The 144,179-nt window shown below is 42.0% G+C and overlaps 1 protein-coding gene across 1 annotated transcript; it reads left to right on the top strand.

Moving 5' to 3' along the window:
* Positions 1 to 46,996: 46,996 nt before the first annotated feature.
* MTPN (myotrophin) lies at positions 46,997 to 107,222 on the top strand. Its single transcript, XM_065402285.1, has 4 exons — positions 46,997 to 47,328; positions 76,535 to 76,648; positions 77,743 to 77,826; positions 103,824 to 107,222. The coding sequence occupies exons 1-4, from the start codon at positions 47,257 to 47,259 to the stop codon at positions 103,908 to 103,910; spliced, it is 357 nt and encodes a 118-aa protein (XP_065258357.1). The 5' UTR covers positions 46,997 to 47,256; the 3' UTR covers positions 103,911 to 107,222.
* The last annotated feature ends 36,957 nt before the right edge of the window (positions 107,223 to 144,179 follow it).

The raw sequence follows: 144,179 nt of genomic DNA on the forward strand, positions 1-144,179 counted from the left end.
CATCTTATCTCTTTTCATCCTCCCAACAGAGTTTAACATGTTGACAGCCTGAATGACTTATATCCCATACAAATAATAATGTCTGGGGGATGTGGAGGAAAGCACAAAGACATTGGCATGGGGATGGAGAATGGGGTACCCTGATATGGGGGGATATGGAAGGGCACACAGAACCCCTGGCAAGGGGAAATTGGGGGACCCTGGTATGTGGGAGGGGGCACACAGAATCCCTAGCATGGAGGGAAAGGGGGACTAGGGCAGACAGAGCCCCTGACATGTGGGGCAAGAGAGGACCCTGCTATGGGGGAAATGGGAACACACAGAATGCCTGGCAGGGGAAGTTTGGGGGACCCTGGTATGAGGGGAAGGCGGGGCATACAGAGCCCCTGACGGGACAACATGCGACTAGGGTTGCATACAGAGCTGCTGGCAAGGGGAGGAAGAAAAGAATGGGGGCGCACAGAGCCCCTGCCATAAGGAGAAGAGGGAATGGAGGGCATGGGGGAGGGGGAGTGGGCATGGGGATACACACACAGCTGCTGGCATGTGGGGAGAATGGGGAACTCTGGTATGGGAGGGGAGACTGTGGGATACCCAGAAACCCTGGCAGGGGGGAATTAGTCCCTGAAATAGAGGGGGATGGGAGGGTGGTACAAAGGGAGCTTGTGGGGTGGAATGGAGGAATGCAAGGAGCCCTTGGTGTGTGCAATGTGCTTGACGTAACTAGAGCAGCTATGAAGTAGGCAACCCCCACATCCTAGGTCACTCCATAGCATGGCTGTGAACATTACAGCCTCAGCTGACTTTTTTTTTCTTCTGAGAACTGATTGTGTATTCACTTCGGTCTGTTCCTGCTCTGATCAAAGTCAATAGCAAAAGTTCCACTGACTTCAATGAGAGCAGGATCAAGCCCCATAACCTTTTTTTTCAGGACATCAACCATGTCTTTCCCACTGTAAATATATCTTACATGCTGCCATCTGTTTGGGCTACTCAGACACTTAGCAGATACAATTAACCTCCTACAATTATATCAGCTTTTTTTTAAAAAAAATCTTATCCTTATGGGTGAAATTTGAAATTAATATAGTCCATGATCAGAGATGTTTAAAGCATGTTAGAGCCATCAATAGACTGTCTAAATGTAGCTCTAAAGAGAGTGAAGACCAATTGGAAAGTTCCCTGCTGAGCAGCAAATCAGTTCAATCTGCATTCCTATTCAGTGGATACTGCAGAAGCAGAAATTTCACAATAGGCTGCACTGCAGTCAGCCATCCTTATCAATATTTCTCTTCTCCTTTTCAAAAATGTTCCTTACCCTTGTGTGCACTTTTTCATTAAGAAATGATATAGTTTTTTTTTTTTAATTTTCTTCATACATGGTGATTTATTTCTTCATACAAATGTCATTTTTATTCTTTTATGATCATATTATTGCATTGCCAAGATGAAAAAAAAAAAACCTGTAGGAACTAGTTCATTTTTCAAATTTGCCATCAGTTTCCAGTCTCTGGCTATATAGCTAGGATGTTCTGCATAGAAAAAACTTTGCCACTCACCCCTGTGCCACCTACTGGCACAAAACTAAACAATAAGCAAAACAAGCATTTTGTAAAGGGTAAATGGTTTTTGTAAAGGGAAATCATGCCTCACCAATGTGCTAGAATTATTTGAGGGGATCAACAAGCATGTGGACAAGGGGGATCCAGTGGATATAGTGTATTTAGATTTTCAGAAAGCCTTTGACAAGGTGCCTCACCAAAGGCTCTTAAGCAAAGTAAGCTGTCATGGGATAAGAGGAAAGGTCCTCTCATGGATTGGTAACTGATTAAAGATAGGAAACAAAGGGTAGGAATAAATGGCCAGTTTTCAGAATGGATAAAGGTAAATAGTGGTATCCCCCACGGGTTTGTACTGGGACCAGTCCTATTCAATATATTCATAAATGATCTGAAAAAAGGGGTAAACAGTGAGGTGGCAAAATTTGCAGACGATACAAAACTACTCAAGATAGTTAAGTCCCAGGCACACTGTGAAGAGCTACAAAAGGATCTCTCAAAACTGGGTGGCTACGCAACAAAATGGCAGATTAAATTCAATGTTGATAAATGCAAAGTAATGCACATTGAAAAACATCATCCCAACTATCCATATAAAATGATAAGGTCTAAATTAGCTGTTTCCACTCAAGAAAGGGATCTTGGAGTCATTGTGGATTGTTCTCTGAAAACATCCACTCAATGTGCAGCGGCAGTCAAAAAACCTAACAGAATGTTGGGAATCATTAAGAAAGGGATAGATAATAAGGCAGAAAATATCATATTGCCTCTATATAAATCCATGGTATGCCCACATTTTGAATACTGTGTGCAGATGTGGTGGCCCCATCTCAAAAAAGATATATTGGAATTAGAAAGGTCCAGAAAAGGGCAACAAAAATGATTAGGGGTATGGAACAGCTTCCATATGAGAAGAGATTAATAAAACTGGGACTTTTCATCTTGGAAAAGAGACGACTAAGGGAGGATATGATTGAGGTCTATAAAATCATGACTGGTGTGAAGAAAGTAAATAAGGAAGTGTTATTTACTCCTTCTGATAACACAAGAACTAAGGGGCACCCAATGAAATTAATAGGCAGCAGGTTTAAAATAAACAAAAGGAAGTATTTCTTCACACAATGCACAGTCAACCTGTGGAACTCTTTGCTAGAGGATGTTGTGAAGGCCAAGACTATAACAGGGTTCAAAAAAAGAACTAGATAAGTTCATGGAGGATAAGTCCATCAATGCCTATTAGCCAGGATGGGCAGGGATGGTGTCCCTAGCCCCTGTTTGCCACAAGCTGGGAATAAGCGACAGGGAATGGATCACATGTTCTTATGTCGTCTTTTCATACCTAACTTTATTTAACCCTAATTCTCCCTCTTCCAGATGTCTCCTAGTTCAGCCTCCATACACTGCTGCATGACACAAATATCACGAGAATGTTGTGTGTTGGTAGTAACATAATCCTTTCTCAATTTAATCTCACTCGTTGTACAATGTAGGCCAATTCCTAAGAGGTTCTGTGCATCACCAGCTTCCATTGAAGCCACAAGGAGTTGAAGGTATTCACCGGCTTTTGGGATTTGGCATTAGCTGGAGTTGGCTGCTAGGCGATCCCCACCAAACAACATCCAGTACTACAATATTTGTGCCTCCCTCTGTGCTGGGGAAAGACTCCGGCAATTGGCGCGCTAAGATTTCATCCCATTTTATAAATGTTTTGCTGCAATTTTTCATTTAGACTACCGTTAATATTTTTTCTTCTTCTCTCTCAATTTTTCAAATCTTCCTCTGAAAACATGTAATGATATTTAAATTGAAATCCCTAGCTACAATGGATTTGGTTGATTAGAAATGGAGTCTTCATGATGCAGTACCTTAATCTTCTTTGAAAACAGCACCTGGGGCTCCCTGCAGCTGTAAAATTACAAAAACAAAGGTGGGGGAGGTAAGCATATTGAAGAGAATTATTTTATAGTTCAGCATGTGGTGTTTAAACAGGAGTGTATGAATATATAATTTAAATAAATTAGGGCTTGAATACTTTTTCTTTCTTTTTTAGCTTCTACCTTTGCTATGTAATTTCGATTGGTGTTTTGTTGTTGTTGTTTTAGTTATTTTGAAGGCACCTGGGTCTCGGTCTTCTCCCACTTAGACCAGTGTAAACCAGAGCAACTCTACTACAATCTATTTAGTTACATTTGTTTAAAACAGGTGGGAAATCAGAGATAGACCTCTACAATATGAAAACCTGACCAGCTGATTCTCCAGACTGCACTATGGCTTCCTTTCCACTCTTTGCCTGTCCTTTCTTTTTAGATTATAAGCCCTTCCAGGCAAGGACAGTCTTTCACTATGTGTTTGTATATTCCCTGGCACAATGGGGCCCTGATCTCATTTACTGCCTGTAGCCATTGCTGTAGTATAAATAACAGAGATAACAATAAATAATAACATGATAATGCCTGCAAGCTGTGGTGGGAGACATCGGCCATTCCCCTTTCCTGAATCTTTTAAGTTTTCATCAAGAACCTGTCGTAGCATTTGGTTTGAACTATGGTAAGGAAAAAAGGAGAATGAAATCAAACTAACTCCCTCCTAATTAAAAAGAACAGGAGTACTTGTGGCACCTTAGAGACTAACAAATTTATTAGTCTCTAAGGTGCCACAAGTACTCCTGTTCTTTTTGCGGATACAGACTAACATGGCTGCTACTCTGAAATCCCTCCTAATTGTCATCCATGTACAACATAACCAATGCCCACTCTTTAAACCTGGAATTCTCTCTCTCTCTCTCTCTCTCTCTCTCTCTTTATCTGACACGAGAATGATGAGTGATTTTAAGTCTACATTTTCAATCCAGCCCCTCTTTTCAGCCACAATCCTGCAAACTCTGCTGCATGCACAGACTCATATATGCCTGTGAGAAGTCCCACTGAGTTCAATAGGGCCCTTTGCAGACTTTCAAGATGAGAGGGATCTAGTTGCTTGACTATCAACATAGTAGCAGCTGCTGGTCAGAGGGAACCACCATGGGAATCAGAAAATTCTAAACATTCCATGACAAGTCCCCTCAATGCTTTGGCAAGAGAGAAAGACACCAAAAATACAGCAGCCAGCATAAGAGAGAACTTGGGTGCTATCCACACAAAAGATGTCCAAACACATGCTTCCTATGCACATCCTATTCATGGCTCTTGGGCTGTGTGGTCTAGCATTTAGAGCTCATGGACTAGAGTCAGACCTTCTGACCTCTAGTCTCAGTTCTGGTGGGGATTATGGTCTAGTGGTGAGAGAGGTGGGACTGGCAGTCAGGACTCGTGGGTTTAGCTCTTGCATCACAATCACTCTGGACTCATGATTCTAACTGGCACAGCTGTAACCATTAGAAAACACTTTCCCATGGATTCAAGAATAAGGTGTCTGTAAGCAGTCTCTGTAATTCAGGGGTTTCCAAACAATGGCACATTACCACTGGAGGTACGTGAGCTTAATGGTCCATCAATTCACTTCACAACAGTTTTTTAAAGAAATTGGTATGTGACTCAATTAAGTTGGGAACCGCTGCTCTCCAGTTATTTGAGGAATCTGGGCAGAACGAGGTCTGTGATCCTTCCCAGCATGTCCTTCCTTTCTCAAAACCAATCCTCTCTATCCTTTGGCTATGTTTCTTTCCCCATTTCCTACACTCCTCTGCCCAGTTGAAATAAGAATAGGCACAGTTTAGCTGTTGTAGGAAGGAACAAAGCACTCTCTTCTTCAAAGTGTTTCATTCCCTGTGAGACACTTTGAATATGTTCTTTTCAGACATCCCCTGCAGAGTGCTCAGGTTACCAAAGGGAGGCATTTGTTTACTTTCCTTTTAAAAAAACAACAGTTCCATTGGCCATTGGAGAGCAGAATTCGGCCTCTTTTGGTCCAGAACACGTGTTTGTTCTCTAAAAAGTCAATGAAAAGAAACCCAAGGCAAGGACTACACTGAAATAGTATCTTGTTTCTTCATTTTTACTCTCCAGGACATAGACATCAAGCTGAGACTTGGGCAAATGCATGAGGGAACACTCTCTATGCAGGGATCCTATTGGGTGCAGACAGAGTGAATGCTCTTGGGCAATCTCGAGCTTTGTGGATGCAAACCAAAGAGGGGCAGTGCAAACAAGCTGTTACTCACTAATAAAACTATCATAAAAAATGATAATGACTAAAAACTAATGGCAGTTTTATTTATAAAATGCTCCTGCTCTCTACCTCAGCCCTCACACCCCACCAAGGCACTTGAGGTAAAACAATTTAAAATACATTAAAACAAACAAACAAACAAAAAACACTTCTGAGTACTTGGGGCTAGATTGTGGCATTTAGCCACAGCCCATAATAAGGGCGGGTGCCCATGTACTATAATGAAGGGAACTAAAGAGAAAGGGACAGGTTACAGGAGGGACCTAGTCTGGTGGAGCCAGGGGCTGAGGAATGTAAGCCAGGGTGCAGTCAAGACTGAGCTTCAGCACATCTAATAGCTCTCTTGCTAACAACTCTGCCTGCTTGCCGGATCCCTGAATGAAGCACCCCAGGGCAGCTTTGGAACTTTGGAAGCATTCCGAAAGCCCACCGGCTGGGCTGCACAGGGGAAAGAGCATTCTGCAACATCCCTTTAAGGGGTGCATCATACTCCACTCTACCCCAATGCCTCTGGTCAGCTCTGCTGGTTGATCAATGCACGAGGGGACAAAGCCATAGCCCGGCCTACTCCCTGTCCCTCCCCAACCCCTTTTGGGTAGGTTGTTCCCAGTAGTAACAACCCCTGCACTCCCCTGAACAGAGAGACTGCAATTCTGTCAACTCCGATATGGGCCGCACACAGAACTTCTACCTCATTCCTTCCCCATTGCTTCAAGGCTACAGAACACTACATTCTGCCCCTTTAATAAAAGTCAGTCAAAATCGGAAGAGGCTGTCCAAAATGAATGAGGGGAGAGGGGACTTAAAAGAGGAAAAAGTAATAAGGAAGCCAATAGTGATCCAACTAAAAAATTAGAGCTCTGAGATATAAACATTTAAAGATGATTTTTAAAAGTGGGGAAGAGATATAACGTCAAGAATTTCAATGAGGTCCAGTTCAGCCTGGCAAGGCCCACCACTGCAATGGCTACCAAATTAAGGACCTGAGTCAGGAAAGCACATAGTTCAAGTTAAGCATGTGCTTAACTGCTTTACTGAACCTGGGCCTAAGACTGGTGGTGGATTTCTTAAACAGGACAGCTTTTCACTGTAAAAAAATAGGTGTGTTTTTACTGGAGATAGCTAACCCAATGTAAAATCCTGGGGAAGACAAGGCAAAGTAGTTTTTCCCTCAGCGTAGCTAATTGAAGTAAAGCTCAGGTGCAGCATATAGGTTTGACCTCAACCACCTGCATCAATGTACAAACTACTTTTGCCTTGTCTCTATGAGGATATTATAGTGAGATAGACATCTTGAGTTAGTGAACTTGATATAAAAATACACCCATTTTGCAAAGAAGACATAGCTTTAGTGTGATCTCTGAGTGAAGGATGAAGTTTGGAGGGAACAGGAACACTATGGAGAATAGGAGAGGGGTGTTCTTGAACGTGTGTGTGTGTGTGTAGGAAGAAGATAGTCAAGATTAAACAAGGAAGAAATCAATTAATCTCTAAAATGCTTTGCGCATTTTCTTTTCCTGTTCTAAGCAAAAATGTAATAGACTTGGGAGGGCTGACAGACCCTCGTTAATCTATAAAGTATATAGCATTCGGCCAAAGAGTCATAAATGCAACAAGATCTCTTCCAAAGCTTCGAAAGAGGGAAGAAGAAGAAGAAGAACCTATGGTAGAATGTTCACACAAGGCTCCATTATTATTTAAAAGTGGAAATAACTCAGGTTCTAGTTTCTTGCACCTTTTAATTTTCATAGGGACATTTTAAACTTGCTAATAGTGGAAAATCAGGATTTTCAAATGGGAGTGAAGCGGAAGTAATACTTCCAATGAACAGAGCTTTTCTTTTTTTTATTGTTAATATCAGATGTTACTGGGGCATGAAGTTTACTGCTACAAGATTATTGCTTTGAAAGTAAAGAAGGGAATATCTGGACCTCCTAACTGAAAACCTTTTAGAACTTCTTGGGTTCTAGAATTTAGTCTTATAGAACTTGCAAGTACAGGACGTGCTCTGTGGCTGAATCAAGATGCTGTAGTAAATGAGGCTGTTGTCTGTAGGACCCCTGCATTGTTTGTTGCAGAAGTTAGAAAATGTGTAGTGAATTAGACAGGGTATTGCAGAAAAAGAAAATCAGATCTTGTGCTTAAGGCAATTGAATGCAACCCTGGAGAACTGGATTCTACCCATGTCTCTACAATTGAATTTCTATGTGATGCTGGGCAAGTCACTTAAACCAAACTTTTCACAGGTGACCAATGTGTGGTTCCTCATTTTCTGGGTGCCTGATTTGAGATCCTGGGGTCTGATTTGCAAAAATGCTGAACATTCATAATTGCAACTAAAGTCAATGGGAGCTGTGCTTTGAACATCTACAGTGCTATAAAATGTGTAATACTCCGAGAAATCAGGCCCTAATGTCTCAAATTTGGCAACCAAAATTAGCTGACAATTTTGGTTTCCAGTGTCTCCATTACACATCTACAAAATGAAAATAATAATAAAACTTCACTTGGATGCTGTGAAGATAAAATCATTAATATTTGTAAAGAACTAATATATTATTATGAGAGCACCATAATAATGTCCATAAGGAAATTAATAATTCTGTATTGCACGGTTTGGATGGTATGTGGTATATATTGAATGGGGTCACACACTGAATGAGGAGCATAACAATAAATAGTGAATAGCTACCCATTCACTGGGTCTTGTGGGATAAATAGCATGTGAGTATGTAATTAAAGACCGTATAATATTGCAGATATGCAAAGGGGCCAAATTAAGATTGCACAGGCAACTTTAATTCTACTGTTCCCTAACTTTTGAGTGCTTGACTTTGTAACCTTAATGTACTTTGAATGTCCATAAGGACATATATATATATATATATATATATACACACAGAGAGACTAAGAGACTATAAATTGCTAGATTATGATATTTAATTTTATTATTAATGCAGCTGGAATAATCTCTCTTCAAAAACTATTAATTCTTGTCTATTTTCTCTTATAGTTCTCTTTCAAGAGAAATGACAGTGCAGAAAAGCCAGTTTAAGCTTAGCTACTGTTGTCCCCTGTAATAGAAGGCTTGTTAATTAGCAAACTGGGGATTTCACTATTAAAATTTCAATAATTGTCAGTTCCCACTGAAGGTAAGTAAATAAATCTCCTTTTTGAAAGTAGCTTAGGGTGACGATTGTTCATCTTTATGTAAAGTAGTGATAGTAGATAATGTTTTCATCCCTCAGCTCATAGGTATTACATGACCTGAAAATCAGACATTATGAAGTAGTTTGCTACTGTACTTAAAAAGTCTCCGTTAGTGTGTATTCTTGTAGCCTGTGAGCAAAACAGAGGCAAGTGACTGGAGTCATTGTCATTCATTATTTATTAAGTGCTTAGATGTGAATAGCACTGAACATACAGTTTCAAAGATAAAATCTTTCTTGTGTGGGGATCTATAGGGCTAGTAGGTCCCTGAGCAACTGCCGCATCCATGACGCCCCCGAACAGCTCCGACAGAGCAACAATTGATGGGTTGTGAGCCTTGTGGTACCAAGCACCACTGGATGTCCCGCCCGCAGGGGCGCTGACTGCTGGAGCCGACTATGTTCCCTCATTGGCACACTATTTAAGTGTTATACCAATAGAATAAAAACCAGCAGGATCTTATTAAGAGGGATAAGGCAAAGATGCCACATTTATTGTAAATATACTGATAAAGCAAAAGATAAAAGTAAACAATGTTGTTTGACTACTTATTTCTTATACACACACACACACACATATATAGAGAGAGGTTCATTCACACAATCATTCATTCAAGTTCTGTATAGGTGTTATAGTTACCAGCCTAGAAGTTGCTCATGCCAAGTTACTGGCCAGGTATCTTGGTCATGGGGATGGAGCCGAGTCTGTGTCAGATGTACCTGATGCTCCTGGAGGTTGGCAGCAGAACCAGAGACTCAAAGTCCTCAGTCTTGAGAGTCCATTCTTATAGGATTTAATTCCTATGTTAGTTTATGGGAGCTGTTTCATCCTGCTGTTGCTGACTCAATCAGCAGATGGCACATTCCTGTCCAAAGTGGCACATTCCTGGTGGCTCCCTCCACACTGTCCAAAGTTTGTGTTTCTCATCCTTCCAGGTGATGGGGTGGATCCCAGTTTACCCTCAGGGGGTTGTCTGGTGGTCCTACTCGACACATTCTTTGGCCGATGGATACTCCCTTTCTAGGCTGGCACCTCCCTAACCATTCATGTATATCAAGCATTCATCAGCATACATTCCATATTTTAACCATATTTTAATTTACTGTTTCCACCACTTTCAGGGTGTGTGCTAATTCATTTGAGATTCCCGGCCCTTTAATCACAGAGGGTGGGGGTCTGTCCTAGGAGCCGTTGAATGAAGTGAAAGTCACTTAAGGGCTTATAGTGTTTGTTTACATTGTATCAATTACTTCAAGAACAAAGTCAATTAACTTGTTTGTAAGTTTTACATAGTAACAAAGTATCTTTCACAGGATAGATATAATTAATGGTTTCTACAGACAGTAGCTTACAAGTTTTAACAGAAGACCCAAGAGATTTTTGTACTTGGTGAAACTGTTGGATTTTAAAGTGTGGGGGACAAATTATGAGGGGGTCACTGTCACTTGGGGGAATCACTGTTAGTACCTTCTTTAATATCCCTACATAATGCCTTGGAGAAACACCCAGAGGCTGTCTGTGCAACAAGGTAGATTCCTGGCCCACTGCTGAGACAGACTCTGTATTGTTCCTGTTTCCTCATGTGGGGAATAGAGCAGGGTGGCCTTCTTTCCAATAACCAAGATCCTGGGCCTGAAGACCCTGAAACATCTCCCCTAGAAATCTGCCATACTGAGGACTTTCGTGGGTAATGGGGTAGGCCTAAAAGCCTGAACCAAACTGCTCAAATCAGTTTGTGAGGCTATGCCCAGTCAAAAGCAGCAACAGAGGAGGGAATGGGAGAATAACCCCCCCCCCCCCCGCAGTAGTACTAATGAAATATGTTCATAACTGATGAAATATGATAACCGCAAGCTACGGAAATAACGTAAGAAGCTACGGAAATAACGTAAGATGCTTGTGATTTGTAAATTGTTTTGCAGAGAGTTAATCATCCTTGCTGCTATAACTATTTGCAATTTTCCATAGTCCAGCTATCTGCAAACTAGCCCCCCCTTAAGCCTTTGCTGAAATCCCCCGGAAAATGACATCGTTCAAGTCTTAAGAAATGTACCCAAGCTAGGGCCGAGCACCACCCCTGCGGAAACCAGCAAGCACCCTTCTACCCAAACAAACACCCACTCCTCGGAAATTAAGTCAGAGGGTAGGAAGGGGGGTGAGAAGATTGACCCCAACCCCTGCTTCCTAGCTCGTGATCAGCTCGTGATCACCCCAAACCCAGCCTGTGATTTGCCCCCGAGCTCGTGTTCACCCCATGCCCAGCTTATAATTGGTCCCCAATTTCTTAACTCATGACGTATTGTTTGTACCCTGCTTGTGGTTTAATGGAATAAAAGCAGCCTGTGAGCTGTTGCTAGGGGTGTTGGTCTCCGGACTACACCCCAGTGCACTGGTTTGTATGTCAATAAACTGGCCTCAGGCATGAGTCTTTGAACTAAAATGACTGCGTGGGGGTCTTTGACCACGACAATTACCTTGTTCCAGTTCTGTCTCAGCCTCGCTCCTGCCTCTGACCCAGCCCTACTCTTGCTTTCCCTGGCTCCAGACTGGATAACCCGGTTCTGACCCTCAGCGTTGATTCCTGGCTCTGACTCTGGTTTGACCCTGGGCTCTGGCCTCCAGCTTGACTCTGGTTCTGAGCATTGGTTCCATTTTGCAGCTCCTGGCTCCTGCTCTGACAACTAGGTATGACCAATCACACCCTGATTCATGGCCCTGGAGAACTGATAATTATAGGATTTGCTCTAACTCCTGTTAAAGTCAATGGAAAGACCTCCATGGATGTTGGTTCAGGGTATAGGGCCATATTTTGCTTTTGGACCTGTACATACTACTCTCATGAAATAGGAAGGCAGGATTTGTCCCTAAATCCTGTGCAGGTACAGTGCAATACAACAACAGCAGCATCAGTTAGTAAAAACATTTAGAGCAGGAGCTTAACAATAGAAGCACAGTACAACAATGTGATGGAAAGGTGCGGAGGTGATTGTCTTTGAGTGACTGGTTAGATGGTACACAAAATAGAACTGGAATCATAGTGATGAGGCATGATGGGATGTGTCATCTGTGTGCTGTTTCATGGGGGATGTGCTTGTAATGGCTGCTAAGCTGCATTATACTGTTCAGCCAGTAGGTAGCACTGTGTGTAAAATACCTTATTTAAGCAAACTTCAGCCACACCTGGCAGAGCATTAAAGGATCTGATGATGAACACGTCTGGTGTGTATAAGAAACTCTGTGACCAGTCCATATCTGATACAGGAGCATAACATGGTGTCAGGAGTAAACTAAGAAGGAAAACAAAAGGAAAGCAGCAACAAAGATTGCAGACAGAAGGACCAACAGCAAAGTTTGCAGGCTATCATCAACACGCCACTCTTCAATGCCCCAGAGAACTTGAGCTTTGACAAACCTTCAGAATGGACAGACTGGAAACAATATTTTGCAAGATTTTGCATTGCTACCAAGCTGCACAAAGAAACTGGAAATATACAGGTATCGTCTTTAATTCATGCTATGGGGAACCAAGTAGACCATATCTTTAAATCCTTTGACTTTGCTGGAGACAGTCCCAAAGATGGCTATGAAAGGCTCTGTCTGATGCATATTTTATACCTCGGAGAAATGTGGTGTATGAAAAAGCAGCTTTCACCCAAGAATTCAAGGACCAGCAGAAAATGTTGACTGTTTTTTACAAGAAATCTGCATACACTGGCTGACAATTGTGATTTTGGGAATACAAAATATGAAAATATCAGAGACAGGCTGGTAATTGGGTTAACAGTTAGAACCTTTCACAGCAACTACAACTGAAGAGAAATTTAACACTAGCCACAGCTATCCAAATAGCGAAGCAGTCAGAATTAGTCAAACAGAACAGAAGGCAGAAGCAACTTGAAAACCTGAAACTAGCTTAGAAACTATAAACGGACACGTCAGTGTTAACAGTCATTATCATAAAACCCCAGAGGCAAAGAGAGACAACGCGCAGGCTAAGGACAAATTCCAGCCTACATGCACAACGTATGGAAAAAAGTCATATCCCAAGAGATAATGCATGTCTAGCTAGAAGAACATGTGTAATACATGCATGAAATATGGACATTTTGCTGCTGTTTGCCACACCAAAATTGTTAGGGAGTTGACTCATATTACAGACAATCAAGAGCCATTGTTTCTGGGATATATCACTTTTGATATCACAGACCCTGCCTGGAGAGTGAAACTATTAACTTTAAAATTGACTTAGGGGCTAATGTCACAGTCATCTCAGAAGGGACTTACAATCACATTCAACCCCTCCCAGAGCTGAAGTGACCTGACATAGCTCCAGACTAGCCTTGGAGTGATTCTGAACTGCATGGGCCAGGTCACCACAGAAACAACTTACAAAGATGAAAGCTCTGCCTTCAGAGTGTATGTGATGAAAGGATCAAAGATCAACAACCTTCTCTGCCACAGCATGGCAGCCAGGATGAGCCAAGTGAGATAGGTGGAAGAACTCGATGGAATATTTGATGTTGGACTTTTGAAAGGAGACCCGGTACACATCAACTTAAGAGACAATGCTGAATCATACAGTGTACAAACAACCCTACCAGAGGGAACTTGGAAGAGACTTGCTGCAGATTTATGCAAATTCAGAGGATATCATTACTGGGTCGTAGTGGACTATTTTTCCAGGTATATGGAAATAAGTTACTTGAAAGATATAACATGTTGCAGTGTTATAAAGAAACTGAAGTGCATTTTTGTTCACTTCAGTATTCCAGAACAACTAGTGACAAACAATGGGCCACAATTCACTGCAGCAGAATTTAAGTCATTCCAAACAAAATATGATTTTGATCATATTATTAGCAGCCCACATTACCCACAAATGAATGGAGAGAGCTGTGCAGACAGCCAAGAAATTCCTACAGCAGGAAGATCCATTCCTTGCTCTTCTGAGCAGGGGCGGCTCTAGGCACCAGCAAAGCAAGCACGTGCTTGGGGCAGCCCATTTGCAGGGGCGGCAGGGATCCAGCATAGGAGCTGAGAACCAACAGGGGGCCCTGGGAGCTGTAGTTCCTTGGTTAGCTCCCTGCCTATAGAGCCAGCCCTGGAGCAGGGAAAGAACTACATTTCCTAGCATTCCCTTGGCCACTACCAACAGGAAAGAGGGGGAGGGAGTGAGGTAGCTGAGACCTCATGCTGCAGTGAATGGTGAGCTGCACTGGGAAGGGTAGGGATACCATATTTTAACATTCAAAAAATAGGACACTCCACAGGGAGGGAGGGTAGCCCCACCCTGCCCCCATCCACTCCCTCCGACTGCCCCCCACAGAAACCCCAACCCATCCAACCCCCCTGCTCCCTGTCCCCTGATCACCCCCTCCTGGGACCCCTGCACCTAACTGCCCCCCAGGATCCCACCCCCTATCTAAGCCTCCCTTCTCCTTGTCCCCAACTGCCCCCTCCTGAGACCCCCCCCAACTTCCCCCCTAGGACCCCACCCCCTACTTGTCCCCTGACAAACCCCCGGGACTCCCATGCCTATCCAACCGCTGCCTGTCCCCTGACTGCCCCCCCAACCCCTGACCCATCTAACCCCCCCTTCTCCCTGCCCGACTGCCCCCCCGAACCTCCGCCCCATCCAACCCTCCTGCCCCCTTACCGTGCCACTCAGACCAGCGTGTCTGGCTCCACGCAGCCCCAGACACACTGCTGCATACATGCTGCCGTGCTCCCTCACAGAGCCACAGCCCCCTCCCCCCCAGCACCTGCCTTCCAGATTTGAACACCTCCAAATTCAGGAGTGCTCAAGCTCAGTTTGGGCAGCTGTTACTTCATTTCTCCCAAATCAAATATACTGATCCACTGTAACTTGCTGTAGAAAAGGTAGGATAAAATTGAGCAAGAAATGCTTCCCAGTGGTTATTAGGACTGGAATTGCTATTTTCAACAGCCATTGCCTTTTTTGTTTGTTTGTTTGTTTGTTTAAAAGGAAGACAGTGATATTGCATTGGCAAATTCCCCATAGAAAGAAAGAGAGGAACAAAAGAATAATAAAGGCACCTCAACTTTTCTTCATTTATGGAGGACAGTCTTATAATATGCATCCAGATATCCTCCAGTCACACAAGCTGAAAATTGTTCCACTTTACTGCAGTTCTGTAACCATATGGGAACCAATCCTGTCTGTGTTCTGTGCACATCTAAAATTCCTGCTGAATGACCTGCCGTGGGAGCGAGTTACCAATGACTCAGGGCTGCGGCGGAAGGAGGGTGCAGGTGGGGGGGGGGAGAGAGCCCAGGGCTGGGGCGGCAGGAGGTGTGTGTGTGGGGCAATGGTGGGGGGAAATGAGGGAGCCCAGAGCTGGGGCGGCAGGGGGTGTGGGTGGGGGGGAAGAGCCCAGGGCTGGGGCAGCAGGGGGGTCCGGGGAGGAGCCCAGGGCTGGGATGGGGGGCAGCTAAAAATTTTTTTGCTTGGGGCGGCAAAAAACCTAGAGCGAGCCCTGCTTCTGAGTAACAGATCAACATAAATAGTGGCTATATAGGCCAGCACAACTCCTGATGAGAAGACAACTCAGAACTGTTTTTCCAGTTTTGGAAAAGATACTATTTCCAAAGATGCCAGACATGAAGAGAGTGGCCAAATCAGATAAAAAGGCTAAAAGAGTTCATGAACACTTTTACAACAGATTTCACTCATTTAGAGAACTGCCAGATCTCGAACCTGGTGATCATGCTCATGTCAAATTGGATGGAGAAAAGGAATGGGCAATTCCAGCTGTCATAAAGAAAAAGAACTCAGTGTCCAGATCATATGTGACTGAGACTGACCATGAAGAGTTCAACAAAAACTGTCGACATCTACAGTTTGTTCCTCAGAAAGACCAATCAACAGAGCAAACTCTACCGGTGGCAGATGCGGAACAAGAAGGAGATGCAAGGATTCCAAACTGATCACAGCCAGTTGTTGCAACTAATGGACAGCCAGATGACCAAGTTGTTGCACGTCCATGTCATGTAATTAGGAACCAGGATGATTCACAGACACTTAACAGATTGATATGTATTGAATTGTAAAGACTGTGTGAAAGAAAATATTGTAAATGGTAGGAATGTAGAACTTAAAGGGGGAGATATAATAGAATGGTAAACTGTATTTTACAGTTCAGCCACTAGGTGGCACTTTGTGTAAAATACCTTATTTAAACAAAACTCAGCCATAGGTGGCAGAGAATCAAAGGATCCTATGAGGAACACATCTGGTGCGTGTAAGCAAGCTCTGTAGCCAGTCCATATCTGATACAGGATTATGACAGGCATGGACCTTCTTCTTCACACATGCACAGCCTATTATTATTGTGGGCATCTTCCTGGCTTTCCATATTAGGCTCAATTTAGGAACAAGGAGCCCGAATCTCACTTACCCACACACACACCCCGTGCAATGAACCAGGAGGAGGCCTGTGAATCACTAAAGACACATTTAAGTTCTACTTTGAGGGTTTTAGTGGACTAAATTCACCCTATCCTCCACACAGGGTGAATTTCACCCATAGTGATATAAGTGTACACTTGTGCATAGGTGCCTTCTTCTATAACTTCACAAGCTGCTGTACACTTTTGCAAAAGAAGGTGTAATATAAACACAATGGGCCAAATCCCTGTGTGCAATCCCATTGAAAGCAGTGAAGAATTTGGCCTGATACTTGAAAATGATCTTTAACATTTTTGATGAGTGACTTAATTCTGAATTTTAGATTTCCTTTTTTTACTGTTTCATGAAAATATCACATAAGTCAGAACAGAGTGCTTTACAATTGCAAATGACAGCCTTAAGATCTTATTATGGCTCAGGGAGCATTAAAGTATTAAAATCTTTCTTAAATTGTGGTAGGACACTTTCTTCTATATTAAATATGAAACATCTAAGTTAATGCAAAATTAAGGTAGCATGGTTAAAATAACAAAAACCCAGGAAATTTGGGAACTGTTTCCACCAGCAATGTTAATTTGGCTGCATTGCAAATCCTGGGTGCAAATTTATCCCTGAAAATTGAGCCTGATCCAAAACTCATTGATTTTAAGAGAAAGACTCCCACAAAGCTTTGAATGAGGTTTATTGCATGTCCCTTTGCCTGCCTGGCAACACCTGAGGGGCATTCATCTACTACCCAGTACTTGGGTTGTTGCCCAGAGAATGCATCTTTAATCTCTGTGGGGAGCTCTATAGAAGATTTTTCAGTTAGGCTGCCTAGAATTTGTACTGAACTACTGAGTGTCCCAATTGCTCTGGTCACATTCCCTCCCTGGCCAGCAATGCCCTTGTTTGGGACTGCTCTGAAGTCAGTGGGAGCCCTTCCATTGACTGTAATGGGATTTAGATTGTATTCCTAATATGCTGCAGGCTCTTTGGCAGGCAGTTACAAACCTGGAGAGGACAACCTGTCTGTGACTGGGGCCTGTTTTTGCAGAGGCAGAAGCTGGCCCTGTGACTTTGGTTTCTTCTGTGATTTGTGGTATGCATTTCCCATCTTAAACAATAATATATTAATACATATTTAACCAAAACCCAAGAATACAAAATACTGCTTATGTGGCTCTGTAAAAGTTGCTGCTAGAACTTTTTCATTCTCTGGTATATTGTGATTGTAATTGTGCCACCTTAATATTGCAGCAACTTAGTGCTGCACATTTCATGTCTTTTTTTTTTTCCCAAAAGAGAAAAAAACAACTATGCTATGGTTAATTATTTGAACAGTGATGTAATCACAAATAGGCTTCAGTGTTCACACTGCATTGAGGAGGGCATATGTTCCCACCTTTGCCACTGCTATTACTTAGCTGAGGGCAATTTTCTGTAAAACTGGATTCAGGGGGCAGAAGCACATTTGTTTATATTATTGTTTATTTGTATTGCAATAGTGCATAGAGTAAGGCTGTGGTGGAAGGAGTATGTTGGGTGGGGTGGGGCAACAGTATGCAGTACTGCAGAGATTCAGGGAAGCGCTACGGCCTATAGGACAGCCCAGGGAGGCTGCCGTAACTTACTGTGTTTGCCTAAATTACTCCAGGAGCCACAGACAGCCCAAGTTTGGAATAATGCAAAGATGGCTGAAAGCCTCTCTTTCCCTGCACTGCAAGTTCTGCGCTGTGCTTCTAGAAAAGCAATCTCAGCCTAGGTTTCCTTAATTTATTTCTAACCAAAATGTCCTTAATTCAGTAAAGGTATTAGTTACCCTGATCAGGACCATTTTTAGTCTTCAATTCAGGCAACCACATCTATTCAGCCAAGCACTTGAGCATACACTTAAGTGTCATTGACTTTAATGGGACTTAAGCATGTGTTTAAAGTTATAACACAGGCTTTGCTAAATAGGGGCATTTGGGAGCAAGGCAATTGATTCCTTGGGGCTTGGAAAGACTCTTAAGGTACATCTACACTGCAAAAGAACCCCTGCGGCAGCAAGTCTCAGAGCCTGGGTCAACTGACTCAGGTTTGTACTACAGGGCTAAAAATAGCAGTATAGACCTTCCCACTTGGGCTGGCAAGGGAGGTGGGTCTCAGAGCCTGCGTTCCAGCCCAAGCAGGAAGGTCTACACTGCTATTTTTAGTCCCATAGCACGAGCTCGAGTCAGTTGACCAGGACGCTGAGACTCACTGCCGAGGGTGTTTTTTTGCACTGTAGACATACCCTTCAGTAGACTTATTGACTTCAGTAGAAGTTGGATCAGGCATTTAGCCTTTTAGCTGACATTTGCTTTACCCCCACTGAAAGCCACAAAAGAAACCAAATTCCCTACATTACAGCAAATCCTACATCCTTTGGACATATTTTTCTGCATCTTCAAATTATGTGCAGATAAACTGGATCCAGAAAAAGTGAATGTTCAACTCATTCTTCTTACTCTCTCTCTCTGACTCTTCTTTTTTATTATTCTTACTGTTTGATTCAATTTAGAGTAAAAAAGTATGTTTAATAATTGCAGCCACATCCATCTTCCATTACTAGATTTAAAGCTTTATTCTTTCAGTTATGTAGACAGACAGACAGACAAAGAATTTCTGGATTTCCTTTAAAATAAATTACATTTTATTAGAAATTGTCATTTTATGCATAATTATATATATATACCTGTATTATTTATATGTCTTGTACGCTGCTGAAATAATAGTCAAGTACTGTACATGTTGTCCCTGGGAATAAAAAAATAATACTGTAGCATTTGTGATGCTGAAGGGATGCTTTCCAGTTGATTAGGCCACAAAATTGATTTACCTTTAAAGATTTTTCATATTGTAGCCCTTTACCTCCAGACTCCCAAGCGTGCTTCTTTTTAAAATCAGTCTTCACTGACAAGTGTTTATGACAAAGCAATAACGAATGGGGCAAGGGTCAGACACAAAGAGTTGGTGCCGCCCATAAAGTCTGGGGAAGCTTTCCAAAGGCACAAATGGAAAGTAGGCAGCTAACTCCCATTGACTTTCTGTAGCAGTTAGACACCTATCTGCCACTTGTGATTCTGAACATCTCCTCCTACTAATTTTAAAGTACCAGACTGTAGCACGTTATAATAAATTAGGAATTCTGAACAGGTCGTCATCTTGGACTACACTGCTGGAGGCTCATCAAAGAAAAATGTCATCAGAAATGCACTCATTAACTTCGTGCATATATTGTATTCCATCGTGGTGTATAAAGTTGCAGTTTCTGCTGATTGCTAAAAAATTAGGATAACTTATCAGACAGTACAGTATTTATGCATAGGGCATGCTTTACAATTTCTATGCGAGCCATTGGGGTTTTTTAAAGAGCCACTAAAACATGCTGTTGCATTATTGAACATGGCAAATATTATAGAAATTTCCCCCAGGGTGCTGATCACCAATATCCTTGTGATCAGCAAGCAAGCAAGAAGGCTTGTATAAAAAGAGGGAGAGAGAAAACATTTCTTCATTTTTTATTATTTTTTATTCTTTTTTTAAATGACAATGAAAAGAGGGAGTGCAGCTGCAAAAACTAAATTAGAGTAACACTAAAAGTATAAATTAAATCCAGAGAACAACTGAATTCAGAGTAAACGCTGGAATTCTGTTCTTAATGCTATCATATCACACTTAGTTTCTGGGCTACCATAAAGCTCTAGAACTGGTATGATATCCTGTACACGTGCTGCAATGCTTAGGCTCAGTGGAATGAGTTAAGGATGAAATTGTAGTGGCTTTTAATCTATTTCCCTGCAGTAGTGGGTTTAAATTAAACAATTAAGGACACATTTTCAAAGCCCTGTACAAAGGGTGGACTCACCAAGGGAATTCACATGCAACTGCCAATTTGCTCTTGCAATTACATGACTTGTGTGTGCAAATACAGATGAATTCATAATGGATACATGTAAATTTTTCTGAATGAACACATTGTGCTGGGCTTTGAAAATACAATCCATATATTTGTATGTATCTATTATTATTATTACACTAGTATCTAAAGGCTCCAACTGAGATCAGGACCCTAGTGTACTCAGCACTGCACAAACACAGTCAGAGTTCTTGCTCCAGAGAGCTTATAGTATAAATAGACAAGACAGACAAAGGGTGGGAGACAGGCAAATCACCCCATTTTGCAGATGAGGAACTGAAGCAAAGAGTGATTAAGTATCTTGTCCAAGGTCACAGTGGAAATCCATGCCAGAACTGCAGGTTGAATTCAGATTTCCTGAGACCCATTCCAGTCCCTGAAGCACAACTTCATTTTTTCTCTTAACAGTAGTACCTTCATATTTAGATAGATATAAACCCAGCTGGCTAAATTAATAGGCTAGGTTAAAATCACAGCATATAGTCAGCTGCACCTAAGTACCTTAGTTATAAAATAATCTTTCTATTTTCCTTTCCCTCCCTTTGGCCTTTTCTTGTTTTCTTCAGTAATTGGCAATTTCTTCCTTTAGTACATCAGCTTCATCATTCTACCTCCAAGGATTAGCTGACAGGGAAAAATATTATAGGTACGACCACTGACTATCACTTTATACAAAAAGCTTTTAAATAGCCAGCATCTTCCCAAGTCCTTCTCAGCAGTCCCATAGATCTGTCCCTTTTCTTTTATGTTACATGTGGAGTTGAGCAAATAACACAAGAAAAAATTTCTATTGACATTTGTTCACATATTTAACCAAATTTGTGCTGGCAATGTTTGCACCCTGTTTTGTATTTGTGTTACATGAAGAATCTAGATATTCAGGTTGCTGGCACCAGCAATTGCAGAAAATGATATTCAAAGCGTGTATGTATTTAGATTCAGTATATAGAAATGCTTAGGAAGTATACCTGTCCATAAGATTTAGGCACCTATGACATAGCTTAAAAATACAGCACAAATAATACCCTAAGTGTAGCAGTACAATTAAATATAATCCACCCCCAATAAGCCAGGCAGCTGAAAATGCAAATCTTCCTACCCCTCCAACAAGTCGCCAACCTTATAATTCCCCTTCTCATTTTCAATTCCCCTTCTCATGTGGGGAAATGACAAGCTTTGCAGCGTGCCCTGACAGTCAGCAAATTCAGGCTGTTTCAGATCAAAAGCTGGACAGATTCCAAAGCTGCAGGGCCCTTACAGAGAATTCCACTGCCAGCAGCCGCCTCTCATTGATACTCTCATGTTGGAAGTAAGGACATATCCACACAGCAGCTGGGAGGATGCTTCCCAGCACGGGTAGAAAGACACGCTCTAGCTCTGCTTAAGATAGTGTGCTAAAAATAGCACTGTCGCTATGGCAGCATGGTGATGGCTTGGGCTAGCTGCCTGAGTACAATCCCACCTCATCCTGAGTATGTACTTGGGAGACTAGACCGAGCCACTGCCCATGCTGCTGTGGCCACACTGCTATTTTTAGTGCACCAGCTCCAGCAGAGCTAGCACAGGTCTGTCTGCTCAGGCTGGGAAGCACCCTCCCGCAGCTGCTTCTAGACATTGTAGCCCCATAGGATTATTTTGCTAGCTATTATATCCTACTAATCCAGCCAGCTGTAACAAATAATATGTTTCTCTTTATGAATTAATCCATTTCATATATGATTCTTATATTTTATCAGTATTAATTCCTATGAAATTAGGATGTGTTGAGACATATGATATGTGTTTCCTAATAATTATACATAGAATAAGTGTTGCTGAAATGCAAGAAGCCTACTGGCTGTATCCGGTAAGATCAGCTAAATAGCTAAAAGTATGATCAGTTAAGAGCAGTGGTGAGCTGGAGCCGGTTTGCACCGGTTCGCAAGAACCGGTTGCTAAAATTAGACGCCGGTGGAGAACCGGCTGTTAAATGGCTGGGCGGGTGGGCAAACAACTCCAGTCCGCGGGCCACATCCAGCCCGCGGGACCGTCCTGTCCCCCACCTGAGCTCCCAGGAGTCCCAGCTGAGACCTCCCCCAGCACCTCCCTCGCTTCCCCCACCCCCCATAGCCACAGCCTGCCGAGCCGCTGGCAGCTCAGCTCCCCAGACCTGCCGCTTTGAGCAGCCGCCAGCAAGGTAAGGGGGGGGGGGCTGCAAGCTCCAGGGCCGCCCGGGGGGGGGGCAAGTGGGGCAATTTGCCCCGGGCCCCACAGGGGCCCCACGAGAATCTGAGTGTAAGTGGGGGAATGGTCCCACTATTGTGGGGAACTTTCCTGGCTTCTGCACTACCCCGGTGAAGTGGGCTAGCGAAAGGATCCGAGTCCTCGCTCCCACTTCCTTTACCCAGAGGCCTCCCTGCCCTTGAGGACTCCCCTTGCACTCTCCTCTCTGGCAGAGTCCTCGTAAACCCCGACAAGGCTGGGCCCAGGATTCCTGGGGGGCTTGACCCCCAACCCTGCTGTGGTCACCTAGGTCAGGGGCTAGGGTGTCCCCACTCCGGGGTACTCTCTCTGCACTGGGCACCTCCCTGACCACTGATCATTTTATACAATTTAAAGCAAATACAAGTTGTTTAATTAACAATTACTTTTAAAAAAGAATAAGGAAAAATGGGAAAGGTTAAAGGAAAACCCATCACCCTGCTCTGTGGCAGGGATCATCACAAGCAGTGTCTCTGGAACGTCAGGACAGGTCACAGTCTGTTCCTTGTAGGTCCCAGGCCTCCTTCTCAGGCCCTGGCTGTGCTGCAGAGACGCTGCGGGTTGGACACTTGCTCTGGCGGTGGCCACACGCTCTCAGGCTCTAGGTGGCAGGACCCTTCTTCCCAGCGTCGCCCCCGCCCTGTCGGGGTTACGATCCCCCTCCAAGTCTGGCCTGCAAGGCCTCTTGGCTGAGGCGTCTCCCTGTGCTGGGCCCACTGCCAGGGTCCCCCTCACTCTCCCCAGCTGCTCACCGCACCCGGCTCCGGACTGCTCCAGCCCCAGCTCCAGCTCCAGCTCCACTCTGCCTCAGCACGGCTGCTGTTGCTGCTCTGCCTTCAGCTCCCTGGGCTGCTTCTCTGGCCCCTCTGGCTCTGGTTGCTACAGCTCTGCCCCCAGGACAGGTCTGCTCTGTGGGCTGCTTCTGTGACTCTGCTCCCAGCTCTGACCTGCTTCCTGGCTGCTTCTCTGGCCCCTCTGGCTCTGGTTGCTGCAGCTCTCCTCCCAGGGCAGGTCTGCTCTGCAGGCTGCTTCTGTGACTCTGCTCCCAGCTCTGACCTGCTTCCTGGCTGCTTCTCTGGCCCCTCTGGCTCTGTGGCTGCAGCTCTCCTCCCAGGGCAGGTCTGCTCTCTCTGGGCTGTGCCCTGGCTTTGGGGCTGCAGCTCTGCTCCCAGCAACTTAGCTCGAGCCCCTGCTCTCTCCTTAGCTCGGCCCCACTCTGTCTGACTCAAGCCATTCCAGTTCACACGGAGGACGGGACCCCCCTCGCCTCCTGATTCTCTGATTAGCCTGCCCGCCCTGTCAATCAGGCTGATCTGGAGCATTGGCCTCTCCCCATTGTTCCTGGGGACTGTCAGTCTCAGGCTCCTGATTTGCCATCGACCCTTCCCCTTTTAGTGCTGGGAGCTAGCCAACCAAAACACCCCCACTGAATGTTAGTAAGGGGGCAACAGTCCCCTTACATGAGGCTCCCCCCCGGCCCCGCCTCCGCCTTCCCCTCATCCAGCCCCCCCCCGTTCCCCGTCCCCTGACCGCCCCCCAGAACGTCTGCCCCATCCAACCCCACCCCACCCCCCCCCCGCTCCCTGTCCCCGGGACTCCCTGCCCCTTATCCAACCCCCCCAGCCCCGGCCTCTTACCATGCCGCTTACCCCGCTCAGAGCTGCGTGGTAAGGCCGGGGCGGGGCTGCGAGCTCCGGTCCAAGCAGTGGGAGCTCAGGCCCCGGTGGAGCCACTACGCCGCTGCAGCGCTGTCCAGGGCTGCTCCTGGATGCTGGGATGAGGGGGGAAGCGGGGGTAAGCGGCATGGTAAGGGGCCGGGGCGGGGGGGTTGGATAAGGGGCAGGGAGTCCCGGGGATGGGGGAGTTGGAGGAGGCAGAGGTTCTGGGGGGCGCGGTCAGGGGATGGGGAACGGGGGGGGGGGGTTGGGTAGGCGTAGGAGATCCAGGGGTCTGTCGGGGTGGTGGTGGATGGGGTCGGGGCAGTCAGGGGACAGGGAGCAGGGCGAGTTGGGTAGGGGGTGGGGTCCTGGGGGGCAGTTAGGGTGGGGGGTCTCAGGAAGGAGTGGTCAGGGGACAAGGAGCTGGGGGGTTGATGGGTTGCGGGTTCTGAGGGAGGCAGTCGGGGGCAGGACATGGGTGGGGGTCAGATGGGGGGGATAGGCTGTTTTGGGAGGCGGGTGGGGCTTGTACTCACCGGGCGGTTCCCTACCGGTCTTCGGCGGTACGTCCTTCACTTGCTCTGGCACTGAAGGACCCGCCGCCGTGCCGCCGAAGACCCGGTAGGGAACTGGTTCCTAAGATTTTGGCAGCTCATCACTGGTTAAGAGTAAGTCAGCATAAAGGCTGGCAACCTTTGGCACAGATAGAAATGCTCCCTGAACTTTGCTGAACTGAAGGGAGGAACTACACACAACACTGAACAGGTTTATCCAGCAACCGGTTAGTAACCACAGGGTACACCACAAACCTGAAAGTCGCCAAGAGAGCCTAGGTTGGCAGTTTTTGGAATGAGACAATCCTTATTAATATGTAGAGAGATAATCCACTAACCTATAGGACAGGGGTAGGCAACCTATGGCACGTGTGCCAAAGGCGGCACGCGAGCTGATTTTCAGGGTCCTGGCCACTGGCCTGGGGGGCTCTGCATTTTAATTTAATTTTAAATGACGCTTCTTAAACATTTTAAAAACCTTATTTACTTTACATACAACCATAGTTTAGTTATATATTATAGACTTATAGAAAGAGACCTTCTAAAAACGTTAAAATGTATTACTGGCACGCAAAACCTTAAATCAGAGTGAATAAATGAAGACTCGGCACACCACTTCTGAAAGGTTGCCGACCCCTGCTATAGGGGTCGGCAACCTGCTTGTGACTAATTACTAGTGCTTCAGTCAAAGCCAATGAAAATCTGAGCTCCTGCCATCAGGTGAGAACGTATGTTATGTCTCATTCACTGATCTGAGGTAACAGGCTTCTTATGACAGGTAGCAATATAACAGTAACAAAAGAATGTTGTTATCTCTTTCTTTGTAGTTTTTTTAAATTATCTTCTTACATATCCATATTACTACTTTATCTATTTTCACATACAGACCCAGATTCAGCAAAGCTAAGCATGAGCTGAAGAAAGATCTTAAAATGGAGTGCGTACTGGAGAAAGATCTTAAATTCAAGTGTGTGCTTAAGTCCTTTGCTGAATCAGGGTGACAGGCAACTTTGTTAATTGGTCTGTATTTTACCCCTAAAGGCTTTTTGTCAGACTAAGAAGAACTATCAATATTCAATAAAGCCCTTGTTGCTTTCAGTTGGCATAAGGACTGCAATAACTTTTCAGTCCACTAGAGAGTAGTCCTTTCTTCTCATGTGAAAATGTGGAGTAATATATACAAGAGGCATAGCAACTAGCCTTCAAAAAAATAATGTATGTAAATTAGAGAGATAACTATAAAACAGTATTCTCACTGCTGGACAAAGAAGTGGGAGCAGAAAGAAAGCATACATGCAGAGGAGTGCATTAGAAATGGGTGCAAGCCTGAAGTATGGATCCAGATTTTGAGCCCTTCCCTCCCACTCACCCCCCAAGTTCACACTGTGGGGAGGTTGGTTTGTTCTCATCTCTATTACACATGACTCTACTCACACAAGGAAGTTCTCTTTCAACTGATTGATTTATGATGAATAATGAATTTAGATACCATTCCCATATCCTTTCCAATCTCCTTAACAAATAGGAAGATAGTCAAAGTTGCACCGTGCTTAGAATGATACTTTTTTATTATTATTTTGACCTGCAATCAACACTTGCAGTATTTTTTCTTAAGAGGAAAATTCAAACATAAAGCTGGCAGCACAAAGCATTTGTATCTGATCCACTATAAATCTACAAAATGAACTGTGATTAATACATATAGGCATTTTAAGCAAGTGATTATACAAAGGCCATCAAAGATTCATGAATTCCAAGGGCAGAAGGAACTATTGTGGTTATCTAGTCTGACCTCCTGTATAACTTAGGACGTAGAACTTCCCTCAAAATAATTCCCACAGCAGTTCTTTTAGAAAAATATCCAATCTTGATTTAAAACTTGTCAGTGATGGAGAATCCACCATTGTCAGTAACAAGGGGAAGAAAAAGATTTCCAAGAAGCTACAGTGAAGAAGAAATTGTACAGATAAAAATTGCTATACATATTCAAATGTTAGTTGACATATTAAGATAAATGGGTGGGTCAAAGTTAGATAAAGTAATTTGAACAGCGAGTGAGCAGGACAATATTTTCTCAACGATCAGCAAGAGCACAGTGTGCCATCAGCCATAACAAAAAGTATCTAATATGTCCTCATGTATTTCTTTTTTGGACTGTTTCCTCAGATAAGTATCACTTTTTTCTGACTCCCTCAGTGTCCTGGTAGGCTGCTGGCAGGGAACAACAGTGTTTTGGTGAGTCATACTGCTCTAATACAAATAAATTGCCTGGCTTATGCTGCAGCCCATAACAATTATTATGTGGGATTCTTTAGCTTTACAATATTTTTGATTAGCTTGGAATCCTGCATACAAGTTAGTTCTCCCATTGACCCTGATCCAAAGCTTGTTGAAGTCAATGAAAAGACTCCCATGGACTCCAGTAGGCTTTTGATCAGGCTCATAGAGCTTGATCCTGCACCCACTGAAGTCAATGTTAAAGCTCCTATTGATTTCAGTAAGGCAGGTTCAAGTACTTAAAGGGCATTTGCACCATTAGTTAATTTCTCTTTCCCCTACCTATCATCGGAACTATAGATCAATTCATCTCTCATGTAAGCACATTGAAGTAAATGGTTTTACACCAAAGATTAGCTTGGTCCACAAAGTCTGGGGGGAAAAAACCTTCCAATTAAAAAATGTTATCATTAATCGAAGTTTACCAACCCATCTGCAACAGATTCTTGCATAAAGTTTGTGGGCGATACCAAGCTGGGAGGGTTTGCAAGTGCTTTGGAGGACAGTATTAAAATTCAGAATGATCTGGACAAACTGGAGAAATGGTCTAAAGTAAACAGGATGAAATTCAATAAGGACAAATGCAAAGTACTCCACTTAGGAAGGAACAATCAGTTGCACACATACAAAATGGGAAATGACTGCCTAGGAAGGAGTACTGTGGAAAGGGATCTGGTCATAGTGGACCATGAGCTAAATATGAGTCAACAGTGTAACTCTGTTGCAAAAAAAAAGTGAACATTATTCTGGGATGTATTAGCAGGACTGTTGTAAGTAAGACATGAGAAGTAATTCTTCCTCTCTACTCCGTACTGATTAGGCCTCAACTGGAGTATTGTGTCTAGTTCTTGCTGCCACACTTCAGGAAAGATGTGGAAAAATTAGAGAAAATCCAGATAAGAGCAACAAAAATGATTAAAGGTCTAGAAAACATGACCTATGAGGGAAGATTGAAAAAATTGGGTTTGTTTAGTCTAGAAAAGAGAAAACTGAGAGGGGACATGTTAATAGTTTTCAAGTACATAAAAGGTTGTTACAAGGAGGAGGGAGAAAAATTGTTTTTCTTAACCTCTGAGGTTAAGACAAGAAGCAATAGGCTTAAATTGCAGCAAGGGAGGTTGAGGTTGGACATTAGGAAAAACTTCCTAACTGTCAGGGTGGTTAAGTACTGGAATAAATTGCCTAGGAAGGTTGTGGAATCTCCATCATTGGGGATTTTTAAGAGCAGGTTAGATAAATACCTGTCAGGGATGGTCTAGACAATACTTAGTTCTGCCATGAGTGCAGGGGACTGGACTAGATGACCTCTCGAGGTCCCTTCCAGTCCTATGATTCTATGATTGAACCTATGACCCAGCTATTCATTCACCTGTCTATAGTGGGCTTGATTCACCCCTCCTGATGCATTCAGTAGCTCTACAATCTAACTAACTCAAATTTATTTAAAAAAAAATAACGAGGTGCAACATCTGTAAACAAAGGTACAAAAGAGTATGTTTATCTCTTGTCTGATACTTTTATCCTGGACTAAAATTAAGCATCATGGATCTCAGTCGAAGAGTAAACAATTTTCATCAAATGTAAAGAATACATGAGTGCACAGAGTACTAGAACTCTTGAACAATCATCTGTGGATAAAAAGGAGGAATACACACCTACACCCACCTACCTCTATACCGAGCAAGAGAGAGAAAGTTAGTATACAATGCTAAGTTGTGGAAGCTACTGTGAAAATAGATAACTTTTCAAATCCACTTATCAAAGTGGTTGCATTTTTCATTTCAAGGCAAGTGACAAGATAGTAAATATTGATTGAAGGCAGTTAACTAGTATCTATAACATTGTATTAAATCACAAAATATCTATGTGCATTGGTAGGCTTTTGACAGTTCTGGTTATTTAAAAGCTGAGCTTTTTTTTCTAGACTGAAACTTAATATCTATAATGGGGACTACCTACAGCAGTGGGTCTTAAACTTTTTTACTGGCGACCCCTTTCACATCACAAGCCTCTGAATGCGACCCCCTAATAAATTAAACACTTTTAAAAATATATTTAACACCATTATAAATGCTGGAGGCAAGCGGGGTTTGGGGTGGAGGTTGACAGCTCGCGACCCCCCCAAGTAATGACCTTGCAACCCTCTGAGGGGTGCCGACCCCCAGTTTGAGAACCCCTGACCTACAGCCTTTGGGAGATTTTTGGAAAAAAAATATAGAGATAGGCTCAAACCCAGAGACTGGGTCTGAATCCAGATCCCAATTTTGCAGCATAGGCCCGTCCATCTTTTATAAAAATGGATTCAACCTGGAACACTGGATTCAATATATCCCTTCAGCAGCCCCTGCTGTTGAGATAAATCACTCCACTCTTCATCCCCAGTCCTGAGATCCAAATAAAGAGTGTTAGTAGCCCTTTCTACCCTCCCTCAATGCAAATCTTGAGACACAAGGGTTTAAGATGGTTATGGGAAGATTAATTTACATCTAACTTTCCAATTTTGATGAATCTGGCCTCTTAATGGTAAACAGACTTATTTTTAGTTTTGATGTTATGTACAATTCTCTGTAAAATAAAAGTCTCCTTTTAAGGATGACATATCATCCATTATTCTGAATTTCCTTAATTTATATTCTTCACTGCTGGATGTTTCACCTCCTTCCAACTCCTGTACAGACACTTTAAATTCATGTGCCACTGAAATTAATGGAAAGTTAGGAGAAGAGGCTACTTTGGATAATACAGGTGATATGTGGTTGTCAAACTAGTCCATTTACACAGTTCATCTGATAGCATTTGAATAACCCTTAACATTATTTTATTATAGTTTTTAAAAATCCAGTATTAATGCATTTTCATTTAATTTCTAAGTATGTTTCATTCCTTTGACATTACAATATTACAGATAATATTTTAAATGTTCTGTCCATTTAACATCTCATTACTGATGTTTTGCCAGAGGTCACTTGTAATGTATGGTGTGAAATCTGAGTGTCTAATCTGGAAATAACAAAGATCAAAATTGTATACATAAGGGTTTTATGCAAATGCACTGTCTCTATAGATCTTGGCACCTTCTGCTACATCTGAAAGGCCCAACCAACTCCCAATCAGTAAATCATGCTTCAGCCACAGTTCACAGAGTAACCACTAATAAAGCAAAAGCAATCAGCAGGAGAAAACACAAATTTAAATCTGAAGTGGAAGAAGTATTACTCAGAGAGATGCCAGGAGAAATCCAGAGAAAGAAATGAGAATTCTTAGGGTCTGATCTTGCAGTCTTCATGCAGGCAAAACTGTGATTGATGCCATGTTAATTTTTCTGCATCATCAGTTCACCTGGATGTAAGTTGGGCATGGAGCTCTAGCAGTGATATTTTCATTCTTCCTTTTTTTCTCTTTGGAATGTTGTCAAGGCTGAATCCCCACTCTGTCACTCCGAGTCCAGAAAGTGGGGGGCCCTCAAGGATTCTAAAAATTAATACTTTCCACTTCAGGCTTGTATTAAACTCCCAAGGTTACAGCTTTTCTCTGACCTTGGCTTGGTAAACGCTGCCACCACCCAAATGCAAAAAAAAACAAAAAAACCCACAACAACCTTGGATTGAGGAAGGAACACTTGGGAATTCCTCCCTGTGGGATACCCTCAAGCCCTTTCACACACACCCTCCGGGGAAGAGCTGAGAAAGAAAACAAAGGAAATTAGCTGTTGCCACCAGCTAATCAAACAGTACATGCACAAACCTCTTAGGACACCAGAAATCCAAGCCTATTCTTAAAAAAAGGTAAATTTTATTAAAAACAAAAAAGGAAGAAAATACATCTGTAATTTAGGCTTTTGCTAGATTTTAAAAAAGCAATTCCAAAAATTAAGCACCCAAACTAGCTTTCTTGGGGGTTCAGCTTAAAGGTTACAAGCAAACAAAAGCATCAGGGGTTAGCACAGAGAAAATCCACAAGCCAAAATAAAAAATAAACCTGATTGAGTCTAACTAAACATTCCCTATCCAAATAATTTCTTCTAGGTATGGAAGATGAATTTTCATACCTGGTTCAAGCCTTACACAGCATTGCTACTCCGTGTCTCCATCTCTGGAGAACAACAGACAAAGGGAAAGTTTCTTTCTCAAATTAAAAAGTTCTAGCCTTCCCACTGGCTCTTTTGGTCAGGTGCCCACTCCTTTTCTTTACTTGTAAAGGGTTAACAAGTCCAAAGGTAAAAGCAAGCAGAAAACAGCTACCAAATTGGATTTTACAGCTAACTGGCTGGCTGGGTGTCCATCAAAGACAGCTTCACCCCTCCTCCTCCCCCCCCCCCGCCACTTCATTTATCACAAATGTGGGGTAAATGGAAGTTTGACACCAGTGTCTAATGTCCTCTCATCAATTAAGTAGGGTACCAAGTCAGCATCCTATCCTCAAAATATATCTCCACATGTTCTTCCCCTCTCCTCCACACCCAACAATTGTACAACTCCACAGAATGCTCAGTTTAAGGTTGAATCAGTGATGGGCACATGGCTAAATATTACATTATTCAGATGCTGTCCAAAAGAACACAATGTTGAGTCCATTCAGTCTAACAATGTACAGACATTTCATTGCATGCACATTGTTTGGGCTGGCAAAAGAAGCAACAGAAAGACCCCTTCATGTGAGCACCATTATATGTGCTTTGCTGACAGGGATGGATTAACCCTTTCTGTTGCCTTGAATCAAAACTGAAAATATTGCCCACTGGCCCACTCCACTAGGGGCAGCAAAGACATATAAATAAATAAAAATGCTCCCATAGTCTGTATCTTTTTGGGGTAAATAAGAAATCAATAGCAAGAAAAAAAAGTTTGTATTTGAAGAACATAATTAAACCTGCATGCAAATAAATACTACTTCAAATAATATGCTGCATTAGGACTACACACTATTAACTATTCACATGTTTTGTTTTGAACACAATGCACATTGTATCCAATATACATTTCAGTTCTTACATTAGGGTTTTTTTTCCTAGACTATAAATTAGAAAATGAATCCACAGCATCATCAACACCAAGGCTCTATTGAAAAGACCAAAAGTGAATTTAATCTATTCTAGGTCATCTCCTTCTTATTATAGATAGAGCTGGTAGCACAGCCTATAGTTAAGGTTGCCTGATACTTCCCATTATAAATCCGTTTTTCAATTGCTTGTAACTTTGCCAAGCTTTAACCATTGGTGAAACTAGTGGTTTAATCATTGGTTGCCTGGCATAGGTGCTGGAACTAGGAGTGTTGGGGGTGCTGTTGCACCCATTGGCTTGAAGTGGTTTCCATTATATACAGGGTTTACAGTTTGGTTCAATGCCTCTCAGCACCCCCACTATACAAATTGTTCCAGCACCCCTGTTACCTGGGCAACTTTAACTCAAGCATTTCTTAACTTTTGAGCATTTAACTTTGCAACCCTATCATCCTTTTAATGTAGTGGGGTTTTTTTTTACATAATTAATAATGTATAACATGTTTACTACTCCTCACGGTCAAAACTCTATACAAACATTATCTAATTAAATCTCACAACTTCCAGATTGGAGAAACTGAGCCAGAGATGTTAAGTGACTTGTTCAAGACCGCAAGAAGCATTAGGACTCAGAAATCCCAGATTCCCAGCCTCATGCTCAATCCTCTAGAACATGCCTTTCTATTAAATGTAATTCTTAAGTCAGATTTTGTTCTCTTTGTTTTCCATAGTATTCATGTGAAGCATGAATGTGTCCCTTTTATCCTTCTCTCTGATAACCACAGAATGTTTCCCCCAGCCTTGGCCCATATGCAAATTTGGCTCCATTTTGCTAAGGTCACTGTGAAGTGTTATGTGGAAGCTTCTTCTCTGCTCCAAAACTGCAGTTTATAGACAAAGTTAACACAGCCAGTATCAGAGCTGTACCATCAGTTTTACAGCATAAAAGAGCAGAATAAACCATTTAGGATCTAATTTACCTGTGCAGCACTTAGGTACTAGAGTGAGGGGCTCTATAGAAAACCTAACATAAAAAGATCTTCCTGAATCACCCATGTATTTATTATTACTAGACTATCTAAGTGCCCCACAGACATTTTATTAATTTTCCCTCATAACACACCTGGAAAGCATTAGCTCCATTTTATAGATGAGGAAACTGAGGCACTGAGCATTTACATGATTTGCCCAAAGTCACACAGGAAGGCTGCAGCGCATGCAGGAACATAATCCAGATATCCTGAGCCCCTGTTGAGTGCTTTAACCAGAAGAATATCCTTTTTCACCAACTGCAGTGCCTAGGGTACACCAGAGAAATAAAATTCTCCTGCTAAGGAAAGCTGTAATAGCAAAAAAAAAGGCATGGCTGTGAAGCTGGTCTACCTTTGTTATAACCTCAAAAACCCCAGCAGTGATTAGCAGCAGATAGAAAAATAGCATGTGCTGATATGTAATGATCTCCTGTCATATCTCACTCACAGAAAAGAACAGCTACAAACAGGGCTGGCTCCAGGCACCAGCGCAGCAAGCTGGTGCTTAGGGTGGCCCTTTGAAGGGGGAGGTGGCATGTCCGGGTCCTCGGCGGCAATTCGGTGGCCGGTCCCTCAGAGGGAAGGACCGGCCGCCAAATTACCGCCGAAGAATGAAACGGCGCGGGAGAGCAGCCGCCGAAGTGCCGCCGATCGCGGCTTTTTTTTTTTCCTCTTTGCCGCTTGGGGCGGCAAAAAAGCTGGAGCCGGCCCAGGCTACAAAAAAAGGCTCTTTTTCAGAGTGTACCCACTTGGAAGCAGTTATACCTTTGCCGACATACTGTATTCAAGATATTTGTTCTATTAATGAGGCCACCATACCAAAATGGATTCTAGATAGATGATTGCAGCAGCATCTGGAAGGTCACTGGGATTTGGTAAGGCACAAATCACTAGTACAGCAATATAAATATATGCTCCCTGGTCCTATCAGGTAACTGTAGGTCACTGTGTCTGTCCTTGTAGGATCAAAGTGTACGTCCTTCATCCACAGTTCTGTACAGCACTTGTAATTGTTAAGTATGCAGATAGTTATGAAGTACTCAAATGTAACTGCACACAATTCTCTGTTTAGGAAAGTATAATAACTAATATATTGATAACAGTAAGTTTCAGAACATATCAACTTTACACTTACAGAAATAGGATTATATCATGCAAGAATCTCACTCAGTTTATACATATATGGATTTAGAGGATGCCATTACTGCCTATAATTTCAGGTCAAAATATCGTCTCAATTATGTGCCCTACCTGCATATTAGTGGGTTATATAAAATATTTCATATAGCACTTATCCATCGATCTCAAAGCACTTTTCACAGATGAGTAAGCATTACTGTCCCCATTTACAGACGGGTGAATGGAGGCAGAGAGAAGTTAAATGATGTGCCTAAGCTCACACAGTGAGTCAGTGGCTAAAATGGAATATAAGGCAAGATCTTCCCCTATTGTAAATCAGCATAGCACCATTTATGTTAATGGAGCAACACCAATTAGGCTCAGATTGAGGATCTGGTCAAGAATCCTGACTCCTAGTCTGTTCCCTTTTCTACTATATCATATTGCCTCCCAACTGGTGGGGTCTAATCACTCATTTTAGTGCTCTCAAAAATGCATGTACCATAGTCTGTAAATGTGTAGCTCACTTGCACGTCCGGATATCCTTCAAAGTCATGTATGTTTGCAACTACATGTATATATTTTTTAAAAACCCTCATCAAATAAACCACATATGCTCACTCCCAGAACAATGTGTTTAGCATATGTTTCACATACACTTTTGGGGGTTGGAAACACATTTGACAGAATAGGAAGTGATGTTCTGCTCATGCATCTACAGATGTGGCTTCTTACAGTCTGCATAGAATAGGTTACCATGTTTGTATGAGATCCATTACATCCAGATCCCTTCTCCTCATTCAGGCCTTATGGAACCTCTTTACCTTATGATTGAACTGATCTAATGTCTTTAGCCACCTCATTTTCCTTAACTATCAGCTAGATGTTCATGAACAAGGTACCTGTCAACCATAAAAGGATACTTAATATATCACACAATGCCCCATAACAGAATCATATATAAATTTACCTATATTACCACTAGAAGTCAGACAATATAGCATGACGAGATGTAGTATCTCTAACAGGACTATATCTCCAAATACATCTAGCAAGAAAAGTATATTACAGGTGTAATACATATATAAGAAGAAAAAGGCTTCCTTTTCCCATCAAAAAACAAAATTGTATTCTTGAAACCTCATAACATTAGATACCAATATAGTGGTTAGGCAAACACAATTCTATAAAATATAAAGCCTATGTGCAGTTGAGTATGGATCTTCTTTGAAAGTATAAACGAGCACAGCAAAGGTCCCAATCCTCACAGTGCCTCAAATCTATCCAAAATTGAAAGAGTTAACCAATCACGGGTTGCCATCCCAATTGAGGTAATATTTTACTGGAATACCTTCCTTATACATTTAGCACAAGAAAACAAAACCTTCTGACTTTTTTGTCTCAATGAGAAATGCAGCCCCAACCTTGAGTATACATATGGAAGATATCAAATTCTAATAATAGGTTTGAGCATTGGTCTGCTAAACCCAGGGTTGTGAGTTCAATCCTTGAGGGGGCCATTTAGGGATATGGGGCAAAAATCTGTTGGATGATTTAATTGGGGATTGGTCCTGCTTTGATCAGGGGTTGGACTAGATGACCTCCTGAGGTCCCTTTCAACCCTGATATTCTATGATTCTAGGAAATCATGAACAGCTACTTCCCTGAAATATGTTCTTAGGTTACATACTATCATACACTGCACACAAAGTGAAAAGAAGGGAAATATATTTTTTTAAAATTTGGTACCAACTTCTTAATATGCACAGTTGCCTGTGGGCTCCTTGATCTCTGGTTCTTGAATATTGCTTAATATCTATAACTGATAACTCTGCCAAAACACAGCAGATAGATTTGTCTGCTATGAAGGTGATGTATGGTTTTATTTAAGGCAGACCATTATAAGGGTTCTCTATCCACTGTGTAATTAATCAGTTACGTTTTAACCACGTTTTAACTGTAGTGATTATTAGGCAAACCAATGTAGTACAAAGGAAATGTAGGTTTACTTACAATTACGTAAGATGTAAAATAATAAACAAAAGACCTGTGTACAAATGCTCAGTTCACATACATATATTACCAGTGATAAGACAGGCTAGTGACTTATTAATACTTGTGAACTAGCCTTCATAATGTTGTTCCTCCTTAATCGTTTCTAATATCTACAAAAGTGTAGGCCTTACATATTCCATATGGCTGCTCTAGATGTTAGAAATAGCATTAACTGTAGCAGGGGAATCACAAGACCCAACGATTCTAAATGTAAATGCTGTAGGCCTGCCCCTGCAACCTGAATAGTAGTTACTTGTATGAATAGTTTTATTATAGTCACTGTGAATAAGGATTGCAGAATTAGGCCCAGAGTTTACAGTAAAAATCTTGTTCTGAAATGCTGCAGAATACACATCTGTTCTATTCAGGTATTCTCTTATTCTTGTATTCCTTTGTAGATGTTTCACATACACTGCATTGCAGTTTTATCAAAGCCAAGTCATGTGCACAGGCAAATGTCTCTGTAATGTTAATCCTCCTTGAATTCCTCCAAGGAAACTACCAGGTAAGGCCAAATGATTGGCAGTTTCCATGGAGAGATGCAAGCAGATGTCAAGCCGTAGTGAAATGCACAGTTTGTCATTTGCCTTTGTCACCACCTCCACTGTGAAACAATGCTGAGTTTGACACTGCACAGCAGTTTCTAGTTGGAGAGTAACACCTGGTGGATAGAAAGAGAAGCAAGTATTACAAAGTTTTGCATAGGAAAATGCAAGATTAATTATTAGCCTATACAAATGCAATCTGAAATCAAATTTTAAAAGTGAACTGTGATTAATACTCCTAACAGTCAGTCTGCTGCTCTGGGCACCTGCAAAATAACAGAAGACACAACAACAAAAGAATGGATATGCAACAAGACATGCACAACAAGTGGCCAGTATGTGTCTATTTACCCTTTTATGGCATAGACATGCCACTTCTATACGCTATCCACCCAGACAGAAGTAGGTAGTTTATTTTTAAAGTAAACTCATACAGCTATAGTGACACAGTAACTTAGAATATTGATCTATGTGAGCCAAGCATGACTGACAGGAACCTTCATCATTTCATAGTAGATGAGCAGCCAGTATTGTAAATAGTCATCCTTCTAGAGGAGATCCGGATACACAACCCTCTCTATTCTCCATTGAGCCCTCAATATCTCAAGGCTCTGCTGAGAAATTTAAAAAATGGTATTAGTTAACTATTACGGGCATATTTCTAAATATTTAGAAATAGTAAGAAAAAGCAGAATATGTTAACTGTACAAATGGCTCTTTCTTGTATGGTACTGTACTTACTGCCACAAACGCTACGACCCCAGCTTGTTGGGCATCATCCATGTTGAGGCCATAAGTGATCTGACAGAACATATTGCACATTCTTTAGCCATTCTGTTGTTATTGTTGCAAGGCTCTTGACCTACTCTCATATAGAATATTAGAATGATGGACATTATTATTGTGAGAGGCTCTGCAATAGCGTTCCCAAGATATCATTTCACCAAGAGGTGTATACACTAGAGAATAATTTATTTAGCCCCAAGACTGTATAGGATAGAGCAGAGGTTCTCAAACTGTGATCCGTGGACGACCAGTGGTCTGCGAGCTCCATTCAGGTGGTCTGCGGATAGTTCCCTCTAAGGTGCGCACCTGGGCAGCCACACACAAGAGAATGAAGGGCCACTCACCTAATTAGGTGCCTGGACCCTAGAGAAGACGCACATGTAAGGTGAGGTGGTGGCCTTGGGGGGAATAGGGGGTAGGTGGGAGGGGGCAGTGGGGTGAGAAGAGGGGGTGGGGAAAATTTGGGAGGTGCAGGGCTGCGGCGGCCAGAGAAAGAGGCGACTTTCCCCAGCTCCAGGGCTGCAAATGCCGGGGAGAGATGGCCCTTCTTCCCAGTCTCAGCTCTGTGGTGGGGGAGAGAGGAAGAGACCCCCCTTCTTCCCAGCCCCAGCTCGGGGGCTGCTGCAGTGGGGGAGAGAGGGAGAGATCCCCCTCCTTCCCAGCCCCAGCTCGGGGGCTGCTGCAGTGGGGGAGAGAGGGAGAGATCCCCCTCCTTCCCAGCCCCAGCTCGGGGGCTGCTGCGGTGGGGCAGAGAGGGCACATCCGTCACATTAGAAAGGTAAGACTACTGATGTTAAAATATGAGTTGTGTGTTTTTATTTGTAGAACAAAAAAAGTTAATTATTATTACGGTTTTTTTATATAGCACTTTTAGCCAAAGCGCTTTACAATAGTTAGCTAATGGTACAAACAACATTTGGAAAGATCATTAAGTGGTCCACCAAGACCCTCAGCAATTTTCAAGTGGTCCATGAAAAAAAAAATTGAGAACCACTGGGCTACAGCATGACCATATTTGGCTAGAATGGAAGAGGCAGCCTAGCATGTGAAACAGCCCCAGAAAGATCTATGACTGGAAAGTATCACCAAATGGAGAGCAGTGCCTGTGTAATCTGCACAGCCCACGTCATGAGCACAGATGTACACCTACTCAGAAAAGCTATTCCCTTCTTCAAAAGTGTGAAAGGCAAACCCAGCCTATGCCGTGTGTATATATAGATGATGGTGAGAGCATTATAACAGCTCTGCCTCGGCTAACAGGAAGTACACAGCCAATGCATTTAATAACAAGCAGCCTAGGAGAGTGGGAAAAATAAGGAAAGGAGGAAAACATATCAAGGAAGACAAAAATAAATAGGATAGCATTTGAAGCCAGCAAAAGTTGCTGATTAAAAACTAACATCTGCTACTTAAAGTGACACTTATATTTGCAATATATTAGGATAGAAACTTTATGCTGAGAGAAATGAATGTTATAGCAACAATTTAGATTCCATGTCCTGTCCACATTCATACTACAAAGAGAGAAATATAAACAGAAAGGTTTGTAATAAAAAATTATGTAGATTCGGAGACAATAGTTGTGAAAGCACTGTATGAAAATCTGTTAGAATAGAAAAAAATTTCTAAATACTCTATCAACAGCAAAAAGACATCTATGGGTTTGGCTAAGAACTTTCTTGACTTGTATATTTTCATATATATTGGTCCTTAGACATGAATGTTCATCAACGGCAGAATACTTTCTATTTTGGAAGCTAATGCTCCTTTCGCAAACATGTTCTGACACATTTCTATAAAACTTTTTCTCCGAAGATCAGTAGTAGTAATAATAATTGATTCCCCACACCTAGATCTCAAGTATCTTGGCATATGACTGCCAGGACCTCTCATGTCACCCCTGCATTAATATTACTTTTCACTTACATTGCACCTTTCATCTGAGACTCTCAAAGCATTTTACAACAGTGGGGAAGTATCATCGTCCTCAGATTGCTAATGGGGAAACTAAGGCATGGAAAGATAAGGTTGGAGAACACTGTCTCACTCTGGCATTGTGACTGATTGTTATTATTATTATTATGTATTGATTGTTAAATGCCAACGGTGTGATCTTCAGTGTCAAAAACACAAAGGAAGATATGGTCCCTGCCTTGAGGGACTTACAGTCAAAGATCCAATCCTGTCAAAACACCTAAGTATATACGTAACATTGCTCACATAGGTAGACTGTTCAAGTAAGCAAAGTTATTCATATGCTTAAATGCGAAGCAGGATTGGGGCTTATGGGACCTAATTCTGCATGAGATTCTGCTAGTACAGATCCCCTGAACATGTGCAGCGTCCCATTGAAGTCAGGGGTGTAAGAGTCCCTGCCATCAGTTTTGGATGCAGAATCAGGGACCAAGACTGAGGTATAGTTGTGATGGGAGCTTTAACATAGAAATTTCTGAACAGTTGTGAATTTGAATTCTCACCTTTAACATTGTATGTCTATAGCTCTTTGAATGTACTGTAATAAATATATCTGTTGCCTAGTCATTCTTTTCTGGGGGGCTGAGAGGGGGCATGGGAGTGGGCAGAGGATGTTAGGCCCCTGCAGTTTTGCCATAAAATGTTCCTCATATATGACTCAGAAGTCTGTGCTTACTGGGACAATCAAAATACACAGTAGACATTCAAACTTGTAAAAGCATAGGCCAGGTGACTGTATTTGCCAGAAATGCTCACAGCTAGATCCCTTAATATAGTTTCAGAAAACTCAAAAGGCAGAAAACAATGTAAATTCCTCTGCTCATATAGGGTCAAATTCAGGGGTGACATAAATGTTGTGTGTAACACGTAAGTTAATCAGCCTGTCACACATTGAGTGCATGGAAGTGGGGGGCATCTGGCAGGAAACACAACCAGAAGCAGTATATTAGATGATATTGGAGAAAGCAAGCTTGACACTGGCTTATCTTGCACCTCTTTACACCCTTCTTTCAGTTTCTTTTTCTGCTAAAACCCACCCTTCCACTCTCCTATCATGTAAGTTACACCAACTTGCACTCACTTTTCAAAGTGCAACTTTCACCACCATTTATGCTTCCTCTGACTAAAGTGCACAAGGATGTGTCAACATTTTTCTCTTCAGCATTTTTTTCTACAAAAGGGCAGAATTTCAGCCATAATATTTTAGCATTTGGAATTCCTACTGGGCAATGTCCGTACTATAAAGTGTATTTTAGTTTTTTTTAAAACCCACATCTGGATTGTGTCTTAGGTTAGCAGTTAGATGTTGATCCATATATTGCTTTAAGTATGGTGATGGTGAAAAGACTTATTGTGAAAATATCATCTTGTTACTTTACACATGTGTATCATCTTGTTACATTCCCTATGTGTCCAAGTCTTATTTGCTTACTGGCAAAGGATTTCACCATAGTTAGAATGGCAAAGCCAACAGAGTTGTGAAAAAGAGAGCTGCATTCTATTCCAACTCATTCATTATCAGTAAAACTATGAGCTAAGTTCTTCTGATTGTTACTTTCAGCTACATTGAACAATCACACATTTTAGGATACAGACCTCCATCTCTCTCATGCAAGCCTGAGGCTACCTGATGTTTAACTTAATAACAACAACAGTGTTATAGCCAATTTAGAGAAATTATATTGGAGAATGTATTGTACTGTTACTTCCCTTTTCCATTTCAGAGAGGTAGCTCAGTGGACTAAGCCTCAGATTTTAAACACGTAGGTTTTATCTACCTTAGGCATTTGCCCTGATTCTGCCAGTCGGTAAATAATTACCAATGTAGATGCACTGGTGCAAACTCTTAGTGCACAATTTGCACTAGTTGAGCTCATCTTGGTTTTGAGCAGGGGTAAGCTTCATTGGTGCAAATCACAACTTTGTCTACACATGTGGTTTGCACTGATGCAATTACGCCAGTGCCTGGCCACTGATCACTGAAATCCGGGTAAATTCCCAATGCAGACAAGGTCTTATACATCGTGAACATGCTTGTTTAACTCGTTCCAGGGTCAAGTCATTGTGACAGGTTGGATCACAGAACCCTCCTTGGGAGCTGCCACCCAATGTGCCAAGACTACTTCTACCCCTGCCTTCCCTGCCAGTTCAGGACTCCAGCACCCTGTCTCGCTGAGCCAGACACTCCCATCTGCTCCAACAAAGACCCAGGGTCTGAATTAGTTGCCCCAAAGCTGCAGGTTTACCTGAAAGCAGCTAACAGAAGTGTTCCTGTCTCTAACACTCTGATTTATTTGGGTTTAGACCCCATTGGGAGTTGGGCATCTATTTTACCCTGTATAAAGCTTATGCAGGGTAAACTCATAAATTGTTCACCCTCTATAACACTGATAGAGAGATATGCACAGCTGTTTGCCTCCCCAGGTAGTAATACATACTCTGAGTTAATTAATAAGTAAAAAGTGATTTTATTAAATACAGAAAGTAGAATTTAAGTGGTTCCAAGTAGTAACAGACAGAACAAAGTAAGTCACCAAGCAAAATAAAATAAAACGCACAAATCTATGTCTAATCAAACTGAATACAGATAATCTCACCCTCAGAGATGCTTCAGTAAGTTTTTTCCTCAGACTGGACACCTTCCAGGCCTGGGCACAATTCTTTCCCCTGGTACAGCTCTTGTTCCAGCTCAGGTGGTAGCTAGGGGATTCCTCATGATGGCTCCTCTCCTCCCTTTGTTCTGTTCCACCCCTTTATATATCTTTTGCATAAGGCGGGAATCCTTTGTCCCTCTCTGGGTTCCCACCCCCTCTTTCTCAATGGAAAGACACCAGGTTAAAGATGGATTTCAGTTCAGGTGACATGATCACGTCACTGCAAGACTTCATTGCCCACTTGCCAGCACACATGTATACAGGAAGACTTACTGGTAAAACACAGCCATCTGGAGTCAATTGTCCTGGTTAATGGGAGTCATCAAGATTCCAAACCACCATTAATGGCCCACACTTTGCATAATTATAATAGGCCTTCAGAGTTATATTTCATATTTCTAGTTTCAGATACAAGAGTGGTACATTTATACAAATAGGATGATCATACTTAGTAGATTATAAGCTTTGTAATTATACCTTACAAGAGACCTTTTGCATGAAGCATATTCCAGTTACATTATATTCACTCATTAGCATATTTTTATAAAATCATATAGACTGCAATGTCACAGTCATCTCTTCATTTTTCCAAGATAGATAAACTCTTGAAGAATATGTAATTCCCTATATATAGTCTTTTACTGGAATTTGTAGTACAGGAATTTCCTTGGTGCAACCTTCCCCAAAAATGCAAGTCTCAAGGAATCCACTGGAAGAAAGAGCCATTCACACAGATGCTCTGTGCCACATTGGTTCCTGGGAAACCCTGTTTCCGCCAAAGACTTCATCCAGGAACGCTTATACTGGCTGCTGTGCCTGAAACTTCCCTCATCACATTGTGGTTTCCACAGCACAGAGAGGTGAGGCACAAAAGTTAATACTGCGCTGTCATTATTAATTTTAATTTGGAGCCTTGGTTCCCCAAACCTTCCATGTACAGATCCCCAACTGCTTGGAGGGGCTTCCATGAGGTGTTGGAGAAATGGAAAATTATGTCACAGAAGCAGGACTTCCTCTTCCTAGATTCCTTGGGTGAAGGCCTAAGTGATTTTAGCCCTTTCTACCTACAGAGATGGAGGGGATGATTTGAACCTGTGCTTTTGTAAACCTGAGATAGTCAAAGCAATCTATAGAGCATATTGGCATCTACAAATGATATTGATACAGAAGAGAATCCAAGGCTGCAAGAATACTTGTTTCATGAGATGATGCATAAGTCCACCATACTGACTTAGAGTTTGATCCTGCAAACCCTTACTCACGTGAGTAGTCTCATTGATCTTACTGAGACAAATTATGTGAGTATTGATACACTCAATTTGCAGAATAAGGCTCTTATTTAGTAACTGCTTCACTAAGGCCTGGTCTACAGTGGGGGGGATCGACCTAAGATACGCAACTTCAGCTACGAGAACAGTGTAGCTGAAGTCGATGTATCTTAGGTCGACTTACCTCGCATCCTCACGGCACGAGGTCAACTGCCGCCGCTCCCCCGTCGACTCCGCTTCTGCCTCTCACCGCGGTGGAGTACAGGAGTCGATGATTTATCGCGTCTACACTAGACGCGATAAATCGATCCCTGATAGATCGATCACTACCCACCGATCCGGTGCGTAGTGTAGACGTACCCTTAAGTGATAAGGTATGGGGCATTAGGCATTGCCCAGGATTACAGGCAGTGAGAAGCAGCACCAGCCCAGGGAAGCACATGGACGTATTCATTTCTATTTCAAGGAAGCAGAATAACATCCTTCTCTGCTGCAGGAGGGGAGCACAACTACTCTTATACTTCTTTATAGGGTGCAGCCCCTTACTTAGGGATTCATGGGCCAGTGCAGAGAGGGTGGAGCCATGGCCTCATCTCATCCTGGTTCCCTTTGTTGTGCCAAACACCCTTGTGGGAATAGAGTGAACAGTTCTTGACCTTTCAAATGCAATTCTGCCCTCAGAAAAGGGAGGAGAGAAGAACATTTTATACCCCCTCCTTCCCTCTCTCTATGCATATTATAGTAGGGCCAAGCAAAATTGGACCCTATGAGTTTATTTCTAAAGTGATTTAGACGAGGGGAGTGAATTTCCAAAGGATAAGAATAAATTTATTTCCAACAGCAACAAACTCTATTCAATCATGTCATCAAAGATTCATGCAGCTGAAGAAAGAATGTATGGAGACAGGAGCTATTTCCATTTTCTATGCTGCTAAATTATGGGTTCAAATTGATGGGAGAAAAAAAATCTTTGTTCTGACCATTATGAGGTGATACAATTGCTCGATGCACAACATACAGAGAATACTTCAGAGTTTCCTTTCCAGTGATTTTAATGGGAGACAAAGTGTATCAAATCCATTAGAAACGTAGCAAACTACCAAAAGAAAATAATTATGTTCCCCAGTTTTCACACCGGTCACTCCTAGAACTCCGGTAACATTTTAATAACCATACTGAATTTAGAGTGGTGTTAAGAGTTTAGTGTATTATTTCCTGAGTTGGTTTGATTTCTCTCTCTTGAGAAAAGAATTTTACATGAGATTGTATTTTGCATTTATGTTTGTTTATTACCTCTAATATAAATATTGTCTTTAATGAATTTTATGGTGCTATGGCTCGAGGTAGTATATGGTAGGTTTCTTCCTTGACCAAACAGATGTAGTTCTCCCTTGAACAAACAGGATTTTTAAAATAAAGCATGGAGGGGTACAAATAGGTACTGTGTCTCCTGCTTGTTTTTTTTTTTTTTTTTTTATTGGATAATTAAAACAGTTGGATACTCTTTGATTCTAGAAAATGTGAATAATTTATTGTGATTATTTTATTCCTTCCTACCTTTATGATTTATTTATTTGTTGAACCATATTCTTGCTCTTTTTTGACCTGATCAGCTAGTCAACGTTTCAGGGCCCTTGGGGTGTTCTGGTTGGAAGTAGAAATTGATGGAATCTGGTATTTTCTTTGATGTAGTTTTATTTACAAAGAATGTACAAAGTCCTGTCTCTGAACACAGAAGGAATCAAATAGCAGGAAACGGTTTCAGTTGCTTGTTTTTAGTACCAAAAACACCCTTTTCAGCCTGCACCCTGAACCAAAAACTGGTCACCCACCAGGGTCATCCATTGTGCTTTTAGCTGCTCCTTTAGGTAGTCTCTCTCTCTCTCTCTCTCTCTCTCTCACTTTCTCAGTTATTCTGTTCTGCCTTCCTTCCCACCCCACATACCCCCTTCTATCCAAATAATACTCAGCCAACACTCCTGGGCAGGTTCACAAACTCCTTTTGTCTTAGGTGGGAATTTTCACTCAACTCATAACAAGGTTCCACCCATCTCATGACAATATAAATAAAAAAGTTACTTAAGCTAGATACAGTATTTATATTCAACAAAAGTGAAATTCACGCCTGTGCAGAGGCCTTTGCACCACTTAAGTAACCACTGAAGCCCTCAAAAAAGGGTGTAAGTGGGACATAGCACAAGGATGAATTTAATAACATCAGAAGTAATGGGGCTGGAGGCAAAGCAGCATTAACTTCTGGCACACCACTTACCAACCTTCTTATGCCTTGCCTCAGCACCTTTCTGCTGCCTCCTCCAATCTCATGGGGGATATATGAGCATTTCCCATGCTTCTTCCACATAGTTAACCTGCTACAGTCCCTCTAATCAGTGCTCCCCAATTCTTATCTGCCTCAAGTACATACACAGACACCACCTCATACATATAAACTACTTGGTTTCAATAATCAGTTAAATTTACAAAGTGACAACTTATCACATCATTTCTGAAACACAAGCACTTATATTGTGTTCAATGGTGTAGAAGGTGGTTTCTATAATAGGTAGACATAATCCCAGGCTATAAAGAGTTTAAAATCTAGGAATCAGACTCTGTAGATCTGGTCTGTCCCCCATACTCTGTCATGGGCAGAACCCTATGCCATGTGGGTTCACTTGCAGGATCCTGCCCTAAATTTTAGACTGGAAGCAACAATTGAGGGACAAAAGAAATTAGAGGGGAACTGGACAAGGATGTAAATAAGATGTTGGTGTCACTCTGTGCACAATTTTAGGTAAGTTTTTTTAGTTTACATTTTAAATGGTTCACTGTTGTAGACTTTGTACCAAGTATCTAGGAGTCTCTTGGATGAGGTTTAGGACAGTGGCTGGTTTGAGTAGGTTTTTTGAATCTGTTTCAGATACCAGGGGAAGCATAGAAAAGAGAGAATTGGGTTTCACTTGCTACTTCTTGGATTTTATAAACTTCAGTTGTCCACAGAGTCTCTTTAGGGAAATCGGACATATAAGTCTGGGTGTTCTAGCAACAACAAAAGAGATTAGCATACTTTTCAGCCCTTCTTTATTTAAAAAAAAAAAAAACAGGAAAGGGGGTTCAAAACCCTTTCCCCTTGTAGCATGAAGCCATCCCCTGCAAACAGGGGCAAAAGCTCTTGTTCCCATTTCTGAACCTTCCTCTATTTTACCAGTCTGCAGCCATCTCCGCCCCTGCTTTTATGTCCTCCTCATTTTGCTCAGGGAACAACCTCTGTCAGCAAATGAAGACAGGGGTACAGCAGGGGCTTCAAGGGTGTGCGTGGTGGAGTTACAAGGAAGCAAGAACCTGCGCGGGGAGCCCGCGGAGTTTAAGAACCCTGATTCCAGGCACAACACTGCGATAGGCGTTCATTCAATCAGGCTCCCGAGGCGCATGCTCAGTTAGACAAGCGAGAGTTGCCCGGAGGCGCATGCGTAGTTTAGTGGCCTTTCTCTGCTGGGGTGGAGGGGGCCGGGCTCGGGCTGACCGATTGAAAACCGGAAGCGGAAACGCTGCGTGTAAAACCGCTTTTCCCTTCGGTTAGGCGGATTCCCCTCCCCCTTCACTGTTCCCGGCGTAAAGCGAGAGCTGCCGGCCCGGAACGTTGTAGTATAACCGCCCTAACTGCCGCTCGCCCGTGTCCCCTCCCCTAGGACAGCGAGAGCCGGCCAGAGAAGGATCCCTCCCCCCGACCTGAGCAGCGCTGCCCCTCTCCGTGTGGGTGCTGGGCCCTCGCCGCTCCCGCCTTCCCGTGTCTCTGTCAGGCGGCGCTATGTCTGACAAGGAGTTTATGTGGGCCCTCAAAAATGGAGACCTGGATGAGGTGAAGGACTATGTGGCCAAGGTAAGAGTCGGGCGGGGCCGTGATGGGGAGCAGCGCCCCGGCGGTGCGCTGGGGTATAGCGGTGTGTGTGTGTGCGTGTGCGAGAGAGAGAATAGGCCTCCTCTGCCCCCACGTTGCCAGGGGCCGGGCTGGGCGCTTGCAGGGGTGATAGCGCGATGGGGGGCGGGGGTACAGGCCAGGCGGTGGCGACGAGGATCGAGCGGGGCTGGGAGTTGTTTGCAGCCGGGCGCTCCGGGCCCAGAGGCCGGGAGGAGGGAGGGAGCGTCGGGCCACACGCGCGGGTGGGGAGGTGTCAGTGCCTGGGGGCTGCCCGCCCCCGTAGTGGCGGTAAGTCCTGCACAGGGAGCTGAGGGATAGCTCGGTGCTGGGCTCTCCTGACTTACTAGGACTGTCTCTACGGCCTTGGGCTGGTCCCGCTCCCGTTCTGAGTATCGGGGCCCCAACAGTACAGCGGGGGCAGTTCTGATCTACTGGGCATGGCTCTTAGATCCAGGAGAAGAGCAAAGGATTATTATGACAGGGTAATAAACATCTGTGTAGTTACTGTCAGGTCTTTCTGCCCTGAGCACTTCAGGGGATGAACTCTGCCCTCACTCCCTTGCAGCTACCATTGAGGATTGGGAATTGCACACATTGTGGGGGGAGGGAATTCTGCCTTGACAAATCTTCAAGATGCTGTGGGAGGTGGATATGCTCCCTTCCATCTTGGTAGAGATGATTCTAGCAGAAAGCAACAGAGGGTCCTGTGGCACCTTTAAGACTAACAGAAGTATTGGGAGCATAAGCTTTCGTGGGTAAGAACCTCACTTCTTCAGATGCAAGTAATGGAAATCTCCAGAGGCAGGTATAAATCAGTATGGAGATAACGAGGTTAGTTCAATCAGGGAGGGTGAGGTGCTCTGCTAGCAGTAGAGGTGTGAACACCAAGGGAGGAGAAACCGCTTCTGTAGTTGGATAGCCATTCACAGTCTTTGTTTAATCCTGATCTGATGGTGTCAAATTGAAGTTTTTTTGCTGTAAAATGGCTACCTTAACATCTGCTATTGTGTGGCCAGGGAGGTTGAAGTGTTCTCCTACAGGTTTTTGTATATTGCCATTCCTGATATCTGATATTCTAGCAGAGTTTCTCAAACTCATAGCATGGACCTGCATCTTACTGTGTGTTGCAGGCCATCTTTCCTCCTGACAGTTGCTTACCCTGAATACTTCCCTAATATTACATGTATCTTTATTGTATTACAGGCAATCACTTTTTAATTTATTTGAAAAAGGTAATTATCTTTTGCTGATTTATCTCCTCTTAACTAGAAGTAGTTAGACACTAGGTCAGTTTGATTTCTTTGTTTCTAGTAGCTTTTGTAGGCCTCCAGGTTCTTCTTTTCACTGAACATCCAGGATACCTGCAAAAGCTGTTGAAAGGAGCCAGCACTGTGTGAATAGAGAGCTCTCCATGGACCACTATTTGAACACTGTGAAGAATGTCAGATATAAGTTGATGCTACGAGATGCTTTAGCCATCTCCAACATTAGGAGCAATCTTGAAATGGAAAGTAACTAACATGGGGGGAGATCTATTTTATTTTATATTTCTGCTGCTGATTGAAAATGGTTTATTCCACCTCAATTTGAAGCCACCTTTATTTTCTGTGTTGAGTGCTTCTGATAGAGCAGACTAGCTAGTGATAGAAAGACTTAATAGATGTAATGATTCCTTCTTTCTCCCCTACCTATTAGGTGTGTCCACCAGATTGTTGTGAGGAATTATATTTTCTTCTCCTCTCTCTCCCGACACACATTCTGCCTCTTTGGTTCTCTTCCCCCTGCTTATGAAACTTCTATCTGCTGCGGCCCATTACTTTCCCACCATTAGTATAGTGTAGCCCTCAGAATCACGTAAACTTCATATTGCTGTAGCAGAGATTCCCACTCTGCATGGGAGAGTGCTTTTTACTGGCGGTGCACTCAGAATACTGAGTTCTTAGTGACTCCCCTCAGCACTTCTGAAATACTTCCAGTTGCCCTACACAAAACCATCCTTTGTTCCAGTTTGTTGTTGTTCTAATCTTAACTATGCACATTACCTCTAATGTTGCAGTCTTGTCCTTTCTTTTCATGTAAGGAGTTCAGTCTTCTGCCATGTTAATAACTGATTCGTAAATGTTTTCATTCCCTGACAGAAAACTACAAATAATCATGAAAGACAAGGGTCAGGGTGGGCTTCACCAGTGAGGTACAGAAGCAAAACCTTGTTGAGCAGCTCAGGCTCCTCTCCACTCGTAGCCCTGTAGGCATTAAAGATTCTGTACCCTGGATGTGCTGTTCTTTCACATCAGCCGCTGGGCTGGCTATTAGGTGTTCAATATATCTTAAACTACACGCTTTCATTTTCTGCTTAGAAGTGAGAAGGAGCCATGGGCCAATATTGTCATTGCTGTTGTTTAGCTGAAGTGTAGCAGCACTAGAGCACCTGTCTGCATGCTTGGAAAGACAACATTACATTGGCTTATGTAATATTTGGAAGGTTATTGGTCTAACTGTAAAGATCCGAAATTTTCATTATTTAAAATGAAAACTTAAATTCTGCAGAAATTGTGGGCTTAGGCCCTGTGTTTGCCAGTGAAAGCTTCCCATTGGCAAGTAAATTTTTCAAGCCTTCCTTAGTGTTTCCTTTATGCTTAACATTGTTATGTTCAGCAGTTGCAGACTTTTATTTTGACTCTTCTATTTTGACTGTCTCATTTTTACTAGAGATGGAGGTTTTGTGCTTTATTGTATAGGCCATTGGATAACAAGCAACAGCACATTTTTAATTTGTTGAACCCTTATTCCTTGGGTGTCTATGGCTAATCGTTTTCCTTTTCTTTTTGAAAATGAATAGTGTCTATTGGCTTCAGGTATGCCTTTGCTGGAGATTATGTGGGATGGTAAGAATTCTGTGTGATTTTCCCCCTCTTGCTTTACCCACTCAAATTCTTAAAATTCCATTGTAGGAAGGCCCCATGGAATAAGATCACTACTATTCTGTTGGGGATGGTCCTATGTGTAGTAGTGTAGACAGTGATTCTTCCTGGGCAGAAGGGAACCCAAACAGAATGGGGAAGTGGAAGGCATACATAGGGAATTAAATATGACTATTCAAAAGAAGTGAAGGGGGGGGGAGGGGTTAGCTTTGTGGCAGAGCATATACAGCCTTGTATACAGTGATGAGCTCCCAAAATCCTAAGAACCGGTTCCCTACCGGGTCCTCAGTGGCACTTCGGTGGCAGGGGGAGGTCTTCACTCGCTCCGGGTTTTCGGCGGCAGGTCCTTCACCCGGAGCAAGTGAAGGACCTGCCGCCGAAGTGCCGCTGAAGACCCGGTAGGGAACCGCACAGTGAGTACAAGCCCCACATGCCTGTCTCCCCCCCACCACGCATCCATCTGACCCCAACCCATGTCCTGCTCCCGACTGCCCCCCTCAGAACCCGCAACCCATCAACCCCCCCCTCCTTGTCCCCTGACCACCCCCACCCTAACTGCCCCCCAGTACCTCACCCCCTACCCAACTCGCCCCACTCCCTGTCCCCTGACTGCCCCAACCCCATCCACCAACACCCCGACAGATGCCCGAGACTCCCACGCCTACCCAACCCCCCCGTCCCCTGACTGCCTCCCCATAACCTCCGCTCCCTCCAACCACTCCCTACCCCTCCTCCCAGCCCTGGCTGGCCCCCTTACTGTGCTGCTGTGTAAGGATGCCGCGCAGCCGCTGGAGCTTGCAGCCCCACCCCCTTGCCCAGAGGTGAAAGTAAGCTGGTACGCCCCCATATGGCGTACCGGCAAGAGCAGGGGCTGGAGCCCCAGGCCCTTTAAATTGCCACCAGAGCCCCACTGCTGGAGCCCTGGGGTAGCGGCAGTGGGGCTCTGGGGGCTATTTAAAAAGAAGCAGCAGGAGCTGCAGACTATCGGCCCTTTAAATAGCTGCCAGAGCCCCGCTGCCACTACTCCAGGGCTCTGGGGGCTATTTAAAGGGCCGGGGCGGTAGAAGCAGGGGAGCCCTGGGCTCTTTAAATAGCCCCCAGAGCCCTGGAGTAGCGGGGGGCTCCAGGGGCTATTTAAAGAGCCGGGGCTACAGCTGCCTCTGCCCCCCTCTCCCCCCCGGTCCTTTAAATAGCCGCTGGAGCCTGCCACTTCCCCCAGGGCTCCGGCAGCTCTGCGAGGGGGGAAGCAGGGAGGGGCCGGGGGAGCCTTGGCCTCCCCAGCTGGGAGCTCAGGCGGGCCAGATAGGATGATCCCGCGGGCCAGATGTGGCCCGCGGACTGGAATTTGCCCGCCCCTTTAGGAACCGGTTCTACACCGGCTTCTAAATTTAGCAACCGGTTCTTGCGAACCGGCTCCAGCTTACCACTGCTTGTATATACTGAAGAATTTTGCAGGGCTAGGTAACTCTTACTTCCCCCTCTCTCTTGAAATAAACCTTGTGTCCACACAGAAGTACTCCTGTTGGTTTAGTAAAGAATTTAGGTAAAGTTGTTGAGTCTGTTATTCTAGGCTTAATCACTGGATGGATGGATGGAAGTACTTGTGCAAACCTTTTATAATAATCTTTTGCTCTATACTTATCAAAGCTTCTGTACTTTGATGGCTGAGATTGACATCCTTTCCAGGCTGGCCTGGAACATCACCCATGTTGTTTCCCCCCTGAAAGTGCTGCAGTTTATATCCTCATTTGGCAAACCATCTAGTTTACCAGCTGTAAGACAGATCAGCAGGTAGTTCGTGAAACTGAAACTCTCAGCCAGCAAAAGTTGGCTCACTGACTGAGAGTAGTGTAATGGGAAGGTTGGAAATGGGCAACATTTCTAGGTGGCATTCAACTGGTGGGCATGGCTGGTGGGGGATTCTTGGTTAGTGAACAAAGGAGGCTCAGTGGCTCAAGCTACTGTGGAGTGCAGCTAGTGGCTATGCTTCCTCCCCCGTGATGGGCATGGGTATAAAGAGGGCCTTGGATTGAATTAAGACAGTGCTAGTGAGGACACAAGACAAACCTAAAACAAGTTCACTGACTTGTGTGGAACACTGCTTCCACCCATTTATTACAATTGTTTGGAGCATAAACTATTAGGTCTTACAATGAGAGAGAACTTGGATCTTGATTGCTAAGGTTCTCTCAATGTGATGCAAATTAACAAAAATAAAAAAAAGTTCTAAGGCACTGGTGGCTGGATCTACTCTTCTAACTGGTATATTTAAACTTCTAAACCAGTTAGAAGAACAGTACCAGCGACTAGAACCTTGTCATACATGTTGATCCACCTGGTTTAAACCAAGTTAGATTTCTTTTTTTCAAGAGGGGCGATGGTAGGGCATGTCTACCCTGGGGAAAACAGCCAAAGTTGGCAGGTGTGAGAGTTATCTCTATTCTGCATCACTTTAGGCTATGGCTACACTGTGCACCTTACAATGTAAGTGTGTAGCCGCTCTTTATCTCTGGGAGAGAGCTTTCCCGACGACAAAATAAAACCACCCCGAACAAGGGCAGTAGCTTCATCAACAGGAGAGCAGCTCCTGCCAATGAAGTGCTGTCCACGCTGATGCTTTTCGTCCTTAAAACTTTTGTTGTTCAAGGGGGTGTCTTTTTCACACCCCTGAGCGACACAAGTTTTAATGATGAAAATGCAGTATAGACAAAGCCTTATATTGCTCTCCTTAACTTCCCTTTAGTTGATTGAAAGAATATTGTTGACAGGCTCCAGAGGGAGAATTAACACAACCCTGTCACTGTCCAACAATAAACATTGTTAAACTGGGTTTGTATACAGAGACCACAGCCTGCTTAGTACCATGGCATACACATTGTTGTATCTTTACCTATTTTTCCTTCTTTTCTAAAATCTTTTTATTAAAGCCTTTGAAATGTAAAGTATTAAATAATGCTTTCATTTTAATAACATCTTTCTTCCCTTTCTTTTATCTGGAGAGAGTTTTTTAAAAGGGGGAAGGGAAAACCTTGTTGACAGTCTCTTAAATGATGGTAACTGTCCTTTTTGGGAAAAGAAAATAAATTAGTTGGTATGAGCTGGAGCTGTTGCTGTTGAAGTCTTTTCATCCCAGTTGGTGATTATGATTCAGCTGGAGGTGATCAGGATGGTGATGTTATCTGTCTCCCTCTGGCCTGGCCTGGCCTGGTCAGGATATTTCTCAGGATCAGGTTGATGAAGGCCCGAGGTCCCCAGAAATGGTGGTGGTGTTGGCCATGATAGCGAAGCTTGTTCCAGTAGTCTCTGTCTGTTCTTCCCCTCTGCTGTTCTTTTGTATGTGACCCACAAAATCTTTCTTTTAAGGACCCCAAAAGGATGTGATGATTGAAATAGACCATCCCCTCATTATTTTGTCCACCTATTGCGCCTACTATCTATCAGTTTTATTTTATTAACTTCTGGCTCCATATCATTTGTTTTTAACATGCATAATTTCAACAGTCCTTGAAGTATATCAATGTTGCCTTTTTGGTTTCAACTAATTCAGTTTGTCTGTCTGGTTTTCTTGTACCTGTTCCCATCCACATTAGCTGTTATAGATTATTGTGACATTTTATGAATGTACTCATTTTTTACAGTTAAAACTCACAATTAGGGTAAATTTGTAGGCCCAGTTGCCACAACAGTGTCCAGATGGGCTTCCAAGCATGTCCTAAGGTCAACAGGTTTGACTTAATACAGGTCAAGGCAAGTTCCATAGTTGAAAGGCCCTCCTAGATAATTCCCTGCCGGAGACATCCTTCCCCACTTGCAAAAGGGCTACAGGTCAAGTGCATCTTCTCTCTGTAGCTGAGTTCTTTATTATAGGTCAAAGCCAATACCTTAAATACCAACCAGAAACTGATAGGTGATTGATGTATACCATAGCAATATAATATGCACATAGCAGTATTTATTGATTAACAATTAGAAAGCTGAATTCTGCACCAACTTCAGTTTCAGGAAGGACTTAAGATCTATTCTAACTCATGTAGAATACACAGCACCAAAAGGCATAAAATAGCAAGATCCATATCCAAAATAAAATGTTTCAACTTTCTGGTAATACAAAGGTCAGTGTTGGCCTTTGCTGCCACTTGTCTAGTTGCAGCTGGTATTTTATCTGGACCCCAAAACTGCAGAGCTTACAACAAGGAGTGGATATACACAATGAAAGGAGAAGACCACCTTATTTTCTAGCTACTTCCTCTAAACCAATCAATATCACCTTGATCTTTTCTGGATCCAGTATTGGTCAGCTAGCCCTCAACCAAGCAGAGAACAAAGGTAATTGACTGCTTTGAATGTGATGGAGATATTTATGAGCATGCCACATTCCAGGTCTCCTTGCTAACACTTCCAATGGCTTCATACACAGAGTAGACAACATGGAACCCTGCAGAATCTCACATGAGAACCCTTGGAGAGAAGCACTTGCATGTCATTACCTTTTGAGTGCTTGGCAAAAAAGAACAGAGCTACTAAAGGGTAGCACTGTACAGTCCTGCTAGAACTGCAGATGAATCAATACATTTGATCAGCTCGTTGTCTTTGATACAGTATCAGCATGAACACCTGATCTTCATCTATCATCATAAGATGTATCCAATTCGGTGTCTATGCCCCATGTCTGTTCTCAAACTGACAAGGTTAGTGATGGTTTGAGAATAGTTTTGACACATCCTTTTCAGTAACATTAGCCAAGAGTGGAAAACTAGATACAGGTGATAATTGGCCAGATTGTCAGCTTCAAGTGACTTTCTTGTGCAGTATCTATGTATGTGATTCTTAGACTATGTAGCTGGCTTTCATCATTGTCAAGGATGTCTAAATAATATCCTGATGATCTTCACCAGCCATGAAGGACATGAGTCTTGAGCATTTTAGTAACATGTGCTTAGCACCTCTCATAGCTCAGACTCTGAAAGAAACTCAAAGAGAAGACTAACACACTATTGAGGTTTATTTCACTTGTAACTTTTAATAATTAAGAAAAATCAGCAATTTGAGGTCAATCAGGTTACAGTCCTTACATGGGAAGAAGCATCTTATAGGAAGATTTAGGGTGCTGTGTGTGTTGGGGGGGTAGGGGTTGATCCTGTAAAGACTATCATAATACATGTGCATAAGGGGGCAAATTTAAGGTTGCCCGGGCAACCTAAATTCTAGCACTTCCTAACATTCAAGTGCTCGAAGTAAGCATGAATGGGGATCAATTTTATGAATTTATAGCTAAATATTTTTAAAGCTGAAATCTAAGAAGTTGAATCTGCCAATTTGATAAGTGTTGGTCAATATTTGAATCTAATTTAATTAGGGTAGACCCATCTTTACAGAGTGAGGAAGTATTAGCATAATGATGCTAGGTTCCTTTTAGATCAGGTCTTGAGCAGTATTTCTCAAATTGGGTGTTTGGTGCTCTTAACCAATCAACAGTTTTTATTAATTTATCCAAATGCACTTAATTATAGACTCAGCAGTTTATAGATGAAGTTTAGGGTACTCCAAATGTTCTAGGCATGTACTGAATATATAATAGTCTTGTGAGCAGTAGTCCTAGACTAGGGTTGAGGTACAGTAGTTACACCATGTAACAAATCACCAAAATGTCTGATTACTTATCAGTTCTTTAGTACCTTTAATATATTTTTCACCCTTCCAGTACTTCTCCGAGCAGTAATGCTATTTTAAGGTACTCTTAGGAATGTAGTCCCTGTTTGAATTGTTTGGTGTGAATGGGAGAAATTTTAAGTATTAAGAGTAACTGCTTAAAGCTGTGTTTTTGTGATTTTTACAACAATTTACTTAGGCTTATAAAAGGGAAATAATGGATATAACATGACTTACAAAAAAAGTCAAAATATGATTCATTGGAGTCTCATCGGACAGCATGTATACTCACCAAGAACTTGTGTTCTTTAAAATAAGTAACTGAAAGAGAATCTCTAAAATTAAATCTCACCACTACTTCTTAAGCCTGGTAACTCTTGCAGGGGGGAGATTTGGACCTCACCGCTGCTCCAGGTGTCCAGTAACATTTCTAGTTTTGCTGCAGCTTCGGTGGGTTCATCAACTATGGGGTCCACACAGTGGCCTCAAGTTTATATACTCTGCTTCAGGGTCCATTGGAGGAGGACCATCTTATTTTCTATTGGGCTCTGGTTGGGACAGTGTTCTGATTTCAGTTCTGTTTCTTTGTCATCTACTGGATACCAATGGAAACATCAGTGTAATAAGTTTCTTCAATTCTTTTATCAGTAGAGCCCTGCAAATCCATACATATCTGCATCCGTGGACTATTTTTGTGGATTGCAGATCGGATGCAGATATAAATTTTGTATCTCCGCAGAGCTTTTATTGGAGGCCTTTTATGTTTGAAATTAGTTAAAGATTGTATTTCAGTGTTAATCAGACTATTAACTGGAATCCTCATTTATCGCAAATACTTTTAATATTCCAAAGTTATATCCTGGTTCTTTCATAGCTGCTGGGCCCTTTGGCTTACATCTAAAATGCAATAAAATACCTATGGCTGGCCCTGATCAGCTGGCTGAGGCTGTAGGGCTAAAAATATCCAGTATAGACTTTTGGACCCAACTCAAGCCCAAATGTCCGTGCTACAGTTTTATAGCCCCACAGCCCAAACCCTGCAAGCCCAAGTGAGTTGATCTGGGCTCTGAGACTCTGTGCTGCAATTTTTTTTTTTTTTCCCTGTGTGTCTAAAGCTGAAGGTGGGGGAAGTTCATCCAGAGGTGGCCTTTGTGGCCATACTTGCCCTATGCAGTTAGTTAGAGAGACAAAATGGTGAGGTAATATCTTTTATTGGACCAGCTTCTTTTGGTGAGAGACAAGCTTCCAAGCCACACACAGCTGCTCTTTAGGTCTGGCTGCAGTTACTGGGAATCAGAGTGGATTGATTTAAATCAAAGTGACTTTAATCACTAATCTTAATCATGATGTAAATCAGCAAGCAGGAAACCTAAATTTAAATTTATTTTAATCTTGTTTTGCATTTGTACTTTTTAATTTTTTTTTCCTAAAGAGAGGTTGATTCTCACTGGTTGGTTAAAACATTAAAGCATTCACCACTAATCTAGTCTTTACACGAAAGTTGGTACTTCTTGCTAACCAGGAGTATACACAGTATCTTTACATTTATTTGAGCCGTTGTATAGTTTAAGATAGTTGTTTGTATTTTTTTTTAAGTTTTACATTCATTGAGAAAATGATGGATGATTAATTTCTTGTATACTAGATTAGTTTCTTACTAGTACTGTTCGGCTGTATTTGGATGTAAATTGAAATTTAATTAAATGCACAAAATGAGCATTTTGAAACAGTTAAAGGTTACGTTAAATGTGCTGGATACATAAGAAAAGTATGTTTATCAAAACATGTTTTGCATTTAAAACTGGTTTATTAAACAAAGGAAGTATTATCTGTAGTTAGTGAATTGAACTGATTGTTTCTGGTTATCATTTCTTTCAAGATTTTAGAACTAGTATATCTCACTTCATACTAAGTTTTTATATATATTTGGATTGAGGAGAAAAACAAGCTTTCCTTCTTTTTCAACTTCCAGTCAGTTCCTTAACCTTGAATAAACTAGTTGTGATGGGTTCGGTCACAGAGACCCCCTTGGGACTGTCAACTGATGTGCTGGAATTATCTCTGAGCCCATTTTCCCTGCCAGCTTGGGACTCCAGAACCCTGCCTTGTTGACACGCTAGCCTGCTGCAGCACAGACCCAGGCATGGCCCACGCACCCAAAGCTGCAGATTTTAAACAAAAACTGCTCAGCAGGTTACCTGCCTCCAGCACCCAGTTCCCAATGGGATCCAAACACCAAATAAATCCGTTTTACTTTGTATAAAGCTTATACAGGGTAAACTCATAAATTGTCCGCCCTCTATAACTGATAGAGAGAGATGCACAGCTGTTTGCTCCCCCAGGTATTAATCACTTACTCTGGGTTAATTAATAAACAAAAGTGATTTTATTAAGTATAAAAAGTAGGATTTAAGTGGTTTCAAGTAATAACAGACAGAACAAAGTAAGTTACCAAGCAAAATCAAATAAAACATGCAAGTTGAAGCCTAATACATGAAGAGACTGAATACAGGTAAATCTCACTCTCAGAGATGTTCCAATAAGCTTCTTTCACAGATTAGACTCCTTCCTAGTCTGGGCCCAATCCTTTCCCCGGTACAGTCCTTGTTGGTTCCAACAGGAATCTTGGGTGAGAAGTAGGGGCTTTCTCATGACCGGGAACCCTCTTCGTTCTCTTTCACCCCCTTTTTATAGCTTTGGCACAAGGCGGGAATCTTTTCTCTCTCGGGAAACCCACCCCTCCTTCTAAATGGAAAAGCACCCGGTTTAAGATCGATTCCACCATTCTTCCTGGGCTGGCTTACAGGAACACAGGAAGGCTTGCAAGTAAACAAAGTCATTTACAACCAATTGTCCTAGTCAATGGGAGCCATCAAGATTCTAAACCATCATCAATGGCTCACACTTTGCATAATTACAATAGAACCTCAGAGTTATACTTTATATTTCTAGCTTCAGATACAAGAATGATATATACATACAAATAGGATGAACACACTCAGTAGATTATAAGCTTTGTAATGATACCTTACAAGAGACCTTTTGCATAAGGCATATTCCAGTTGCATCATATTTACACTCATAAGTGTATTTCCATAAAACATTATGGAGTGCAACATCACACTAGTCATTGAACTGAACTACCTGAATAAACTGAAATGATGAAGGTTCTCTTTGCTCCTGAAGAAGAAACGATTGCAGTCAAAAGATGGTATAGTCTTCAACAAACTCTTGTTCTAGGTGCTTAGCTAGTGACTTATACCAGTTCGGTGATTTGACTTTCTTTAAAACTTTGGCAGCAAGCATGTACTGTTTAATATTTTTATTTTATTTAAATTATTTCAATAGATTGTCATAATTTTGAATAGGGTTATTTTTAAAAAGGGGGGAGGGATAGCTCAGTGGTTTGAGCATTGGCCTGCTAAACCCAGGGTTGTGAGTTCAGTCCTTGAGGGGGCCACTTAGGGATCTGGGGCAAAATCAGTACTTGGTCCTGCTAGTGAAGGCGGGGGGGCTGAACTCAATGACTTTTTGGGGTCCCTTCCAGTTCTATGAGATAGGTATATCTCCTTATAGTAAAAGAAAAAATGTACACCTCTACCCCAATATAACGTGACCTGATATAACGCGGTAAAGCAGCGCTCCGGGGGGGCAGGGCTGTGCACTCTGGTGGATCAAAGTAAGTTCGATATAACGCGGTTTCACCTATAACACGGTAAGATTTTTTGGCTCCCGAGGACAGCGTTCTATCGGGGTAGAGGTGTAGTTTCATTTAAAAAACAATTTTTACTAATTTTTTTTTTTTTAATTCACCTTGTTTGCGGTTCCTGCTTATGTGCTTCTACCTTGAAAGCCTTGTAGGATCCTTCATACCTGACCAAAATTGGGATATTTGGAAGCGTATTGCTTTACTATATAGCTAGCCCTTCTTGTAAAACATTCACCCCTCCTTGGCTAGGATCTTTTAGAGCCTTGATTGGGGGTTGTAATAAACCATTAACTCCATTTCACTTATAGTCATGTGATGCAGATAGCAAATTCTTATTGCAAGATTTTATTGGAAAATTGATATTATACATACAACAAATATATTAAACAAGGAAATGACCTTTCTATAAAGGTTTTCCATATGAGTTCCTAGCTGAAAATTGTACTCTTTCAGTTTTTGTGAATGGTAGTAAAGTCCATAGTCAAACCCTTTCTGATATTCACACCTGGGCACCTGTTTTCAGTACCGAACTCTGATGAAGCTCAAGTACCTTCTTGTGGATTTTCTATCTATATATTAATATTAAGATGTGATGAGAGAAACTTTCTAAACTACTTAAACACGCTTGAGTCATTGCTGTAAAACTGAATTCTCTAATTGTTTACATCGAATGTCTACTTTGGATAAAAACTAGTATTGTTTGGATATTACTGTCTGTATTTCCCACCTTGTTTGTTTCCTAAACTGGAATGGGGTTCAACATTAATTGTGTAGACCCCGGAATTTTGTTTTTGTGAATAGCTTTTTCATTTCATTCTGTCTTCATACGAGTCCATGCATGTAGTCACACTGAAATTTAATTCCACATCTGTGACTGTTAATCTCGCTGAGGAATAGTGATAATTCAATACTGTGAATAATCCCTTTGTTATTGGTGACACCAGGGAATACTCGCATGAGATTTAAAAACAAAAACAAAAAATCCCAAAATAATCTCTTGACGAATGTAGAGGACAATATTATGCATAATAACTAAAAACGGTATAATTTACTTTTGGATCACACTGTTCTTTAACTCTTTTACCTGGTGTTTGGATTTGAGGTAGCAGTGGAATATTTTAAAGGGTGAGTAAGTCTTGACTTAGGGTATGTCTACACTACGAGAGTAGTTCGATTTTACTTAAAGCGAATTTGTGGAACCGATATTACAAAGTTGAACGTGTGTATCCACACTAAGGACAGTAATTCGACTTTGTGAGCCCACACTAATGGGGCAAGCGTCGACATTGGAAGCGGTGCACTGTGGGCAGCTATCCCACAGTTCCTGCAGTCCCCGCTGCCCACTCGAATTCTGGGTCGAGCCCCCAATGCCTGCTGGGGCAAAAAATGTGTCGAGGGTGGTTTTGGGTAACTGTCGTCATTCAGCCGTCACTCCCGCCCTCCCTCCATGAAAGCGCTGGCGGGCAATCAGTTCGCGCACTTTTCTGGTGATTGACAGCGCGGACGCCACAGCACTGCGAGCATGGAGCCCTCTGCGATCATCGCTGCAGTTATGGCCGTTGTCAACACCTCGCACCTTATCATCCACCTTTTTCAGAGGCAGATGCTGAGAAATCGGGCGACGAGGCTACGGCAGCGCGGTGAGGACATTAAGTCTGAGAGGGGCACAGACCTCTCACAAAGCAAGGGACCCCGCGCCGTGAACATCATGGTGGCAATGGGTCATGTTGATGCTGTGGAACGGCGATTCTGGGCCCGGGAAACAAGCACGGACTGGTGGACCGCATAGTGCTGCAGGTCTGGGATGAATCACAGTGGCTGCGAAACTTTCGCATGCGTAAGGGAACTTTCCTGGAACTTTGTGAGTTGCTGTCCCCTGCCCTGAAGCGCAAGGACACCTGGATGCGAGCAGCCCTGACTGTCCAGAAGTGAGTGGCCATAGCCCTCTGGAAGCTTGCAATGCCAGACAGCTACCGGTCAGTCGCAAATCACTTTGGAGTGGGCAAATCTACCGTGGGGGTTGCTGTGATGCAAGTAGCCAACGCAGTCGTTGAGCTACTGCTCTCAAAGGTAGTGACCCTGGGAAACATGCAGGTGATCATAGATGGCTTCGCCGCGATGGGATTCCCAAACTGCGGTGTGGCTATAGATGGAACTCACATCCCTATCCTGGGACCGGCCCACCAGGCCAGCCAGTACATTAACCGAAAGGGCTACTTTTCAATGGTGCTGCAAACACTGGTGGACCATAGGGGACGTTTTACCAACATCAACATCGGATGGCCGGGCAAGGTTCATGATGCTCGCGTTTTCAGGAACTCTGGTCTGTTTAGATGGCTGCAGGAAGGTATTTACTTCCCGGACCACAAAATAACTCTTGGGGATGTGGAGATGCCTATAGTGATCCTCGGGGACCCAGCCTCCCCGCTAATGCCCTGGCTCATGAAGCCCTATACAGGCGCCCTGGACAGTGAAAAAGAACTCTTCAACTACCGTCTGAGCAAGTGCAGAATGGTGGTGGAGTGTGCTTTCGGACGTCTCAAGGGGAGATGGAGAAGCTTACTGACTCGCTCTGATCTCAGCGAAACCAATATCCCCATTGTTATTGCAGCTTGCTGTGTGCTCCACAATCTCTGTGAGAGCAAGGGGGAGACGTTTATGGCGGGGTGGGAGGTTGAGGTAAATCGCCTGGCTGCTGATTACGCCCAGCTAGACAGCCGGGCGATTAGAAGAGCCCAGCGGGACGCGCTGTGCATCCGGGAAGCTTTGAAAGCTAGGTTCCAGAGTGAGCAGGGTAACCTGTGACTATTAAGTTTGTTTATTCAGAAGCTGAACCTGCCCCCGTTTCTTTACCCAGTTAATGTTGACTATCCTCTCCAGTTACCAACCCCCTTACCCCCCTTCCAACACACCTTTAAAAATAAAATAAATGAAACTTTGTTCATTAACACCATTTTCTTTATTAAGGATTTCGTAGTAAAGTGTTGAAGCTGGAACGCAGACTGTGGTGGGGAGCGGGTGTAGTGATGGAAAGGACGCTTCTAAACTCGAGGAATGACAGGCTCCTGCTCCTAGAGCAGTCCGCAGTGGTGGACTGGTTGTTTCAACGGAGCCTGCCACCCCTCCTTTTCGGGACTCTGTGTGTGGGGGCTATGTGACTTTGTGGCGGGGGAGGGCGGTTACAGATCCCCTGCTGCGTGGCTCTGTCATCCAGGCTAAGGACCGCTGCATAAGATCTGTAACCGCCCTCCCCCGCCACAAACTCGCATAGCCTCCCCACACAGAACATGAAAACCACCTCCCAGACTGACCAGGGTGCCTAGTGATTGCAATGTGTGTGTGACCTTCTGCTGAACCTGCCCCCGTGTCTGTACCCTGGTAAAGGTGACTGTCCTCTCCAATTACCAACCCCCTTCCCCCCCTTCAAACACACTCTCCTCTAAAAGAACATGACGGAAACAGTAATTAACAGAAACATATTTTTTATTAACAACTACACAGTTAGGGGATGAAACTGGGACGGGGGCTTGGGTGAGGTGCTTTTGGAGTGAAGGAAAGGACTTATCAAATCTTTGGGAATGAGAGCCTTCTGTTACTTGAGCAGTCTGCAGGGGTGGAGTGACTGTTTTCACGGCCCCGCCGCCCCTCCTTCTTGGGACTTTGGGTGAGGGGGGTATGGGACTTTGTGGCGGGGGAGGGCGGTTAGAGATAGAATGCAGAGGGGGCTCTGTCCTCCTGCCTCCCGTCCTGCAGAACATCTACAAGGTGCCGGAGCGTGTCCATTTGCTCCCTCATTAGTCCAAGCAGCGTTTGAGTCGCCTGCTGGTCTTCCTGCCACCACCAGTCCTCCCGTTCGCTGTGTGATCGCTGGTATTGTGACATGTTCTCCCTCCACTGGGTCTGCTGTGCCGCCTCGGCTCGGGAGCAGCCCATAAGTTCTGAGAACATCTTGTCCCGTGTCCTTCTCTTTCGTCGCCTGATCTGCGCCAGCCTCTGGGAGGGGGATGCCGGGGTAGCTCGGGAGACACTCGCAGCTGTGGGATGGGAAAAAGGGAGTGAATTCCTCAGAAAGATACAATTTTGCGAACAATGAATATAGTCTTTCTCTGTGAACAAGACCATGCACAGCACCTATCACATGTGCACTCAGTACAAGGTCGAATTTTCGGCCTTCCCATTGAGTGCCTGGGGTCTTGCTGTACAGATCACACAAGCGGGGCCGGACAACGGAATTCGGCTAGCAGGCGGACATGGTAAGCCGTAGACTTTTGGCTGCTTAAAGCTTAATTTATAGCAGTGCCCTCCTTTCACGTTCCAAGCAATGCTCCTAGCGTTGGCCAGTTCCTGCTGCCGGCAATCCGGCCAGCATGAACTCTGCCCCTGTCCCACCCTCCTCGCGGCTGTCCCCGGGAAAGATCTCTGCATGCTGCCCCTGTCACGCCTCCACCGCGTGGCTGTAAACGGCCTGTTACAGTTATGTAAAGGAACAGGCAATCAGTCCCAATACTAACATTCCCTTAATTCAAAGCAGGTCACCATGCGTGATATCACTCTGATGAGGATTTCGGAGACAGAGAAAGACCGCATGCTGCGTGAATGCCAGCAAGCACCAGGGCCGTATGCCGCCATGCTTTGCGAGGCAATGATCCCGGAGTACTTGCTGCTAGTCTGGCGCGGAAAAGTTTCCTACCATGGAGGATGCAATAAGGCTGCTCTCCCCAGGAACCTGATGCAAAGGCTTTCACAATACCTCCAGGAGACCTTTGTGGAGTTGTCCCAGGAGGATTTCTGCTCTATCCCCGGACATATTGACAGAATTTTCCAGTAGCTGCACTGGCAAGGACTAAAAACTAAAGCGCCTAGGGCAAACTAATCATGAAAAACCCATTGTTAAGATACCATTCCTATTCTGTTCAAAATAAATGTTTAAAACACTTACCTACTGATGTTTTCCCCTGATTCACGGTCTGGGTTACCGCCTTGGGAGGGTTGGTAGGGGATCTCTGTGAGGGTGATGAAGAGATCCTGGCTGTCGGGGAAATCAGTGTTGAAAGCGCTGTCGACTGCCTCGTCCTTCTCATCTCCTTCCTCATCTTCCCCGTCCGCGAACATCTCCGAGGAAGCGGCCGTCGACAATACCCCATCGTCAGAGTCCACGGACAGTGGTGGGGTAGTGGTGGCGGCCGCACCTAGAATGGAATGCAGTGCCTCGTAGAAATGGCATGTCTGAGGCTGGGATCTGGAGCGTCCGTTTGACTCTTCGGTCTTCTGGTAGCCTTGTCTCAGCTCCTTGATTTTCACGCGGCACTGCGTTGCATCCCGGCTGTATCCTCTCTCCGTCATGGCTTTGGAGATCTTCTCGTAGAGCTTCGCATTCCGTTTTTTTGATCGCAGCTCCAAAAGCACGGACTCATCGCCCCACACAGCGATCAGATCCAAGACTTCCCTCTCAGTCCATGCTGGGGCCCTCTTTCTATTCTGCGATTGCATGGTCACCTCTGCTGGAGAGCTCTGCATCGTTGCCAGTGCTGCTGAGCTCGCCACGATGTCCAAACAGGAAATGAGATTCAAACTGCCCAGACAGGAATTCAAATTTTCCCAGGGCTTTTCCTGTGTGTATGGTCAGAGCATCCGAGCTCGGACTGCTGTCCAGAGCGTCAACAGAGTGGTGCACTGTGGGATAGCTCCCGGAGCTATTAGCGTCGAATTCCATCCACACCTACCCTAATTCGACATGGCCATGTCGAATTTAGCGCTACTCCCCTCGTCGGGGAGGAGTACAGAAATCGATTTAAAGAGACCTCTATGTCGAAATAAATAGCTTTGTTGTGTGGTCGGGTGCAGGGTTAATTCGAGTTAACGCTGCTAAATTCGACATAACCTCCTAGTGTAGACCAGGCCTTAGGTACATTTTGGATAGCAAGGAAAAGTCATAAATTGAACATACTATCACTCTAGGGGTAAATTCCCAGAGAATGGAGAAGTGAAGAGCGGAGAAGCTTTTGTAAGGGATTATATTCCAGAATATTAACATACTGTATTTTTTCAAATTGCTCAGATTTGTTAATTTACTAAATCATGTTTAGAAAGTTGTTATTGATGTAGTAATTTATATTTACATGTTTCCCATACTGTACATTTTTCCCCCCAAGAAGTCTGATGTTACTCTTAAATAGACAATAAGTTTTTTAAAGAAGAAACAAAGTCCAAAGATATCATTGACAATACTGGAAAGTGAAATCCTTAGCTTTGTCTGGGGCCATAGTGATATGTGTTTGGACAATTAAAAAGCATGCATTTCCTAATTCTCTTTATAACCAAACATTTTTTTGCCACAGCACTATCTGATTTAGTTTCCCATACATTTTGTGAAAATGACAGGGGGGTTAACTTTCAGTAGACAAGAAGGCTACTTTTCCATACCAGTAGGCTCGGAGCAGATCAATAACACTGATATTGGAGCTAGCTTGCTCAGACCTCAACTGTTTCCTGCCTCAAATATGTCTGTTGCCCTCTGGGCTTGGAGGATTTTACTAAGTTGTCATCTGGCACCCAGGTGGACTGAAATATCATTTTCCACTTAGTATGTCCCCGGAGGGATAAACAGTTCAAAGCGGCAACAGTGCTTGGTTTTTGGTCAAATTCTGTGCTAACTTTGGACAGCCACATCACTAGAATATAGAATTACCAGATGGGCAGTTCAGGGTTGTCAAAGAGATTGGGAACTGCAGTATGCTCAGTTGATGTTATGTCAGGTGTGAAGCTTTTCTTCCCCATCCCTCAATGTTCAGTCATGATACTGTTAGATTCAGGAAAAAAATAATGGCCTACAGAAAGTTTACATGTAGCCACCTCTACTAACTGCACTTTAGAATCTTATTTGTTGCTCTACTTCTGATACTCAGAATTATTTTAGGTTGTTTCTATTCCGCTTTCTGTTGCTCTTCCTGTTTCACCCAAAGGGTGATACTTTGAGAGTTTAGTAGAACTAATCTCCTCTCTAACTCAGAAGAAAGTCTGATACAAGGTTTATTGGACAAAGGATTAAATGGGAATCCTTGAGTTCAAGCTATATCTTTAAGTAGCTTGAGAGAAGCTAGGCCACTGGTCCATGGATTCCCATGTCTTACCCAGACATTTAAGTTCCAGGTGATCTTCTGTCAGATGGAACAGGGACTCAAACGAAGAAATGGGGTAACTGTCTGTCATTCTTGTCCTACACTGTACAATTGCTGGGGGTGGGCTGTTTTGAAACTTAAACTACCAGTTCAACAAACTATTTCATTGGTCATCAGACTTCTTGAATAGTCTTTCCCAACAGTATTAACTCATTTCTTTTTTCTTTCTCCTTTACCTCTTAAATTTTGTGCCTTTTCTCTCACTCTTATTTATTTCTGCCAGTATTTCATTCCTCAGTCTATTGATGCTTCTCTTCAATATGGCTCAGGGAATGAGAGACCATGCTTGGACTTAACAGTTATCACTAGGCCACCTCTTTTGGCTTGCTTCTTTTTCTGTTCCTGTACATAACACTTCCCTAGAAATGCCAGAATGAAATCTATGATAACCCAGTCACCCTGTTCCTGTTGTGCCACAGAGGAAGCACCATATACAGGAGAAGTACAAGGATGTTTTATTTTTGTCAGATCTCACTTTTCCTCCAAATCACATTATTTTCTTGTTGCATATTGTTTCCTAGCAGGAGTGAAAAATGTAAAATTGGCCAAGTTAGTATTTCAGTCTATAACTGCACTGCAGGGAAAAATATTATATGCAGGAATGAACTTGAGTGGGGACTCAAAATTGTGGGTAAGGGGTAAAATACATGTCTGTAGTGTTTCAAACAATTTAAACCCTTACCCATGTATTGGTCACACACATAATCGCTTGCAAACTGAGTAGTTTTCACTGTAGTTTAAGATGGGTGCCAAACATTTGCATAGTAACATGCAAAAAACAAATTATCCTCTACTAATTTGATAACCGACACTTATCAAATCTTTGTACCACCTGGTGATCTAAAGGTGGTGCATTGTACTGTAGCTATACTGACATAACCCCATAATGTAGATGTAGCCTACAGCAATTGAAAGGTTTTTTTGTTGCGGCAGTAACACCATTTCTCTGAGTGATGATAGCTAGGTCGATGGAAGCATTCTTCCATTGACCTAGCTGTGTCTATGCCAGGGCTTAGGCCAGTATAGCTATGGCACTCGGGGGTGGATTTTTCACACCCCGGTATGCCATAGATACATCAACCTAAATTTTAACTGTATACCAGGCCTTACTCTTCTGGCTTGCAAATGTAGTGTATTCAGTGCTGGTGAGAGGCTGAGAATGTTGCCACAAAGGAAACTTACTGGAGGACTTAATTTCACACTTTACTTTGAACAGTCTTGTTATCGGCTAATCAGACACGCATAACAGATTTATGTTCCTATTTCAGCCAATACTGTGAACTTTGAGCCTATGTTCATTGTGGCTCTTTATTTATCAGTTAAAATGTTGTGAATTAGTATCACTCAGTCAGTTATTAGGTGTATATTTAAGATTTATTCCCTTGGAAATATTTCACTAAATATTCTAACCAGGTGAGTTTCTACCCTTTGAACTCAATACCAATGCTTAAAGTGTATGGGCATTATTTTCATTTTTGAATTGTGTGTAAAATTTCTACTTAGTTTTCTGAAGTCAGGAGAGAGGGACAAGCTTCTAGAAGCTCTCACTAGAAAATATAGAGTTCATCCTTGTTCTATAGAAATACTCAAATGCTTTGCAGGGTTTTTTTGTCTAAAAATGCTGATACAACAGCCAAAACACAGATGGCTCAGTGGTTCAGTTTGTTTAGCAGTTTGTTTCTGGAATCCTATTCTTTAGATTGAGACAAAGGATTTCAGATTGCATTTGATTAGAGTTGGGCAAATTGGATATTTGTTTGCCATTGACATTACAGCCACCAAAGTAGACCTCTATACTATACCTTACCTTTTGTTGTCATAAGCCAACAGAGGTGTAATAGTGCTTGTATAGCACTTTCAAAGGATATATATATATTTATATATATAAAAAGCATTGTAAAGTTGAATTTTCATTTACTAGGCAATGCTCTTGGAAGGCAGGCAAGGTTCACAGAGATAGGGCAAGTATTTTAACTTGTCGATTTTCCTGGGAATTCAAGGCCTTGTATTAAACAAGAAAATACTATGCCTGTTTTCCAGCCAAGGCATAAGTGCGAGGGTAGACGTGGGTCTTACCTGCTTCTGACATAATAAAATGCCTTAGACCTGAGTACTAGCACTTATACTGTTGCTACACTATGTGAAGATCTGGGATGTTGTTTGCAAATAGGTATGCAATCTTCCTGTGTGGATGCACTCTAGGAATTCCTGGCTACCAGCCCTGTCCTCAATCACCTCAACTGCACTGCCTAGTGAAACTAATTGGAGAAAACAGGCTCTGAATCTACCCCAATAAATACTTGTCTACATTCACCTTCCCATTGCCAAAAATACATTTATTGACTCTCCATATCTGAACGGTCTCCTCTCACCCCTTGTCTGCCTGCTCAGCTAATCTCTTGAGCCTGCCCTCCAGAACTCTGTTCCTTGTGGTAGAGGCTGTTACGACTTCACTTCTGTAGTAGTGAGGAATAGAAATTAGAGAGTCTGTATAAAGTATTACTCCTGGGGGAATTCATGTCCCACGCAGATTTCTTTGCTTCCTGCAGAAAAATGACTTTCTGACAGGGAAGAAAGGGGAAGCTGCATGAGCGGTCACACACCCCTCCCAAGTAGTGCAGGTACATTGTTTCAGGCACCTGGAGCAGCTGGCGGAGAGATAAATCACCGTGGGGCTGGAGACACCCCAGCCAGTAGTTCCTATCCTGCGCCAGGATCAGCTGCTAGTCTGGAGGTGGGAGAACGCTGGACGACTTCTTCCCCTGCAAGGAGTGGCTGGGGCTGTGTCAGACTCACCTCCAGAAACCTCCCCCAGCTGCAGGAAGCTCACCATCCTCCCCTGCTTCCTGCCCCAATTGCTCCTTACTGCGGGGGTAGGGGTCACTGTATGGGTAGCTGCTCCACCATCTGCCCAACCCTGGTGCATCCAGATTTCCCATACCCAGACACCCCCGCCAAGCCTCACCCTGTACACCCAGAACCCCCCCTAGCTCTCCATACCCTAACCCCATCCCACTGAACTTCAACCCGGTGCACCCAGACCCCCTGCCTCCGGACCCCCCACCCCTGCACCCAGATCACCCCCCACCGAGCTCCCTGCACTCAACCCCCCGTCCTGAAGAGCCCCACCACCCTGAGCCCCCGACGCCCACCCCACCAAGCCCCACTCCACAAGAACCCAGACATCCCCAACCACTTGAACCTGGAAGTCTCTGCACCCGGAATCTGCCCACAACAAGCCTCTGCATCCAGATCCCCCCCCCCCCCTGCAACTACCCCCCTCCCTCTGCCACTGAGCTGCCTGCACCCAGATTGTCCCACACAGAACCCTCTCACCCCACACCTGGATCCCCCCACTCTGAGCCCCTTCACACTTGGATCCTGCCAGGTTGAGCCTACCTGCCCCACACCTGGTACGCGTGGCGCAGAGGGGCAGGGCACCAGGGTGTTTGTGGGGCAAGCCCTGGCCTTTGCTGTGTCAGGTCGGGTGCAGCCTCACTGCTAAGTCCATGTCCAGGGTGATCTTCCACCTCCATGCAGTCAGTAGCCTGAGCTCCCCACTGCCATGCTGGAGCCTCCGCATTTATTTATTGACAAATAAAACTTGCAGAATTTTTTTGGCACAGAATGCACTCAGGAGTAAAAGTATTTCTCAAGCCATAGGTGGAGGAGGGAAGGAGCACCTGGGTAGAAGAGGAAGTAAGCGAGGGCGGGGCGGACCAACCTCCTGTATTACTCCTAGTTCTTTCTTTCTACTCTAACTTGAAACTGAGCTGATCTTGTCAGTGTCATTGCTTCCTTCCTTGCCTTGCTCCACCCCACCCCCAAGACACAAGAATCAGAGATCAGTGAAAACTGACTAGACCAGCCAGTTTTCACCCTGTTGTAGCTTGTGGAACCACCGAGCAGCAACACAAACAATGGATATTTTAAAAATGCAGACTTAAGCCATGTCTACAACTACAGGTGCTACAGCAGTAGAACTATAGCATCAGCTGTGCTGGTGTCGTACGATAGTGTAGATCAGTGGTACGCAAACTTTTCCAGTTGCACCGCTCCCCTGTACCATTAACAAAATCTGTCCATGCCCCCCTCCATTACTGCATAGTCAAGGCTGCCCCCAGCTCCGCTATTGAGAGCGGGACCAGGGCCTTAACGGGGTTGGGGGAGGAGCTGATCTGTTGTGGGGCCGGAAGCATGGTGCTCCCCCCCATCCCCCCCTAGGGGGCTGGCCTGGGCCTGGAGGCAGAGCAGGACTGGGGGGCTGAATGGGGTTGGGGGAGAAGCAAGGCTGGGGGCAGAGGTGGTCTGGGGGCGGAGTAGGGCTGGAAGCATGGTGCTCCCTTCCCATCCCGCATGGTGGCTGGCCCAGGCCCCACTGCACATTCACTGAAGGTTTTAGGGGGGCATGCACCACAATTTGGGGGCCACTGGTGTAGATACACACTACTGTGATAGAAGGGGTTTTTCTGTAACTGTAGTACGTCTGTGTCCCTGAGTGATGGTAGCTAGGTTGATGGAAATATTCCATTGACTTGGCTGCACTTAAACTGCAAGTTTAGGTCAGCTTGGCAGTGGTGCTTAGGGGTGTGGATTTGTTCCCATGACTCAAGGTCATCTTTTCCTAGACATCACTCTATTCTAAATCCCCACCAGAGTGCTGTTCTTTGTACTGACACCAGTAACGGAGGCATCTTATCCCTCCAGAATCTGACCCTCCTGTTACAGATGTTCAGCAGAAAACAGAGCAGATGGACTTTATAGTACCTCCTCTCAACACTCTACACCAGATGAGGCCACTGTCTTGGAACCATCCTCCCCAGTACTGGATGTTACAGAATGTACCAGGAATTTATGAAAAGGTAGCCACCTCCATACGTATTCAGATTGAACTGGTCCAGGATAATCCACACATATTAGTGGATATTTTGCATTCTGCGGGACATACTAGAGTGGCTCTGCCTATTAAAGAGGCCACTTAGTCCATGAAAATTCTTTGGCAAACTCCCTATTCTGACACCCACTTCCAAGAGAACGGATAAGAGGTGCCAAGTTCCACCACAGGACATGGTTTTTTTATTCACATTTATGAATGCTGTGTAGGTGACAGTTCTCATTTTTAGGCAAAATAGATTTATTCTTTTGTAGCTGGCATGTGTGACCCCCTTGGTATGGGGCGGGGAGCCTACCAATATCCAACAATAAAACAAAGCTAAGACACCGGATGTACCCTCTACTCTCACCCACGCTTCACCATTCCTGCACCTGCTGTACCCTGCAGACTGGCTGCACCACATTTTCAACATACAAAATTCCACATTTGCTGCTCCTCCACTCGAAGTCTAAATTCGCCATCAATAAATGTCTTTGTTTCTCTCATGCTTGGTCAAGGGGGAATATATGGTTTGTAGTTCTTTGCAATGGTAATAGAAATGATCATAAGTGTATGTGTGTGTGTGTGTGTGTATATATATGTATATATGTATATATGTATGTATATATATATATATATACATACATACACATACACATACACATACACACATATATATATATATTTTGCATAAAACCAACTAATAAAACTGGGAGTTCAGAGAAATGGCAGAGGAAAAACATTTTGATATAATCTGTAGCTTTAATTTATTTCTTATAGTTCCTGTTGAACAAGTGCACCCTAATCAAAGGTTTGAAATACTCGGGGTTTCTTACTTAGCTTTTACATTAGAGATCTCAAAGGTTTTAGGTGCCAATTTTAAAATCAAATGTCCAAAGTTAATCCAATATTTACCAATATTACTGCCCCTTGGCCTTCTTGATATAGTCATCAGTTGAGAGTGGAAAAAGAGTTGGAAATACAGTTCAACTGCAGTGTTTAGCACTGAAAGCTTTCCTTAAAATTTTATTTCAGGGAATATCTGATTTTAAACAAAGATCTGTGGAGAAGATTTAAAATACATTCTCTAATCTTGATTGGGAATTTTTGGGAAACATATAAATTGGAATTTATTACCCAATTTATTTCCTCTCAAATTCCTTTCTGTAGGGAAGTCATTTAAATTAAGAAAAAAAACTGTTCTTACTCTGAGTGTAAATCAGTGAAGTCATATTACTTTCCTTGAAGTGACTAGTCTATCCAGTAATCTAAATCATGCCCTTCCTGTCACCAGGTATCTTGTTGCATCTGATGGTATTAGTGAGAAATGGAAGAGGTGGTATGTGAAGGTGAACTTACACTGCTTTTTAGGATTTGAACAGGCAACCCAGAATCCAAAAAAAATCCTTTAATTACTTCAGGAGGGGTTGGATGTTGGTGTTAAAACATTTCTTTACAGTTTTATTCAAGATCACAGCTTCCAAATAAATAAACAGTCTTTTAGTTGCACCTTGGTGACATTTTTAAAGGGCACTGAGCCAAAATGGAAAGATACTAGTCTAGTGTGGTTTAATAGGCTAGCAGGAAAATAATGAGCTTTTAAATTATCACTTAATTGTGTGACTTGGAATTTATAATTTATCATTAAACTTACTCATTGTGCCTTCTTAATGGGCTGATGTCATAGTGAATTGTAGGGACAAAGACAATAAAGTCTAATTCACTTCTACAATTTGAGCTGCAAAAGAATTGAAGAATTAAATTAAATGGTTGGACTTAATCAGAAAATTATTCAAGCGCAGATACTACAAGCCTGTCCTGGGAGCCTTTCAGTTCTAACAAATGAAATAATGGGGGCTGGAATTGATAAATTCCCAAACTGCCTAGTATAGTTCAGAACCTTGTCCAAAGCTGAAATCTCAACCTAACCTGACTTATTTCCCCCCTCAGGGATGTATTGCTAAACAGTTTTAAAAAGCATACTGTTGGCCACATTCTTGTCAATGAATAAACAATCTGAAATATATTTTGATAATGAATTGCCACATTCCAGAAACCTGCTGACTGTTGTTCTCAAAGAATGGAGAACTCTAAAATGAGACCTGTTAATTTTGAAAAATTGGAATGATTGTTGAAAGAACTTGATTTGTGGTTAAGTTTTGAACTGAGGCTTTCAGGAGTCCTGTTGGGGAAGGGAGGGGCACAATGAAGGACAGAGGATTTCAACTATAAAATGTTCAATATTAATATAATTTTAAAAGGTTACCAAGATTTTAATAACATTATATTGACAAGTTGCTTATGAAGTTCTCCTAATTCTTGTACCAGAAGAACAATTTTACTCAGAACTTTTTCCAGCGGGTTTAACAATTTCTCTGAAAAGCCTATGAATATATAAAAGGAGCAGATCTGATTAAGGTGAGTAATGTGTTGACATTGGTGAGTGGTTTTATTGCTATTCCTTGTGCATCAACAAAATTGTTTAGTGCATTTGAGTTGGTTATACTTGTGTATAATCAATAAATGTTAAGGTAGAGACAAGTCAATATGTGGCAGGTTATTACAAATTGAGGGTGTGGTACAACAATGTACAATTTGTGCTACCATTGATAGTTAAATTTATGTGGGTAATATCAGCTCTAATCTAGCGTTCGCCTACAAAGTGGAGTTATATCGGATTATTTGTTCCTGATCAACTACATGTGTAAAAGTTGTCATTGCTGAAAAAGTATCTTATCCCAAATTAGCCTCTTCCAAAGTTACTCCAAATACAAAGTTACTGCCAAAAATACAAAGGCATTCACTACATTGTTTTATAATGGAATGGGAGAGAGAGAAGTGAATGGACAGAGCTTAGCTTTCTCTGTTTTGGAGGATCCTAGTTATTTGCATATCTTTGACAATGAATATTTATGCTGAGCTAGCCAAAACTGGCAGCAGTCTGGCTAATTTGTATTAACTATGGAACTTACTAAGCCATTGACGTATGCAGGGTAATGATTATTCATGAAGCTAGTTGCCTAAACTTTCCAAGGGAAAGATAAGGGAGGAGAAAATATCCTTGTCTCGTACTTTATTGAGTATAAAGTGCACTCTTACTTTATCCATAAACAATCAGTTTAGAGTGCCTGAAGATACATGTGTCCAGAATACTCCAGCTATAATTATGGCACAGCATCAGGTGTCCATAGGTAAGGTTGCTACTGGTTCCATTACAAGCCCAATTTTGGCCTTCTTTTATAATTTACAAATTATGTTGGCTTTAAAATGAGAAAACTGGGACAGAAGTAGAACTTATTTTACCAAATTCCAAGCAAATTTGGCAAAGGGTTCAGAAATAACTCTCTAAAAATAGTTTGTTTCAGACAACTCTTTTGTTTGCCACTCTGTAACCAAAACTGCCCAAGAATGAGAATTTTATTTGCTGGACTCCCCATGAGTGAGAGTTAATGTACAGAACCAAAGTTTTAGTTAATATTTGAGTTAGAAATTTTGATCAACTCGTGAATTTAAATACAGCTTCAAATTAGTGACAAAGCAATGTTTAACTTGAGCTCTGGAACTCCCAGGCCAGTGTGGTGGTGGTGATGAGGTCCAGCAGCCTTCTGCTGGAAGCGGAGCAAGTTGGGGCATGCTTTTGTGAACTTCATGAGATTTGCACGGTGGGAGTAGAGACTGGCAGGGAATTTTGATGGAACCTTGAATTGCTGCTGCTTTTGAAGTATCTTTTTGTGAACACCTGAAGGATATATGCAGCAAGGCTGTAAAAACCAGCATCTTCCCTCAAGTGCTAAATTCATTTGCACACTGATTCACTTAACACATGGTACCTGTCAGTGTTCAGAGTCTAAAGCTTTCAGTTGTTGCTAGGTGACAATGACCTGGTTTTATTTTGGATGGTGTACATTGGCTGAGGGAAATTCAACTGGTATATTGCAATAATTAGTTTTTTATTTTGTTTATCTAGTGAATTCACAAGTGAATACTTACCTTGGTCCTGTTAAAGGAGTAGCATTAATTATCCCTTTTTCTTCACCCTGATTTGGTTGGCTGTTTTCAGTACATCCTTAAGTTTACAGAAAATGAAAGATATTTCAAAAACTGCCATTTAGGTTTTAGATTGGTGCTGATCATATCATTCTGACTCTCTTCTAAAGGTGTCCAGTCTCCTCATTGTAAAGAGACCTGTAAAAGCTGATTGAAACAAGCAGAACAAGTTAGCCTCACTATCTCTATTGGTTAGTGAGGGTGATTGGTATGGCAGCTGCCATATGAAAGGAAAAGGGGGTGGAAATAAGAGCCATTCTTGGCTGTTACTGTAGCTGCCATCCACCAACAGAAGAATGCCCAGAGGAGGAGAAAATGAGGCAGCTAAGCAGCATGTGCAGTAGGGTTAGAAGGCTGCACAGTTGGTTTAGAGGAAAAGGGAATCGAGCTGCATGAAAATATGTGCAGAGGGAGGGGAGCAAAGGGAGGTGGCAGTCTCACATTTTATCTCCATCTTTCTTCAGAGAACAAACATTTATTGGATTAAGTCTGTCTAAAAATACTCAATACTTAACTTCCTAAGTAAGCAATTGCTGTATTTGACATATAGATGTTGCTCAATCATGAGAGGGGAGGTAGACTGCAAGGCAATCTCTGGAATGTTGTCTGCATCTGAAAAAGTGCAAGACCCCAGTCTCTTGGGATTTTTCTTAAGTAGTAACTTAATGTTTGCGGGATTGGGGGCAAGTGAATTGTTCAGTGTATCTGAGATGTTGGACCTTCTGTTTCTATTTTAAAGGATATTGCATAAATAAGGAAATCTAACACGTTTTACTTTGTTTTTTATAAGGGTGAAGATGTCAACCGAACACTGGAAGGTGGGAGGAAACCTCTTCACTATGCAGCAGATTGTGGGCAGCTTGAGATTCTGGAATTTCTGCTATTAAAAGGAGCTGATATTAATGTATGTTTAGGAAATTGCAGGAAAACTTTGACTTATGTTGTGTGCCTTGTGTAATTGTTTGGGTTAGATGTGTAAAGAGCTTTTTGTGAAAGACTCATTGTGAAAGACTGAGGCAAATGTATCAAATGAAATGTATCAATTTCATGTAATTGAGAGATCACTGAGTGAAAGGTTTTAAGAACAAAACAGGCTTGAAGCTTAAACTGACCTTTACATATTAATTTTATAGCATGTAAATTACACACAGTCCAGAAATCAAGTTCCGTTTGCTAGTTTCCATTAAAAATACAGATTAAGTCTGGTCAGTGAAAACCAGGACTCAGCAGTCACATCTGGCCTTTTTGAGAGTTTAAGATATTGTGAAGTTGTTATACATTGCTATATTGGGAGACGATTCTTGTTTAAACTTAAGTTATGACAGAGTGGCAACTAAGGCAAACTTTTCTCTCCAATTCACCCAGAGGTTTGTGAGGACTACAGCTAGCACCTGTAAACAGTACACATCAATAATTCTGCACACTTTAAAACTCCCAAACTTTAGAAAGTTGTTTGGAATTGACCAGTTAAGGACTTAACTTACAAGTCTCTCTTCTTTGCTTCCTTGCATTGGGGAGAGGTGGACACTTCCTTTTCACTGGTGTTCTCTCTTCTGCTTTCCTTTTATTTCTGTTACATCTTGCTCTGAACCTGTAGCTATTCTGGATAATATGGCATTAATATCGCTTTAACTATTCCCCTTCCACCCCAGAAAAAAACCAAAACTAAACTAAACGGACTTTCCAGCAAGGCGAATAAAACAAACTTGGTGTTTTGTAGCCAAGCTGTTGTGGAGATATGAGCCAAGAAAGCTTTCCAGAAAGTTACCAGTCTGCAACAGGAAAATCTTTTTTTAAAACAGTAACTTTGAAATTCCTGGCTTTTGTTTTGTTTTGTTTTGTTCAGGAGGGTGGGTACACTGAAAAATGGTTAGTTTTTTTGTTAACTTTTCATTATAGTAAAAACCAATGTACATACCATAAAGGCTGAAGTGTAACCTTTTTAAATACAAGTGTGAACTTGTGCTTCAATAATTGTCGTGGTTCCTGTCTTTACAGGCTCCAGATAAACATCATATCACACCACTCCTATCAGCAGTCTATGAGGGTCATGTCACTTGTGTGAAATTGCTTCTGTCAAAGGTGAGACTTAAATGTTTACCCAGTACTAGCGCTTATAACTTGCCCATTGATGAAGTTCAGTACTCTGACTTTAACAATAACAAGGTGGATCAAGTAAGTTCAAAATAACTGAACAGGATAGTCATTCATGTCATCAGGACAGTGGCTGGCACTTCATTATGCAGAAACCAACATTTGGTGCTGCTGCTGCTGACTTGCTGCACGTGGGCCAAGGGAGCAGGTAAAAAAATGGAGTGGTTATGTCTGCTCATTTTATGTAAGACTATCATTTGGCATTCCGTATTTTGGTAGATGCAACACTTGGTTGCTTTTTCAGAGTCCAGCATATTTGCTGGAAGGGTGACCGGGGAAAAGTCCTGTTTAAAAATTTCCCTTTTCTAACTATTTTTAATTCTGAAATGTCTTTTGATCTCCCTACTCTTATTTGGGCATTGTTATCCAGAGCCCCACAGTCTGTATTGGTTGCAATAGAAATAGAAAATCTGTTTAGTCAGTAGAATTTAGTTATAATGAGAAGTGATTTTACTGACCCTTTAAGATCACTGTCAAAATGGAGTACAACTTTCTCAGTTGAATGACTTGTAAGTGTAGATGTACTGTCAGGCTTAGTCTCTTTGCTGACATCCTACAGTTTCTGTAACTTTATTACAGAACTGATGCACTTTCAGAAACTATTAGAGCAATCTTAATTTATGCATTTAAGTGTATTCCTGATACTAACTTAATGAATGAAATCTCAAAATACAGTGCTATTATGATCTTCCCCCTTCCTGGTGCATACCTTGTTCAACACTTGTTCAACCTTTTACCCTTTAGCTTCCTCTCAGGACATGCCTGTAAAATATCAGGGGATCTTGGTTGCTTTTCCTAACTCTACTTTGAGGGCCCTGCAGATCTCTTCAAAACCCCACCAGTTAATTCCACCTTCAACTTCTGGATTTGAAACTTGTAATTACTTTGATTAAACACAATAGCTTTCACTAACCCTTCTACTATTTACTCCACTAGGGAAAGCCTAATCTTTTAAGAGCCCAGCAGTGCTTTCTTTCCTGATCACAGTCCAGCTCCTCACCCGCTCTCTGATCCATCTTCTCCAGGAGCCAACCAACAATCCTTCAAATTCAAAACCCCCAGAGTTCCAAACAGGCAATCTGGGTGGACCTTCCATTCAGGAGTCTAAGCTCCTGTGTTTCTGTGCACCCAGCAGCATATATTCTTTTTTTAATCTTTATCCCACTACATACCCTGGTTTACAGTTTTGCTTAATGCTTATTTGCAGCATCTCACTATACAATTTCTTCTCCTGGGGGAAATCTGCGCCACTGCTTGTGCACAGAATTCTTGTCCCCCACAGATTTCTTTGCTTTCCTGCGGAAAAATGACTTTCTGACAGGGATGCATAGGAAAGCTGCAAGAGCAGTTGCGCACCACTCCCATGCTGTGCAGATACATTGTTTCAGGCACCCAGAGCAGCCGGCAGAGAGGTAAATCACTGCAAGGCTAGGGACATCGCACCTAGTGGCTCCTACCCTGAGCGGGATCAGCTGCTAGTCCCTGCTGGGCTGGAGCCAGGGGAGGACGGGATTTCCTCTTCCCCTGCAAGAGTGGCTATGTCAGACCCACCCCCAAAAACCTCCCCCAGCTGCAGGAAGCTCAGCATCCTCTCCTGCTTCCTGCCTCCATTGCTCCTCTGCTGCGGGGGTAGGACTCACTGTACAGGGAGCTGCTCCCCCATCCACCCAACCCCCATGCATCCGGACCTCCCATACCCAGACACCCCTGCCAAGTATCACCTTGTAAACCCAGAACCCCCCCTAGCCCTCCATACCAAAACCCACCCCACTGAATCTCAACCCCTGCATCTAGAGCCCCTCTGTATCCAGACCCCTGGCCTCCAGACCCCCACCCCTGCACCCAGACCACCCCCCCACTGAGCTGTCTGCACTCATACCCCCACCCTGACAAGCCTCAGCCCCTGCAGCACCCTGAGCCCCCACATCCAGATCCCTACACCCCTGACCCCCACCCCACCAAGCACCCCTCTGCTGATGCCCAACCACTTTCACCTGGAAGCCCCAGTAGAGTCCCATTGCCCCTACACCTGGAAACCCCCCCCACACACACACACACAAGCCTCTGTGCATCCAGATTCCCCCCACACCTAGATCTCCCCCACTGAGCTGCCTGCACCCAGATTATCCCACACAGAATCCTCTCACCCCACACCTGGATCCCCCCCCACTGAGCCCCTGCACACTTGAATCCTGCCTGCCCCTCACCTGGTGCACCTGGCACAGAGGAGCAGGGCCCCAGGGTGTTCCTGGGGTAAGCCCAGGCCTTGTGCTGTGTCAGGGTCAGGTGCAGTCTCACCACTGAGTCCTTGTTGTGGGGGTGGGGAGGCTGCAGGGTGATCTCCCACCTTTGTACAACCAGTGGCCTCTGCTCCCCACTGCCATGCTGGAGCCTGCGCATTTATTCATTGACAAATAAAGCTTGCAGAATTTTAAATGTTTTGGTGCAGAATGCCCTCAGAAGTAAATTTCAATTTAACATTGTAAATTCTCCACGAGTGTGTATATAGGTCAAACTATTATGGTTAGGACTTTCCTGGCCCAGGCAGTAGAACTCTTAATGGGTTATTCACAAACTAATTAAAAACAAGTGTTAAAGGATTCTGCATGGAATATATATTGCTTCTAATTTAGATTACCAACTGCTTTTTTTCCAAGAAAAGGTAAAGTAACTACTGGAAATGAAAAAATTTAGTATGATAATAGCTAATGAAATATGAATTCTAAAAGAGTACATGAATATTAGGACTACATGTCTTTGTTTTTTATCACAGTAGTTCTGCCAAGTTAATTTCCTTTTTAAACTGTTCTGATGTGGTGAAGTACTGTAGCATTTCTCATATACAAGTTAGGGAAATGTAGTCTAGATGAAATTACTATAAGGTGGGTGTACAACAGGTTGAAAGATGGTACTCAGAGTAGTTATCAATTGTTCGCTGTCAAACTGGGAGAGCATCTCTATTGGGGTTCTGCAGGGTTCAGTCCTGGGTCTGCTACTATTCAATATTTTCATTAGACTTGGATGATGGAGTGGAGAGTATCCTTAAAATCTTCAGAAGACACACATTTGGGAGGGGTTGCAAGCACCTCGGAGGACAGGATTAGAATTCAAAACAAATGTGACAAATTGGAGGATTAGTTTGAATTCAACAAGATGAAATACATTAAAAACAAGTGCAAAGTACTATACTTAGGAAGGAAAAATCAAATACCCAACTCCAAAATGGGGACTAACTAGCTAGGGGGCAGTACTGCAAAAAAGGATCTGGTGGTTTATAGTCATTTGCAATTTGCGTCGTCAGTATGATGCAGTTGTGAAAGGCTATTATTATTCTGAAGTGCATTGACAGGAATGTTGTTTGTGAGACGTGGAAGGTAATTGTCCCACTCTACTTGGCACAGGTGAGACCTCAGCTGGAGTATTGTGTCCAGTCCAGAGGAGAGCAACAAAAATAATAAAATTTCAGAAACCCGACCTATGAGAAATAATTAAAAACTGGGGATGTTTCCTTTTGAGAAAAGGAGAATGAGGGGGGGAATCTGATAAGTCTTCAAATATGTTAAGGGTTGTTATAAAGAGGATTGTGATTGGTTGATCTCCATGTCCTCTAAAGATCGGACAAGAAGTAATCAGCTTAATCTTTAGCAAGGGAGACTTAGGTTAGATATTAGGAAAACTTTCTGACTAAAGGGTAGTTGGTCTCTAAAATAGACTTCCAAAGTAGGTTGTGGAAGCCTCACCAATGCGGATTTTTAAGAACAGATTTAGACAAAAACCTGTCAGGGATGGTCTAGGTTTACTTGTCCAGCCTGAGCTGAGGCAGGATCATGATGACTTTTTGAGGTCCCTTCCAGCCCTGCATTACTATGATTCTGGAAGGGCTGTGAGATTTTCCTTAATTAGCCAAAAGCTTCAGGTGCATTTTATCCAAGTTAAACATTGACCCTCGCTGTTGTCTGAGTCAGGCTTTTTCATAAATATATCACTGTCCACCTGGTGTATGATAGAGTTCTGACTATATGCTTAGTCCTGAAGGCAAATGTCAACCAGTTCTTACACAGTGACAGATAACCTAAAAGCTGGATATGACCATAATGCTGTTACAATCCTGTATGTGTACCTCCAGATTAATTACAAATCTGCAGTACCACCTTTGTGTAAACAGCAAGTTTACCATGAAACTCATTCACCAAAGCTTACTGTGCTGTGTTTTGCCAAACACAATGTAGACACTGGTTTTCATCAGCCAGCGTTAGCTCATGACTTAAAAGAACTTCATATTTTATGACCAAATGTCTTAAATAGTATGCTTTCCAATACACAGAATCCACCTCAGATTTTTCTGGCTGTTTCTGTCTCTGTTTGAAGTGCTTACATTCTAATAAACAAGCCCAAGACAACTGATTAATTCAGGGAAAGTAGCACCAGTTTTCTAGTTCTTCAGGCATAGTTTAGTGTTGCCACTGTTCCCACTTCCCTCAATTAGCCAATACCAATGGAAGCAATGGATTCAAATGTTGCATTTACTGGGACTCAGCTGTAGTTGAATTTTCTGACCAGATCAGTTAAATGTCTGAGGCGGTGTTCTCCGTGATAAGACAGACCTGTTCAATGTATTAAACAGCTTAGGACCCTCGTCCAAGTGACATAATGCCATGCTTTGTTTGCTTCCATGGTCTGAATTACACATGATCTCGAAGTGTAGTTACTTAAACTGTGAAACGATCTTAATGTAGTAAAGTCTGCATGTGACTAACTTAAAGCTAAATAATTTATATTTTAAAAATTGACTGGAGGATGGAAGGCCATTTCACAGGCTATATAGAGATCAAGCAGAGAATCAAGAATATATAGGAGTTGTGAAATGGGAGAGACTCCTTCATAATGGAGTTTAGAGTGTGCAAAGCAGAGTTTCCAGCTTAATGATGGCTGAATCTGACACTGTGTGCTTTAAGTTTATTTTGAAACACTTCTAAAAGACTTCACATCAAAGCCCACAGAGGACTGACTGCTTAGCTTTATACTTTTGTATGTGGCTGAACAAGACTGTCACGTTCATAACAAAATCAACTTTTATTTTGGTTGTGTAATATTTCCTCCTGCAAAAGAGATCCTTTGATATTGATTCTCCTGTGTCCCTACCATCAAACCTTTCAGGATTCTGAGCTGGAGTTGTATTTAACTGCCTCTGCAAATATAGTGAAGTAATGTTGCACAAAGAAAGTAAAAGCGCTTTCATAATTCCAAATATAGTAAAGACATAGATTTAGAGTATTTGGGGGGGGGGGGGAAGTTTACGATAGGAGGGAATCCATTCTACCCTGTCTTCATAGCTTTGACAGAACATTTGATACAAGTGGCCAATAGGTAGCTATACAAGTGGCGTTCAGAACCTGTTATTCTGTGGGAAATAGAAATAAGGTCAGCTTTTGAGGTAGAGGGCCTCTTTTTCAGCTGTCAGTTTGAACATAGGAGAACATTTTCACAAAAAATGAATCTGTCTGGTAAACCTATGTAATTAACTGATTCCTTTTCCTTGGGTGAGCTGAAGGCAGTTAGGTCCCAGCTGAAAGTTAGATTTATCTCCCAGCTGCTCAAGTACAGATTTTCATGCATCAAGGCTGGGAGGAAACAGCAGCAGTACTCAGTGTTTCTATCTTTTTCTTCTAAGTAATATCTAATACTGAATATTTTATCACAAAATAGGATTTTTGACCCCCTTTTTACCACTACTTTACAAAAGGGATAAAACCTTTGATACTATCCCAGATAACCCTAATGGGTGATGATTCTTCCAGAATACTATAAATGTCAACTGGAAGACCAGTAAACTTGTAGCAGGACTGGTAAACAACAATGACAGATTTGCCTTCTGGACCAGTTCGCCATAAATTTAGTAATCCTGCTGCTACGAAAGATACCATTTTAACTGCACCCTCCACTGTCTCAGCATGTTGCCTATTCAGGTTGAAAACATCTCTTCTGTTGCTTGATTTTTGAAACCCAGTTGACTCAATTCCTAGAACTTGATATGCCCTACCCCTTTCTCCACACACATTCAATGTCAGCCCTATTGTCAAATACAAAATTGGAGGGGAGAGGATCAGAACTTAACTACCTTGTTAAATGTTTATTTTTTATTCAAGATGAGGAAATTCTAAAATGTTCACTTATGCACTTCATGACTTCCTTGCTCTGAGCTGTGCTACCTTAACATTGCATAACTTTAATATTTTTGCATTTAATAATGTGTCTAAGTGGATAGTTGATATAAGTAAAAGGACTTAACAGTTTAGTGAAGCAAGAAGAATATAGATCACTTTCATACCTGTAACTGAATTATGGTAATTAAAGCAGAATAAGGAATCCAAGTGAATAATAACTAAGAAGTATCTTGTATGTGGAAAGGTGCTGAAGCATGTGAACCATAAATGCCCCCATACCAATTAATTTCCTACCACTTGCTGCAGCATGTGGATACTAAAGATTTTATTTAAAACCTGAGATTTTTACTGTGTCAGTACATTACTTTTTATATAAGACTCTGAGAAGACCTTTCTGTGCACCAAGAACTGTTCAAAGAGTGAGTGCAAAATGTATGCTAGGATGAAAGTGCAGTTATAAAGAAGAAAGTTAAGCTTAGTCAAGGTGACCTACAGTAATCGAAAGCTTTAAAAATTCTGGAGGAGAATGATTTAACTGATGCAGGAAAACTGTTTGCTCTTACACAGAGCATAAAAACTCAGTTTTAAAGATTACTCTATTTGGAAGCAGTAAAAGCATTTAGGCACAACTTATTCACATAGGCTACTAAATGTATGGAAGAAGTTAAGGTCCATTGAAGCAAGAAGCTTTCTAGCTGTGATCCATCAAGATGAGATTGTAACTGCAAAAACGTTGACAGCCTCTTGAAATTGCAGGACAAAGAAATTCTGGACCATTTGGTTTTTAATACTTCACAGTTAATCAAACTACAGTGTCGCAACATTGGGAGACATCAAAAGAAGCCTTAAGCCTTGCAAAGTTTGTAGTTAGTGTATGCAGGTAAATCCCAATGTCAAATGCAGGATTATCCAAAACTATCTTGTCCCTCATAATTGAAACTTCTGTAAAATTTGTATTGCAACCTACATGTGTAGACATAACTCTGACGTCTAATTGGGGTTTACCTGTAATATTTAGCTATGTATCTGAGCTTGTCTGTGGCATACACAGATGTAAAAATTCCTGTACATCATAGATGACTGCTTCCAATACAGTCTTAATTAGAATTTTTATTTGGCCTCTGTTAAAATAGGCTTTCTCCAAATTGTCCAGTTCGTGTTGGCTCTCACTAGCAGTCATTGTGGGTGGGTTTTTTTTCTTTCTTTTTTTTTTTTTTTTCCAACTCCTAAAATCAGGTGAATGCTGACTTAGTTTTTGGATCTAGTCCCTTTTGAACACTTACAACATGGACATCTGTCCATTAATTCATCTTCTGGAGGCATCTGGCATTAATGATAAAAATCAGGGAAACTGACTTGAGGCTGAATGTTTAACCCTCACCTGCCTTGTTGGGGTCAAAAAGACAGGTACAAAGAATTGTTTGGTATCGCCTTCAATATTGGACACAAGGGGGAAGATGGAGGATTGTAAGTGAAACTTAATTCTTCCCTCTGAATTTCCTACCTCTTGCTGTTTTTCAACCCAGCCCTTTAAAACTTTCATGCATTTTTTTTAATGAAAATATTATGCGATGTACAGTTTCTTTAGAGGGTAATGTATGAGAGTCTGCAGTTTAAACTTTGCCTGATTAGACATGGTGTACTCCTTTAAAGCCATCACGTATCTTGGCAAAACTCATTATAACCCTGGAGAGACAAAATAGATAAGAATAATCTACAGAAGCTGTAAATCAGAATTGAGTTGTACTGCTGTGTGTGAAATTTACCTAGCAACAGTCCAGTACTATCAGCTCCTATTGTTAGATGTACAAAATATTACAGTGAGCTGAATGTAAATAGGGTTAACGCATGTGCAAGACAACATAACTAAAATACTAGTTACTGCAAAAAACACTTTTTAAAAAAAAGCTTACGTCATTCACTGTGCTAAATGCTAATGATGTAGCTCTCGGCTCACCTCATATACTTTAGGTGGCAAGGGCAATATAATAGTGTACCAAGTTTTAAAGATGGCTAACCCAGATTAAAAATTTCTATTGGACATTTACCTACCTAGAGGCCCACAGCTGGCTCTGCTTTGTCCTCTCTTCCAGTTAAATAAGGGGCTCCATTTCTTTCCTGTCATCTGCTGCAAGAGAATCATTTTCCTGGCCCTCCCTAAAATTCTAAGGCCAGCACTGGTCCTGTGGTCTACTGCACTTTTTACATAGGCAGAAGTCTGCTTGCTATGCCTATAACTTAATGCTATATGGTTGTAACATGGTTTCTGATTCCAGATTGAATTGAGCAAATTGCTGACTTAAACCGTTCTGTACGCTGGTCCGGTTTCAGTCATGGGAAAACATTTAAAAAAAAAAAAAGAAACTTTTCCAAAAGAGCATCTTGATTAGATAAGCTATCTTACTGAATTGCTCCTACAAAGGATAAAGGAGTAAATACCCAAGAGGAAGCTAAAATATTGCTCTGAAAAAAGTCTGTAAAGTCAGTGACATAAGAGTTTTTAATGTTAAATGTTTTTGCTTTTTAGTAGTGAAAGTTCTCCCCCAGTCAGTGATGGACCTAAAGCATCTGGGAACCTGATTGAACTTTAAAACTCTGAAACTCAATATGATGGGGACATAAGTGATCAGTTAGTGAACATTTTTTTTTTTTTTCTGGGTAGGTGAAGGAGAGGAGGAACTTTTTATTTAATTGGTTTTAACTTAATGTTCTATAGGATTCTCTTTTTTTTTAAAACTGGACAGTTTAACCACTCAATAAGTAATACCTATTCCTTATATAAGAACGTGTCCCCTGGGAGACAACAGAAGAAACTTGACAGTGTGTAGAGCTGCAGCCTGCAGACTAGATTTTTAGTTTGTTTTATAAGCCCATAGTACAATTATTTTGTGTATCACTTGCTGAGGAGACTGACTTCCTAATAATAATAATAATAAATTGGAGGTAGTGCTGACAGCTGAAACCATAGTACTACATCCCAGAAAATACTATAACTGTCATAAGACTTGCAGATAGGCATGGTTATCTTAAGAAGCTGTGTTTTTATGGAGTGGCTGGTGGCAGATCCACAGGAAAAGATTGTGGCTAAGTTTCCATTAAAAGCAGAATTTTCCACTCTCTAAAATCCACCTCCAACCCCTCTCACCTTCCACCCCTCCCCCCCCCCCCACACACAAAATCTGCCCCAAAAGCTGTGTAAGTTAAGAGCTAGGGCAGAATTTATGGGGGAAATTCCAAGTAATTTAAACAGTCTTTTGTGAGATAAAGCACATTTTAAATGTTTTTTAATAGCTGGAAACTTTTTTGTAAGATTCTAGAGATAAAAATGACAATTGAGAGAAGACTTCATTTGACTCTCTAGTACATGGTACTGTAAAGGTCAATAATTTGTTACCTTTGGAACAGTGGACTACTAGTTATTCACCCATGGATCACTGGCAGTCTCTACTCAGCTGAACTGGTAGCTTTATTCATGGCTTTGGCACAGCTCCTTGCCTGCTCCAAACCTACCAGGGTACATAGGTACAGAAAGGGGTGCTGGTCTTGAAACTCTTGACAGGAGAGTAGTTAACAGTTCAGCTGCCCAAGTTAACAGACTTTCTGTAATTCAGTTAAGTCCCTGTTTGATGTACCAGAGTTGGCTCATCTGACTGAGGGAAGTGGTTGGAGGAAAGAGGGGAGGGGACAGATGGGTAAGCAATATTGGAGGTGCAGTCAAGGGGCCCCTTCTGTAGTGTTCCTGGAACTCAGCTCTCTTAGCCCTGAGTCTTCAGTAACCTCCCTGCTGCAACTGTTGGTGGAGGTGGAGATTCTAAGCAAGATTAGAAGGCAATCATCCTCATCAAATTTGAGATGTGGAGGGCCTCAGAAGGTCCATTGCCCTTATCAGAATCCCATAGAGCTCTGCAAATCCATGGATATCTGTGAAGGGCTCTATCCATTTAGACACTACAAAATCACTAGAGCCTTTTGGATTCTTTTTTAACATTCAAGCAAAGTAAATGTCTTGTCCCTTAGATTACATATTTAATTATTTACATTTTCCTTTTATAGGAAAAATCTTAGCTGATAAACCACACTGTGAGCTGTTGCAAGAGGAACAGAACTGAAAACTCTTTCCCTACCAGCACTCCTGGTCCCTGATGTGTTTTGGGAAGGGAGAGGTGGCAGAGAGGCAGAGCTGACTTATGGCACTTCTGGCTGCATTTGCAGCGGCTCCAACTAGCTAACCAGCTGTGATTCACCAGGCTTGGCAAGCTGCCTGAGTCAGAATAGCTGTTTCTGAGGCAGTTAACAGGAAGTCCTCACCTTCCACTCCCCTTCCAGTTTACTTAAAACTGTTACAGGAGCTGAAGTGCCAAATCTGACTTCTCTGATTCCCCTGACTATGATCTACCTGAAGATTATCAGTAGTGGAATTACCTGTCTGACAGGCTCATCAGACAGGCCCTACCTTCAGGAGGGGAGTTACTTCCAGGGCCTGGACAGGTGGGGAATTGCCTTCTGATCTGTAGAATTGACCAAGAAACTTTGTAAACAGAGTTCAGGTTGCCAATTGGTGTGGGGAAAATGCTGTCTTAACTTTGCATTTCTTGGTTTTCTAACGTTTAAGCATTGGGTGTTGAATACCCATATTCAGGAAAGATGCAAAGAGAATAGAGCATTGAGTGCATACATCCTTAACTCTACATTGTTTCTTTTTAGAATCTATTCATATGCATAAAGTTTAAGCCATCTCTGGAATTGTGTGTTGTCCCTGGTAAGAATGGAAAAGCAATTTTGCAGCATTTGATTGGCCATGGAGAGTAACCATCAATAAACTAGATGCTTGAAATTTTGCTGAACTTGTATCTTTATGGACTTGAAATGCTCAGTGGAATTTCAAGTGGGGTATAAGTAGAACTTTCTGGGAGCAAAAAGATGTAGCTGGCAATTAGTCAAGTATGCCACTTAATGCTGCTGTGATTGCTGCTGCTTATTCCTGAGGGCATTCTGTGCCAAAAAATAAAAATTATGCGCACAATATTTTAAAATTCTGAAAAAAATTTGCATTTTTTTTGTCAAATAAATATGGAGGCTTCAGCATGGCATTGGGGAGCACAGGGCACTGGCTGCACAGAGGTAGGAGATCACTGCGCACTTCCCCCCGGGACACAGACTCAGCGGTTAGGCTGCACCCAACCCTGACACAGCACAAGGACCGGGCCTGCCCCAGAAACACCCCAGGGCCCTCCCCTTTATGCCAGGTGTACCAGATGTGGGCAAGTAAGCTCAGAAAGGCAGGATCCAAGTGTGGAGAAGCTTAGTGTTGGGGGATCCAGGTGTGGGTTGAGAGGGTTCTCTGTGGGGCAATCTGGGTGTGGGCAGCTCAGTGGGGGATCCGGGTGCAGGGGGATCTTGGATGCACAGTGGCTTGTTAAGTGGATGGGGGGGGGAGTCTGGGGGCAACAGGTAAGGGGACTATATGAGGGGTTCAGGTGAAGGTGGTTAGGGCTCAGCGGGGGGGTCTGGGTGTAGGGGGGCTACAGCTCGGCAGGGGCGTTTGGGTGTGGAGGGCTTAGTGGGGGGGGTCCAGATGCAGTGGTGTGGAGATCCGGGTGGTTTCTCTGGGTGGTCCAGGTGCAGGGGGAGTGGGGCTCATCGATGGGGGAGGAGGGGAGGTCTGAGTGCGGGTGGGTGAGGCTCGGCGAGAGGGTCTGGGTATGAGAGGGTCTGGATGCACGGGGGTTGGCTGAGTGGGGGAGCAGCTCCCTGTGCTGGGATCCCTCCCACTGCAGCTGAGGGGCGATGGGCGCAGGAACCAGGGTGGAGGGGGAGTTTGCAGAGCTTCCTTCAGCCGGGGGAGAAATCTGGGGCTGTGCAAGGGAAGAGGAAATCCTGTCCTCCCCAGCCCAGCCAGGACTAGCAGCTGAGCCCGGCGCAGGGTAGGAGTCACCATCCGGGTATTCCACAGTGACTTACCTCTCTGCCGGCCGCCCTGAGCCCCTGAAACATGCTGCTGGGGAGGGTCCCATGACCACTCTTGTGGCTTCCCTGTCAGAAAGTCATTTTTATGCAGAAAAACAAAGAAATCTGCAGGGGACATAAATTCTACACATGTGCAGTGGTGCAGAATTCCCTCAGGAGTAACTTCTGGTCAATTCTTTAACAGTACTGACATTGCTTCCGAGGGAGCATTCTCTCTCAGGCTTTGACCTACTAATGTAGTTGCACTGAAGTTCCTGGGGGATTGAAAATGTAGAACAAAATTTACTATAGTAGTTTTGGACTTACATTTTTGCTCTTCTTAAAAGGTTTTTCATGTGTTATGGAAGCATGGCCTTATGGTTAAGGTATTTGAACTTTTGGTTTAATACATCAGTATATCTTAAGATGGTGATATTATACAAGTACAAGCATTTTCATGTAATATGAAAGTCAAATGTAATCAATAATTAAGTAATATGTAATCTATCCAAGAGGCAAGACATTTACATTTCTTTAATGTGCAAAATAAAATACAAAATAACCTATTGATATTTAGCTTGAGATTTGTGAGTGATTCAGTATAAATCTGATAAGACTCTTGCACAAGGCTTATGGCACTGAGACACTTCATCTGAAGTGCATGCTTTGTGTTCCCTTTCTACATGGTTTCCCTAAACCACATGCTTCTGCAAAAGTTAGGGGTGTCTGTTTCTCATAGTCTTAGCCCTTTAGAACTCGTGCGTCAGTGGAAACACTCTACTGTGTTTCTATTCAGACTTTTTTTCTCAAAAAAGTAGAAATTGATTTGCTCAGTTTGATTTATTACTTGCAACAAAGTGAGGTGTATTTTGAAAATTTTGAGATTGCAGGTGATTGAGTGTTCTCAGGCATTGCTGTCACGCTAATCATAGTGATTGGCTGCAGTCTATTTCAGGCATGATTTTGACAGATTGGGTTCATTAAATGTTTTCGGATCAGTTGTCTTTTTCCGATGGTTCAGGCCTGTCTGAAATCACCTGAAACACAAGCACTGATAAACCATCAGGAAGTTGCCAAGCTGAACCTGAGGGACAAAAGTAACTTATTCTTTCGGATTACTGGTAGATAGGGCTGAGAACCCTTCCGAATTGTGTTAACCCTAAAACCTTTAAGGGTCAAAACTCACTAACTCTTTAGTGTTTCTAGCCCCTCGGTTTGCAACTAGTTGTGCAATTTGAAAACAGATTTAAGTTAGGGTTACCATATTTCAGCAAGCAAAAAAGAGGACGGGAGGAGCCCCGCCCCTGTCCTACCCTAGCCCCGCCCCTGCCCCTTCCACTCCCTCCCACTTCCCGCCCCCCTCAGAACCCCCAACCCTCCCCCTGCTCCTTGTCCCCTGACTGCCCCCTCCTGTGACCCCTGCTCCTAACTGCCCTCCAGAACCCCACCCCCTACCTAAGCCTCCCTGTTCCTTGTCCCCTAACTGCCCCCTCCTTAGACCCCCTCCCCACCCTAACTGTCCCTCTAGGACCCTACCTGTACCCTGACTGCCCAAAACCTTATCCACACTCCCACCCCCAGAAAGCCCCCCCCCCCCCGCTCCCTGTCTCTTGACTGCCCTCTCCAGAACCTCCCTGCCCCTTCTCCGACCCCCTGGCCCCCTTACCCTGCCGCTCAGACCAACGTGCCGGGGAGGAGAAGCAGGGGGAGGAGCTCCACCAGCCGGCAGTTCGCACCGGCAGTCTGATCTGCGAATGCAGGGAGGGAGGAAGTGATCTCAGCTGCAGGGGAGAGGAGGAGGGGCTCTCTCTGGCTGTCGGAGCCCCATGTAAGTGGCACCATCTGGCTGGCTGCCCTGTCAGCAGCGCGCGCTCTGCATGGGGGGGGGGGGGGGGGGGAGTCTGGACATTTACAGATTCCCCCCCGGACGCTATTTTTAACTCTAAAAGCCGGACATGTCTGGGGGAATCCGGACGAATGGTAACACTATTTAAGTGGCAAAAATGAGACTTTGTGGTGGGGGCCATTTAAATGTATGCAAACTCCTTTCTGTCCATTACAAAAGTAAAAGATAGTTTGAGGGAGAATGCCAGTTTCTCTGGTACAAAACCAAAATGGTGGATTACCAAAATCATTTCTTTAATATACTGGTTATTTCCCATCAAAACTGTTAGCAAAGCATAGCTGGCTAGGAAATACTAATCAGAGTAGTAGATACAAGTCCCACTGTTTCATGCCAGGCTCCTAAGAATGTTCTAAATTAGTATTTTGATTTGAAAAAGTTGTATCTAGGGAAAAATAGAACTGTATTTGCCTATTTTAACAAAAGGCAATTGTGGTCTTATACTGTCCAATACCTAAACAATGGATAGTAATATAACGGATGTGAAGTTTTAAAGTAGGAGTGTGAAATATTGACATTCTGAGGTGCAGAGCAAAATTTGGGGGTCAATATACTTGGGTTCCCGCAATGAATTAGCACTTTGTCATACCCATTTAGAAGGAAAGTTGGGCTGCTGAAATAATCCTTTCTTTTGTGGCACAGCAAGACCTTTGTGACCGAGTATGCAACTAACATTAACTGTGAGACTTCATTTTCAAATGAGTTTGAGACATGACCTGAGATGCAATTTTAAAAATAACCTTCCAACAGAGCAGCGATACTCAAACCTCATAAGGTCAGGAGCAAAATTAGTGATCAGCGTTACCCAAAAGAGCCACAGTAGTGTGAATTCATTGTTTAATTTACTGTAGTACTATATTTAAACAGTATGATGGGAAATATTTAGTGATTATTTTTATATAGAATATAAGTAATACTAAAATACTTGGTCAGTCATTTTGCTGTGAGAATAATTATATATTCTCACAGCATAATTATATATTCTCACAGCAAAATGACCAGGTATTATTATTATTATTATCAACTACAGTCAGTTAATAACATAGTAAAAGCATCCTGATTGGTTAATAATTAAATCGGTGTTTTAATATTATGAGCTGCAAAGAGATACAGGAGACGCATTAAAGCACCACTTGAGGCTCATGAGCCTCAGTCGGGTATCACTACAATAGAGGGTAATTTTTTTTGTACTTCTCCTTTGCCAGGAAGTGTGCGGTAAATTCTCTAGATTTGCATATAAATAAAGTTACACTAGTCATGATGTGCACTTATGAACTCCCTGGCAAGCAAGTTTGGTCTCCCTAATGCTGTTTCTGACTACTTTGACATATATTTAACAAAAAACCTCTTGTTTTGGAGGCATAAAAGTTCATTAATAGCCAATAGGTTTACTTATCAAAGCTTAGTTTCAAATCCTAGTTGGGTCTCAACTGAAAATTAGTTTGGCCTTTTCCTTCTGTGTGGGCATGTGGCTGAATCCCAGTTTCTCAAAGATGTTTCTACTCCCCAAAAGTCTTAGGGCTCAAATAAGGTTGTAAGGTTGAAGTGCCTTGGCAAAAGTGTATGGACAAGCCCTACACAGTTTCTTGAGTTAATCTTGGTTCGGACCATCACCGAAAATCCCTTACTTGTGAGTACTAAACTTGCCCACATGTTTTTTTTAAAAGACCTGTTTTTTCAATTGTATGGAATTAGGGTTATACTGAAATACTGTAAATCACCCATTTAATTTCTGTTGACTGCAGAAAGAAATTTGATGCAGAAGTAATGTGTGACTTCAGCTCAGAAAAATAAAGGAAAAAATGGACTAAAACTATACTGCAGTTGTTTGGGGAATCAGAACTGGGGCAAAATTTTTGATAAAAGCAGTTTTTGTTTGTTTGTTTGTTTGTTTTAAATCAGTGGAGAATTAGGAAGCACAATCTGTGAAATGTTTCAGGCCTCTGAGCTACTAAAATACAATTAGGGATTGTGCTAGGCACAGGATACATGTCATGAAAACTCTACCTACCCCAAAAAAGTCTAAGGATGAAATGAGACAGGATTAAATACAGTAAATTCCTCAAGGCTTGTTAGACAGCACCTGTTTTTTCTTCCCCACTCCACTTAATCTAACCAGAAGAAAAGATGATTTATCTGAGGGACTATAACAGCTTCTTCCGAAATTTTTAAGAGGTTGATTTTCTTCAGTGCTACTCCATGATTTAACCAGAAGGTGAGGAAGTATCCTCAGACCTTTGGAGTTCCAGCAGATCACTTCTGATGCATTTCATGTAATCTGTCTTGGGACTCAGTACCAAAGTGAGTCTCATGGGGCAACATGCTCTGTTGCTACAAAGTTAAATCTTTTTTTTTTTAAATAGAACTGCCATTTGGATTATTACTTTAAAAAAATCATTTTTCCAACAATGTATATTTTTAAAATTAAGGGACTTACTGTAAGTCTAATGGCTTTTCATAGAGCTCTTAAAGAATTTGCAGGTCTGTAATTGTTGTAGGTGACTACTAAGTTACAAAGCAGTTAATAAATGCCAAACAATATTAGTGCTCTAAATAAAAGTTTCCTTCACCGTTAATAAATCACCCTCTGCACTCTGACTCAGAGGGAGTGGGGAAGGAGTATTGCTTTGCAAGTCTGCCTTTCAGCTTGTGGACAGCTCCAGTAGGTCACTCTTGTAGCATCACAGAACACAGCATTGCCCAGATCCCTTTGTCTTGTAGGTTCCAGGTATTCACATGTGATTTGGACATAAAAGAAGCCTTGGTAAGAATAACAATTAAGGTTTTTGATATAGCTTCTTTCATCCAACTGGATCCTGAACTTTATTTTGTCATTTAAAATTTGATGCATGAGGAGACAGTGGTTTTCCTCAGAAGGAAAAGTCCCAACTCCTGGGGCTTGGCCTACACTATAGAGTTGGGTCGATGTAAGGCAGCTATTATGTCTGTGTACACACTACAGCCTTGCTCCTGCCGATTGCAAGTGCCCTACTACAGTGACATAATACCTCCACCAAAGGCGTAGGGCTTATGTTGGTGTAGTTAGGACGACAGTGTCCATGTAGACACTGCGTTACTTACATCGACTCTTGGCTGTCATTCTTGTCAATTTAACGGCTCTGTGCTGGAGCTGTGAAATTGTCAAGAAAGCCAGGCTGTCACCAGGATGGGTGGGTGGCTCCAGCTAGAGCCTGGCTGCCCCCAGGCTCCCCATCCCACTCCATGCTTCCAGCTGAGCTGCTGCCTGGAGGTTGCCCACAGGGATCTGTGGTGCTGTGAACGGAGGCTTGCTGCGGGGAGCCCTGGTATTGCCCTCCCACCCCGCTCTCAGAACCCCACAGCCGGGCTCCCGGTGGGGAGTTCCGCATCCAGAGTCCAGACAGATCCTGGGCAGCTGGTGGGAGCAGCCCCGTTCACTGCCCCCTTAATTCGGTGGAAGCAAATCTCGACTCTGAATCAAATCTCCATCTGTTGAGCAGAGATGGAACATCTGTAATTGGTACAGAAGATCTGAAGGAGAAAACTAACAGAAACTTCCCTGTTTTGTAGTTCCATTTGGTTAATCTCTAGCTAGTGTTGGATGGTGTTGGTGGCTTGTGGTAGACAGGAGGTCAGGCGAGATGATCTGGTGGTTCTTCTAGCCTAAAACTCTGACTCAGCTTGTTTACATATAATATCTTGTTTTCAGTCTGGAATACAAATTAATGTATTCAGAACCTACTTTACTGTTTGAAGCAAATGGTATCTTTTATTTGTGTTCTTTCCATTGTAGTAATACTTTTATGCCCACATACAAAACTAAATGTTTCTGCCCTGCAAACTTATTTTATTGTCTTTTACACTACCTAGGTGCTGCACAGTTAGAAACAAGAGCTCAGGACTCGGTCTCGGCCAGAACTTAAAAATTTGATTTCCTTGCCAAAAATTCAAACCTTCCAGTTCTGAAGAACATTTAACTGTTTTGAAATCTAAGCAAAATTGACTCAGAACATTATATGTGCAGGAAACATTTTAGTCAATGTCACTGTCAATGTAGATAGCCATAAAAGCACACTGCTAAATCCCTTTAATCTTGCCCAGATGAATTGTGACAAAACTCTCAAATGTATGAAATGAATTGATAGTATTCCAATTCCTACTCCACAGGTTTTAACATCCAAATCACAAGTGTAATTTGGTATGGCATCATGGGAATCCTGAAAGTCTACTGCCCTTGAACATATTTAAAAATTCCCTCTTAGACATGCATATGTGCTACCATTACTGCCCCGAATGCTTCCTTCCAACATGCAAACAGAATGGCTGCGGTTTTGGTAACTGTATTCTTTTTGGGTACAACTACACTGCACTAAAAGACCACAGCATAGCTGCCCTGGGTCAGCTGACTCTGGCTTGGGGGACTCCGGCTTCCGGGCTATAAAATTGCAGTGTAGACATTTTGGGCCTGGGCTGGATCCCGCGCTCTGAAATCCTTCGCCCTCGCAAGCTCTCAGAGCCTGGGCTGCAGTCAGAGCCCAAATATCTACACTGCAAATTTTAGCAGCGAGCCCAAGTCAGGTGACCCAGGCTCTGAGACTCTCTGTCATGGGTTGTTTTTTCGCTGTGTAGACATACCCTTTGTTCCTCTACCCAATAGTGCTTTCCCATGTGCTGGGGGCAGCAAAAGCAATATCTTCAGCTGTTGTGCATTCAATACAAAACAGATTAATCTCTCCTGCAAGCGGCCCTCTCCATAGTCACACCAGAAAAGCAACACACGTAGTAGGAATGGAGACTGAAGATACTACTGAGGGTGGAAGTACACTAGTCCCTCCCGGTCAGTGTGGAGGCATATTAAAATGGTATGGCAATGTTTCCATTTTTGCTGACTATGCTCTACCTTCTCTGTATATAGAAAATTTCAGTCTCTAGTCCCACCAGTATGACACTTTTCTAAAAGTACTCCATCTTTATTAGAAAAGGGTATTCTTTGAGGGATTTATTTTGCAATTTTCATAACTTGTGTTTTTCAAGTTGTCATATCGTTTCAAGGCATTTCAAGTTACCAATTCATATTTAGTTCAAATTTAATTAGTCTTAAAATAAAATGTCAAATATTTTCATATTTGTACATCCAGAAACTCCAACCTAGATTTGTCTAAGACAGTGCACTTTTCAGGTGACAAAGTTCATGCAGATTTGTAGGGATTCATATTATAAACTCTACAAAGGATTCAGGTAGTCCTACAGAGCCTTTCAGATACTATCCAGTCCTGAAAACTGCACTGTCAGTCTTGTGTCTGTTGACCACACTTTACTTTGCTCCAGTTTTATTGTTCTACATAAAAATAATTAGTTTTGGTACAGAAGTGCAGTTGCTTTGTAAAGTATAAAAGACAAATGCATTTGGTCTTACTATTGCTTTAACGACTTCATTCTTGTTTTATTCTTACATTTAATAGGCACATTTTCCAGCTGTTGTTGTACAATTAAAGGGCTTATGGTGTTAAAAACAGCATTATCTTTCAATGCCACCTGCTGTTTCCTCAAAGGGGAGCTGAACTATAGCAATACTTTTAGTTGTTGAATATTGTAACTTTCAAGTAAAATTACTCCTTATCTACTAGTTACTTCCATTGCTAAAACCAGACTGTATACAGAACCTGAATAGTGTAAAGAATCTTAGCACTTTACTCACTTCCAAAATGTGTTTATTTTTGAAGTTTTGTCATGTTTATCTTCCCTAGAAGTGTGTTCTTGGCCTGATTGAGGTGGTGTGAAGTAGTAACTTACAGTAAAGCTAATATGAACCTCCTAAGTCCAATATCTCAGAAAAGTGTGTTATGAGTGTTTTCAAAAAGCACTCCATTTGGCTCTCAGCTTTTGCAGCATGTCTGTTCCATATGTTGGAAAGTAGCAGAATGTATACAGACAAGCCCAAATGGTAACTAAGGCAGGACACCAGGAAAATAAAACTATCAGTTTCTCTAACTTATCATTCACTGTGTCTCACTACATTGGGCATACTTAACATTTTACCATTTTGAATGTTTATAGTGGAGTTCCCCAGTAGTGGCACAACTTTCATTAGAAACTAGAATCTTTCAAAATGACATTAACTCTGCCCATTGTGTTGGCACCTAGCCCACTGGGGTCTCTGGGTGCTGCAAGATAAAGATAACTTCTTATAGGCTGGGTTAACGTGAGTAAGTATGGGGAAGGCTTCATTTCTTAGAAGACAGGATTAGGAAGGTAAATAGTTCAGCAGGCTGAAAACAGAATGTTTGTGCTAACTATAATAGGTAAATGGGTAAGTGAGCTAAGGGACATATCTGAACTAGCTAAGATAAAGGAAGGGAACACCCAGTGGGACAATCTGGTAATGATTGAAATAAGTTGGGAACATAAAGATGAGGTAAAGAGTAAGTTATATATGGACAGTGTTGTGGACAGAGCATGCTGTTTAGGGATTGGTTTCTACCAAGTAGCCAAGCCAATCCCATGACATGTAATACAATGTATATAGTACATGCAATGTAATGTGTAAGTGTGTATATAAAGAAAGAGATTTGCTGTGTAATTTTGGGTGTGTGGTACACCCTACAACCACCCCCTCTGCTTGAGTCTGATCAACTCAGCGTTGCAGTGCTGTTTGCCAAATAAACTAACTTGAATTCCAAGACTGGAGTCCAGCTGAGTTCATGGGAATCTGAGTGAAAGAGGTCTTGAGGAATCCCAACACTTTTGTGGTACACAGCAGATGCATTTTGTTGCCCTAAGGGGCATGCAGTGCACATCTTTGGGTGGCACAAGCACACTGATCTTACAGATGCTTTCCTTGGTTAATGCTGCTAGCATGTTAGAGTACGAAGGTGAGGAATGAACCTCTTCCTCAAAAAGAGGGAAGAGTGAAGTAGACCAAAGGGCAGAAAAGCTGGCTTAAAATTTTTAATCTGTTCGCTTCAGATGGGGAAAGAAATAAAAACTGTAGAATCACCTTGCCCTCATTTTCAAAATGTCTTGTGCTTTTGAAAATTGAAAACTTGGGTTTTTTAGGCATTTTGACCTAAACTTATGACTGTTTTGCATTGTGCAGAAATGCACGACAGGAATCTTTCCTTCAAGTGGAGAGACCATTCTTATAAACCAGAGCATTTGTTTTTAGGAAACCTAGTCCTTTGTGAGACTAGGTTAGACTATCCTAAGTAATACGCAGTTGGTTTTATCCTACATGTGATTAAACAATTTTATAACTCACACCTTAGATAAGCTTCTTATCTATACTGTATACAGTAAATGTTTGCTTTTTTAGTATTGAAGTAGTGTACTATAGCAAATGCGAAATTAATTTTGCTAAATTATGCTTATATTTACTAACCGTTTTAATAACTTTAGAATGTATAATAAACACTGATAAGATTCTTTCAATTGTTTGAACACACCAGTACTTAAAATAAATAAATAAATAGGCCAATGAGGATATCTCTGGTTAATCCTTTACCTAATTAACAGTCAGCTTGCAAGCTCTTACAGCATGTCATCTGCCAACATCTTGGGAACATAACAATCAGGGTTCAGACGCAGTCACGACAGACTGTCCTAATGGCACTAAAAGATGACCTTATGGCTATGGACATAGGCAGAATTTCCATGCTCATACTGGCAGAGTATTGCTAACCCAGCTACCTGATGTAGGCATAGCACTGCAGTGGCTCCAGTAGTTCCTCTCCAGGAGAACTGAGTGACAATGGGTAACTGCTTGAGATGCACTTACTTGTGGAGTCCCAGAGGGATTCATGCCATCCCCCATTGTTTAATATCATATGTGAGATGCCACAAAGTCAGTGGCCAACAACATGACATGACACTCAACTGTGCTTCATTCATCACTCATGCAGCCACTGCCACAGCTAAGATGTCACAGGGCCTACTAGGGATCACTGGATGAAAAGTAGCTGGTTCAAGTTGCACCAAGGCAACAGCATTGATGCTGGTTAGAAGGGGAAAATGATCTGAAGAACTAGCAAATATTGTCCCCATCTTCCATTGAAGGCATGCAACACCATTTATCAAACTGGTGCAAAATGTCAGAGAGGACCCAGACTTCTCACTAAGCTTTCATGACCAGGTGGTGTTGGTGATTTAAAATAAAAAATAAAAAAAGCCTTTCAACTCCAGCTCACTAGGAAATTTGTACAGCTCAGAAGGGGCCTGCTCATGCTGTTTCAGTACACAAATTACAATTGGTAGGGAAAGTTTACATTGAATATATGTACATTGCTTTAAAAATGAAGTACAAGAATGTACACATGTTAACTGTGCTGCCTGTCCTGGAGACATAGTGAGTGTTGTCCAAATACTAAACCTCAGACTCAGGTTCCACCAAATGTAGTTTGCTGAAGGTCACATAGCAATTTAGTGTCCGAATCAGAGTTAGAACTCGAGTTCTTGGCCCCTATTCACAGGCTAAACCTTTTAAACAGTTCCTCTTCTACTGGAAATAAGTGTTTGAATTTCCAAAAGAGACAAATTAATCTAGCACTCATCTCTCTATTTGGGATTTTGCATCAAGTTGATGATACTGGGAATAGGGCTAATAAGTGCCTTTTAGGAGAAATCCTACATTGTAGACCACTAAGTAATATGTGAGAGGTTATCTTTGTATCTTGAGATTAGACTTGTTGGGTGTTGGTTCGGTTTTTTTTTCCGGGGGGGTGGGGGGTGAATAGGAAGGAGATTACCATTTATTGGGGGTAGTTTAAAGAAACATGTACAATTTACATTGAAGGCCTTCAGGAGTTTGCTTCCAAGTGCAGTATGTTCCTTATTCTTAATCATCGAAGTGTGGGCCTGTGTGAAATTTATAACATGGTTTCATTTTAGCAAGGGCCTTATTTTATGTTCTCACTCAGAGATATTCATATCCTTGGTGTGACATTGATTTAAATCAGTCTTGCAAAAAGTCAACCCAATTTGAAATTGTGTGCTATTGCAGTTTTAAATTAAAATGTATGAGCTAAATTGAAAATGCTGTTTAAAACACTACTAGTCTTAAGTAATAGAGTATTTTATATGAATTTCACAAACCTGCTGAATGTAAAACAAAACAAAAACAAACTATTAACACTGTACTTACAATGATTCTATTCAATTGATGGTTACAAGGAAAAAATATAAGCACATAACTAAATTACTTCAGTGAGAACTATGAAGTATAGAGATGAAATTTGTGTAAATTGCAATCAAATATAACATATCAACAGAACAATACTAGTCTTATAATGCAACATTTTCAACTATAATTTGAGAGCAAAAATAAGAGTGCCATTACCCAAGTTTACTTAAGGGTAAGGTGACCATATGTCCCGTTTTGGCTGGGACAGTCTCTCTTTTTTTTTTTTTTTTTTTTTTTTTTTTTTTTTTTAAGCCCTGTCCCAGCCATCCTGACTTTATTGCCAAAAGTGGGCATTTGTCCCATTTGCTCTTGCCAGCTTGATTAGCTGGCAAGAGCAAAAGGGACAAATGCCCACTTTTTTGACAAAAGTGGGGTGTGGTATGGAGGAACATGCAGGGGGCAAGCAGAGATGCCAGCCTCACACAGGGTGGGGAGGCAGGGCTTTGGGGGGTGTGTGTGTGTGTGTGAGGGGAAGTTCCAGTGTACGGGTGGCAGGTTAGGGTTTGAGTGACCAGCGACATGAGGGGAGTGGTGGAAATATATGTAAGATTATGAACTCTGCATATAATTAATAAATTGTACAGATTCCCAAATTATCACAGGTGGTCTAACGACAAAGGATGTTAATAAGGCCATGGGTCCTGTCTTTATTGGTATTGATGATTACAAAGTGTGAAACTTAGAATTTTAGGTTTTATATATGGATTTAGTGTCTGTTTAAAAAAAAAAGTAGGAACAACTAAATGTTTCCAAGTACATAATAGCTGCTCTAGGATACAGCTGAAGCAATAATTCTGTATTCTTCTACACTTTTCTTCCATCAATATAGTTTTAGTATGAAATAAAAAAAGTATTCTTTAATTTTAAAGATGGGGGTAGTAAATAGAATTAAAGATGGAAAAGGTCTGGTAGTCTCTGAAATCCTTTTCTTTCCAGAGTAATTCTATTCACTCAGCATACTTCCTGGCACCTTGTCCAGTCTAACTTTGTCACTACCAATGGGTCTTCCTTCTCTTCCCGAGGGACTCTTTTTCACAGTCTCATACCTCATTTTTAGGAAATATCTTTCCTGAATAACTTTTCCTTTCATCCCATTAGTTCTTTCACTCCACCTCCATTTCATTTTGTATTTCCACCATTAATCTGCACACTTACCATGTCCTCTTAGTATTTTAGATAAGCTATCCATAATTTGTCCTTAGTCTCCACTCTCATGCGCAATGTGACTAAACAAAGTGAGTACAGTATAATTAACCACACAAGGTGCAAGGCAATCGAGATGGGTCCATTCCACTTCTAATTTTTCTGATATAGGGTGACCAGATGAGATGAAGGAAAAAATCAGGACACCGGGGGAGGCAAAAAAAAAAAAAAAAAAAAGGCAGAGTGCTGCGTCGTGGGACTTATCGGGACGTCTGGTCACCCTATTCTGCTATCTCTACTCTCAGATCTGAGATTTTTGTTCTCTTTTGAGCTTCCTCTAATTTCTTTTTGGTCCTAATGTGGCTAGATGTACGCAGTATTGCAAGTGTAGTTTAATCTGATATGTTAAGAAAAGGTGCTGTTGTTTCCCTTCTTGGAAACATGTTGCTTTTAGTTATTCCGTTTTATTCTACCAATGTTTATGGCTTCATGCTTTTAGAATGCCATTTTAAAAAGTCTAGAAACAAACACATCTTCCATACTGTCCTAACCTTCCCCCCCCTCCCCCCCGCTGCCTTCTCCGCCAAACTATAGAATAATCACCTACTGACATGACATGACATAGGGGAAGGAAAATTGGACAATCTTGAAATGAAAAGAGGGGGAAAAAGTGAGACGAGTAAGTAACATTGAATTGCAGTGCGGAACAGCCTATTCATATTCCTGTAGCTTAGGACTGACCAGATGAAAACTCTGTATTGTGCTAGGTTTGGGTCTTGTACATCAAAACCATGTAGTGCCGTTCGTTCATTAGCTTTGTTTCCATTTTCTAGAACATTGTGGAAGGCTGGGTAGTAAAGCCACTGTCATCCAAATTTCAGTACGTACTTAATTTTACATTATTTAAATAATAAGCTGCATTGGGTCTTGTAAAATTCATTTGGCCATCATTAATGACCTAATATTTCGAAATTAGGGCAACGTACTGGTGAGCAGGTTTCTTGAGAATTTTGATGTGATGGTGGACGGTATTTCTTACTAACTTTTATCTTGTTTAATTGATTTCCCCTTCATTGTATCTTAGTAGGCTTTTTTGAAGGTGTTTATATCATTTTTGAGAATATAGGAGAACATTACTAATTCATAGAAATTGGGGAACTATAGTGACTTATTGAACTTTGCATCATAGCAAGTATGTGAACAAACAAAAAGAGAATGCATAATGAAATACACTGTTTCATCCAATTTCTGATATCTAATGGGCTATGTTAGTAAATAGTATGTACTGTAATTCATAAAATAGTTTTAATGTGACCTTTCTGCAGCACTCTGTATCATTCAAAGTGGAGTGGCAACCATTTTTGTGTACTAGCTCAAATTCAATGTACTTCAAAACCAAAAGATTGAATATATTTAGCTATGAAACTAAGTGGCTTGTGGTTTCTAACTGAGAAATATATACAGCATGTAAAGGAAATTTGTGAGCAGTTTAGTGAATTGTTCAAAATAGTTCTCCAGTGAGTAATTACTAGTATGCCAGAACCCCTTCACAAGAAACTGCCGATATCAAGATGCAAACTCCTTTATTAAGTGACAAATCTTCATGTTTTTACAGGGTGCTGATAAGACTGTGAAAGGCCCAGATGGACTAACTGCCTTTGAAGCCACTGACAACCAGGCAATCAAAGCTCTTCTTCAGTGACGGATGGACTGATATAACTAATGTCTTTTCTGTGGCCTCACACTGCTGCCTGTCTGTCACTCTTTGTATCTTCCAGCTTCTTCAGCTAAATACTTTGGGGGGAAGGGAATTCTCAATGAATCAAACTAACTAGGGGTCTCTATCAAAAAGATAATCTGTTTGGAGAGAATGGAAATCTATATAATCAGTGTCCTTAAGGATTTGTTTCATGCACAATCTTTTTTTCCATTTCTAGTGAAAACAAACTTCTGCAGGAGGGAGAAAGAACATGCACTTAAAAATTGGTTGTATGCCTCCCTGGTTAGTTCTATTAAGTTTTGTGTTGAAAGATCAATTTAGACAAAAGTACTGTATTAAGTACTCTAAAACGCTAACTAAGAGGCCGTAGTCCAATGCTGTTAGTGTCTGCCATGATATAAAATGTAGTAATTGAGGTAGTTGGATTGCTTATCTCTTGACAGCTATATCCTTCTGCTTTAAAGCATATATTGAAATTCTGAAGACTTCTGATACTAGTTAAAGGAGCTATCTCCACCTTGACTAATCAGATGCCACACTAACCTTTTTTGACTCCTTGTAAATCAGGAAAGATCAGTTTAGGCAAGACCTTGTTCTATTCCAAAAGACCTGCCAAGGTACCTTGGTAGGATTGAACTTTGGGATTTCCCTCTCTTCCCCCCACCCGTGTGTTCTAGTCCAGAATTGACCAATCTGACTTGTAATATTTTTGGGTCTGATAAGAAATGTCTCTGCAGTTTACCCTTTTGGGTTGTCAGTTGGAATTTCCTCATTTACCATGTCAGTGTAAACGATATAGGCACATATGGTGAAAGCTCCAGGCCCTCTGGTACGCAAGAAGAATTTCTCTGCTACCTTAAATGATTTAAACTTAGTGCTGCTGGTAATTATTTAGATATTCTCACTAGAAACAAATATCAAAGTTGCTAAATGTCTTTTGCTATAGTTTCAAAAAATAGTTATATGAAGAGCTTTCTATATTCTACTGTCAGGAAAAGGAAGACTTAAATACAGTTTCACTGAAATCTGTAACTACCACTAGAGAAAAGGTAAGATTTTTTTTTTTTCCCAATGAATTTCCTAAGATTCCTCATCAACTGGCTAAAAAAGCACTTTTTTTAATGTCATGAATTCATGGAGAGCAACAGGCTTCTTCTGAAGCTCCTGCTACATTCCTATAGCATGTATGATCCTGCAAATATATTTAAATTTAATCTGGAAGTTAACGTACCAGTAAATATTACAGCAGTAGAACTGATAACTAATGGAAGCAGATTTGAGATTGTAACAAGGGATTCCCACCCCATTCCTCCCATGAAAGTCTGAGCTTTTGATTTTCATCTTTAATTTGCATTAGACACATACCAGCTCACCCAAACAATTCACAGTACTCCATACATTATATAAAAATATATTTACCTTTTGGGATGTCAATATATGCAGCTTTCAGGCATTATGGTAACATGCAAAAAATGTGCATCATGTTTAATGCAGAGTATGTTTAAACAAAACAAGCAAATCTTATTTTGATTTCTCATGTCTGGGATTGATGTGATATCAGGAGGGTGAGCAATATAGTATTTGGTAATTGCCATCCAGATAAATATATACTGAGACATTTTGGGTTCATATTTTAACCATGCTGCATAAATTTGAATGTACTTCAATTATAAACAACCCTGTATTTAGAATGTAAAATGAGAACAAACCGAGTTCTATATATGCAGCATCCCCACAGGATAAAAAAATCAGGAATACAGTCATTCTGGCCAATGAGAAACTGTAATGAGCCATTATTGATGGGTTTCTTGGATTTATGGGAGGTATGGATGGCAAAGAAGAGTGGAAAGATTAAATATGTTTTAAAAACTGTAATCAATCACTGAGTAACTGGTAAATGAATGAGCACATTTGACTAACTGTTTTTTATTAAGTCTTTAAATAAAGAACTCTGTAATCTATCTCTAATCAATGCTGGACTATCATCTCATTATGATAGTGTAGACTCTGAATACAAATTCTGACTTTCTGTAAGATATCGCTGAAGTAATTAGTTCTATGTTGGCATAAACTAGTCTCTATTTATGCTATTAAAATAAACTAGTCCAGAAAACTGCAATTTGAAATCTTTTTTTAAAAAAATTCAAGTTTGTAGTTAGTGTCAACAAATTGTGTATCTGGCCATAACATAACCTCCTATTGTCCTTTTTCTCTTTGCCTTAGCCTCCCCGCACTCCTACCTCCTATTAAGTGATCATAATTGTAGCACTGGATCATTTGAACCTTCTTTGTACTAGTTCTTCTGGTGATACAGTGGAGGCTATTTAGCCTTTATTTCCTACAATTATGTAAACACTTGCATTTTTCTTGACCTATTTCACATTTAAAAAAAAAAAACTGTAAACACTCTAACAAGACAAGAGTGTGTTTAATTTGATTATAATATGAATCCAAGCCACTTTGCCAGAATAGTTAAAGGATGATATTTAAATGTATGTTTTAACTAAAGAAGAAAAACTTGTTTGCTTTTTGCACTACATAAAGGGTTGTCATTTTTGTCCAGGTTTTAAGAAATATTAAACACTTTAATCTTTCTGTTTTGTGCATGGACAGTAGGTTTGTTCATTCACTTCCTTTTCATCACATTATGTGAGAAATTGCCTGGCTACCTGTTTCTCTCACTAGCCCTTCGATGGGTGAAATTGTCAAACTATAAATTCTTTTACGCACAGGAAACTGTAAAACAGTCAAACACAAAGGCTTAAATATCTTGTCAAAGCCAACTGGAAATGCATACATTTGGAAATCCACATCGTTTTTATTGCTCTCCCTTTCAAATTTGGGTTGAATGTTTTAAAACTAAAATGTATCTTGGATTTTACATCCTCTGCTCCTCTTCCTTATTTAAAATAAATCCTTGAGACTTAAATGGAGCTTCCTCCTCCTTTAATACAATATTGAATGCATTAATTTGTCTGTAGAAGAGGCTGGTAAGAGTGGAGTGTCCTAGTTCAAGCAATTGCAGTGTTGCATGCAAAATTTCAAAATGAACTGTCTTAATTATATTTTGTAAATGAAGAAACAATCATATCTTTCTACGCAGTGATGGAAGAAAATTAATGCTTTGTGCATTTTGATATTTAACTTCCTCTTTTCACCAGTGTAGTTATTTTGACACAGTTTGGTTTATCATTGTCATGGTTCATGGACATCAGAATGCTAAATGATACTGTATTTTTAAGTTTGTTGCAAGAATGAATGAATGAAATAAACTTGAATTGTGCTACAGAAGAATCGACAACTTTATTTCCCTACACACTCTTCCTATCTGTATTTTCTGTTAATCTCTGCTCAGACCTACATAGCTGTTTAGCTCTAGTAGTTCAGTTTAACTGGCATTGTGCAGAGTAACTTCAGCTATATTAATACAATAATGTGGACAAATCTGAAGGCTGGTTTACATGAATGCTGTAAATCGATCTAAGTTACGCTAGTTGATGTAACTTGGGTCTATTTACAGCAGTGTTTGTGCTGCACTATGTCAATGGGAGACGCTCTCCCATCGACACAGCTTCCGCCTCTCCAGGATGTGGAGTACAGACATCCACAAGAGAGTGCTCTCCCATCAACTTAGCGTCTTCACCAGACCCGCTAAATGGACACCACTGCATTGATCACAGCAGTGCCAATTTAGCTGGTAGTGTAGACATGGCCTGAGAAACCAGTTTTGCTCTTGACTGGCCACTAGTCTTAATATTAGCTACGTATGATTTCGAGCACATAAATGCTGTCTCTTCTCCTACCCCTTCCCTTTCTCTCCCCAAACCACCATCCCACCCCCCACCCCCCCCAAAAAAAGTTTGGGACTGAATGAACATGGAGACTCCCATAGACTTTCACTGGTCAATAAACAATTTGTCATATTGAAATTTGCTGCTTTAACGGAATGCTTGCATTTGCACTGGCTTCAACTCTTATTTGCCTGAAAGGCAAACAGACTCCACTTCACGTTTTGTGACAACTCAGAATTTAAGAGATTAAAAGGAATATTAATAAATACACGGAACCAGAGACTGGTATGGAAACAAAGTGCAAGTGTGCTTTCCAAACTAGATCAATGCCCACTTTGAAAGAAATGTTATTTTATTAATCCTTTGCTCCCAGAGCCTGTACTTTCCCTGTTAAGTAGTAATGCATGGTGCTAAAGGCTTGCTGTCCCTGAAATCCGTTTACTGTAGATTGCCTTCTAGAGTGGATTAAAAGGACCTTGGAGAAAACCAAACTTTTCCTGCCTCAATTGTCCTTCAGGAGTAATGCAGTTCCTTCCTTCCTCAACTTTACTGTCCAGAACATTTGAGTGAAAAGCTCATTTAGGTATAGCTGGAGTGTATGTAGATGTTGTGTATAACTTCACATTTTGTATTGATTTCTGTATCTTTATAAGAAAGCACTGATAACACAAATAATTTTAATAGTTAATACTGTTCCTTGTAGTAGGAGAAATCTAGGTCTCATTTAAATTTTGTCCAAAACAAATTCAGTTTTTAAATGCACGTATTTTAAAAGAAATAACTTATGGTACAGAGTGGTATTTCTTATAATGAAATAGAATATTGTTATAAAAATTATAAGGGACAAACTAGTATTCCAAAATGAGAAACTTCACTTAGACTTGGATTTTTTTTTTGTAGTTTTCAATTTTGAAATCATAAACTTATCTGCTAATGCTGTATGCACAGCCTGCTTCTTTAAAAGTGGTAAATACACGTGGGACACATTCACCACACATTGTTAGCATTCCAAAGCAGTTCAAATGGTGCCACTGCCAGTGACAATTCATAATTGTATGGGTATGTATGCAGTCATTTGACATTCAGATGTTTAAGATAACTTGCAGAAGCTTAACCCACGTCAGCCTATTTCCACTTGGCTAAGGAAGGCAGAATCTCATTTTCTGAATAAACATACATAGAGTACATCCAAAGAGGATAACACAAAGGGTATTTTTATGCTGGTAACTAATATCTTGAAAGGGCACTGTTAGTGGAAGTTAATTTTAACATATAGTGCCAGTCAACCCAAAGTGCTTTTCTACTCTACACCAGCAAAATACAGCCACCTTTGGGGAGGACATCAGCCAAGTTACTGGCCCATAATATATGGCAGTGTTTCTCAACCTTTTTCTTGGAGGCCCCCCCAACATGCTATAAAAACTCCATGGCCCAGCTGTGCCACAACAACTGTGTTTCTGTATATAAAAGCCAGGGCCAGTGTTAGGGGGTAGCAAGTAGAGAATTGCCTGGGGTCTCATGCCCCAGGAGGCCCTGCAAAGCTACATTGCTCAGGTTTCAACTGTAGCCGCAGTGGTTTCAGCCCCATGTGGTAGAGCTTTGGCTTTCTGCCCTGGGCCCCAGCGAGTCTAACACTGGCCCTGTTTGGCAGCCCCCCTGAAACCCTCTCTCTCTCTCACACACACATGCGCGCGTTGCCCCAAATCCCTGGTTCAGAACCACTTTTACGGCACAATGTGGGGAAGGAGAGAATTTGTACAATGGTATTTTTAACTTCTAAAAACACTTTTTTCCCCTCAATACTCTTGCAGTAATAGTAGAATATTTCAGATTAATATGATCACTTTTCCTTCACCAACAGCTTTTTTTCCTTGAACAAAGTATTGGGTATAGTATATGCAGATGGTGGATAACTAGTGTCTGGCATGGGGTTGAGGGCAGGGAGGAATTAGTTTTGTACATAATCCACATCTAACTTTTAGCCTCAATGGCCTTCCAGTAGTGCCAAGCAAATTCTTACAATATTCTTATAATTCTTATAAATAATAAGCATATGTAGATTGCTTATAAAGGGGTATATTACTCACTTTAATAGCTAAATTTACCTCAGATCTTGAGTTTAAAAAAGAAGCTCCATGGTGGTCATGTGGATTTAAGAACAAAATCTTTTATTAAGAAGAAAAGTACCATAGTTCTTCTTGGAGCGATGTCCCTATGAGTGCTCCACTTGTAGGTGTGGCAGTGCCCCTTGCACCTGGGACAGGAGATCTTCATCAGCAGAGCCCGTCGGACGGCACATGTGCACCTCCCCCCTCGCGCTGTGAGTGAGACATATAAAAAACACTGTGCGGTCTGACGGCCCCCAGTTCCTTCTCTACTGCCTTTGGTCTGGGACAGAATCCGCAGCAGAACCCACTTCTCCTATTCCTTTACTAAATAGTGCCTTACCTGTTAGTGTAGTGTAGTTAGATGTCAAAGAAAACATATCTATATGTGTGTGTAAATTTTTTTTAACTTTACTTTGTTATTTCATAGATTTGGTTTCCGTTTCCCACCATTCCTGCTTAGGAAGCTTTTTCCTTCACATTTATGCCCAGATCTCCTGGGTTTAAGAGGTGTGTTTCTTGCAGGGCCCCCTCCCAGTAACGGAGGACACCCACGGTGCATTTGCTGCCTGGGAGAGAGATATGTCCCACAAAAGTGTTCCCACTGCCTTGTCCTGAAACCCAAAGCCAGAAAAGACTGAGACAGATTAAAACTTCTCCTTGGGGAGAAATCGCTGTGACCGGCAACGGACCTGGGCTTGGACTCTTCCCCAGAGAGGCCCTCACACTCTGTGGGTCATCTGCCAATCCTCAGTCTCAACATCCCTCGAAGAGAGAGTCTTCTCTTTCTCACTCGGACGAAAAGAAACCGGCTCCTTCCTCACACACTGAGGCACAGCCCACCAGAACACTATCCCTGAGTTGGTCTGTTGCATCGTCTGCCAGGGGACACCGCTCTAGGGCCCATCTGAGTACCTCCGGTACCAACATGAAGAAACTAGCGATCCTAACTGGTCAGACCTACAGCCATCGGCACCATTTCCCAGCTCTGGGAAACAAGACAGGCTTACTTCAGGAACTATGGCACCGATAAAAATGCTAGTACTGGCAAATTAGAAACTCTTATTACTGGCCAAGTTATCTGCAAGTCTCTGTTGCCATCTACAGACACTTCAGGGAAATACATCCTCCCTTCAACACTGGCACTTATGATGCTTTTTCCCCTCCACAAGACCGTAGATACCCTAAAGACCTGCTGGTATCTGACACTCCTGAGTCTCCACTTCTTTGACGTGACCTCCCCATGTTTTCACCCTCCTCTCTGGACTCTCAACACTCCTCCCTTTCTCCGCCAAGGATGGCACCTCCCTTCCCTAGCAATGAGGAGGAAGAGGAGGGCTCTATTGCTCCCTCATCTACCAGGCAAATCACACCTATTCATCCTCACAATCCACATCTGGTCCATAATCTTGGTATGAGCCACCATGGATGCAACCACGTGTTCCATCCTTCCACACTGGCCATATTGGGACCCTTGGGCCATGTATAGGGTACAGTTTGGGAACCCTCCCAGGGAGGAAAGCCAGAGACCTACACTTCTCCCTTCTCCATCAGTTTCTTATCCTCTGAAGGTTGAATCCCCACTGGTACCAGGGCTGAAGGCAAAGGCCTCCTACCAAACGTAGACAGCTCGCTACCTCTTATGCACTCCCACCGAAGCAACAATTTTGAAGGTGTGGTGGAAACCTCCCCCTATTCCAGTCATTCCCTCAATCTTAAACGTTCCACCAGTTTGGTGACTGACTAGCTCAGTTTTTCCCATCTTGGAGACTAATCACCTTGGACAAGTGGGTTCTAGAGATAATCAAGGAAGGATAATCCATCCCGCCCTGCCACCCCCGCCACCCCAATCCCTTTTCAGGGACCCCTATCACAGTTCCATTCTATGGGAGAAATAAATCATCTTCTGCAACTGGGAGCTATAGAATTGGTCCCTTCCCAGCTCACGGGACAGGGCTTCTACTGCCACTATTTCTTGATCCATAAGAAATCCGGCGGCTGGTGACATCCTGGACCTTCACAATCTAAACAAGTTTGTCAAACTGAAATGCTTCAAGAACATCACCCTCTCCACTAGTATCCCAGCACTGGAAGCATATTTTCATATTAAAATACACCCTGCCCACAGGCGATTTCTCCAATTTGTCATGGGTAACAACTACTAGCAGTACAAGGTACTGCCTTTCGGACTATCCACTGCACCTCGGGTGTTCTCCAAGATCCTTGTGGTAGTCGCTGCCTACCTTAGGAAAAAAGGAGTCGTCATTTTTCCATACTTGGACAACTGTCTCCTCAAGGCCCCATCCAAGATCGACGCTTTCCAAGCTGTCCACGTAACAATAGACCTGTTCACAAAGGTAGGCCTCCTTGTGAACTTAGAAAAGTCTACTTCAATGCCAGTACAACAACTGGAATTCATCGGCTCACAGTTGGATGCTATACAAGCCAGAGCCTTCCTACCACCTCGCAGATTCTCAGTTATAGCAGATCTGGTATCCAATGTATGGATCTGCCCCCAGATCTCTGCTAGAACATGCCTCCAACTTCTAGGTCGCGTGGCAGCAGCCACGTTCATGGTCAGGCATGTAAGACTACACATGTGATGTCTTCAGGCATGGCTCCGTACAGTTATATACAGACACACCGAACAATCTCGCCTGCATGTAGTACATCAACAGGCAGGGTGGAGTGAAGTCCCACTCTTTATGCTCAGAGGCAATCAAACTGTGAAACTGGTGTATCCAACACAGTCATTTCAGCAGTGTCTCTCCTTGGATACTAGAATATCACCACGGACCCAATGAGCAGGAGGTTCTCCCACAATCACAAAACTGGTCATGTGAGCACTTCAGCTGATGGGGATACCCCACCATAGACTTTTTTGCCACACAGCACAACACCCACTTCCCTCAATTCTGTTCCAGAGCAGGACCGGGACACTGCTCAATGGGAGATGCATTCCTCATAATATGGGATGCACCACTCCTATATGCCTTTCCCCCCCCTTTTCATCTCCTTGAGGGAGAAATTGGAAGGAATCATTTCAGAATTGCATCTAAAATTATATCCGATAAATGCACAAGGCTTGCTTTTCTGGCTGGGCTTCTACTGGGAAAATATTTACCAATACTGATGCTTTTACTTTAGATTTTGTTCAACTGCTGTAGAAAACCATCTGAATTATGGGTCAGAGGTAATTGATCATTAATGTTTCTGTTAGAGTTGTGTCTAGTCAGTTTTACTGCCACTTTCTGGATTTTAGTATTAGAAATATGTAGCTGTCCTTGGAAGTTTGCCTTTCTTGTTCTACAGACATTCTGGGATTTTTCTCATGTCCTTTGAAGTTAAAGGATGCTCCCACAAGGCTCAGCCTTGTCCTACATTTAAAATTGCCCAGTAAAATTAACACACAATCAATTCTACCATACTCATTCGTACTTACACTAAAATAAAGCAAACCACAGTGTTAATGAAGGGCTTCAAAATAAGGATTAACACTTAAAATAGTTTGCGTATTTTTTTTGGAAGTGGTTTTCAGTCTAAGGGGTGCAACTTTATCTGGGTGTAAGAGGATTGTATGAAACTTCATGAGTCCATTATTTGCTTCCATCATCTTTTTGAGATTTCAGTTACTATGCAAATAGTAGACCCTTCCACAGGTGGTTAACTGGTCGCATAGATTAACAATAGGACAAAATATTTAAATCATGCTTGTAGAATTGATACTGGACAGACCAGATACTGTGCACCAGAAGACTTCAGAAAAACATCTTCTAATTTAGCAGCAGCAGCTAGTTCTAGATATATCATGTTTTAACAGTGGTGTTAATATTGTACACGCAAATAAGTATTGATATCAAACTACAATAACTCCTTGCTTAATGTTGTAGTTATGTTCCTGAAAAATGCAACTTTAAGCAAAACGATGTTAAGCAAATAATGTAAATATGGGGGGGGGGGTAGGTTCCAGGGAAATTTTTTCACCTGACAAAAGATATTTTATGTATATATACACACACACAGAGTATAAGTTTTAAACAAAAAATTTAATACTATACACAGTAATGATGTTTGTGAAGCTTGGTTGAGGTGGTGGAGTCAGAGGGTGGGATATTTCCCAGGGAATGCTTTACTGCTAAATGATGAACTAATACTTGGCTGAGCCCTCAAGGGTTAACACATTATTGTTAATGTAGCCTCACACTCTACAAGGCAGCAGAAATGGAGGGAGGGGAGACAGCATGGCAGACAGACAGAGAGACACGCCGTGTGTGTGTGTGTGTGAGAGAGAGAGAGAGATGTACATTGCCCCTTTAAGTACGCTGACCCCACTCTAAGTACATTGCCTTTTTAAGTAGATCAGCAAGTTGAGACAGCAGCTGCTGCAAGCAAGCTCCCTCTGTCCTGAGCCCTGTCATGCCCCTCCCGCCCCCCGCTCTATAGAGATGGGGTAAGCGGGGGGCAGGAGCAGAGGGGCGGGGGACACCCTGACATTAGTCCTCTTCCCCCCTCCCTCCCCCCGCACAGCAAGCAGGAGGCTCCCGGGAGCAGCTCCAAGGCAGTGGGCAGGAGCAGCACATGGCAGTGGGAGGAGGGACCGCTGAACTGCCGGCAATTGATAGCCTGCTGGGCGGCTGCGGTACAGGGAACTTAGGGGAGCGGGGAGCTGATGGGGGGCTGCTGGTCCACCCTGGTTCCAAGCTGCCACAAGCTAGCTGCAACGGGCTGCTCTTTCTGCAAGCAGTGGACAAAGCAGACAGCTGCCAAACTGCATAAGGGAGCATTGCGCAACTTTAAACGAGCATGTTCCCTAATTGATCAGCAACGTAACAATGAAACAATGTTAACCGGGATGACTAAGTGAGGAGTTACTGTACATAGGAAAAAAACCTTGGAGGTGGACAGGGAGGAATCAATGTCTTTGAAATGGGTAAAAGCAAAAGCATTGAGAGAATCTCTTCTGTGGTGCCTGTGGGTATAAAATAAAATGGTATTAAAAAGAGGATGTGCCTTTTTAAGGAGGGAAATGACCAAATTATAGAAATATAGGGCTGAAAGAAACCTCAAGAGATCATCTAGTCCAGCCCCCTGTGCTGATGCAGGACCAAATATACCATCCCTGGCAGGTGTTTGCCTAACCAGTTCTTAAAAATCCTCCATCACAGTAATTCTACAATCTCCCTTGGTATCCTGTTCCAGTATGTAGCTATTCTTATAGCCCTCCACCCCCTTAATATCTAACCTAAATCTCCTTTGCTGCAGATCAAGCTGATTACTACTTCTTATTCTACCTTCAGTGGACACTAAGAATAAAGTGTGGCACCAAAAACTGGACACTACTCCAGCTGAGGCCTCACCAGTGTAGAATAGAGCAAAATAATTGCCTCCAGTGTCTTATGTACAATACTCCTGTTAATACACCCTAGAATATTAGTCTTTTTGCAATTGCATCACGTTGTCTTATGCTCAATTTGTGATCCACTATAACTCCCACATCCTTTTCTGAAGTACTATTGTCTAATCAGTTATTCCCCATTTTATAGTAGTGGACCCAGGACATCTCTCAGCTAGATCCCACTAAATATTTCCTCCCAGTTTGACGGTAAACCATTGATAACTGCTTTGCGTATGGTCTTTCAACAGGTGTGCATTCCCCTTTATACTATTTTCATCTAGACTACATTTCCTTAGTTTGTTTATGATCTCATGTGGGCCTGTTTCAATCGCCTTAGAAAAATCAAGATATATCATGTCCCCTGTCAAAGAAGGAAGTTAGGTTGGTTTGGCGTTACTTGTTCTTGATGTTCATGCTGGCGATTCCTTATAACCCTATTATTTTCCTGTGTTTATAAATTGATTAATAATCTGTTCTAGTATCTTTCCAGGTATCTAAGTTAGGGTGACTGGTCTGTAATTCCTTGGGTCCTCTTTGTTCCCCCTTTTAAAGGTAAGTACTGTGTTTGCTCTTCTCCAGCCCTCTGGGATCTCACCCATCCTCCATGAGTTCTCAAAGATAATAGCTAGTGGTTCTGAGATCGTTTCAGCTAGTCCCCTAAGCACCTTAAAAAGAACTTTGTCAGGTTCTGCTGACTTGAATACATCTAACTTTTCTCTAAATATTCTTTCTTTTTTTCCCTATTCTGTCTTGCATCCCTTCCCTCTTGTTTTCAATATTAATAGTGTTAAACATCTGGTCACAATTAACATTTAGTGAACACTGAAGCAAAATGGGCATGAAACACCTCAGCCTTCTTTGTGTCCATTATAAGCTCTTCTTCCCCAATAAGTAGTGGATCTACACTTTCCTTCATCTTTTTCTTGCTCCTAATGTATTTATAGAACCTCTTCTTATTGCCTTTTATGACTCTTGCTAGGTGTCACTCATTTTGTGCCTGTCTTTGATGTTGCCCCATATGCTTGCACTATTCTTTTGTACTCATCTTAGCGATTTGTACTTACCTTTAGCAATTTGTCCACTTTTTGTAGGACTCCTGTTTGATTTTCATTTCATTAAAAAGTTTCTGATGCAGCCACACTGGCTTCTTATTATTCTTCCTATCTTTCCTTTACATTGAGATAGTTTGCTTTTGTGCCTTTTTATATTGTTTCTTCCAAAAACTACTAGCTTTCCTGATCTCCTTTTCTCCTTAGATTTCATTCACATGGGACCTACCTACCAGTTGTAAGTCTGCTTTTTTGAAGTCCATTGTCCTTTATTCTGATGCTCTCATTCTTTCCTTTCCTTAGAATCATGAAAGTCGTCATTTCATGATCACTTTCACTCAAATTGCCTTCCACCTTCAAATTCGCAACTAATTCCTCCGTGTTAGTCAGAATCAAATCTAAAATGTCTGCCTCCCTGGTTACTTCCTCCACCTTCTGAAACAAGACATTTCCCCAACACATTCCATGAACTTATTGTACATCTTATGCTTTATTGTATTACATTTCCAACAGATGTTTGGCTAGTTAAAGTCCCCCATTACTACCAAGTCTTGTGTTTTGGATATTTCTTGTATAAATGCCTTGTCCAGACTTCCTGTTCTTCCTGTTTATTCCCCATACTCCTTGAGCATGTGTATAGATATTGAAGACGTTGAGCAGATTCCCCACTGTATTCTCTCTTGTTGCTTCTATGACCCTTACAGTTTTACATTTTACATTCCTCTACCCCTCCCTCCCCCTCCAACTTCCAGCCCTCTGTCAAGGTCACCTTTCTATACTTATCTGCAGGGCTTTTGTCAGCTTCCCCCTTTGAACCTAGTTAAAGCACTCACTCAGTTGGAAAGTTGGAAGATGCCCTTCTCTTTCATCACCTCATCTCTTCCCAGCAGTCCTCCTTCATGGAATGTGCATCCCATGGTTGAGGAAGACAAAGCCCTTCTGTCAACACCATCTGCGCAGCCATGCATTACATCCAGGATGAGTCTGTCCTTGTGTGAGCCTTTACTCTCAACTGGAAGGATGGACAAAAGCACATTTTTACATCAACCGGTCCAGTTAACTTCCATCCAAGACTTACAAAATCTGGCTCAGGAGCGCTCTTGAACATCAATGTTGATTTTTCAATAAGTCTTGGAACACTGGATAAGTGCCAGAAGATTGGAAGAAAGCTTATATTCTCCTTCAAGTGTCCTCTGCATATTCCCACTCATGGGATGCTCCAGACTAGTGCAGCTTGAATAGTAGAGCTTTAACTAGCAATAGCCATTGGAGCACTCACGTGCCTCCCTCACCTCTTTCCCCCTCCAAGAACGTGAAGCGTTCCAGGGCAAGGGTATAAAAGGGGCATGGCACTCCAGATGCTTCAGTTCCTTCTAAGTTCAACCAGCTGAACTTCTTGTGTGGAGCTCTGGAATCCTTCCAGATCCATGATAATTAACTAATTTAAATCCTAATTGTGAGATGTCTGTAGTATTATAGGTTGTTTAGTATTATACTTAGCTAGTATGTAATGGAACCAAAGAAGAAACATGATTTCAAAAGAGGTGTACCTTGTCCAGTGGTGGTCCTGATGTGATACACATGCCAGGTGCCAGTCATGTTTAGGTGAAGGGCATTTGCCCCCCAAGTTTGCTCTGCACTTACATGGAGAGCAAAGAAAGACACAATAGATTCCAAGCAATTCTGTTAAGAGGCATTGTTGGTGAAACCATCTGGAACTGGCAGAGGACAAGGTCCTAGGAAAATCCATAGACCATCATCTGCTCTAGACAGGTCCACTGAGGAGAAAGATAAATTATCTTCATCAAATTCTAAGAGGTCCAGTGACAAGGTCCATAAAAAGAGAACCTCTAAGGTGTCAGCCTCTGTCTAGAGTTAATCCTCTTAATAAAGACTGCTGCCAAGACAGATGTGGGTTTTCATCCCTCTGTGGTTTCAGTCTCTTTTTAAAAGAGCCAATCCACAGGTGAAAAATCTTTCTTTACAAGATATGTTTAAGGAGCCGAGTCGCGATATACATCCCCTTGGGAAGGTGAGGAAACCTTCTTCCTTAGATCAGTTATTATCTGATCCAGATGAGCAAGTTCCAGAAAAGAGATTTAAGGAATTGGTGAGATGAGGGAATCAGAACTGGTTACTGATAGCACAGCACCACAGTGGATAATAGTTCAGGCACAGATTCATAGATCGGCTCGGATCTCAGTTCTGCCAGACATTGAGTCAGTTGAATTAATGGAGCAAGAAGAGAATGTACTCCAACAGACTCAAATTTTTGTCTTCAGAAGGAAAAGGACACGTAGAGGATTTTAAAATTTCTCCTCTTCCTCCACCACCAAGAACTCTTTCTGGATCCCCAGAGAAGAATTTTTCTCCAATTTCTCTTTTCAGCCAAGGGTATTGCCATCTCTGGTTCTATCTGAACTGAGTACAGCTTGGGATCAGAGAAAGAAATTTGATTTGTAGATTGGATCAGCAGAAGGAGTATTATGGACAGAGATATCTGAATGCCTCTGATTCATACAAAGATATATATGCATCCAGATCTAAATATGGGGTTTTGGCCTGATTGGCAAATACTACATTGACTGCAATGGCCTCAGTGGCTTTCTCTGGTTCTTTATCAAGAATTCCCAGCATATGGGAATAGGGCTTCTTCAAGTGGGTACAGAGACAAGGTACAACAACTGAATTCAAAGGTGTGACGCTGTGTGGAATATGTGGGACACTTTAACAATATCATAATGCCAATATTATAAAATTGCAAGAAATCTGACCAGATATGCCATGTGAGGTATCTGCAAAAATGTTATAATTTGCCAAGTATTATGATCTTGTTTATACGTTTGTATCACCTTTGTATTATGAGTTATAGATATGTAGGGTATATCTGTATTTCCAAACTTGTGGTGTGTTTCTGGGTGACACCCCCACACAGGTTGGCATCAGCATTGCCTAACCTGTTTGATGGCCCATTGAAAGGAACCAGGGAAGACACCTTATGAGTCAGCAAGGCATGTGGTATGCCTGTGGACAGAGGACTCTAAGGCTTCCATGCCATGTGCTGTAAAGCCTGTGTTTGGGACAAAGGAAGTACAAGCCACATGGCAAAAGACTATAAAAGGCATCATCTCCATTTTGTCTTCAATCCTGCTTCTTACCTCTGGAGTAACTTTTCTACAAAAGGCTAGGGCTCTGATCAAATGTGTGAGCCCTGCTAACTCTTATAGCAGGAAAGGAATTTTTGGCAGAAGAGGAGGAATTAATGGGGTTGCAGGAGTCGGATCAGACTGTGGAGGAATGACATCCCCAGATAAAAATGTGGGATATAAGTCAGCTTCATCACCTTCAGAAGATGCAGTGGCATTTCATGAGTTAATGGATCATATGGCAAAGAGATTGGCTATTCCCTCAGTTTCAATTGAGAAATCTCATCTGATTTTTCATATTTTTGGAGCAGCTTCTAGACACAGGGTTATACTTCCATTATTGGAAGGATTGTGTCAACCAGCAAAGAGAGTCTGGAAAATCCTTCATCATCTTAACCTTAATTGAAAAAGGCTGATAAATTGTACTAATTTCCTGAGGATGGTCTGGCTGTGTTCCTTATCCACCTGTCTCCAAATTCATTAGTAGTAGAAGCAGCTTTACAGAGGCCAAAAGGTGCTCTGCTGCACTCCAGTCCATCTGACAACGAAGGGAAAAGACTAGATGCCTTTGGGAGGAAAATGTTTTCTTCCACTACTTTAGCCACATGTATTTCAAATTATGAGGTAGTCATAGCAAGATACCAATACCATCTATAGGGGAAGATTTTATTCCTAAATGCACTACCACAGAAGCTAAAGAGATTAGTGAATGCTCTGCTCATGGAAGGGCAGAATGTTGCCAAACACTAACTCAGAGCAGCATTTGACTCCTCAGATGGTTCAGCTAGGGTAAATAGCTTGAGCCATCACTTCTAAGGAGGCATGCATGGCTCAGTCGGTGTACCTTATGAGACAAAGATAAGGATCAGAAGACCTTCCTTTTGAAGGGGAAGGTTTATTTAATGTAGAGATGGATGAAACATTAGAAAAGATGAAAACTGTTAGATTTACAGCTATTTATCTAGGCTTCTTTAGTATGAATAAGAGATTAGTTACAGCTCCAATGTTTAGCTATTGTGACAGACCCAGACCAGTGGGGTACAGGAGTCTGGTAGAGGGCAAATATACTGGTCACTGGATGAGTAGTTTTCTGTTCCCTGAGTGACCAGAGCAGGGGCTGCACTAGAGTAATCAGGAACCTGCTAGAACCAGTTAAGGCAGGCAGGCTAATTAGGACACCTGGAGCCAATTAAGAAGAAGCTGCTAGAATCAATTAAGGCAGGCTAATCAGGGCACCTGGGTTTTAAAAAGGAGCTCACTTCAGTTTGTGGTGGGAGTGTGAGGAGCTGAGAGCAAGAGGCGCAAGGAGCTGAGAGTGAGAGGGTGTGCTGCTGGAGGACTGAGGAGCACAAGCATTATCAGACACCAGGAGGAAGGTCCTGTGGTGAGAATAAGGAAGGTGTTTGGAGGAGGCCATGGGGAAGTAGCCCAGGGAGTTGTAGCTGTCATGCAGCTGTTACAGGAGGCACTATAGACAGCTGCAGTCCACAGGGCTCTGGGCTGGAACCCGGAGTAGAGGGCGGACCCGGGTTCCCCCCAAACCTCCCAATTGACCTGGACTGTGGGTTCTTCCAGAGGGGAAGGTCTCTGGGCTGTTCCCCAACCCACATGGTGAATCTCTGAGGCAAGAAAATCCGCCAATAAGCGCAGGACCCACCAAGATAGAGGAGGAACTTTGTCACACTATCAAAAACAGTATCCGATTCCTTCTATGTTGATTCCTTACCAGTGCCAGAAGAGAAATATGATCCTCAACCTCAGTATCACGCTTTCAGTATCAAGAACAGAGGAAGAAGTCTTATAATAATTCTTTCCCTGTAATAATAAGAGGAAGAATTCTACAATTCAGTCACCTGGGAACGTAGCAAAGTCTCAGATTTGACATCCCTTTTGCATTGTCCACAGCACCGCCAGGGTATTTACAAAATTCTAAGAAGGCAGGAGATGTTTGTGTGCCCATACCTGGATGATCGCTTAATAAATGCATAAGCCAGCGAAGACATCCTCCTACATGTAAATCAAATGTTTCCTTTTTGCCAGTCAAGGATTACAAATAAATTGTGAGAAGTGAGTTGAATCCTCTTTATTGGGGCAAAACTAGATTCAACTGTGGCAAAAACTTTTTTTCTTCTAGAGGAAAGATTTATACATATAAAAATATGTAGAAATCTTTCTCAACCCCCACAACAACCAATACTTGTATTTCTGTGGCTGCTAGATCTTTTGGCATCAACCTTGTCAGTGACACCACTTCAGGAATATATTTGCATCCCAAACAAACAGAAAACGTCCCCTGTAGTGCTCCAGAGCAGCTATGGGCCACAGATCCCAGGGTGCCACTTTCCTGTTGTCATGACCTATCTCAGATATGCCTTTCCTCCCATTCTGCTGCTACCAAAAAAGATCCATCATGATGGGGCCAGAGTCAATCTCCTAGCATTCAATTGACCCAGGCAGTTTTGGTTCCCAGCGCTCCTGAAAATGTTTGCCCTCCCTCCAATCAGGATCTACCCCTTCCTGGACCTCCTAACTCAGGAAGAGGGCAGAATCAGACACCCTAACCCACACTTGCTTCATCTTACAGCCTAGGATTTGGATGGCATCAGAAATAGCACACTGCTGTTCAGCAGCCATTGAAGCTATTCTTACCCAAAGTAGGAAAGATTCAACTAGGACCTGCGACCTGGCTAAATGGAGACATTTCTCTGCCTGGGTGCAACATAATCAGCCTTCTCCAGACACTGCAGGTATTCTGGTCATTTTAGATTGTCCTGTCTCTAAAAAAACTCAGGCCTTTCTATTAACTCACTGTGGGTCCACTTCAAAGCGATTAGTGCCTTCCTCTCTTTCATGGATGGGTGAGTGGAAACAGAACATCCAACTACAGTAAGATTCATGAGGGGCCTAGTCAGGACTGTTCCACCAGTGGTAAAACCCTACACCTCAATGGATTCTCAATCTCATTCTGCCAACACTTTTCTCACCAGATGACCATTTGAACCCTTAGCAATGTGCTCCATGTCCCACCTGTCCATGAAAGTTGCATTTTTAGTTGCTATCACTTCAGCCAGGAGAGTGAGTGAGTTGGGAGCCTTCATGGCAGATCCTTCTTACGTTTTTTTCACAGGGAAAAGGTATCCCTTTCCCTCCTCTTAAGTTCCTCCACAAGGTTATTTCTGAATTCCATATCAACCAAAGTATCCACTTACCTGCCCTTTTTCTGAAACCTCACATTTTCGCTGAAGGGAAATACGTCATTCCCTCAGCGTCAGATGTGCCTTGGCACTCTACCTGCAAAGGACCTCATCAATCAGAAAATTATCAAGATTTTTTCATGCCATAGCAAAATGGTCATGAGGTCAAGCAATATCCTCTCAAAGAAGCTCTAAGTGGATTTATGAGTGCATCAAGCGCTATAGATTAGCAGGCATACTTCCTCCTGATGGAGTCAGGGCACAAGCCTCCTCTGCAACATCCCTGCAGGACATTCCAATAATAGACATATGCAAAGCGGCCACCTGGAGCTCCATCCACATGTTCACTAGATGTTACATGCTAGTTCAGGCCACTGCTGCAGATGCAGCAGTGCAAAGTGCAATATCACAAGCATCTTTGCTGTCGGCTTCCTCACACTGCCCTTCAATCTGAACACTGCTTTTCCATCGCTCACGTGTGGAGTACACATAAGGACCAGTACTTGAAGGAAAAAATGGAGATTACTTACCTGTAACTGGAAGAGTTCTTTTGAGATGTGTGGTCCCTATCTGTATTCCACTATCCACCCTCCGTCACCTCTGCTTCAGGTCCTGTTGGATTCATAGTAAGAAGAGGAACTGGAGAGGCATCAGCCTGCACTGCTTCATGTGCTCTTGAGTGGGAGCACAAGATCTACTGTGCATGTGCCAGCCAATGCACACTGATGGTTAGAATTTCTGGACTCAGGTGCATAGAATACATGCATATGGAAGTATGGAATACAGATAAGGAACTACACATCTCTAAGAACTGATGGTTACGAGTAAGCAACCTCCATTTTTCCATATCTCCCTGCTGCTGCAGGATTGTTTCATACAATGTATTTTCTAGTGCTCTATCCTGTCTAGTTTTGTAGATAGCTGAGAATTTTGTGTTTTGTTGTTGACACTTTCTTCCTTTTTTCATATGCATGCTGGCTCATTAATCCCATCTGAAGCAATCCTAGAATAATGTAATATACTATACCTGTGACTATAACTGAAAAGTACCAAAACTTCAGCTGGTTCATAATGTAGCAGTCTGCTTACCTAGAAGTGTTAGCCATAGGGATCCTATTGCACCTGTTCTCAGTGGGTCTGCACTGGCTTACAATTTGTTTCTGGGTGCAGTTCAATAGATTTGATTTCGACCTCTAAAGCCCAAATTGTTTGGATCCTGAATATCTTAGTGACTGTTTCTCTCCTTGTTTTATACTGCAACAGTTAAGAGCAGCTGAGCTGCTCATCTGAGAGCACCTTGATTTTTAAAAAGGAGGGCCTAGTGCTAAGGCACGTTCAATTCATGACACATTCTAAATCTTTTGTTCTGCTGAATCCATTCTAAAACTTATCCCCTTTCCCAGATTTTTCTGTAGGTGGCTGAGACTTTACAAAAATTAGAACCATGTTGAGTAAGGTGTACATTTGTCCAGGCTACCTCAGTATTTCTAATGGAAAACCTAAGTAATCTAGAATGGGGAAATGTTTACAAGTGACTACGTTGAGGAGGATAGAAAGAGCACATGCTGCTCACACTGAGTCTTCTGGATAAGTATCTCTTTATTCTCCAAATAACACACAGTGTCATTCTTTTAAAATAGCAGAGCTAACCCCTTTTGCCATCTTTACATACTAAGTAAATAACATAAAAAAAAGTCACATTTGGGCATTTAACCGTGAAAGACACACACCACTAAATTAATCTACCTACAGTACTGGAAAGCGACATTACAGCCTCACTGAAAAGGAGGCTATCAAAATGAATGTCTCTTACCTACAGCCAACAAACCTTGGAAGCTTTGTACTTCAGAAAAAGGAAACATCAGAGATAAGAAAGAGCACCATAGGGCAGACATGAGTTGTGGCAAGTCAACAAACAGAGAATAGTACTTAAATAGAGCATGAGAGAGAGAGAGAGAGAGATCATGGTCAAGTTTATAGAAAGGCCCAGGGAAGTGTTTGTCTAGTTATTCCTTGCCAATAATTAATCTTTATTTTCTGCCCTGACTTACAAGAGGTGCAGCCACACATGCCCTTCAGTGGGGTTGTATGGTATGTAAGGGCAGAATTTGGCCCTTAATATCTGTGAATTAAAGTGGCTCTAGTTACAAGTATTGGAGGCTTAGCATACCTTTCCCTTAACTACATCATCACTTCTGTGGCACTTACCCTTGGTGTTTGCACTGATGCAGAATCATGAAAAATGTAATCATTTCTTCAGTAAGGGTTGTTTCTAAGTATACATTATCTCTCACCTTACATCATCTTGAGAGAGGTTCTGTTACACATCATTATATAGCTATTTGCTCACTTGAACATTTTTGATTTAACGCGAATTCCAAAGTAATTTCTTCATCTGTCCACCATGTGATGGGGTGTTCAATCCACACCAGTCCTGAAGGGCTAAAGGTAGGCTAGAAGGGCCAATTAACCACACAGGCTGCACCTGGAGGGTAGCCAAGGATCCATAATGCTTAATTAAGGATGAAGCTCACCTGGGCAGGACCAGATGGGACTTCTATAAAGCTAAGATCTGAGAACAGAAGGGAGCTGCAGGGTGAAGTAGTCTGTAGTTACTCCCTGACAGAAGGGAGGGAGGTTTGTTAAAGATTATAGAGTCTGGCAAGGAGTCAAAGGGGGAAAGTAGCCACAGGGAGCAGAGGAAGCTTGGGTGGGTGGTAAACCCAGAGATGCCAGAGGAAGTAGGATAGAGCTATGGGAAGTAGCAACCGGGGCTGGGAGTAAGTAGACCATAGCTGAGGAGCATAGGGTCCCTGGGCTGGAACCTACCAGCTACTGGGGAAATGGCACAGCCTTGTATGTAGAACAGAGAACTGCCTTGAATGGCAGAGGGGCAGCTTGGCGAGAGAGAGACTGACAGGCCCGTGGAAAGGAAGAACTAAAGTGACCTGGCTGGAGAGCTGAGTCACAAGAGAAGACAACTACCCAGAGTCCTGGAGGGTGAGATTGAGGCAATGGGGCTGAGCAACCGCAGAAAGGGGTGTCTGACCTGCGGTGAGCTAATCCCCAGATGAGCCACAAGGTGGTGTGCCAGCGGTGAGTAGTGAAACCCATTACCCCCCAAAAGCCTACAAAAAGTGTCCCTTTTGAGTTTTCTCAGCAGTGCCTTAGTAGCTATAAGTATTCTACTGGTGGAAATTTCTGTTCTATTCTTTAGATCTAAAAATCAGGTTAAGAATGCCATAAGAATATCTGAGTTTCCAGAAGCTCATGTGCTCTGTCACTTGGTTAATTTTATACGTGTAGCTACTGAGCTTGTGTGTGCAGACTATCTCTGCATGCAAAATCCTGCTTAATATGCACAACATAACTGCAAAGTAGGTGATAACTATATGCTCATATTTGCTTGCTGCCCACGGCTCCCAGGATTTAGAAAATCAGGCTCATAACCCACCATAACATTAAATATCTATATGCTCAAGAGATGTCTTTGCAATCTGTGCTTCATCTGGCCTTTTGAAATGCTAATACAGATCTCTTCTTGTTCAGAGGTTAGATGACAACTTCAAATTCCATTGCTACTTTCACTTGCTCAGGATGACAAGTATTGTAGTTTTCTTGTCATCTCAATTCAAATGTTCACAGTTTGGACAATACTTGTTGAACAAGAAATATCTTAAGTGCATGCCCATCATAAGCCCACTTTTTTTCTGCATATTTCTTTCCAGTGTAAGTGAGAGTAATGGTTATGAGACTTCTCTGCAGAAGTTGAAAAATCCTAATGGGATACACAATACGCAGAGACTTTGTCTGAAAGGTTTCATGCTCCTTACATATTTTGGAGCAACTTTCAGCTGTGACAAGAAGATAGCAGTTTCATAAACCTCCGCAGATCTCTCATCTATGTACTAGATTTGTTGATTATATTCTTAAAGAGCTCAAACCAGTGGCAAATATAGAAGGATTTCCTCTGCATTGTGACCCCAGTGATGATCTGTTGCTACAAGAATAATCTCTGCTATATCTCTTTATTAGTGATATTGTGGTAGCACTCAGAAGGTATGCCTACACTGCAATTAGACATCAGGGGCTGGCCTGTGCCAGCTGACTTGGGCTGGAGCTATGGCACTGATTAATTGCAGTGTAGAGGTTTGGGCCTGGGCTGGCCTATTTCACTAGGAGGGTGGTGAAGCACTGGAATTCGTTACCTAGGGAGGTGGTGGAATCTCCTTCCTTAGAGGTTTTTAAGGCCCGGCTTGACAAAGCCCTGGCTGGGATGATTTAGTTGGGAATTGGTCCTGCTTTGAGCAGGGGGTTGGACTAGATGACCTCCTAGGTCCCTTCCAACCCTGATATTCTATGATTCTATGGCGCCCAGGCTCTAAGCCCCTGCTAGGTGGGAGGGCCCTAGAGCTCAGGCTGCAGCCCAAGTCGGAGAGTCTGCACCACAATTAAACAGCCCCACAAGCCTGAGTCAGCTAGCACGGGCCAGCCACGGAATATACTAAGGCTTGGAGCTTTCCAGATACATGGAAGAACACACTCACTGTCCCACAGAGCTTACACTCTAATGATAAGCATGCTGCAACAACTCAGAGCTACAGCAATAGGTGGGGACAATAAGGGACAGGCTAGTGAAGGTTACAAAAATAAGGACCTGTAGCTACTGAGCTGTTATGCAAACATCTTGTTCTAGTTAAAACTTAGAATTCAGTTCTTCTCCATAGCCGCTCTAAGCCAAAGGCTGCAATCAACCTAACATTCTAACCTCGGACTGCAGAACAGAGACTTGTTGGGGGCAGGGGAAATATTAATGTGAACTTTTACTGCTAAATAATCCAACTAACTTTCCAAAATGTTTAGTTTGCCTGTTTGCATGTAAATCAGTGGATGTGTCTGTTCTAAATGACTGAAGACTTTTTTTTTAAATGTACACTATAGAACTAGGTTTTGATGTGAACTGAAGGGCCATGTGAATTCAGAGCTGGCTGCTGTGTGCACAAGTGCTCCTACTGTAGAGGGCAGCTGCGTCAGAATGTAAATTTCTAGATGACATTTTTCCCAGCAATGGCAGTGAGAACCACGTAACTTCATGGCCATTTTAGGCAGAAAATTGTTACCTTTTAAAAGGGTTACACCCAGATTGTTCTTAACTTCAGATAGTTATGATTTACAAGGTGAACAAATGATATCTTGAAAGAGGTAACTTAAACCTGACCTGCATAGTATCCATTTCAATGCTTTCCACTGAATCTTCTTCCAAGGAAATGTCCCCGAGCATTAAAAGGCAAATAGCATGTACACTAGAACTCCGAAGAAGTGAGGTTTTTACCCACGAAAGCTTATGCCCAAATAAATCTGTTAGTCTTTAAGGTGCCACCAGACTCCTTGTTGTTTTTACTAGAACTCTACAACTCACTAGCCATGTTATCTTCTTCTTTCACAGGGGGCATCGGAGTGTTTGTTCTGGTGTTAAGAATTCTGCTGTTAAAAAGCAAGGATTTGCAAACTTGTTAAAATGTCCTAAATAAATAGGTGTTTGTTTTGAAAAGCTGCAGTGAGAAGTCCAATGGCAATGGTGGTACTAAGAGAATCAATGGTATGTGCTGTGAAACAGATGTGTAGAGCCAAAGGTTCCTTGCATGTTTTGTATTATATAAGGCCACTGATGGTTGAGGCTTGTAGCTAGTAAGAGAAGAGGCTCTATTTTGGTATTTAGCTAAATAATACAAGGCTAATTGTCTTAACACTTTATATTGGTTTTGTAATTTGGCCAATAACTTATTCACAAAAAGGGATAAAAAAGGGAAAAAATGACTTCTTACCTTAAGGTGTCATTACCACTTGCCTTATCTAATTTGGGTTGTCTCTGATTTTCTTTTGTCATATCAGAAAACTGCAAGCTTTTCCCTCATGTTAACAATTTACTCTGTTAGGTGAATCAGCTGTTCTTGAATCCCAGCTCTCTTTGATAAGATTCTTTGATACTGCCTTGATTAGTGAAAAATCCATCAAAGCCTGGGACACTTCTTATATGCTAGCATGACCAGATGTCCCAATTTTATAGGGACAGTCCCGATATTTGGGCCTTTTTTTTAATATGGGATCCTATTACCCCCCCACCCCATGTCCCGGTTTTTCACACTTGCTATCTGGTCACCCTATTATATGCAAATAAACAGGGCAGCATCCTGTCCAGTAATGCTGATTCCACATTTTAAAGCATTTTTGAGCGTCTAATATTCATTTTGCTCAGTGGACCATCAATCATAGGGTAGTAAGAGGTAGGAATTGCTCTGATGTCAGAATATTGGTATAATTCTCTTTAGAACGTCTGATTGAAAGTTGGTTCCCTACTCTCTCAGGCTGTCTCTGAGTATGCTCATATAATTAACTAAAAGGATTCACTGGTGCTTCAACAACTGTGTTGGCTGTACCCATACACAGTGACAACTTCTGAATATCTGGTTATATAGCCACTGATGACTAAGATGTAAGGATTCCCTGTGAAAAGCTGATATTCAGTGCTACTCTCTCCAAAGGCCTATGTATAATGGAAACTTGAATCAGTGTGTCTTTCTGATTTAGGTCAGGTACAATAAATTGACACTCTTGGCAACATTGGCAGAATGCTACCATCACCATAATGATAAAGAATTACTGAAAAATTTAGGCCAACATCTTATTCCTCCCTGGATGGCCAGCTAGAGGAATTTGGAGGGTTACCTTCAGGATACCTGAAAGACTTAGGAACTGCCAAATGCTTCACCCTTTTACCAGTGTTTGTATACTTGCTTACCATATACAAGATTAAGGATTTTATTCCCTACATTGGTGGACGGACTCACAAAGCATGTGAGTGGGAGTTCCCTTCCTACAACCTTCTCCCTTGAGTATTATCACCACAGATGCCTCCCTGATAGGTTGAAGCACACACTTCCAGAACATCATAGCTCAGGTCAAATGGACCCGTCAGGAGGCAATCCTCCATTCAGCACACTGGAGCTCAGAGCAGTTAGGAACTGTTGACAAGTGCAGCAATCATACATCAAGAGCCACCCAATCAGAATAATGCTGGACAATGGAGCAGCAATGTATTACCATAAATTGGCAAGGAGGAGCAAGGGACACTACTCACAGAGGTTAATTGCCTTGTACAGCAACTTGAGTTTTTCGAGACGTGTATCCCTAGGGGGAGTGCAGTCTCAGAGTTTTTCTCTGGACATTCGTGATTGAGGAGGAACTGGAGTGGCAGCGGATTTGCACCTTCCTATATAGTCTTGTATTGGGGCATGATGGTGTCTAGGGTGCACGTGCGGATATGTGGGCACTGCTGACAAAAATCTCTGATCAAAAGCACACAGGCATATGCATATACTCACATGGAGGTGCTTCATAGGGACACAAATCTTGAACTCAAGTTTCTGTACAAGATAAGTAACCTCTCCTTACAGAGCTGTAAGGTAGTGGGAGAATCTGGCCCATAAGTTTGTACACTATAGCTTGATCTCCTTTTACATCACATTTTTAAACGTTTTCATGTGCCATCATTTTGATTTTTAGCCACATCCAGCTCTTTATTCCGAGTGTCCACAGGAAGGCCAGTGCCTCTCAACAAGTTAACTCTTTTGTGTTCTACTTTCATGGGATGCAATTTTTTCTTTCCTGTAGAAATATTTGGAGAAAAGGAAAAGAACTCTGATCACTGTTTTTCTATGCATATTTGTAAAATTGATACTAGGGGGTTTTGTGCTGTTCCTATAGTGTTGCAACATTGCATCATTCTGATGAAATATCATGGAGTGATGCAAAATTCCAATACACTATTTAGGGCAGAGAATGTAGGTTTCTGTGGATGAAGTTTCTGTGAAAGTTTGTCTTTTCCCTGTCTTGCTCTGGTAAAAGATGATAGTTAAGAACTGCCTGACATCTGTATCAGATTCAAAACCTTAATTAACTTTCAAATAAAAATAAGCGAAAATTCCCCAGAATGTGTGCATTGCCTCAGGCTCCTACATATTTGGTGCATAGTTCCTTGAAACCATTTTTTGATATTGGCAGCTATGGTAAGTGGGCCCCTGAGAGCTAATCAATAACAGAAGATGTCCTTGAGTTTCAACACCACTCTTCTCTACAAAAGCTGCCATCACATCATATAGAAGGTTTAATTTGCTCTTCATTTATACTGCCCATATCATGCTTGACAATGGCATTGGGATGTACAATAAAATCTGGCGGGACAGTGCCAAAGTGAAGAAGACTCCATAAAAGACAGAAATAACTAAAGAAAACCTGGCAGGATTAGGGAAAAGCCTTCTGTGATTTCTACTACTGCTGAAGCACCTACAATTGTGTTTGCATAGAGTTTACTGTTTATTAATGGAGTCCTGTAACTCATGACTGGAATGTGTGTGTGTTTTTTCTTCCATGGTTGAAGCTGAAACTGGGACCCCAGTGATCCATCTGTACCAGCCAAGTTTAAAAAAAAAAAAAAAAAAAGAGGCTCTTGCGATTAAACCAGTCTGGGTATCTTACTTCTGAGACCAACTGGGAATGTAACACCCACTGCTTTTGCCATTGGTTGGGGACATTGTTCTTCATGTTTCTCCATAGCAATCTCTCTGTCTGCTTAAAGAGTGACACAGTTTCGAAGGAGTTTCTGAAATGGCATGAAAGATGGTGGTCACAACACATATCTTTGAGGGTGCTGGGTAGCAGAGATAGGAAGCAGGGGAAAACTGGGGAATTCTATGCTGCTTCACAAAAGTGGAGACCCATCAGGCAAAATAAAATAGTAAAAGGCGAAAGATTTATACGATCTGAAGAGAAACCAGAGTATACTAATACAAAGCCTGTGTCACGAACAGTGTGAGGAGGTGAAATGTTAGCAGAATGAAACATAGAAAGGTTAATTACGATATGCATAGCGACAGACAACAGCCCAGGCCTATTATGTAGCCAAGTCCATGAAAATAGTCTTGACTATATAGAAAAGGAAAGCAATGGGTAATAGCCCTCTCCACTGCAGTGCACTCCCTAATGAACTGTAAGTTTGCACAGTCCAATGGGTTCTGCTCCAGAGAACTTTGACTAGCTCACTCTAATGTGACAACAATTGAAGGTTTGTGTGTGCTGTTTATGCAGCTGTAATTTGAGAGAGAGAGAAACAAGTCTACACTTGAGGACATTAACTGGAATCTAGTTGCAAATTACCATTGAAATGAACACTTCATTGTTTTACTCTTTTACACTTTTCATTGAGATCTAAAACAAACATTTAAACTATTGTAAACAGCCATTTACAGGAAATTTCATTTGGGAAGTGAAGGGTGCAGCTCTGAAGTTTTTCCGCTCCCTGTTTATTTTATTAATTGTGATATTAATACTGAATTGTAAAACTACTGAGTGTCATATGAAATGCTAATGTATTGAAATAGCATTTTGGAATGCCATCGGATTGAAATAAATGTGGCAGAACATGTACACTGTTGATTCCTTCAATTTATAGCATACACAAGAACACCCTCCCCAAACCTGGGGATCTTTGATGTTTTGTTTTAAAAGTATACCATCGAACAATGAAAAGTCAGATTCTCAATTACCCTGGTACATGGAGTCTCAAAGTTTCCAGGCCCCCTCTCCCTGCAGGGAGCAACCAATCTCCTTTTCTTTATGACTAAACGGGTGTCCTGAAACTTTTTTCTATTGCAACACTGTCACAATATGGAAAACGTTGAGCATCACTACTCTAACCCAATACCCCAGCCACAATAGAGAGATACTAAAACTTCAGCCTTTCCACAAAATACATCATCAGCAACCCCTCCCCCTACACTACTTCACAAGTCACTCTCCTCCTTGGTCAGACACAGTGGGTAGTCAACCACGAAAGCTTATGCTCCAATACGTCTGTTAGTCTATAAGGTGCCACAGGAATCTTTGTTGCTTTTTTACTCTCCTCCTTGCAAGCCAGGGAGAAAATATGAACCTGGCAGCATACCCTGAAGGTTAACAAACTCAGCTTAACCATTTTCAGTTCTCCTACCCAGTGTTAGCAATGGTGGGAGTGCACAATTGTTGACTGGCCAGCTGCATTTATTTTTAACCACCATGTCTAGGTTTGTTCTTAGCAGGGCTAAGTGTCACATTGGTAAAATCCACAGCAGCTTGTCCACCCTAGCACTCCTGCCATTGCTAGCACCAGTGCGGTCTAATGCAACTGTGGGAGAATTTGAAAAAATCCTGATAAGACAAAGCCTCAGATTGTCCTGCTTTCTGTGGTAAACAGGAAGAATTGTCCAGTGGTTAGAGCTCTAGCCTGGGACTCGGGGGATCTGTGTTCACTTTCCTGCTCTGCCACAGACTTCCCGTGTGACCTTGAGCAAGTCACGTAGTTTTTCTCTGTGCTTCAGTTCCCCATCTGTAAAATGGGGATAATAGCACTATCCTGCATTACAGAGGTGTTGTGAGGCAAAATTCATTAAAGTTTGTGAGGGATTTTTGGTTGATGTTTACTATTTAGAAGCAAATTTTACTATTTAGATTTTGTAGATGCAGCCCTGAGATACATTAGTGAGGACAAATTTTATATAGCTCTCCTGGATAAATTGAATCTGGCTCATTGCCTGGTTTTGCTAGGTCTTTGTGGGGTTCCTCACAATTCTCCCTGGCTATGAGTAGCTAAAATAATTGGCACATTTAGTCACCTCACTATTCACCTACTCTTCAAGGCTGTTAATATGTATATTGAACATCTTCCTAGTATTGGTCCCTGGGAACCCCAGTATTAACCTCTGTCAGCGGTGAGAAATGGCCACTTATGCCATCCTATCTCTTATTTAGTTTTTAAACCATGCCATGACTTTACCTGTCATCCTGCTTACCAAGTTTCTTTAATAGTCTCTTGTGAGGGATTTTATCAAAAGCTGTTTGAAAGGCTAAATAAATTCTCTCTGCTAGTTGCTTTATTTAATCTGTAAAATAGAGGAAAAAAAGATTTTTTTCAAACCCAACCTAGACAAAATGGTTTTAAAACACAAACTCCCTCAGCAATTAATACTTTATTTTGCAACTTCCAGTCCTTCAAAGCACTGAGCACCGACTTCAGTGGAAGCTGTGGGAACAAGTGTCTCATAAGATTTGGTGCCTGGGCAATTAAAATCCCAAGTAAGACTTCTATGAGTTTCCCAAAAGTCCTGAGGGAGCCCTTACTCTCTAAACTGCCCTTTTCATGGTAAATGTGCACTCAAGGAATTAACCAATGAATGAATCAATTATTTCCTGCAGTAACACACAATACAATTACAAGCTTCTATTAGGGCATCTTCAGTGGATTTGACTTTTATATCCATCTAAACCAAGTGTGGATAGAACATTGATACTAGGGACCTATGGATGAAGCACATTTTATATCTCCACAATATTTTCAAGGTGCCTGGCTGTTGCATTTCAAAGCTATTAAATAATCTAGCAGTTCCAGACCCCATATATAAAGATGCTAATGTCTGTCTTTCCTTTCAATAATGTATCATTATTCTTTGTATATGCCATAAGCATTTTTTTTCTGGTGTCAAATACTCTCTGTGATATATATCCATCTATGCCTAGAGTTCACTGATATGGTTCTTGTTTGGCCAGAAATAGGTGATCAATCAGCTGAGGGATACTGTATTCACAAATACTAATGCTTAGTTCTTATATACCACATTGCATTTGGAGATCTCAGTGCTTTACAAAGGAAGGTCAGTATAATTATACCCATTTTACAGATGGGAATGAAGTTTCTGACAGGCATGGTAACTTGCCCAAGATCAGTGGCAGAGTTAGGAAAGAATCCAGGTCTCCAGACTCTGTCTAGTTTATCTGCTGGCTGGTTCTGCCTTTCCAAATAATTGTTTATTATTATATTACGTTAGTGCCTTGAGGCCCCAATCAAGGATCAGAGCCTTATTTTGCTGGGCACTGTCCAAACATATATAATAAAAAAGAGTCTGTAACTTAACAAACTAACCTTTTCCATATATCACAACTACTTTGTATGCCCCTCTGTTGACTCTGTCTAATAATTCTAATTAATGTTAAAGAAACTCTGGTGGTATGTCCCTGTTTTATTATACTGTACTCATATGTTCCTTTACTTTGCCACTGGACATCCCAATGCATTTACTTGAACCATGTATTTTAAATACAGCATAAGTACTGATCAAACATACAGTGTTTAAAATATATAGGGTTTACATTTTAGTGCATACATGTATATCTTAGCCATAAACTACAGTTTGTCATGCAGAAAAATACATAGGGAATGTACTTCTGCACACTCAATACGAGCATAGTCTTTCTGCTTCAGATCCTCCCTTTTTGCTGATCTGGAGAACACACTAGCCCTTTACATAAAATTTCACAAAATGAGAGGCTACTTCTTGTTTCCTCTACATCATGGTAAACAATCTAAAGGGAAAGCAAAGGCTGATGCCAGGGACAGAGTTTGTAAGCCAATAGTTAATTCAAGATAAATAGACTGGTAATGCAGAGCTAATAGGATGTTGCATGGGAGATGACAGTCTGTAAATAATATCAGATTTTAATGGGAGCTGCTATCTGATAAGGAGGGACCATGCTGACTGCAGGCCAAGTATATGCTTACCCAATTTCCCTAGCTTCCTCCTCTTCACTGCCTTTTCTTTTTAGACCCCTTTCCTCTGGGGTAAAAGGGCATTTAATTCATGACTGCCAGAAAAGACCTGAAAGTATACAATTCTACTTCCATCCTGTTTCTTAAGCATACACAAATACATTTCCATCCTCTCATCCATATATTAGTTCAAATTTCCATTCTCCAGTTTTGCCTTCACTTACACCAATCACACTGATGTTACTAGGACTGCACTGGATGTGAGGTCAGTATTTGGCCCATAGTATCTAGGCAGCAGGTAGTCAGATCTGTACTTAGAAACCATCATTAGGCTCTTCCCCGCCCCGCACCTCCACAAATCTCCTAATGTTCTATTAGAGCAGGATGGAAGTAGAGGAACAAGCTGGCTAGTTTTTCCCAGAGTTCCTGTGAAGCTGCAGAAGATAGTCCTGTCTTGAGAAGAATCTTCAAGTGCCTTGGTCCTGCATTTTGTTTCCATATGAGGTCTATCATTATACTGATGTCCATCTTAGTAAAAACATTATAACAATATGAGGAGATTTGTGGAGTTACATGGAAATAAAATACGCCCAAGATGCATCTGTTTAAATTTTTCTAGTAAAGATGGACCTAGAACTCCCAGTGTTACAGCAATTTCCAATCAAGTCCACCAGCATTCACCCACAGAAGGACATCTCTATGGTTCGACCACCCTGATCACAAGTGAAGGGGTTGGCGGAGTGATCGGCAGACATACTGCTGAGAAATTGATTTTTGACCCATAAAAAAAAAAAAAAAAAAAAAACGGAAAAAGCAAAACAAATGACAATTTCTCAAAGCTGCACATTTTTCAGTTTTTGAAACCAAAATTTTAGTTTTCAGTATTTCTGTCTGTTTTTTGCCCACCTTCTCACTCTTATTTTTTTCCTCACGCTTTGGGCTTTTTCTATGGCAAAACAGTTGTGGGTGGGGGAGGGGACAAAAATAGAAACCCAATCAGGTTTTCAGTTTTTTGTTGAAAAATTGAAAAGTTTTGTGACTTTTGAAATTTTAAGGTGAAAGTTTTCATTTTAAAAAAACAGCCATTTAAAAAAAAAGTTTTTAATGAAAAAAGTGTTGACCACCTCTAGTAATGAAATAGCCCAGTAAACATATGGCCTGTCAGAGCCAAGATTTGGTGACGTTTAGGATATGCTGCAGGAGTTGCCCATTTTCATAGTTTTTTCCAGGGGTTGTGTGGGGTTGTTTGAACAGAGTTTGTCTGTGGGTGGGGAAAGGTGGGTTTTTTTTTTTTTTTTAGATCTGTTGTTTAGTATGGTTAATTTAACATGTTTTTTTTGCTTGTGACTTGTAGTGTTTGTGCCTAAAGACTCTGCTGGGGGGGCGGGGGGCAATTGTAAATAAATAAGTAAACTGGTTAGCTTTGAGTGCCAAGTGACATCCTGCAGGGGAGTCCAAGCCCTGGTCTACATTGGGGGTGGGGGGATCGATCTAAGTTAAGCAACTTCAGCTACGTGAATAACGTAGCTGAAGTCGACGTACTTAGATCGACTTACCGTGGTGTCTTCACAGTCGACTGCAGTGAGTCGACTGCTGCCGCTCCCCCGTTGGCTCTGCCTGCACCTCTCGCGGCGCTGGAGTACAGAAGTCGATGGGAGAGCGCTTGGGGGTCGATGTATCGCCTCTAGACTAGACGCAATACATCGATCCCTGCTGGATCGATCGCTGCCCGCCGATCCAGCAAGTAGTGTAGACATACCCTAAGAGAGGAGAAAATAAGAGAACCAGAAGAGGTGTGGAGGACAGATAGGGGAGACATAGGGAAATAGCGGGGGGGCAGATCCTCAACTGCTGCAAATTGTGGAGCGATGACAATTTACACTAGATAAGGATCCGCTCCAGGGCGAGAAAAGGAGAAGACAGAGGACAAGTGATAGAAGAAGAAGAAAAAGAAGATGATGAGGAGAGCTGAAAGAGGGAAGGAGTAATTCAGAAGGTAAAAGAATGAAGAGACCATGGTATATTAAGAGGAATAGACATAGGTAAGAAGAGGAGAGGTCATAGAAGAAGGGTGAGAGAGATGGTGAGAACCAGAAAATAGACATAGCATTGATTTTGTTGCAGAGTATAATAGTTATGTTTGGGAGTAATATTTGCTTTATTTAGATATGCAATATATATATGTATTCTTATGTAGGAATATTTTAAATGTAAAAGTTAAATATGTTTATCAAGGGCTGGGAGTGCAGCAGAAGCTACATGGTTAGTCCCTTGGCAAGAGAGGGGAGTGGCTGATGGTGCTCAAGAGTGACCCTACTGGCCAATCGGGGAATAGTGTGACAGGCTCCAAATGGTAATTGGGAAAAGGGATTCGTAAAAATAAAAGATAAAAAGTAATAGCCCAAGTACCTCTTAAATAAACAAGGCCAGATTGTGGTACCTTACACCATGAATAGTTCTCTTCCTTTACCAATATATAATTTGGATTCATACACAGAAAGGCAATTATTCCTAGTAGTCTTTCTGACTATACTGCTCTACAGCCAAAATGCTTCTGAAATAAATGTAGTCAAACTTTACTAATTCTGGGTCACTGAGAACGAAAATGATGCTTAAAATTGTTGATTGGCTCTAGTTTTCAAGATATGCTATTGGGTCAGTATATACGACCCTTAACTTGGGAATGGCGGAGGATAAGTGAGTTATAAAGGGAAGGGATCTCAATTTAAACCAGAAATGACTAAAATACATGTTTGACTGGATCTATGAATAAATCTATGACTGGGTTTGGACAGTACTTGCTTTTTAGGCAAAACAATGAATGATGCAATCTGAAGCTGGTATTGCATCATACATGATATGAATTGCATCATGTTATTCCTAGAAGTCATGGATGATGCAATCATAATGAAGCTTACATCACTCTGCTGAACAAATTGCCCTATATCAGCTCTAGAAATCATACAGTGTCGTGCTCTCTTATTTGTCAGTGTTTGATTTTGCAAAGGGACACATTTCTGTTTAGCCAAAGTGAGCAGAGATGCCTCGTACTTGTGTGAACAGTGCAGATAACTTCTGCTATGTTTGTGGTGAAGTGACTTTTGCATCACAAAAGCACAGTATAACCACTATGGTTAAGAAAGCCTATCACCTTTACTTTGGCTGCAAAATTGGAGATCAGGACAAGAGGTGGGCCCCACACATATGCTGCAACACTTGTGCAACAAATCTTCGCCAGTGGTTGAACAGGAAAAGGAAATCTATGCCTTTTGCAGTGCCAATGATTTGGAGAGAGCCAACAGATCATCCCAGCAATTGTTACTTCTGCATGGTGCCTCCAGTTGGGAAAGGTGTGTCAAAGAAGAAAAAGTGGACTGTGCATTATCCAAACATTCCATCAACTATACGCCCAGTACCCCATGGAGAAGGACTGCTGGTTCCTGATGCACCAGAATCATTCTCACTTGAGTCAGACGAGGAAGAGGAAGAGGATGAAACTTCTGGTCCTGAACCATCAATGTCACAGGACCCACATTTTCTCCCATCCTCCTCCTCTGAACCACACCTCATAACACAAGGTGAACTGAATGACCTTGTCAGGGATTTGGAACTACCCAAGAGTAAGGCAGAGCTGTTGGGCTCCAGACTACAGCAGTGGAATCTCCTGGCAGGTGATGTTTGGGTTTCCATGTTCCGTGACCGTCAAAAGGATCTTGTCCCATTCTTCTTCATGGAAGGTGATCTTGTAGCCTGCAACAACATCGATGGTGTGATGGCAGCCCTCAACATCATTCACGATCCAGATGAGTGGAGACTGTTCATTGATTCATCGAAGACGAGTCTTAAAGCTGTTTTACTGCATAATGGCAATGTTTTGCCATCAATTCCAGTTGGTCATGCAGTCCATATGAAGGAAACCTATGACAACATGAAACAACTTTTGAGGTGCATAAACTATGACCAACATCAGTGGCAGCTTTGTGGCGATTTGAAGGTTGTTGCTCTCTTGCTTGGTCTGCAGACTGGATACACAAAGTACTGCTGTTTTCTCTGTGAATGGGATAGTTGTGCAAGAGATTCCCACTACATCAAGAAAGATTGGCCACTCCGACAGTCATTGGAGCCTGGGAGGAAAAGTGTTCAGCATCCACCACTTGTTGAATCAAGGAAGATTTTGTTACCACCCTTACACATCAAGCTGGGTCTGATGAAGAACTTTGTCAAGGCCACTGACAAAACACAAGCAGCTTTCAAGTACCTCCGTGGAAAATTTCCAAGGTTAAGCTAAGATAAAGGAAGGTGTCTTTGTTGGTCCTCAGATTCGTGAACTTCTTCGAGATGATGCATTTGACCATGGAAAGACGGCATGGAAAGCCTTCCAGTTAGTGGCAATAAATTTTCTCTGAAACACTAAGGCAGACAACTACAGGTTGTTGGTGGAAAACCTCCTCAAGGCATACAAAAGCCTTGGTTGCAACATGTCACTAAAGATACATTTTTTTTTGCACTCTCATCTAGATTTTTTTCCACCGAACTGCGGAGCAGTGAGCGACGAGCACGGCGAGCGATTTCACCAGGACATTGCAACAATGGAGAAACGCTATCAGGGCAAATGGAGCCCATCAATGCTTGCAGACTATTGCTGGACAGTGACAAGAGATGCTCCATTTAATGAATACAAGAGACAAGCCAAGAAGCGCCGAGTAGACACTGAATAGGACTAAACTATGTACATAATAGTTTTTTGCCTTTTGTTTCATAATAAATTTTATTTATATAACCCTTTTGCTGATTTTTAAAGTGTTACATAAACAGGACAGGTGAAATATTATCATGTAAAGCAACCATAAACACATGAAAAGACCTAGGTTTACAATTTATGATTAAAACTCTACTATCTACACAATATACATAGACATAAAATGTAAAAACTTAAATATCTTAGAAACAGTAGCCAATCAGTTGTTTTAATTGTCATATTTGAATTCAGCACATCAAAATACATAATAAATAGCACATTTTATCTCTCAAGCAGACGACTTCTCAAAAATTGTAGACCAGTGCTATTCCAGACTTCCTCCAAAGGGGTGATGTATCATCCCCTTTCTGATGTTCTGACTCTCTTCCCTCTTTCCCCTAGTGACGTTCAGATAATCTGAAGAGTGACACAGTGAGACTGAGGGGCTTTATTATTTCTTTTTAGAAATCCCAGCACACAAACATAGAAGGAAGAAATAAAGAGGCAGGGGAGGGAGGAGCATTTTTCAGAGACCTGTTTGGATAATGTAGTTCAGTTGGGGCAGATGTGCAACAAATGAGCAATACTGTGTAATATTTGTGACAGACACATCTCCAGCATGACTGCAGGAACTTTCACTGACTCACTTGACGTTTCACCAGCCTATTCCATTTTATTGTTAATTAGCCATGCACTCCCATGAGTACAGAAAATGTACACTACGCTCACACAGGCCAGAGACCAGTACTGCCAAGTATTTTCAGACAAATTAGGGCCAGAAATGAAACCTGCTAAACCTAGGATGGCTCACAAAGGATTGCCTTCCTCCTGCTACATACAGGGATTGAGTTACTTCCGCTGAGGTAGCACCACCCTCTCCTGGAATAAGAGGGAGGGAGGAGTCAGCAGTTGTCAGTGATAAAAATAATTATTGTTAATCTTTGGAATGACACATTGTTCTCTTAAATATCCAGTGTAATTGGACACCCCACATGTGTGAATGACTAGCCTGGATTTATTTCTAAATTATTCCGAAGTGAGGCTTGTGCCATATAGCATCTGAATGGTAATTTCCCCTCGATTTGCGATAAGGTTGCAGCGTTAATTTATGACTTTGTTATGCAGTATTAATCATCTCCTTACAGGTAACGTGTAGGCAAACAAATGGACAGCTTTTCTGCTATATTATGAGGATTGCATTAACTTATAGGAATAAAGTCTATTAATAAAACAACACAAAGAAATACAGTTCAAGCATAGGAATGTCTGGAGACACAATAAGGACCCCACTCAGTAAAGCACTTAATATGCTTAACATCAATGGCAACCACTTTCTTTCCTGAATCAGGTCCTTAGCATATTCCTCTGCTTGAACCAATTTTTTTTTTTATTTTGTATCTGCCTGAGTTAGACTGTAAGCTCTTCCAGGCACTGAATGTGCTTTTGTTAGTGTGTTTATTAAACACCGTATACACTCACTGTGCTAACAAAATCAGCAGCATCTAACAAACAAGTACTCTTTTTATTATAGCTGTTTTCGTACCAAAAGCCTTGGGTTACGAAAGTGCGAGACAATCAGCAGAAAAGCGGAGGTAGGGATGGTGGTAAGAAGAGAACAGGAGTTTAGGAGCAATTCCAAATAGAGCTTTTATAAAAGCACTAATACATTTCAAATACATGCAGTTACACAAGATACAGCATGTAAACTCCTCACTTTGCTGAAGACATTTTGGCCTTTCACAGAGAACTCAAAGCAAGTGGGTACTGTATTCACTATAACTGCGTGCTTTTTCTCTTGCTTCCACCTCATTCGAATTCTCTGCCTGTCAGGAGCTGTATGTGGCTCTGCCAACATTCTTACTTCACAGAAGCAATCAAACCAAACATACTAATGACCAGCTCAGGGGATAATTGGCTTCTACTGTTTGCTGGCCTTCACTCCATGCAAAACCTAGGTTGTGCTCCTTATGTGTTACTTTTTTGTCATGTGGCAAATGTATGTTTTCACTTTAGGTGCCTCTGGCCACCTCACATGCCAGACTGCAAATCTAAAGAAATAAAATACCATCTCTGCCGCTTGCAGCAGTACTAATCAAAGCCAAACCAGCTGCTGTAGGTTCCCCAAATTATTTTTATTGTTATGAGCATTTGGAAAACAGGGGGCGGGGGTGGAACGAGTGTTTCATCATTTACAGAACTGCTCCATATGCCCTCATAGTTACTATAATAGGAGCAATTAATTATTCAGTGTATACATATTTTGAGGATGAAAAGTTCTACACAAGTTCCAAGTGTAATGAAATGTAAACTGTACATGAAACCATTTTTCGCTTCTTTATGATGTATAAAGAAGTCCTCAGGTTTATATGTTTTCAGGTATTTTTTCCCTTGCTTGTTTTTCTCAGTTTAGAAATATCAAGTCTTGCAGATTCTGCTTTTGCAGAGAACGCTATCGCTGATGGGAGAATTAAAAGGATTATAATATCACAACAGACTGAAACTGAACAGTTGAAAGGAGAAGGGATTTTTAATCAGACTATATAAAATCCTTTGTTTTTACCCATATATTTAACTCATAGCCTAACAAATTCTTGGGAGAAAAGATCTCTGTTGAAAATTCAAATAGCCCATTCAAGGAGGGAAAATATTCTCATTCTAGTTCAGTAGCCCTTTAAAGAGTCCTCCAAGAAAAACAGAGAAGACAAGACTTGACATTTCTGATAATATTTCTAAAGTAAAAAAGAAAGAAATATACAGTACTTGGAAAACCTCAAACTTTAAGCCTGCTTTGAGGCACAACTTTGTTATTGTTGTTCTATGTTTGTACAACACCTAGCACAATGACGTCCTGGTCCATTACTGGGGATCCTACATTAATGCAAATAATAGTCACAAATAAATATTCTCCCTCCCACTTTGCAGGGCTCCTTTAATAATTATTACTCACATATGTAAGTGCAGGAAGTCTGGCTTGGTCCTGATTATGTCTGACAGCTCTTAAAACAACCACCCTAATAGCTGCATATTTATAAAGGACATCCGCTGGCTGTAAGAGTGCAGCTGAGTTCATCCGATCATCTAGCTGGATGAATCCGAGACCTAGGTAAGTGTAATACAACTTTGCATCGTTCTAGCAACACACTCTGAGCTAGAGGAGAATAATCTCAACCTGTATAATGCCAGGTGTTTCTGACTCTGGACTAGGCTTCATCATGTCAGTTTTTCATTCAAAGTTTTACTGTTGCCCCAGCCTTGAGCAACATGTCTAGGAATGAGCAAATTTCAAATGACTTGGAGGTTTGGTTTGGGTAAGCACCCAAACGTTTGAATTCTCTTTTAGCCTTTACCTAAACAACGGTGAGCCTCCTGACTCTGAAATATAGGGTTGGCTGGAAACTGCACAGGAGCAGATTCTTTTAAGATATATGTAGAGTATTTCCCATTTTGTACTTCCCTTTGCTAATCAGGCCACAAATACCATTAGGGTTCTGTATTTAACAGATATTTCAACACTTCTGTTTCCAGACTTGACGGAAATTGGGAAGTGCAGAGACACATTAAAATGAAAAACTGCTATTTGAAAGCTAGCCAGACTGACTCTTTCTAAAAAGACTGTGGTGCAAGGTTCCATTTGAACGCAACCTAATTCTCTTAAAGTTAATTATTATTGAGTACAATTTTTAAAAGCATCTAAGTGAATTAGGAACCTAAGCCACATTTTCAATGTTGACTTACCCACGTTGGAGCCGATCTCATTGAAAGTCAGTGGGACTTAGGCACTTAAGCTACTTGGGTACAATTTTCATAAGTACCTATTATCATCGTTAATAATTTTTATTGTAGTAGAGCCTAGAGTCCCCAGTCAGGAATTGTGCAAGATGCTGTACATACAACTAAAAGACTTAAGCTCTTTGGGACAGAGACTAAGTATGGGATGAGGGACGACAGATGGATACAACAAACACAGGGGCGTAACACAAGGTGACAGACAGTGAGACCATTTTAGTTAATAATTACACACAAAACTATATTAAACTTGTAAAGTCATGTGCTCAAAAGTTATGAAATGCCAAAATTAAGGTTGCTTGCACATTATGTCAGTCTTTAATTACATGATCACACACTAGTTTTGCATAGGACACCTGCCTTATTCAGTGCACAGGGTGGATGGTGCTCACTTAGTCAGGAGCTGTTCAATA

Source organism: Emys orbicularis, chromosome 1 (assembly GCF_028017835.1).
Source record: "Emys orbicularis isolate rEmyOrb1 chromosome 1, rEmyOrb1.hap1, whole genome shotgun sequence".
NCBI classification, from domain to species: Eukaryota; Metazoa; Chordata; order Testudines; family Emydidae; genus Emys; species Emys orbicularis.

Bases quoted from the DNA above. Each gene is read 5' to 3' on its own strand.
- MTPN (XM_065402285.1), top strand. From the start codon at position 47,257: ATGTCTGACAAGGAGTTTATGTGGGCCCTCAAAAATGGAGACCTGGAT. The intron at 47,329-76,534 runs GTAAGAGTCGGG...GTTTTTTATAAG, and splicing joins TGAAGGACTATGTGGCCAAG to GGTGAAGATGTCAACCGAAC. The intron at 77,827-103,823 runs GTGAGACTTAAA...ATGTTTTTACAG, and splicing joins TGAAATTGCTTCTGTCAAAG to GGTGCTGATAAGACTGTGAA.